Source organism: Trachemys scripta, chromosome 2 (genome assembly GCF_013100865.1).
Source record: "Trachemys scripta elegans isolate TJP31775 chromosome 2, CAS_Tse_1.0, whole genome shotgun sequence".
Classification (NCBI taxonomy): Eukaryota; Metazoa; Chordata; order Testudines; family Emydidae; genus Trachemys; species Trachemys scripta.
In genome coordinates this window covers 73,127,696-73,262,052 of record NC_048299.1, presented here as the reverse complement: position 1 = coordinate 73,262,052, position 134,357 = coordinate 73,127,696, and the positions used below count along the sequence as shown (strand labels likewise).

General features: G+C 42.9%; 2 protein-coding genes across 5 annotated transcripts in view; both read left to right on the top strand.

The window, feature by feature from the left end:
• The window catches only part of TOPAZ1 (testis and ovary specific PAZ domain containing 1), a 92,846-nt gene extending 65,520 nt beyond the window's left edge, over positions 1–27,326 (top strand). Inside the window, exons 15-20 of the mRNA XM_034759484.1 lie at positions 9,725–9,825; positions 11,239–11,404; positions 12,385–12,549; positions 18,838–19,041; positions 22,245–22,428; positions 27,070–27,326. Coding sequence (XP_034615375.1) covers positions 9,725–9,825; positions 11,239–11,404; positions 12,385–12,549; positions 18,838–19,041; positions 22,245–22,428; positions 27,070–27,289 — 1,040 coding nt within the window. The 3' untranslated portion in view covers positions 27,290–27,326. The remainder of the gene's footprint in view (positions 1–9,724; positions 9,826–11,238; positions 11,405–12,384; positions 12,550–18,837; positions 19,042–22,244; positions 22,429–27,069) is intronic.
• A 10,124-nt stretch (positions 27,327–37,450) lies between these two features.
• Positions 37,451–89,916, top strand: TCAIM (T cell activation inhibitor, mitochondrial). 4 transcript variants are annotated; one of them, XM_034760856.1, is made up of 11 exons: positions 37,451–37,587; positions 41,499–41,572; positions 51,399–51,534; positions 52,201–52,354; positions 53,709–53,949; positions 69,175–69,297; positions 75,957–76,054; positions 80,756–80,847; positions 83,741–83,973; positions 85,086–85,217; positions 87,357–89,916. In XM_034760856.1, exons 2-11 carry the CDS (start codon positions 41,544–41,546, stop codon positions 87,580–87,582), a joined length of 1,464 nt encoding a protein of 487 aa, XP_034616747.1. In that variant the 5' UTR covers positions 37,451–37,587; positions 41,499–41,543; the 3' UTR covers positions 87,583–89,916. The 4 variants fall into 4 exon arrangements, with proteins under 4 accessions (XP_034616747.1, XP_034616745.1, XP_034616748.1 ...); XM_034760854.1 differs by lacking the exon at positions 37,451–37,587 and adding an exon at positions 38,079–38,322; XM_034760857.1 differs by lacking the exon at positions 37,451–37,587 and adding an exon at positions 38,745–38,838.
• The last annotated feature ends 44,441 nt before the right edge of the window (positions 89,917–134,357 follow it).

The window sequence follows — 134,357 nt, the reverse complement described above, 5'->3', positions numbered from 1 at the left end:
CCCCCCCCCCCCCCCCCGCCTACCCTTTAATGCCATGTCTCATGAAACCATACACAGGCAGCCTGGACAGTAGTCAGGACCTGTTCAACTACAGGCTGAGCAAGTGCAGAATGGTGGTAGAATGTGCATTTGGACATTTAAAAGGTCGTTGGCGCGCTTTACTGACTCGCTCAGACCTCAGCCAAACCAATATTCCCATTGTTATTGCTGCTTGCTGTGTGCTCCACAATCTCTGTGAGAGTAAGGGGGAGACCTTTATGGTGGGGTGGGAGGCTGAGGCAAATCACCTGGCCGCTGATTACGCGCAGCCAAACACCAGGGCGATTAGAAGAGCACACCAGGAAGCACTGCGCATCAGAGAAGCTTTGAAAACCAGTTTCATGACTGGCCAGGCTACTGTGTGAAAGTTCTGTTTGTTTCTCCTTGATGAAAACCCACCCCCTTGATTGACTCGTTCTCTGTAAGCAGCCCACCTTCCCCCTTCGATCCCAGCTTGCTTTCAAAGGAAATAAAGTCACTATCGTTTAAAAATCATGCATTCTTTATTAATTGATTATAAAAAGAGGGAGAGAACTGAGAAGGTAGCCCGGGTGGGGTTTGGGAGGGGGATAGAAAGGAAGGAAAAGGCCACTAAAAAAGTTCAATGTAATGACAGCTTTTTGGTTGGGCTGTCCACTGGGGTGGAGTGGGAGCACGGAGCCTACCCCCCTCCCCCGCGTTCTTGGACGTCTGGGTGAGGAGGCTATGGAACGTGGTGAGGGGGGAGGGAGGTTATACAGCGGCTGCAGCAGCACTCTGTGCTCCTGCTGCTGTTCCTGAAGCTCCACCAGACGCCGGAGCATGTCCGTTTGATCACGCAGCAGCCCCAGTGTTGCAGCCTGCCACATCACCAGCTGCGGGAGGGAGGGAAAAAAGGGAGAGAAGTATTTAAAAAGATACATTTTACAGAACAATGCTTATACTCTTTCACAGTGAACAACACTATTCACATTACATAGCACATGTGATTTCGGTACAAGGTCGCATTTTGAATCTTAATATTGAGTGCTTGTGGCTTTGGTGTTAGAGATCACAGATGCAGGTCCGGGCAACAGAATTCGGCTTGCATGCGGCCATGGTAAGCCATTGTCTTTCGGCTTCTGCAGCTTTCCTACAAGCAGCGCCCTCCTTTCCAACATACCAAGCAAAGCCCGTTGAGCGCTGCGGTTTTCCTGTTAACGTGCAGCAGCAGAAACCAAACTAACCCCCCCCCCCCAATCCAATTCTCTGGGATGATCACTTTATCCCTCCCCCCCACTGCGTGGCTGGTATTAGGGAAGAGCCCCCCTTGCTCCTGCTTGGCTAACTGCAGAGAAGGGGTTCTTTTCAGCCACAGGCAAACAGCCCAGTAGGAACAGCCACCTCTGTCCCCTTAATTAAATTCCTGTATTTCAACCAGATTACCATGAACGATATCACTCTCCTGAGGATAACACAGCGAGATAAAGAACGGATGTTGCTTGAATGCCAGCAAACACTGGGACCATACGCTGCCAGGCTTTGTCATGCAATGATATCAGATTACTTGCTACTAGCATGGTGTGGTCAAGTGTCCTACCATGGAGGACGGAATAAGGCTGCACTGCCAAGAAACCTTGTGGAAAGGTTTTTGGAGTACCTCCAGGAGAGTTTCATGGAGATGTCCCTGGAGGATTTCCGCTCCATCCCCAGACACGTCAACAGACTTTCCCAGTAGCTGCACTGGCCGCGAATGCATCCCAAGTCCTCAGGGCAAATTAATCATTAAAAAACTCTTGCTTTTAAACCATGTTTTATATTTACAAAGGTACACTCACCGGAGATCCCTTCCATGGCCTCATTGTCTGGGGGTTGGGAGGGTGCTTCAGTCAGGCTGAGAAAAAGATCCTACCCGTTGGGGAGAACGGAGTGCTGTGTCCTCTCTGCAAGCTCGTCGTCGTCCTCCTCCTCCTCATCTGCAGAATCCTCAGGCCTGACTGAGATTACCCCTGCCTCGGAATCCACGGTCAGAGGTGGGGTGGTGGTGGCGGACCCCCTAGAATTGCATGCAGCTCAGTGTAGAAGAAGCATGTCTGTGGCTCCGACACGGAGCGACTGTTTGCCTCCTTTATTTTTTGATAGGCTTGTCTGAGCTCCTTAACTTTCACGCGGCACTGTAGTGAGTCCCTATTGTGGCCTCTCTCCATCATGCCCTTGGAGATTTTTTCAAATGTTTTGGCATTTTGTCTTTTGGAACGTAGTTCTGCTAGCACTGAATCCTCTCCCCATATAGCAATCAGATCCAGTACCTCCCATACGGTCCATGCTGGTGCTCTTTTTCGATTCTCGGACTGCATGGTCACCTGTGCTCTGCACGCTGGGCAAACAGGAAATGTAATTCAAAAGTTCGCGGGACTTTTCCTGTCTACCTGGCCAGTGCATCCGAGTTCAGATTGCTGTCCAGAGAGGTCACAATGGTGCACTGTGGGATAGCTCCCGGAGGCCAATACCATCGAATTGCGGCCACACTAATCCTAATCCGAAATGGCAATATCGATTTCAGCGCTACTCCCCTTGTCGGGGAGGAGTACAGATATCGATATTAGAGCCCTTTATATCAAAGTAAAGGGCTTCGTTGTGTGGACGGGTGCAGGGTTAATTCGAGATAAACTCCTAGTGTAGACCAGGCCTAAAAGTTTGACATTGTAGAAAATGTAGAAAACATCCAAAAATATTTAAATAAATGGTATTCTATTATTGTTTAACAGCGTGATTAATTTTTTTAATCGCTTGACAGCCCTAATTACAATAGAAAGGCTGTCTTGCCTTTGGTGCTCTTGCCTTCAGCAGAATATTCCGAATAACGTGTAAAATATTTGATTTGAGGGACTAAAGCTTTTAGGCTAGAAAGTAAATTACATTCTTCAGAAACTCTAATACTTTAGATCTACACTTTATCGGGGTTGAATCATCTTTTTTATTTAATAAAAAAAAAAATCTCTTTTGGTCCAAAATTAGGAAAGCTAATATGAGTAGCCATTGGATTGTCCTCACAGATTCTTCCAAAAGAAAGCTGTTTGTGTTGAGGCAGAGAGTCAGGCACAGTGAGAACCTTCAGAAAGCTGAAGTTGCGTATCTTAAATCGATCCTCCGCTCCCCCCAGTGTAGACTAGGCCTGGGAGTTCAAAACAAAAAGGGTACTGGAAATTATTCAGAGGTTACTCTATTTCTACTTCATGCTGCCCCCCAACTTTTTTCCCTGGAATGTTGAGATGAAGTTTTCCCTTCCATTCGGGGCATTCTAAGTTTCTAAAGCAGTATTGGGAGAATGGGGAGTCTGTTCCCCATATTTTCTATTCCCATGACCATACCCTGCATAATTCTATTATTAAGTATATGCATTTGGTTTGGAGCGCTTGTCATGATGCATGCTTTATATCCATCAGACCAACACATAGAAGTAACTATGATTTTGCATAAATGAGAATCATCATCAATACAAAATCCTCCTTTTGGGCGTTTCTAATTCCAAGAATTATCATCAGGTACTCAGGTGTAGTGACAGCCTACAAGAGACTTCTATATGTACTTATTCAGATGACTGGCTGTTAAGAGTTCATTTGCAGTCTGCAGCACAGGCATGCTCAGAGTTTCAGTAATGTTAATGCCAACAAAGGGAAAAAATCATCTCAGTTCAGTGAGAACCTTCATAAAAATAACCATCAACTCATTGTTAGCACAACATTTGATAGCTAATGAAAATATATATTGCAGCTGGACAATTTCAATTAAACTTGAAGGTGAACCTAAATTTTTTTAAAAGTTCTGAGATCCCAGATTATTAACAACATACATATTAATTGCAAATACATTTCAAACAATTCTTGAACATTGGTTCATTTTACTCACTGACTGAGAAGTTTGTTTTCTCTTCTATACTTAGCCCTGGTCTACACTACAAACTTATTTCGGTATAACTACATCACTCAGGGTGCGGAAAATGCAGTTAAATCAACCAAACTTCCAGTGTAGACAGCACTATGTCAATGGGAGGGCTTCTCTCATTGACGTAACAACTGCCTCTTGGGGATGTGGAGTACCTGCTCTGATGGGAGAAGTTCACTGAAGCGCTATAGCATTGCAGCGTTGTAAGTGTAAACAAATCCTTAGTGACATTATGTACACCTATAGTAAGAAATGCAGCACCTTCTTCGAATATCCTCTGCATATTAGCACTCATGAGATGCTCCAACCGGTGCAGCCTGAATGGTAGAACTCGAGCTAGCAGTAGCAGCTCACATGTCCCTTGCCCCCTTCCCTCTGTGAACGTCGATTGTTCCAGGGCATGGTGCTTCAACTGCCTCAGGTTCTTCAAACTGAGAACAGGTGAACAAATCAGGAAATGCTCTGGACTGATTCCGGATCCGTACCTTGTCAGCTAGTTAATAATTTATATTAGTTAAAATTAATTGTCTGTTAGTGTTGATTAACTTGGTTGTAAATATTTTGGTTTTGAGATGATGAAACTGAAGAATAAAAAGCCCAGGCTTAAAAAGGTGTATTACGTCTGGTTCTATTTCTGGCATCTGACACAAATGCCACATGCCTGGCTCTTGGGTGAAGGACACTCACTTTTAAAAATGCTTGATTTGCTTTATTTTCATTACACACGCAACAAAGGTGAGACAGAACAGATTTCAGGTGACTTTATTACAAGAAGCCTGGTCAGCAAAACGATATGGAACCAAGCAAGCTTCAAACAAGTCTCAGAGACCAGTGTCAGCGCCGAGCAAGTCTGTAAGGAAGAAGGACAAATCCTCCGCCTTGGTACAAATCTTGCACCTTGTTTCCAGAGCCAGCCCACTGCAAAGGGACACAGCTATTATGGAGAGCATGAGCGCTCAGTCCTCATTGGAATCAGCCTCTTTTGAAGAGCCAGTCCATGCGAGAGAGAGAGACATCTGACCAGAGGGTCTTCAAGGAACGTATGCAGTATACATATTCTTGTGGTAGAGTCAGACATTCTTCGTCTGATCTAGATGAGCCAGTTCCAAAAGCATGAGGTAAGGATCCGTTGAGGTAGGAAAAAATATATATGGAAGTGGTAGACCGTATTGACACAGCACTACAACAAATAGTTGTTATGGCACAATTTCATCATCTGGATCTGGCTCAGCTCTATTGGTAATTAACCCACGTATTTCAGTTGAGCAAGAATTGGACATTTTGCTTCAACCGATTCAATTAGATTCTCCCCCAAGGCAGAGAGGAAGAGTTGAAGAACTCAGGATCTCTTCTGCTTCTTCCGTCTAAGACCCCTTCTGGGTCTCCAGAAAAGATTTTTTTCTCTATTCTCCTTTATTCAACCAAGGAGATTGCAGTCTCTGGTTCCATCTGAACTGAGAATGGGCTTGGACTGGAGAAGAAATACAGCTCAGTGATCTGATCTGGAGAAAAAGTATTCTCAACAACCTCATTTATGTGTTCTAGATCCATATGGACAAAGAAATGTCCAATTGATCTGAGTATGGAGTTTTGGCCTGACTGGCAAGTACATCTTTCTGGTATCATTGGCTATCTCCTGCACCTTATCAGCATGTTTCTCTCTATGACAATAGACATTTGCCAGTTTGGTACTGAGAGGATATTGTCAGATCTGAAGGATACATATCCACCAATGCATCTAAGTTCTGATAAGTCTACAATGGTAAGAAAGTTATTAGAAGAGGAGGAAATAGTAGCGATACAAGAGTCAGATCCAGACTCTGGAGGAGTTGCCTTCTCTAGGGGAAAATGTGGGCAACACTTCAGCAGCACCACCATCAGAGGATGTGGTGTCATTTCATGAATTATGGATTGCATGACAAAGACATTAGATATTCCTTTGGTATCGAGGAATTCTCACCTGTTTTTTGATATTTTGAGGGTAACATTCCCCTTATTAGAATGATGGCTTCAACCAGCAAAAACCAGCTGAAATGCTCCTTCAGCTGCCTATGTTGAAAAAGACTGCCCAATTATACCAATTCCTTCAGGAAGGTCTTGCTATGTTTATACCTTTATGCTCTGCTATCTCCTACTTCATTAATGATGGAGGCTGTGCTACATAGATGGAAAGTTGTCCAAGTTCACTGTACTCCTGATAAAGAAGGGGAAAGACTCAATATATTTGTGAGGAAAATATTTCCTTCAGCTATGTTAGGTGTGCATATTTAAAATTATGAAGATCTCTCATGGCTGGTTACCAGCATCATCTGTGGGGGGGAAAGTCGTCATTCCTCAGCTCTCCACTGGAAGAGCATCGAAGGTTAGCAAATGCCCTTTTGATGGCGGAGCTGAATGTTGCTAAACATCAGTTAAGGGCTGCATTTGATTCTTTGGTTGCGTCAGCTAGGATAATAGTTTTGGTTATTGTATTCAGACCCTACTCTCCCATAAAAGGAAGATCCTTGATTCTCCTTTTAATCTCTGGAGAAAGACCCACTGATCACAGCCATGCATGCATTCTGAATACAAACAAGGCAGGGCTCATTCCCTACAATATATAACAAGACATTTACCCAACAGCAATTCATGTATCTGGGGAACAAAATATCCTTACAGGTCATCTAAGTAGGTTGACTGCTCAAATACAAGAATAGTCTTTGGAAGGACAAAGTAGTAATACACCTTTTCAGGTTGTGGGGGAATCCTATAATAGATTTTTTTGCATCGGATTTTGTTTGAGAGCAGGGACTCAGTGTTGGATGCATTCCTAATAAATTGGGGTCAAGGATTAAGTTATGTGTTTCCCCATTTTTCTCCATTTGAAGAGTAATAAACAAAATAAGACAAAGCTAGAGTAATTTTAATAGCACCTGCATGGGCCAGACAACTGTGATACCTGGACTTAATTTGCCTGTCCAGAGGGTTAATTGAACTTCTGTCGTTGTACCAGTTTTGTTAGACCATCCCTTCTTGTTATGTTATCTCCCAGATCTTCAGTGTATCTATCTAATGGCCCGGGGAATAAAACTCTGGGATTGATAGAAAAGTCTTATTCGTTAAAGGTGTAAAATGTATTGATAAATTCAAGAAAAGAGTCCACATGAAAATGTTTTATAGTCATAAATGGAAAAGATTTTTACTGTGGATTTCCATGTATGATATAGAGCTATATACAGCACCCATTAATTATATATTAAAATATGTATTATAGAGTGGGTTTCTCACTATCTTCCATGAAGAGTGACCTTTCAGCCATATCAACATACCATATAGCTATGGAAAATAAATCCTTTTTTACTCATGAAAGAGCTATAAGATTTGGAAGGTCTTACTAATGTATATCCTTTAATAAGACACCCTATACTATCTTGGGATTTGAACACAGTGCTTTCACAACTAATGAAATCTCCCTTTGAACATTTGGGAAAACTGTACATTGTTCCACCTGTCTGTCTATTAAGATAGTGGTTTTTTTTTTTTATAACTATCACTTCAGCAAAACATATAAATGAATTAAATGCCTTACTGGCTAATCCACCATTTATTGTTTTTCATAAAGATAATTTTACATACACACCCAAGGTTTTTACTAAAGATAGTTTTGGATTTTCATATAAATCAATCTATACTTTTACCTGTATTCTTTCCCAAGCCTCATGCTCAGGATGGGGAAGCTAAATTACATATACTAAATATTAAAAGGACTTCAGCCTTTTATTTAGACAGAAATAAACAATTTAGACAATCTTTAAAATTCCTTTTTTCATAAGCAATAAACAATAAGGGTCAAGTTGTTTGAAAAAGACACTCTCAAGATGGTTAATTATGTATTTATGAAGCTTATAGATTGATGGGTTTGTCTCTTCCACAGGGAATTAAAACACATTGTACTAGATTGAAGGCAGCTTCTATGGCTTTTTCTAGATACATTCCTCTAATAGAGTTATATAGAGCAGCAACATGGAGTTCAGTACACATTTTTACTAAATACCACTTGTTAAATTTGGAGTCTAGATCTGATGCAAAATTTGGCAAGGCAGTTCTGCAGTCCTTGTTCAAGTAGAATTCTGTGGTCCCACCATCCTGGATCAGAGTACTGTTTTTAATCTATCCCATGAGTGGGAATATGCAAAGGACATTCAAAGGAGAAATGAAGGTTGCTTACCTGTAACCAGTGTTCTACAAAATGGACTCTGCGTATTCACACTCATGAGATTTTCTCCACTACCTCAGAGTCCTGTCATAGGGGAAGAAACTGAGGTGGCTGGAGTGCCACACCCCTTTATACCTTCACCCTGAAACATTCATTCATTGAGGGGAGGAGGCGATGGAAGTGCATGAGTGATCCAACAGCTACTGCTAGCTAGAGCTTTACTGTTCAGGCTGCACTGGTTGGAGTATCCCAGGAGTATGAAGATGCAGAGTCCAACTTGAACTCCTTTTACAGGTGTATAACCTTTGTTTTTGCTTGTCATCAACAGCAGCAAGTTAAAGCACACATTTCTGACCTCGGATCTTTGCAAGTAAAAACCTTACAAAAATCCTTAAAATATTTATTTGTAAGTTGTTTACACAAACATTCTTGTATTTGGTTTGGAAACTTAAACATGTCTTATTTAAAAAAAAAATTAGTTCATCTCAAAATTCACTAAGCTGAAAAAATTTTTTACTCAACTAAATTATTTTTTCATGTTAACAGTTCCCCATATTGTCTTTGCGGATGATAAATTAAGTCAAAAATTTGATTCCTGACCACAAGGGATTCAGTAATGGTAATTTAAATATTCTGGGTTATTTGAAAAAAACCTTCCTTTTAAAACTGAAAATTCTACTAGATGTATTTGTTTGTGCCTGTACACACAATTGTTTAACAAGATTACATAGCAATTAGTTTAACTTCGTATTTGGATTTCCAGAATTGTTTAATCCTTTAAGGGCTAAAGGCCTTTGTAAGAGTTATGTATTAAATATCTTCCAGTTCAGTACCTTAGTCCTCTTCACCTGTTCTCTTACCTGTTCATAGCACTGTTCCTATCAGAACTTTCATTGTGGAAAACTGGATAGCTCAGGATGTTGACAGTGAAATAGCAGCAAGCCTTTTGTCTTTTTAGGTTATTGGTTCAAATCTAGCCTGGACTGTTACTAACCAAAGTCAATTATATGATTGCGGTCTTAGTCCAAATTCACAGTTTCATATCACAAAATCACTATTACAGTTAGGAGCCTTGGCACAGAGCAAATCTTGGTTATGCTTGGAGCCTGGACTGCCTTTTCTGCCCTACAGGCTTATTTCCATAATGAAGTTGAGGCAGATTGGTAGCATAGTATGGAGAAGTCTGCCATACTAACACCCATTCTATACCAGTTCTGTGGCTGGACTTCGTTCCCCAGTAAGGCCATTTCGGTAAGCTTTTAGAGTCACAAAATTCATTTTAAAAACAAAAACTTGTTCTGTATTGTCATTGCTTATTCAGGCATCTTATTGTCATGGGTGAAGGAATAAAACAATGTACTTTGAATAAAAATGTTAATGGATGAATTACTTTAACTTTTGTATTAAGACATAACAAGAAATACTTGTGCCCAGTGCCATGTGTTCAAAAAATGTATCTTATATACTTGAGAAATAGTTTTTTTCAGAACATATATTTTCTTTAGCTTACATTTAAAAAAAAAAAAAAAAGCCCTATGCCAGGATTTGGAAAATAGCGGTCATCAATCTTTCTTTTTCCCCCCCCAGTTATCAAAAATCCACAATATAATGAAGCAGACAAAGATTTCCTGGGAAGGATTGGGATCAGTGTAATGTATTCTTATCACACAGTACAGCAATGGTCAAAGGTATTTTACTGGGTTATAATAATTTGATGGGGAGACTGTGCCAATTCTTTTTAAATTTTAAACACCAAGATTTCTCTAATTGACAAGGTTAATTTGAAAAAGAAATATGTTGTCAATCCTACTAAATTGACTTAAAGATACACCTTCAAAAAGATCATCTTAGTTGCCATTCGACTTCAAAAAGTGATTCTACTTTTGTCGTAGGGGTTCTGCACTTATTGCATCTGAGTCCCATATTACTTATGCAGAAATAAAAACATGTTTTTTCCTAACTTCAAGCTCTGCAAACTCAGCAGGGATGCAAGAATCAAGCTGGGTTATCTCTTTGCACATCACCACCTTAAATAAAGATTCGGCAGGCCGAAGTATGCCCAGAATGACTACTGTGCAATTCAACTCTTTAGCAGGTTTGCACAGAAGCAATTGATACATCTTAGTAAATAGTCTGTTGATATACAAAAAGGAACAAAATCCAGTTTGTAGTGCTACCTGTAGTAAAAAGCACTAAAAACTTATTTTAGTTGGATTAAGTAAGCAAATATGACTGAATTACAAGAAGTGTAACGGATACAATCAAGAAGAGGTATGTTTTTTGCATAGTCACTTTTCAGAGTAGAATCACAATTCATACTATTGCTAAGATTATCAATTAAACAATTTGAAAAGATGAGAAGTTCTGTTTTAAAATTAATATATATTGCATATAAACTTACTAAAACATACATACACCTCTACCCCGATATAATGAGGGCTGGGGCCACATCGCTCCGCTTCCCACCGCTGGTGAGTGCGGAGGGCATCCTTTCCCCAACCTCCCCACACTCACTGGCGGCGGGAAGCAGAGCAGCCTGGCTCCAGCCCACTCTACTCCGCCAGCTCCCAGCCACGGTGCTCCACTTCCTGCCACAAGTGAGTACAGGGGGCATCCTTTCCCCAACCTCCCTGCACTCACTGGTGGTGGGAAGCGGAGCGCCGCGGCTGGGAGGTGGCAAAGTGGAGCAGGCTGGGGCCACGTTGCTCCACTTTCCGCTGCTGCTGGTGAGTGCCTGTCAGGAAGCGGGGGTGTGTGGATAAGGGTGGGAGCAGGGGGATTGGGTAGGGGGTGGGGTCCTGGGGGTGATTAGGGACAGGGGTCTCTGGAGGGGGTGGTCAAGGAACGGGGAGACAAAGCAAGTTCGATATAACGCGGTCACACCTATAACGCGGTGAGATATTTTTGTCTCCCGAGGACCGCGTTATAGCGGGATAGAGGTGTATTTAATACGTATTAAAATTGATTTTATTTTTAATATAAACCTGGTCCTAGAATCTGAACAGTTGGCTAATATTGCTGCACTTAGCTTAATTATTGAATATTATGTATTTGCTACATCCATTTGCACCTCTGCTTTTTTTTTTCCCCTCTTGCTTTAGGGCAGGAAGGTTTTGGATAAACTACATGAACTGCAGATTCATTTCACAAGCTTGAAAGGACTTATTGGTCCAGAAAGGTTAGCCTCAAGATGCCAAATTGTTAATGCTGCTGCAGAAATCTTCCTTAAAAGTGGAAGTCTGGATGGAGCAACATGGGTATTGAGAGGTAATGTTATTTTTATTAGAATCAAGTTTTGTAGTTAAACTCATATATAATATACCGGTAAAACATAACTTGCTTGTTGTTAAACCGTTCTCTTTGTGAAATATTTTAGTTCAAGGTTATAGTCTGTTCCACACGTTAGATTATAGAAAATACACTAATATTGAAAGCGCTAAAAGGAAATGTGACCTGCCTTAAATGCCAATACTATTCTTGATCAGATAAAAAATATTATGCTTAATCTTAATTAAAATGGGAATTATTTTCAGAAATATCTTTTACAGTAGACTAAACTCAGTTAAAAACTAGCCTACATTTTTTTTAATAAACCAAATCCATGCTATTGTATTGGAAAAAGACAGATAACCTGCCTGTCCAGGGTGTACTTTGACTGTTAGTCTGTCTCCTTTAACCCAGTGGACACCAACTGACGTTTAGCACCAAAAGTTTTCAAGAGCCACATTAGTGACATGTTCTGGTCCAGAAGCACAGTGCTAACTAAAATTGGAATATTGTATTCTATTTCACACTTTACCATAAAACAATCTGTAATCATTGCACTTTTGGCATGCATACTGGCCTGAGCCTGAAAAAAAAGAGAATGCACAGAAGTCAAAGAGAACAAGGAGGTGGTGAGGCAATAAAGAGAGAAAGTGGGGATCCTAAATTTGGTATTTCACATCACTCTTGATAGAAGAGTGTTATGACTCTCTTTAAAAGAAGCAAGCTATTGAAAAAGAGCCCATTTCATTAGCATGAAATTTAATGTGTTTTTACCCTAGATTAAAGGAATAAGGCTTCTAAGAATCAAATTTGTGAGAAACTGTTTTTTGTTTTTAACAAAAACTTGGTAATTTAAATTGTGCATTTTTCTGTGAAGTTTTGAAACTCCTCTTCCATGTCAGTATTCAGTACGAATTTCATAGCCTATTATTTTTTATTCCCAATTTTAGTTCAAAACAATTCTATTGTTTTCACTTCAGAGTCAGAATGGATAATAAATACACCATTGTGGCCCTGCGATAGAATGGATGTCCTCAATCGACACAACCTGCTGTGTGCAATTGCATGTGAATGTTTGACCAAGAATCTATATAGACAAGCATTTGAAGTTCTGCAGAATCTACCAGGTTTCCAAAATTGTTGTGGTAAGTAAGAAAAGTTAGTGTTAAGAGCCAACAAATTAAAAGATGAGAATCTGGTACTACTAAACATGGTTTCTATCCTATCTGATTTTCTGATTCAGTTTTTTAAGATGTGTTGCAGAGCAGTGCAGATTTAGAGCTCTTATTTTTTCAGAGGAAACATGACAATTCAAAAAATAATATAGATGACTATACTTAAATCTATAATCCAAACAAAAATAACTGCAGGTTGGGTTACCGTATCCATCCCCTACTTCCCCCATATTCTTAGCCAGTTCCAGGTCCCTGAGGTCCATGAAAATGGAGCACCATTCCTGTATATCTCGTAAAGATTTTAAGCAGTCTATTAAGTGGGATGGAATAGGGACATTCTAAGATGGATAGAGATCACATTAGTAACCATCCTGTTAAAACTACCTACAGCTCTTCCAGACCCACTGCATCCTGAAAACTCCCTTCCTCACTCCCTCTGTCATCCTGTTCCCTTGGCCTTCCTGTACCCAGCTGATCCCGAAGTAGGGGATGAAGATCTACTGTTCGACTACTCCTTGAATAGCATCTAGGGAAAGGTGTTCATTTCCCCAGTCCCCCTCCCACTTTCACCTCATCACATCAGAGCTTATTCAGCTGACATGCCTGTTTAGATTTACAAGCCTCAAAGAGCTATGGCATCCACCAAGGAACTGAACAGCCTATTAGTGATTGTTGGGGGGAGTGAGGAAGGGAATCTTCATTTCTCAGCACACCCACATGTACTGGGGAGCAGTAGGAGGCAGTGTAAAGGGGTGTAAGGAAGGGATTTTCATTCCCTATCTGTCTTCTCCTATTCTCTATCCCTGATAGACTGGAATTAAGAAATCCTACATCATCTTCCCTGTCATTATCCTACTGCTTTTTGAGCCCCATTCAGTGACCTGGGGAATGAAGTCTCCTACCTTTACCTGATCTTTCAACACCCTCCCCACCTAGGCTGGCCATTGTAACTATGATTGTTGGGAGCAGGGTGGATTTGATTTAAATCACTAGTCAGGAAGACTTGATTTAATCATGGATTTCTACATAAAAGTGCATTCTTGGTGGTGGTTATAACCGTAATACATATTCTTCACAACTCAGAGATAGATGTAGGTTTCATTTTTAGAAGGTACACACTATACGTTCTTAAAGTGATTTATTTTGAAAACTTTTCCGATTAGTTTTACAGCTATATCAGAAAATGAATGATTGGTTATTTCGTTTATCAAAGGTAATTGAAGCAGATATTTATGAAGTCATTGGGAGCTGAACTATCTCCAATTCAACAGGTTAATCATTAATATTTAGAGGATTTTCTTGCCATGCTGTATTAGGAGGAGAACATCACCAGACAGATATTTAACTAAAACAACGACGTCATGTATTCTGGATTTTTTTCTTCAATAGCAAACATAATATTTTAACAAAACAAACATATGAATTTTTGAATTTAGTTAAACATTCAAGTTTTTTAAAATTAGGTTTGTTTTTGTTAAAATTGTGTTTAAAATAGTTAAATGAAATATTTTTTTAAAAACAGCAAAAATTAAATCGACTATGTCAGCTAGGTCAACAAGAGAAACTTAAAATACTGACTTCTGCAACTAACTCAGTCGTCTTCACCTTCATTTTCCTGTTGGTTCATAATCTGGGGAGGGGAAAAAAAAAAAGCTTTCCTGCTTTTTCAGGTCCCAAACATTTTCTCAATTTGGAATGAATTCTTCCAAAGGAAGAAAATACTCTTTCTACACCGGCAGAAGAAGCTATTGCTGTTAAAAGTGAGATTATCTCTTCAACAGTCTCTGAATCCAAGTGCTTAAGTGACTTACACCAGTTCACTGGTGTAACTTTCTTTAAAACATATATTTCCTGAATCATAGAATCATAGAAGATTAGGGTTGGAAGAGACCTCAGGAGGTCATCTAGTCCAATCCCCTGCTCAAAGCAGGACCAACACCAACTAAATCATCCCAGCCACAGCTTTGTCAAGCCGGACCTTGAAAACCTCTAAGAATGAAGATTCCCCACCACCTCCCTAGGTAACCCATTCCAGTGCTTCACCACTCTCCTATTGAAATAGTGTTTCATAATACCCAACCTAGACCGTCCCTGTTCTGTCATCTGCCACCACTGAGAACAGCCGAGCTCCATCCTCTTTGGAACTTCCCTTCAGGTACTTGAAGTCTGCTGTCAAATTCCCCCTCACTTTTCTCTTCTGCAGACTAAACAAGCCCATTTCCCTCAGCCTCTCCTCATGTGACCCAGCCCCCTGCTCATTTCTGTTGCCTTCCGCTGGACTCTCTCCCATTTGTCCACATCCTTTCTGTAATGGGGGGCCTAAAACTGGATGCAATACTCCAGATGTAGCCTCACCAGTGCCGAATAGAGGAGGATCATAACATCCCTCAATCTGCTGGCAGGGCTCCTACTAATGCAGCCCAGTATGCCGTTAGCCTTCTTGGCAACAAGGGCACACTGCTGACTCATATCCAGCTTCTCATCCACTGTAATCCCCTGTTCCTTTTCTGCAGAACTGCTGCTTAACCAGTTGGTCCCCAGCCTGTAGCGGTGCTTGGGATTCTTCCGTCCTAAGTGCAGGACTCTGCACTTGTCCTTGTTAAACCTCATCAGATTTCTTTTGGCCTAATCTTCCAATTTGTCTAGGTCACTCTGGACCCTGTCCCTACCCTCCAGTGTATCTACCTTTCCCAGCTTAGTGTCATCTGTGAACTTGCTGAGGGTGCAGTCTATCCCATCGTCCAAATCATTAATAAAGATGTTGAACAAAACCGGCTCCAGGACCTACCCCTGGGGCACTTCGCTTGATACCGGCTGCCAACTAGACATCGAGCTGTTGATCACTACTTGTTGAGCCCGACAATCTAGCCAGCTTTCTATCCACCTTATAGTCCATTCATCCAATCCATACTTCTTTAACTTGCTGGCAAGAATACTGGAATGGTTCACTCTTAGCTCTGAAGTGTATTATAGTTGACATTATGGAGGGATTATTACTGGATGTGCATGTCAAAGCCAACTCCTCTTCTTCAGCAGTTAAGGTTTGACCCTGGTACCGAGTATCGAGAATATTTGCAAGAAAATGAGCTTGTCCCATTTTGTTTTTTTAGTGCTTGTAATTTAACTCTGTCATTGCATATTTTTCTTTTTAAGATCTCGCTCCGTTCCTTCCAAATTTCAACAGCGTCAGCAATAAAACAGCTATTTCCCTGCATTTTGTGCAAGGCTACAGAAATAGGCTTCAGGGTACTCAGCATGTGTTCAACATTTCTCTTAAGCCTATTGTTGAGAACTTTGGTTGTGACAGTGCCATCTATTTTTTCACGATTTTGTTCACAAACTGTCATCAGATTAGGCCAGTTCTTGATATGGTGCTCAAAACAGTCCACTACTGAGTTCCATCGTACGTCTTGTGGGAGAGTTAGTTTGGTTCCTCCCACTTTTTTCAGACCAGCTGCTGCAAAGTGACTGTTATGGAAGTATTCTGCAATTTCAACAACATTAGCCTTTATTTCTGGAACACTGAAGTCTTTGGCTAGTAGGTGCATCAAATGAGCACTGTAACTTTATGTTGTTAGCTTGGGACTCTCTTCATTCTCTTCTAAATTTCTTCTCATCTTGGATACATTTGCATCATTGTCTGTGACCAAGCTGCATACTAGACATTTGAATTTTTTTTTCACAGTTTGTTATAGCTTTTACTGCTACTTCTTGTAAGTATTCTGCTGTTGTGGACGTTGCTCCACCCATCAAGACTCAGGTTAATGATTTCACCCTCCTGACCGTTTGCACACTGCTCAATTTCTCTTTCATACACTTTATCCAGCAATTTGCCTGTGACATCTGCTCTGTTGAGTGGACTGTATCCTGGTGTTAATGACTGAACCATGTTAATGAAGTGTGGGTTCTCAATCATGGAAAGGAGAGTTTGTTGCATAAACAAACAGGGAAATTTTTTCATCAATTACCTCTTTTTGTAATCTGCTGGTTCTTATCACAAATTTATCTATGGTTGTTTCTGGATGATGGAGGGTTTTTTTTCTTTTTGCTATAGGTGATATACTGTGGCTATGTGACATACATGATGTGACAGAAACACTATCATTGGCAGATAACTCTGAAACTATAGAAAATGATGGTGATCTTGAAGGTGGATAGTCTTCAGAATCCTGTACGTTAAAGATGGATTCTCCTAAACAAAATAAGTCAATGCAGTTATTTTAATTATTACCATACTGCTCATTTAGTATTACTCATTGCATTCACTGACCTTACTACTTTAAAGGTGAAATTGTAAAAGGAAGATCTGCCTATTTCAGTTATTTATTTTTTATCACAACTGTATCTAAAATGATAGTACCATAGAGTAACAACTATATTTTTTGCTCAAACATGAGAATTCAAGAATAGTCCAGAAGGAAGACAGGCAGTCCTTAAGAAAGAAATATGAAATAGAAAAGTTTACCAACCTGAAGATCCTGCATGTTCGGACATGTTCCTTTCATCATCTTCAATGCAGCTGCCTTCTGAGAAGGAACACTTCTCTTGCTTTTGTTTCATTCGGGCAACCAGGCCTTGCATTTCTTTGTTGCATTGTTTGCATTTTGCACACATGCCTGTCTTACCTACAGGTAGAAGAACTTCATTAAAATATTCCCAAACTGGGTCTCTTTTATGGCCTGCTGCCATTATCGGTTTTCCTTTCTAATGAGAGAATGGTATGGTAGAGCTCAAATCAATGAAGGCTATACTCAGAAAGACCTCAAGACTTCTGGAATATGCTGCTCAAACAGTTTCACTTTTGTTTCTACTGCCTGTCCCTCCCTTCTCACATTTATCTCCAGACTCCTCCTTGTCCAGATCTATTCCGCCCCCAACAATCTTCTATTCATTGAACTTTTTGAAAGTTAGCACTTTTAGAAGGAGATAAGGGCTTGACTCTGGGTACACAAATTTGCAGAGGGACAATAGGGTTGAGGTCTGTTATTTCTCACCTCTATATTTTATTTATTTAATTAATTAAAAATATTTTTGCAGTTAACAAGTATGTTATCTCTGGAGATACAAATCCACAGTTTGAGAACTGCAAAACTAAGCATCTCTGATGGTATCTTCTAGACTGAGCACTGAGTCCCATTGGGTAGATAGAAAGATTAACCTAAATAATCTATAAGAAGCCCCTGGAACCCCATAAGATTGGGTCCCTAATCCATGAACTATTGGAACTCATTTACAAAACTTTTCTTAAACATTACACGAATATATTGTCTCATACTATAGAATTAGAATTTGTAGTCCCTATTCCATGATACATTATAGCTCAAAGATATCTTATCTTAATTAAAACTATCTTTAGATAGGTTTTTCCCTCAAAAAGCATTTTATCAAAAAATCCAGTTTTTTTATTTTATTTTTTTTAAATCACTGTTTTTTATCCACCCTGGTTGGGAGGCTGAAGAGCCCAACAAGGCATATTGGGCTGAAATGGGGAGGAGCAGAGTCCTTTGGATGAATAATTCCTTCCCTAGTCTTTCCACCAGGTCCTAATGCTGTCCAAGAAGCACAGCAGGGGTTTCTTCATTTGGAGCCCGGAAGGCATAGGAAGTTCTTCCTTTATTACTGCTGGTGCTCAAAGCCTTTTGCCAGTTGCTTCTTCCTTTCTTGAACCGCATGGTGAGCCCCCAGTACTTCAAGTCTCTGCTGAAGGATAAGACTGATGTAGGGATCCTGTACTGCTCAACAGGATTCAAACACCCTTTCTACAGACCTTAATATTATTTTATAGCTCTGAAAAGACAGTTAGTGTTGTGAATGATAACATTATTGCTCAGTTATTTCCATGCATGTTAACATAACATGGTATTTAGGAATCAGTTTTCAATACACCATCAGAATTCAGTGTCATCTTAAAGGCTTTTTTATTTTATTTTATTTTATTTTATTTTTTGCTTTCAGCATTAGTTTCAGTTTAAAATAATTTAATCACTTGATCTATTAACACTTTTTTAAACCAATGTAAACAGAATGTGTGTCATTGGGATCTGCACAAAGAGACCTTCCAACAGGGAGGCAAGTGCATCATTATCATAAGGCATTTAACTCTCTACATTTCACCATTTTTTTTCCTGAAACCAACTGCTCTGATTTAAGGTTGAAGAGATTGAACTTTTGCTATTTTTATAGGAAGTAGTGGGAAGATATCCAGCAATTAAGATTGCTTTTGACTGATTTCCATAATTAACATTCTTTTCATTTCAGACACTCTAGATGTTTCCCAGTACAGCCTTCTTTTTAACAAACTTCTTGATTCCTGTATTGAGAGCAAGGGCCTTGGTATATCTTCTTCTGTAACAGACTTTATGCTGTCAAAGAACATCCCCATTGATTTTACTTTAATTAGAGGATTAATTACAGCATTGGGAAGGAGCTGTTTGTGGCTTAAAGCCAGGATCTATTACAAAAGTAAGTTCTCCTTGAAATCTTATTCACTGCTTATGATACTTGAATAAGCTATACTCATAAGAACTTAATATTTTGGGAAGTAATGGGTAAGAATACTACTGGAAATCAAATACATTTTTGTGGTAAATCAATTAGAAAAGTAATATTAGACATTTAGCACACTAAACTGACGGCCAGACCCCATAGACAACTTTTCTATGCCTGGTGTTGGGCTGGGTATAGGTCCCCAAATGTGGCTCTGAGGTACAGGACAGGCACAGAGAGAAACTTAAAGTAGCCTCACGGCAGTTCTAAGTGGCACAGGCTACAACAGCCCCTAGGGGGCCATGCTGACACTCAGGGATCACCAGAGCACAGCAGTACTCCAGCCACAAACCTATGCCAAGGCGAGAGGATGTGGCGTGGAGCACACATTCAGTTGGGAATTCCTCTTTACCTGGGGAATTACTAACCAGGCAGATAGAATAGCTTCCTGCCTACTTGGAGGTGGTGGTGTAGAAAGAGGAGCCAGGAGCTAACCCTGAGACTTCAGAAAATTAAATAGAGTACAGGTGTTTAAATTTTTCCCTAGTATAGAATGTTCATATGTAAAATCAGAAGTTTATACAGTTCAATCTATACAGAGTTAAAAGACATCAGTCTGGCAGAGTACATCATGGAACTATCAGCCTCATCTTTGGTGGAGAGAAGAAAATAATCCTGTCTGCTTCATTGTTGAGCATTATTTTATTGTAAAGAAAAACTTCAATAGAAAACAGTTAAGATTGAAAATGTGAATCAATGGAGTCTACCTAACACCCTGAAAATATATTTTCATAAAATAATTCTATTTCATTACAAAATATCACAAATATAAAGCTCTGAAAATTAACATTTAAAGGATGCATCCATTTTACTTGTCTCATATTCCCTCTTCATTTCTATCACCCATGAAAATTATGCCTCAACACCCAAATTTAACTTTAACCCCCCCTATAATTTTCATAAATGTGACACTAAAAACAATATATGACAAGGAGATTGTAACATTCCATTTTCTTATTTTGTGCTCTAACATATAATACACCTTTATTTTAAAATTGCAATTAAATATCAGTTGGTAAATGTTGTGGACAAGGGCCCCCTGTACTCCATGGCACAATGGGACCAAATTCCAACTGGCAACAAATCCCTAAATTGCACCGCACTATTAATTTATATGTCTTTGTGAAATATCCTTTGTTCCCAGCTTCCGACACACAGTTATGGCTCAGATGAAAATACTCATTGGTATAAAATTGGTTGATTTTCTACAGCAATTGTTTAGCAGATGGGGTTTTTTATTATGCCCTCAGGCAGCCCCTCCACTCTTCTTTGCTGCCACATTACTGTCTAGTCACAAAGTACAGTTAACCTGTGGAACTCTTTGCCAGAGGATGTTGTGAAGGCCAAGACCATAACAGGTTTCAAAAAAGAACTAAATAAATTCATGGAGGATAGGTCCATCAATGGCTATTGTCAGGGATGGTGTCCCTAGCCTCTGTTTGCCAGAAGCTGGGAATGAGCAACAGGGGATGGATCACTTGGTGATTACCAGTTCTGTTCATTCCCTCTGGGGCACCAGACATTGGTCACTGTGGGAAGACAGGATACTGGGCTAGATGGACCTATGGTCTGACCCAGTATAGCCTTCTTATGTTCTTAGTCTCAGAACCTCCTCCCCCCATGGTAGCAGGAAACTTGTAGCTGGTTTCAGCAGCTCATCACTCCAGTCCTCAGCTGCTGTGTTGTTCTTCAAGCAGCCCAGCTTACCATGCTGCACTTCTGCCTCTCCCCACTCGCTAGCTGAAATCTAGGCTCTAGCTCTCTGATTACTCCTGGGGAAATTCTGCACCAAAAAATTAAAAATTCTGCACACAACATTTCAAAATTCTGCAAATTTTATTTGTCAAAATAACACTACATAATCATGCCAGTTTAAATTATTTTGGTAATTTACCTGTCAGCAAGTATGTCTGTAACAATATAGATACACACAGAAACACCCGCACCTCTCCCCCACATAGCCCAGCCATTCCCCCCCCAGCCCAGACACCCACACCCCAAAGCCCAGGGATCCAGAGGGAAAAACAGCCTGATGCTCAGTCCCCAGTTTGTGTGGCGTTTCCTGCACACTGCTGTCTCCTTCCCTCAGGGTGTATGGGGAACTGAATCTGCTAGGAACTCTCTACTCTCTCCCCCTCCCCACAGTGTCTTCTATGTTTGAGCTGGGCTCTGCTGGGTCCAGTGGCCCCTAGGGGCAGCACTACAGCCCATCTGCTCAAAACACATTATTTTCTGAAAAATTCTGCGTTGCGCAATGGCACAGAATTCCCCCACAAGAATCTGATCTTCCATTTGCCTGGCTCCACAAAAAAGTGAAGGGAATGTGCACGGTAATCCAATTAAATCCTTTTTGTGGAGAAGCAAGTAAGCAGGAGGCAACTGCAAATTGATCTGCATAGAGCAGGGAAACAAAACAAAATGCTGTGTATGTGGCGAATTCTGTGACAAATGCTGAATCCATGGTATTTTGGGGGAAAGCAGATTAATTCCACAGGCATAATTTATTTATAGGTAAGCATACCAAGTGCAAATGGGGTCAGGATTTTGCATTAAAATCTGTGTTGGGGAAGAAAATGAACTAAACTCCTGTGTGAAATTACTTTCTTCAAAGTTTAGTGCCTTGAAAAAGTAAAGACCTCAGTGACCATCATAGATGCCGACTTCCCCTCTTTCCTGTGGGTGCTCGACCCCCTTCCCCAAATCCCCGCCCTGGCCCCTCCTCTTCCCCACCCCCTCCCCTGAGCGTGGCACGTTCCCACTCCTCCCCCTCCCTCCCAGAGCGTGCTAATGCTGCCAAACAGTGGGAATCGCTGGGAGGTAGGCGAAGGAGCGGGGACGCGGCACATTCAGGGGAGGAGGAGGAGGTGAGGCGGGGGGATCAGGGGAGCTTGGCTGCTAGTGGGTGCAGAGTACCCATTAATTTTTCCCCATGGTTGCTCCAGCCCAGGAGCACCCATGGAGTCAGCACCTATGGTGACCATCATTGTAGACAAAAAGTCTGTTCAGATACTTAGGGGTTTTTTTTGCTTTTCCCCAGATCTCAAGCTACACACACATTCAAAATAGGTAGTAGTTCAATGGTAACAACCTAACTTTTGCATTTATGCTTCCACTATCAGGTGCTTTATCATTGGGTTGCTACCCACCGCTAGAGGGAAATTTATACCGCAAGCTTTTACTGATTCCTTCTTACCTGTCTGAGATTGAGATGTTGCTGGCCATTGAAATATTCCTAGTTTCAAATGCTAGTAATATTCAGAGTCCGGGTGCCACCAATCAGATACTTCAGATAGTACTGAAAAGGTTAGTTGGTCAATTTTTAGTACTTTTCTTATGTCTGTTTCTCAGTGTATGATGATATACTATCTGGAAGAGAAAAAGTTTGCTCATGCATTTAATTCACTGTTGTGCTTGAGAAAGAAAATCCTTTTTAAGAAAAATTAGCATTTTTTTTATTCTGGTTACAGAGGGCAGTAAATATGTACATCAAGAACTTTAGAAAAAGAAAACAAAAATAGTGATTTCAGATTTAAGTATGGAGACCAGATACCCCACACCATGTCCAACATAGTAACAATGCACCATATTATCAAAAAGAATAGGATTGCGTGATATGTTGTATAAAATATTGTCCTCTAGTTAAGCATATAGAAAGGTATGGTTGAATCAGAAAACATACTAACACTCTTCAAAGAAACACCTTTTTTGTTCTATTACAGAATATCCCAACCCTCTGTCCTTGGCCGCCTCTGTGTGGAATGTTTCATTAGTTACAGCTTTGGAGAGCCCTTGTAAACAGGTTATCCTCTCCTCAATTCTTTTGCTTCCTTAGTTAAAACTAAAGTTGTCTCCTCTGTCTTTGACTCCACTGCCACTCTTGCTAACTTAGACCTTCACTATGTTCCCAAGACCAGTAATCTTGAAGTAATCTTTGTTTCTTTTTCAAGTAATTGCATATGTCAATTATACTAGGTATGTGCGCATTTTGTGTGCTGGTGCCAGAGAATTTTCAATAATTGTACCCACAGAGGTGGCTACCTTTGTATCCTGGTGTTACTCATGCACCAAGCTAAGGGTATAAAGGGCGAAGCAACTCCCACCCATCCTTCAGTTCCTTCTTACAGTCCCTGGTTGGTGGTCGTAGCATGCTGTCTGTTCGTTCCTTCAGCAAATGTGCCATTTTTAGATAGTTTATATTGTTAGTGAAACTCATTTTGGGGTCCTTGGACCTCTTTTTGTTTTGTTTTTTCTTTTCCTGATTGTCCATGGTATGTGGATGCCAGGCTCCACACAGTACCAAGGGAACCTGTGCCAAGGTACCCTGGCTTCAAATGCTGCTCCAGGTGTTACAACATGCCCATGAGCAACCCTCACTCTCACTACCTGAAGTGCTTGGGTGAGGGTCACATCAGGGACAGGTGTACAGTTTGCTGGGGCTTCAAGACAAGAACTAAGAAGCAGAGAGAACAGCACTTCTGGTACATTCTCATGGACGCTGCTCTTCATCTGCCATCCGTACCATCTCAGTCAACTAGAGGGAGTTCCTCCCCATCCGGGAGTGCTCCCCATGTCTTACCTGGGGATAGAGACAAAGGGAGATCCCCTTTGCTGGGACAGTCCTCAAAGGGCACAAGCACTTAGAGCACCCTCAGCTTCTGAAGCCAAAGAAGCGGACAACTTCCACATCCTTTAAGTCCTGAGTGTTTGACTTCTCAACTGTAGAGGCAAGCCACTTCGATACCAAAGGTAGAGTGCACCCTTTGGCCTACAGCTTCCCAGTGCTGAATCCTAGTAGCAGCTTGACCAGACCAGAGCTGTTGACTCCACTTGCTGTGCTGGGACCGTCAAGGCCAACTCCTTCCTCGTTGAAGACTCTGGAGCCATCACTTCTGCTCACAATTGGGCAAAAGCCTATTTTGGCGCTGACCACCACAGAGACGTATGCACTGGGAAGGATCTGCTGAGCCTCTTGGAACTCCTCTCATTGATTATTCAGACTGACAGTGCCTTGCCACGCCTATTGCACATGGGAATCCACATTATTGGGATCTGCTACAGCATCAGTGACTTCAGGTCCTCTACCACTTCAAGCAATCTCGATGCTAACTCTGAGAGAAACAGTAACTGATCTGCTCTGATAGCTTGGAAGCCCCTGTTGTTGCTTCTGGTACTGCAGATCCCTCAGAGAGTTGTCCCAATCTCCCATGAAAACACTTGGTATTGCTCCATCCTGGCCTTCGGAGTATTCCTCAGAGTCTAAAGTGGGTTTCTATATCTCCCACTTCAGAGAATCCAGGGCTTCCTTCAGGGAACATCGCCCCGTCATAGTAACAATAGTAACAACATAGGAGTCATCCTGACAAGAACAGATCGAGAGAATGGAATGCTTGGTCTAGATGCGACTGGCCTCCAGTACCATACCAACTCCATCATTGGCCCTACTGGGTACTGTGAGGGATGCCTCTGGCATCTAGATCATTTTCTTCACTGCACTACAGAACTAGGTTCCCAAGAAGAGAAGTCTCCTCACCTGGTACCAAAAGACCATTCAAAGTTAGTGCTGGGCAACCACCACACTATGGAAACACATGTCCCCGGGGGAGAACATTTCTGCATGTGGTACCGATAGACAGCTTGATGTTGGTATCAAGCTTCTGCAAGGCACCAAGGATCAGCACTGCCTGTTGCCTGCTTCAGACAGGACTCTTCTGAACATCTTGTCCATTTCACTGTCGGAGGCCCTAAAACTGGAGTAATCTTTTCTTGTACAAGATAATTTTAAATCCTCCCAGGAGCTCCTAAAAAGGATGGCTACATCTCTAGGGATACAAATAAAGGTTGTAGAGGAAAATACCCACAAACTCAGACATTTTACACCCAGCTACATCATGGAAGGTTGCTCTCCCTATAAATGAGGTAATTATGTAGCCTATGAAAGCCTTATGCCAAACTCTGTCATCCCTCATTTGTCACATTTCCTAAGTGCGTGGTAGTTCATCACTTCGGACAAGTAGATGCTAAGCATGGTGGCATCGGGATATACTCTGCAGTCTTTTCTCTCACGCCTTCCTTGTCTCCCTTCAGGGATCCACCTCATGAGTCTACTAAAGCAAGGAAGTGCAGACTCTACATTCTTTGAGAGCCACAGAAGAAGTGCCTACTCAGTACTCCTGCTACTTCCATATGGCTTCCCTCACAACTATTATCCCTTCACTAGATCATTGGAGGATGCTTATTTCCATGTGCCAATCCACCCTGGACCCAGGAAATTTCTAACGTTCATAGAAGAACACCACCTCTGGTTTGCAGTTCTATCATTTGGCCTGTCAGCCACACTGAATGTTTTCACCAAATACATGGTGGTGGTAGCAGCCTATCTCTGCCATTGAGATGTACAAGTATATCTGTACCTGGCCTAGAAGGGGTGAGGTCACTCTCATCAGCACATAAAAAGAAGTGTCCATCAAACGCTCCATCTGTTTTCATGCTTAGGCCTGTTGTGGACATATGCAGAACAGCAACCTACAGTCTACACCTTTTCTAGATGTTATGCAATGACTACCACATCAAGGGAAGATGTGAATGTGGGGAAAGCAGTTCTGCAATCTCTCTTCCCATAAGACTCCTAGCCCCACCTCTATTGGACAGTGCTTGGGTAATTGTTGGTCTTCGAGATGTTACACATGTCCATTGCATGATCCATCTTCCTTCCCCAATGTATCAGAGTTTATCATCTAAAAGTCCAGTGTGAAGGAACTGAAGGATGGGCAGGGTGACTCTGATCTTTATAACGTGGCTCAGGGTATTATGAATATCAGGGTGCAGGCATGGTTACATCTACAGGTGTTGCTAGAGAAAACTCTCTTGCACCAGTGTATGGGACATGTCCACACCTAATGCAATGGACATATGCAACAGGTCTCAAAGAACAACTGTTACAAGAAAAGGAATAACTTTTTTCTGAGCTCTTCCTCCTGCCCTCCCCTGGCAATCTTTGTCCATTAATCACCAACCATATCAACCAGATTATTTCCAGGATTCATCCTCCTTCACTGAGGATGTTTTAAGAAATGTATTGCCTCTGGCATTGAGCTAAAGACTTAAACGCTTTTCTATAACTACGATTTTCTGTTAAAATTCTTACATTATTTATATGTATTTGTAGTTTGTTTTTTGCAGTTTGTCTTGGATAAATAATAGAACTCTTGATCAGTCCTTGGTTAGTGAGCTCAGGTTGTTAGCTGAGGACAAAAAAGTGGCAGTCTTTTCTCAGCTCACAGGTGGTGTTACCTGAGGCAGAAGGAAAAGGAGCAATCCAGTTTCCAGCTTGTTGGAGCCCCCTAAGCAGAAACTCCATTTATTGAGAAGTAGAACAAAATCTGCTACTGACATGGGACATACCAAATCATTTTTTTAAAAAACTATAGTTTGTGGTGTAAAACTTTACAACCCAAACTAGATAGCCAGATTCAAGTCAGTACTACTGTAACTTCTCTTGTAGGTTTAAATAATAAATAAGGCCTCTGTCCTGAAAGGTCTTAAGCACATCCTTTAACTTTCTGTACTGTAAATATAGTCAAAGGAATGCCCAAGTTCTTGCCAGGTCAGTGCCTAAGATGCTCTACCGCTTGTTTCTAATTCTTCCACTCCGGAGTCTAGTAACTCCTGATGGAGTATGCTGTTGTGGAAGCTTGCGACTCATTTGTCACTGAGATGTAAAATGCCTGAAAGCACCAGTATTTTTAAATGTGTTACTTTTTACTTTTTCTGATAGGTGCTAACTTAGTTCAGAAACTTCAATCAGCTGTCAGTGTCTAGCAGTTTACAATATTTGCATTAGGAAATATGAACACCAGGATTTTTTTTACTGTTTTAGTAATCTTGATGCCAATAAATGAAAACCCTCAATGAATGATTTTTGTATTTGTGAAAACTCTTTTGCAGATCTGAAGAACAAAAAGTGCGGAGTAAAGATGACTATCAAGCAGCAGTTGAGAGACTGATTCAAGCTGCTCGTATATCTAATCCAAAGCTTTTTCTTAAGCACATGACAATGAATATTAATATGGAACAGGTTTACAGTTTGGAACATAATTCTGCTCTGAAATGGCTGAAAGAGAATATGAAATGGGCTGGAAAGGTCTGGCTTTTCAGTAGTCATTAGTTGGTAAAGACTTTTTTTTTTTTTTTTTTAATAGTTGAAGTAATCATTGTTGAAAATAATAAATCAATAGATAGTTCCCATTGTGTTCAGACTGTTATTGATTCATTGTAAGAGTCAACATTTGTATTTAGATAAGGTTTCAAATTTTAACCTATTTTTGGAATGTTTGTAGATTTTCAGAGATGATAATATAGGAACAGAATAACATTTTTCTTGAGGCAAGTATCATTGCATAGATTACCTCACTAGAATCACTTTATTCTCCAGTGACTGGCATCAGAAATGCTCTGAATATGGTTGAATATCCTCCACAGCTTCCAGTTAACTATTTCCTTTTTCCAACTGAGAAATTAGAAGTGTCGGAGAATAACAGAGTTCTCACTCTTTGGTTGGGTACAGCAAAGTCAGATACTTCATTTTCTCAAGCAATTGCTTAGAGGGAGAGAGTGCACTAGGACACAGGGTCTCCCCCTCCTAGGCAGGTCTCTCTACAGGTAAACAATTATAGCAAGCATTTATACCTTTTGTTACAGACAATAATAAGCAACAGCTGCATTTTGTTTGTACATAGGTCATCCTGATATCTTCTTATTCTCATTTATTTAGACTCTAGTCTACCATATTATCTACACAAGGTCGCAACAACTTCACACACAGTTCTTTCCCACTCGCCTCACACAATCCTCGCTTCTACAAATCTCGCATTATTAGGGTTACAGTTAGCCTGACTCTTGTTAACAAACTGTCCTGCATTGCAATCCCCTTCCTGTCAGTTCTTTCTTTCATAATAGATTTTTGTGTGTTTTAGTTCTTCAGAATATCTAGGTTACTTTTTTGGAGGAGCCATATTTTTTCTATTTTGAGTATTTTTAAACCACCAATCACTATTTATTTGAATTATGCTAGTGACTAGGAACCCTATAAGCATTGTACAAACAATTAATAGAACAGTCCCTGTCACAGGGAGCTCACAGTCTACTTGTCAGACAGGACACAGACTTCCATCTGCAGTAGAAATGAGTTGGGAAACTGAAGTAACAATATAATGAACAAAATTGAGTAGCAGAGAACTTGCAGCTTGCCACTTACCTAATCAGTGCCAGACATCCAGTCGAAATGACACATCCCTTTCTTATCTGTCTTGTCATTTTTTCTAAGGCTTGGTCTACACTACCCCCCTAATTCGAACTAAGGTACGCAACTTCAGCTACGTGAATAACGTAGCTGAAGTTCGAAGTACCTTAGTTCGAATTAGTTCGAACTTACCTTGGTCCACACGCGGCAGGCAGGCTCCCCCGTCGACTCCGCGGTACTCCTCTCGGCGAGCTGGAGTACCGCAGTCGACGGCGAGCACTTCCGGGTTCGACTTATCACGTCCAGACTAGACGCGATAAGTCGAACCCAGAAGTTCGATTTCCAGCCGTCGAACTACCGGGTAAGTGTAGCCAAGGCCTAAGATGCAAACTGCCATTTTTGCTAGCTGCCTATCAAGCTTCTGAATTTGAGATTAGACCAGGGGTGGGCAAACTACAGCCCAGGGGCCCCATCCGGCCCTCCAGACGTTTTAATCCAGCCCTTGAGCTCCCGCCGGGGAGCGGGGTCCAGGGCTTGCCCCACTCTGGCGCTCCAGGCGGGGTCGGGGGCTTGACCCGCTCCGTGCGGTTCCTGGAAGCAGTAGCATGTCCCCTCTCCAGCTCCTATGCATGGGGCAGCCAGGGGGCTCTGCACACTGACCCCGCCCCAAGCGCTGCCCTCGCAGCTCTCATTGGCCGGGAGTTACAGGGGCGGTGCCTGCGCACAGGTCAGCGTGCAGAGCTGCCAGGCTGCGCCTCTGCGTAGGAGGTAAGTTCCACCTAGAGCCTGCACCCCTGATCCCCTCCCATGCCCCAGCCCTGATTCCCCTCCTGCCCTCCAAACGACTCGGTCCCAGCCTGGAACACCCTCCTTCACCCCCAGCTGGAGCCCTCACCCCCTCCCACACCCCAACCCCCAATTTCATAAACACTCATGGCCTGCCATACAATTTCCATACCCAGATGTGGCCCTCGAGCCAAAAAGTTTGCCTACCCCTGAATTAGACAGTTCTGTTTGATCCAGTCTATTGAAACATAGCTGGACTCGCACATCGTTGGAGAAATTTCTGTGAGAAAAGTTCTACTTAAATTACATGGAACACAAATCCCAGAGCCTATAAATCCATAAGTCTTTTATTCAGAACTCCTTTATGGTTTTGGAGAATCTTATGTAACTGTGTGATGAGTCCTCTTCTCTCCCTTGCAGCCTATTTGGTTTCCCTCTTGCCTAGCCTGGCCGTGCCTATATTTTAAATGATATGGGCATGCAGAGATTATTTGCAGTTCTGATGTTTTCAATGTGAGAGGCTTTCATGAGCCTATAGCATATATTTTACCCTCCTTTTAATTTTAATTGCTTTGACATTATATTCACAAGTTTATAAAACTAAAATGTAATCTAGTTCAGCTGCATAAGTAATTTTAGATAATCTGCTCTAATTAAAGGTTTAGTTTATTTCCTACATACAAAATAAAATAGATCGTGTCCTACCTATATCTCTAGGCAAAGATTCAGAAAGCCCTGGGAGATGCTGAGTAAAGGCTGAAGACAGTGGGAGTTAAATAGTGTTGAATGGTCATAAAATTTCAGAAGCACAGGGGCCTCTGCACAATAGTTCAGCTTCCCCCTTCTCCCCATCATATGTTGTTGTTGAGGCTAGTCCCCTATGTTTAAATGCCAAGGGGTATCTGTCAAGCACATTATTGGTAAGACTTTCCAAATGAATGCCTTTTTCACCCTGATTCCTTTTGAACCAATAACTGTCCTAGAGGTGCCTTATTCCAGATACTCTTCTCTTAAAAGGGATCATTCAGCTCTATTAACTCCCAACCAGTCTCCTTCAGTAAGAAGGTTTATGAACTTTGGCCTCTGTATAGTCATAAATGTTTATTAGGTGGGACACAGGACGTACCCCCACTTTCCTTTTCTCTGAATATCTGTTACATCTCTAACTACAAGTTTTTATCTTTAAAAAGGTTAGATTTTTATTAAGTAGGAGGGGCCAGACCTGAAATTTCTCAGCTAGAATAAAGAGACATGTTGTGTGGAAGCTTACCGTAAGTTAGTGATCAGGACATGCAAATATACGAAGAGAGACACAGGGATGGATTTAAGTGGCAGGCTGCAGTTTTATTAATTTAATGCCTCTCTGCAGTATCATCTGCCCTCATTCCCCACCTCTGATGTACCAGGCATTTAAGTGGGTTCAAAGTGGGATTACAGAGCTCCCACTATATAACCTATCTCTCCCAGCCTACTCCAAGGATTCAACTCATTCCTGAATCCTCTCACCCTCACGTGCCCTGCCCCTTCCCCCATCTCTCTTGCTGAACTAATGAATGCAGATGTTGTCAGCCCTGGAGCTTAGCTGTGATCAACTTGCTAAGCTGGCCACCCTCCTTTGAGCCCAGTGCGCTACAGTGAGTTGCAATTACGGAGTCTCAGGCTTGTTCGGGATGTCTTCTGCAATCACAAAGAAGGGACCCCAGCAACACTTCCATAGGGACAAACATAAGCCTTGTAACAGTTTGGTTTCTAGCACCCTATTGCCTGAACTTTCTGGGAATCAGAATCCTCTGATGCTGTGGATGTCACTGCCCTAATACTGAAGGAAAATGTAGCAAGATGAAGAACTAAGGCCAATAATACCTTATCCATTACAGCAGCAAACTGATATCTGGTCAGGTAGCTGTCATACCTATGTACAAATAGTGGGCCAGGCTCACCTTTCCATATGTCTAGAAAGGCTTTGACTGCATTCATATGGCACAGATAGTCATCTGTTGGGGGTTGGACTAGATGACCTCCTGAGGTCTCTTCCAACGCTAATCATCCATGATTGTATGATAGTCATCCAAGTGTTCTTTTAGCAGCACCAAGGCTGCTTTTCCTGTTTGTTTTCAAATACCTCAAATGCAAACAAAATGCTCTTTGTGTAAACCTTACATCAGTTATTTCTAATGCATGCTTGGACCTGTCCCCTGCTGCCAGTGGCACTAGCTCACTAACCCTAAAAGCACCAAAGGCCACAACAAATGCAACTTTAAATAGAACTGCCTCCATCCCACAACCCTCTGTATTTTTATGGGGTGTTTGTTGTCTTCCCTGCATCTGTCACCTCTGGACTATCCCTCGAAAACCTTCTTTCCTAAGAATTCTCTACATGGGTTAGGAACTCCTGCTAGTTCTGCACCAAAAGAACAGACTAGCTAAGTGACCAGATATAGTGGATGAAGCCAGTCCACAGTGCACCAGATCCCTTATATCTCATCACCTGATGCTTGGGGATGGGCCAAAGATGCTGGAGGCCTTCCCTAGTTCTAAATTCCCTGAACTCAACATGTTGTAAACCCTGTTTCCTGAAATGGGTTTTTTCTGCTTAAAATTTCAAACTTTTGGTGAAAAAATCAAAACCTTGTATTTGAAAACTTTCAGAAATGCTGCCAAATGCTGGGAGTTGTAGTTTGGGGGTTCCATACTCCATTTTCCTTTATGGGCTGGTCTCTCTGGCTGAACTATAATTCCCATCATATGCTATGTTCTCTCTTCTTACTGAGCACTTGCAGTACATCATGGAAGTCACTGGCTGTAAAGTATCATGGGAGAGGTCATCTGACTGGGAAACCTAGGCCATAGAAGAGAATGGCGGCATGAAGCAGCCAAACAACCACCCTCACAGGCTCAATGGCAATATCCCTAATCAATTTTTGTTTGGCTGGGGATTTGGGGGTGGTTCAATTTTTCGACAGAAACTCAAAATTATCTGCTGAGAAGAGACATTTTTCATTTAATCAAAAACCTAATTTTATGTCAAAAACCAGTTTCAGTGGAAAATGTTTGATCTCGATTGACTTTAATGTTAGGAGAGTGATAATCATCAGGTGACATCACATGCTACTGACTGCATCACACAAACCTGCATAATTATACAACCAATTTACTTACACGACTTATTGATTGGCATTTATTAGGCTGCAAAAACACCTGAGTGCATGTAGGAATATTTATGCAGAACATGACAGAGACAACGAATGGATACTGACTTAATTTAAAGCTTCACTGAAATACGGATGGGTCCTGTAACTTATCAGCCCTGTTTCTAATTTCCTGTTGTAAGAAAGAAGTGGATTCTGAAAACACCACAGATTCCTAGACTCTGCAAGAAAAACTCTGCTTCCCTCCCACTTTCCCCATATATCACACTACTGCTACACAACTTTTACCACAGTGAACACCATTTTTACTGTGGGGTTGTTACAATTATCTGGATCTGATTCTGATTGCCAGGTACCATCTGAAAATATATTGTTGTATGAATGTATTACTTGTATGATTGTATTTCACGGATATTATAATTGTTTTTTACCCCCTCAAATGACCATGGTAAGGGTGATGCTGGTTTCACTCCTTTTGATATTCCTTTTATACCAAATGAGGGAATTTGGAATATCCCTACCTAGTTTAGATTGATTATGCCTTTCATTTCCCATATTTCTCTTTGATGGGAGTGATTTCTCATTTTAGGAATTTCACTTTCTCATCCTAGATGCATTTAGCATGAGAAATTCTAAATAACTAGAGGCAGTGATTTAAACTCAGATTTTCAGAGTTTAAATCTAGGACAGATTTTCTACTCTCTTGTCTCTGGTGTAATCATACATTTCTATAAAGTAGCTGTAAAATGCTAACATTATGATATACAAGATGGAAGGCGATAATGGAAGGCTTGGAAAGATAAGCTTATTGGTAAATGTCTATAAATATTGATTTCACTATACCCACAAACTGATGAAAAAATATTTCCATCAAGAACTACTACTACTTTGTGTATGCCCAATGTGCCTCAGGTGACAGTGACCAGGATTGATCACTGCATTTGGTCCATTGGTTGGATCATTACCTTCCCTGACTTGGGCCCAGTACTGACAGGGAGAGCAAAGTGAATACTGATCCATTCCCCGTACCCCCTGAACTGAAATTTACAGATCAGCAAAGTAAGAAAAATGCTGCTTGAGAAATTTATTGGAGTGATTTAAACATATTTACTTTGTATAGATTTACATGTGATGTTGATATGTTTTAACAGTTAAAGCTTTAACTTTTTGAATCTTAACATCTCTTTAAATATTTCCTGACCCACAACTTAAAACTTAAATTGATAAAAGTCTAAAAAAAATCAATATCCATAAAAATTATCAAAAAAAAAAAATCAGATTCTGCCAATTCTAGGTAATAGTCATGGACTTCATATATTGCCTGTTACTACTGAATTTAACTATATTTTTGTTTTGCATTGAATCCCAAACACCATTATTATTGTGTATGCAAAGTGCTCAATAATCTATTGAAATGTTGAGAAATTCTATTGGATCACCAACTTGCCCGAAATAAGGATAAGGGCTGTATTAGCATCTGGCCACTAACCTCAGGCAGTAGCGGATTTACCATGGAGCCGGGCCCACACTCCAGGGAGGCCCCTACCAGGCCCACTCTTCTCCGCCCCCCCACTCTCTCCTGCGGGGGGCAGAAGCTTGATGCTCCTGGCAGTGAGGCTCCTGCTGCAGTAGGGCAGCCAAGCTCCCCCTCTCCTGCCTCCTCTCACAGCTTGCTCCCTTCCCGCCCTCCCCCTCCCTGCTGCCGATCAGCTGTTTGCCAGCAGGAGAGTGGGGGAGGAGCACAACCGCAGCATGCTCACCAGGGAGAGGAGGCAGAGAAGAGGTAGGGTGAGGCCTTGGGGAGGGGGGTGTAATGAGCAGACCTACTCTGACTGCAGAGCTGCACAGCCAGGCTGAAAAAAGAAGGTGCTCCTCAGCTCCCGGGACATTGCAGCTGGACACCACCTTCTGGGTCCTAGTGCTGGTTGAGCTCCCTTCTGTGTGCTGGGAGCCATCCTTCATCTTGTACAACAGTGAGTGCCCATGGTGGGGCAGGCAGGGCAGGGGGACAGAGGCAGTGGGGAAGGAAGGGGGTGGGATGGGGAGGAGATGGAGTGGTGGGGAAGGAAGGGGGTGGGATGGGGAACAGAAGGGGATAGGGCAGGGATCGGCAACCTTCAGCCCGCGGCCCACCAGGGTAAGCCCCCTGGTGGGTTGGGCCAGTTTGTTTACCTGCTGCATCTGCAGGTTCGGCTGATCGTGGCTCCAGGCAAATGGGGAGCTGCAGGACGAGGGATGTGCTGGCCGCGGCTTCTCGCAGCCCCCATTGGCCTAGAGCAGCAAACCACAGTCAGTGGGAGCCGCAATCAGCCGAACCTGTGAACACGGCAAGTAAACAAACCGGCCTGGCCCGCCAGGGGGCTTACCCTGGTGGGACACGTACCGAAGGTTACCGATCCCTGGGATAGGGGAAACGGGGGCCCAGCATACGGATCCCCTTGGCAGCAGCTGGGGCTCCCCTGTTAAGCAGGCCCATCAAACCCTCACCCTGACAAGCCCCACCTCCCCTGCATCTGTACCACCCCGATGAGCCCCCCCAGACACCCTCCCCATTGAGCCCCAACCACCAACACCTAGAACCCCACCCAAATGAACCCTGTAGATAAATCTCTGTATTAAACATCTTCACATAACTTTCATATGACTTTGTATTATGCCTCTTCATATAACCCTGTATTAAGCTATTTTCATACAACTTTGTATCAAGTCCTTTGATATAGGAACTTTGTATCAGATCCCTATGTAGAAAAACTTATAGAAAACTTTGTGTTAAGCCTTGGTATAATGTTATAGCCCCTAAGGATAGTTAAAGTAGAAGAAAAATGTCTTTTTGCTAGGAGTAGAATAAGATTCCCCCTCCCCACACTCCCTTAATCAACTGGCATGTTGAATGAATGAGGTGTGAATGAGCAAGGCGTGGAAGACAAGCACCTCCAGACAGCTAGTTGGAGAGGGGATGGAAGCCAGACCTGAGGACTAGGGCCAGCTCCAGGCATCAGCCGAGCAAGCTGGTGCTTGGGGCGGCAGCTTGTAGGAGGCGGCATTCCGCCCAATCCTAGGGTGGCACGGCCGCTTTTTTTTTTCCCCGTTGTTCCGCTCCGGCCACCCTGTAGGGGCCAGCGGCGTGGCGGACTGGAGCGTCCTGCAGCAAGCCCGGCAGGGCAGCCCGCGTTCTTCCCTCCCAGCCGACCGGAGCGGTGTGGAGCCCTCCCGGCAGGGGGCACGGCGGGCCGGGCCATGTGGCAGCGCCACGCTGAAGCCCTGGCCGCCCCCCCTCCCCCTACTAGCCAGGGCACATCTGCAGGGCAGGGAGTCCCCCTGCACCCTGGCTTCGGCCACGCCGCAGGTTTTTTTGTTTTGTTTTGCTGTTCTGGCCACCGCGATTTTTTTTTTTTTTTTTTGCTTGGGGCGGCCAGAAAGCCAGAGCCGGCCCTGCCGAGGACAATCAAACTTGTCAAGTGGGCTCACTAAAGAAGAGCAGACGGCCTCGGGGGTGGAGGAGGGGGTTTAGAATCAAGCACCTTCTTTTGGAAACACCCTGTTTGAACAGTATTGGGACAACATCCAGAAAGAAGCAGCACAAAGAACCAAGGGACACAGATTTTGAATCTGGTATAGATTTGCATGAGAGGGAAGCTGCTATAAATGCGAGGTGTCTTGCAGAGGACGCTGGGACTTGTCAACATAGGAGCATTGATCCAGATCCGCAGAAGCCCGGCTCCACCCCTCCTCTATCTAACTCACCTGGCCAGTGAAGTTAAGGGGAGCAACTAGTTGGTAACAAGAAGACGGAGTGTGTTTGTGTGTGTGTATGTGAGTGCATGAGTGTAATATAGATCATATGCATATAATACAGTGTTGATTGATGCATGTATTTCCAATGAATGTAGTGTTTGCCTTATTCCCCCGAAAAGATCCTGTTCAGTACTTTAAGTACAACAATCCCTTCCCCTGCACCCAGACCCCTCCCTCCACTGAGCTCCAACCACTTTTACTTGGTCCCCCCGCAGACTCCCATTGCCCCTGCACCTGGCACCTCCCTGTGCATCCAGATCCCCCACTGAGCTGCCTGCACCCAGATTTCCCCACACAGAACCCTCTTACCCCCATCTGGATACCCCCACACTAAATCCCTTTGCATTTGGATCCCGCTGCTGGGCTGAGCCTCCCTGCCCACATCGGGTATGCCTGGCACAAAAGTGGCAGGGCCCCAGGGTGTTTCTGTTGCAGGCTTGGCCCTTGTGCTGTGTCAGGGTCAGGTTCAGTCTCACTGCCAAGTCCCTGTTCCTGGGGGGTGGGGGAGGCTGCAGGGTATTCTCCTACCTCCAAGCAGCCAGTGGCCTGTGCTCCCCACTGCCATGGTGGAGCTTCCACATTTATTATAAAAAAAAAAATCAGAATTTTAAAATATTATGCACAGAATTTGATGCAGAATTCCCTCAGGAATATGTGGCACTGTACAGCTGTGATGGTGGGACTGTGAAGGGGGTGCTGGACAGTAGGGGATCTGTGGGTGGGGGAGCTGGGCAGGGGTATGGTGTGCAGGGTGCTGTGTAGTTGTGATGGGATGTCAGCGGGCGGGGTCTCTAGGCAGGGAGTGCTGGGCATAGGGATCTGTGGGGGAAGTCTCTGAGTGAGGGGGCACTGGCATAAGGGCAGGGCACTGGGCAGGGGTGCAGTGTGGAAGGGGCACACTGGCAGCACAGGGCTGGGCATCTAGTAGTTTGCGGTTTGTAAACAGTGCCCTTGTCCTGGGCTGAGTGGGGCCACTCCCACTGTGCCTCATTGCCCCCAACCGGCCCATCACTCTGTGGATGGCCCCCCCATCACATGCCCTATTTCCCCATTGGGGGCCCACAAATATGTTTGGGGCTGGGCCCACAAAAAGTTAATCCGGCCCTGACCTCAGGGCATACTTTGTATGTTTATTTAAAAGGAATACAATGTTCCCTTTGCTTGCACTTCTAGCTCCCAAATAAATATCAATTGCTGGGTAGCTCCCAAGTATCAGGGGGTAGCCGTGTTAATCTGTATCCACAAAAACAACAAGGCGTCTGGTGGCACCTTAAAGACTAACATTTATTTGGGCATAAGCTTTCGTGAAAACCCCACAATCCCACTTCTGTGGGTTTTTTTACCCACGAAAGCTTACGCCCAAATAAATCTGTTACTCATTAAGGTGCCACCCGCCTCCTGTTGCTGGGTAGCTGCGTTCAGAAGTAGTGAAAGTTGATTTCCAGCTCAGAGAAAGAGCAGCGTGGGGCTCCCCAGCCAGGCCAGCTACTCCCGGTGCGTGGGTGAGGAGACATTGCCAGGCCCCCCACTCCCAAAAGCCCGCGGAAGAAGTTGCAGCGGCGGGAGCTCAGGGGCGTGCGGCTCCGGCGTGTGCGGTTACAGGCAAGGTCTTGGGGCTCACAGGGTGAAACCCCCAACGTTACACGCGCCGTGGGAGCCGCTAAACACCGTCCGGTTCCGCTCGGCTGAAATCACCCGCGCTGGGGTGGGAGTGCGGGGCGGCGGCGTAGCGAGCCTGGGGCCTGCCGGTAACGGTGGGCGGGTTTTCCCCTGCGGGGGGGGGAGCTCGGGAGAGTCCGTTCCTCGGCGTGTGCGGGGCTCGGGGGCCTGGCCCCGCCGTCCCTCGGCACCGGGATCGTTCTGTTCTGCCTCCGAGAATTAAACACCCTCCACCGGGGCGCTCGGGCACTGCAGAGCTCTCGCGCATGCGCGGCTACTTTGACGGATGGGGGTGCGCGCGCGCGGTCTCTTGGTCGCGGGCTGGAGGAACGCGCGAGGTGACGCGGCTGCGCGCGAAGAGGGGCCAGCGCGCGACCCGGAGCGCGGGTGGAGGAGAGGAACCTGCTCGGGAGGTGGGAAGGGGACGGCGGCGACCCCGCCCCTCAGGCCGCTCCCCCTTCGCCTCACTCTCGGGAGGGGGTCACTGAGTGTCGGCTCCCTACGCGCGCGCCCCGCGATGGGGACCGAGCTCCGGCAGGCGGGGGGCGGGGCCGGTGTCACGACGCTGAGGTAAGGGGGCTGGGGGCCTGACGCGGCACGCCGGCTGCTGGTCTCCTGCGTATCTCGGGGAAGTGTCAGGGCCTCAGCTGCCCCCGCGGGGTTCTGCGCTCACGGGCCCTTCCTTGGCCCACGACCCCTGGTGGGGCCAGGCCGGGAGCTGCCCGCTGAACGCGCTAGCGGGCCGGGCCGGGCCGAGACAGCGATCGGTTTCCACGTGACTCGTTTAAAACTTCCCGCGGGATCCCGCTGCTCTGCCGGGCCCGCTGTCCTAGGGAGCGAGGCCGGGGGCGGCGCTTTCCCGTCACACGGTGGCTGGAGCCCCTGCCGCTTTTGAAGGCAGCCCTTTTTGTGTCCGGATTGTAACCCCGGTGTTGTGCGGGGCCAGGTGACTGGCGCTGCCCACGCCCGCCTTGGCTCGGACCCACCCTCAGAGAGACGGGATTTTAAACCACTAACCCCACGGAAACGCAGCCCGCCAGGAGGGGCTGGGCTGCTGTGTCTGAGCGCCCTTCGTGGGGTCTTGGGGTAGGGCGGCTCTGGTCAGGGTCTGGATACAGACTGACCTCCCCTGGGCTGTAATACGTGGGGCTAGTTTAGGAGATGTTGGTGGCCTGTCATATACAAGAGGTCAAGCTACCCATTTCCCTCTGGCCTTATAAGCTTTGGATGGTCAAGAGTTGGAAAACACTTGGCTTGTGTTTTGTAAACTTCTTCTGTATTTACGCTGAGATTGCAGAAGCGTTCTGGCACCCTGCGCTGCTCATCTGGAGACCCAAACTCCTCCCTTCCTATCTCTCACCAGAGGCTTTGATTTGGAACTGCAGTTACATGACTGCATCTCAGATCTGTTACATAATGCAGCATAGGCCCAACAGGTGTCTGTCTGAGGCAGCAAAATGTTTAGTCACTTGTTAATGGTGTGGATTTCAATGGTGTCTTTTAAATATTCCTCTTGGCAAATCAGCCCTGCTTCATTCTCTCTTGCATAGAGCTAAAGACTCACATTTTAGATTTTAATTTTAAGGCAGTTTTTGCAGTCTAGAGATATCTCATGAAGCACCCAGCAAATTCTATTTTAAAAACTTACTCAAGTCTTTGAATTTTTGTAATTGCACTGCTTATGACCACTCTGAATCTGCCTGGGGTAGCAAAAAGCCACAGAACCAGCTCTAGTGTTGTACTCTTAACCTATGGAAATGTTGTAGCTAAAATGTTTATATGAATGTTTTAGTTCATTCTGTATACACTGTTGTTGAAGTAACCATGCTGCATCTGGCCAATTAGGGAAATGGGTAGCTGCTTCAACAGGCATAAGACTAGAATCTACAAAAATCTTTCACCAGATCACATGCTATTTTAAAGAGTGTGTTGGGGTTTTTAAAATTGTTTTAGAAAAGTGATCAAATTGTTGACTTAACTGGTTAACCATAGCCGATTTTGTGCTGCATGAGAAAAGTGAATATTTCCTTTGTATTTAAACTCCTTCAGCTTTTGCCTGTTCATGACATCTGTCACTCTTACTAACATTGGTATACCTGGAATGTTCAGTTGTTCAGTTCAGCATACTGCTGGGAATGCTCACAGCAATCAAGTGCTCAGTTAAATGTGAGAAACTGACAGCAGTGACTTCTTATACACACACTATGCTGCTTCCCTTGAGGAGCCAATTATGCTGAACTATTTCGTGCCTTTCTAAGGGGGAAAAAAAGGCCTACATACATATTAGCCAATACCCTTATACGTGACGTAAGGAAGTGTTTGGCCCTAGATCTATGGAGAATTCCAAAAATATTAAAGCAAAAATTATTAGGGCTCTTTTTAAAAATATATGGTGAATGGACTATTAAAACACAATTTGTTTCAAGCTGCCTAGGTATCACTTGATTAACACTCTATAAAAATTAAAAAAATACATTAAACTTTAAAGACAGATTTGTTGTTTTTTTTTTTTAAATGCAGTAACTTTTTGCATGTCACTCTCCCTTCATGTTACAGTTGAGAAGTAAGGCTCAATAGGACTATGAAACCAAATATATTCACTTTGAGTTCTGAAGTGATAAGGCAAAAATGATGCTTTATTCCCAAAGACTTTGGTGTTACAAGTGGAGTGCAGTATAAATCTAGTTTGTTTGAGGAAAGAAAGTTGTGTTTTGCTCAGACACAACTGTCTTTTGATTAGGGTGCAGATGAAATAATTCTGTGTGTGTTCAGTTGATCAGTTTAATAACATAATTAATACTGTAGCCAACACCAGATGTTTCAGAGGAAGATGCAAGAAAACTGCAGCAGGCAGTTATGAGAGAATCTGCCTCCAGAAATACTCCCTCCTAACCTTCAGTAGTTAGAAATTGGCTTAAGCCCTTCCAAAACTGTTTGGTGGCTTTTGGTTGGTTGGTTGGTTTATTTAGTGTTTATTACAGTAATTCTAGATTTTCTTGTTATCCATACAAAAAATTGCTAATGTCATTTTGAAATCTGTTAAGATTTTTGCCTTGATATCTTATGGTGATGGATTCCATATCTAATTATACATTGTATGAAAAAGTATTTTCTTTTATTGGTTTTGTATCTGCCACCTGTTTTTAAAGGGACACAACCAACTTGAAAACTTTATTTGTTTTGAAAAATTTGAAGTTAAATGTAGCACCTAAGATAACTGGAAGAAGTTTGGGTGGAAAACTGTTTTGCTTTATTTTTGTTTGTTTTTTTTTGGTTTTATTTTGTGGATTTGAGGGCACTTTGTGCATAGTCAATTTCACTGTTTCCCCCTTGTAGTCAGTCAATTTCTCCTGTGCTGAAAAGACAGTTATAAAAAAACAACAGGGAGATTGAAAAACATTTTAAATATATCAAAGGACTTTTTTTAAAAGCCATACTCACCAGAAACTGGAGTATCTTTAAATTATTCTGTTTAAGATTTTCAAATAGTGTCAGTTCATATCCACCTATATTAATACAGAGTACACATTTTATCACATAATTTACTAAAAGTTACTTTTTTCCTGTAGCTTAGGAAAAAATCTAAAAGCATCCTTGTGTAAAACCAAATCCTGCATTGTGGATTTTCTTAATTGTTCATTACCACTGTTACTTAAATTGTAAAACAGTTTTTTAGAGAATTGAAAGGGGGAAATATACATGGACACAATCATTAAATATACTTTCCTTTTGTATTCTTCTTTAAGTGATCTAGCGGATGTCTGAAAGTTGACTTGAGCATAAGCAGTGAGATGTTTTGCCATTTGGGGGCTGTGAGGAGGTAAGACTGATTGCCAAATTAATCTACCCTTTAACTTAGTAATTAAAAGCTGGAGGTTTTGTGTTTAATACTTTTCAATTTTTCTCTGAATCGATCATTTGTTATCCATGTGCCATTTGACATTTTTACCACAATAGCTGCAATATACATTCAGTCATCCAATGGAGGATGAATAGTTAGACACAGGCTAAACAGAACATAGGTTTGAGTATGGCTTTATTGGGTGAAATAAGCTAAAATTAAATATCCAAAATATAACTGAATTCTTATGCTATTAAAGTTCAGCATTACAGATAAAGTGAACTGTAAGGGTAAAGTAAATTACTTTTAACAAAGATATTCAATGCGAAAGCTACAGGAAAAAGTTATGTTTAATGGATTTTGACAACAATCTTCAACAGGGAGTATTATTTCATCAATGATTCTGTCTTGCAATCCTGTTGCATAACACCTTGTAGCAGAGATTGTGTTTGATAATATCTTTCACAATAGTGAGACTGCAGTACTCTTGGGGTAATGATTTTGCTTTTGAACATGAATCCCTGTCTCTTCTTATCCTCCTTAATCTGAATACGGTTTTGGGGAAAATTGATCACTCCTTGAGCAAGAAGCCAAGGACACCTTCTTTGCATTTTTTTCTCTAAATAAATTTTAATTTCTTAATTTCGCCCCACAGTTATGGGATGCCTCAAGATCTGTCTTTCATCTTTTCTGTGTATATTCTTCATTCTGTTACATAGGTTAATTGGTCTGTGAGTGTTCCTCCTTTGAGTAAGTTCAAAATAGTTTTTTGCTAGGATCCTCAGCCTACCTTCTACGATGGTAACATTACATATAGCAGTTTTATTTTTTTTGTTTCCCATCTATCGCCATTTTCTCATTAAGATCTTGGATAAATGTGATTTGTATGTCTCAAGTTAAAAAGGTTATGAGGAAAACCTTGTACTTTAGCCAGAGGTAACTTTTAAAGATGGGAACAGGTAAGGTACAGGGAGCCTAGGCCCCTTGCCAACCAACTATGAAGGGGTAGGCTGCTGACATTCTTGTATGGGTATTATCCATGGATCTTTTTTTTCAGACTATCTTTTGTATGAGCTTTTAACTGTGTCTGATTAAATGTAAAGTACTTAGGAGTGTCTGGAAGGGAAAATCTTTCTCTTACTGCCTCAGAGCCTCCTGGTTACTGCAAAGAAGTTGTATATGGGAGGGGTAACTTTTACGATTGTCCTTTCCTGAATAACTGACCAGTCTCAGTGAAGCTGACCAGTCTCGGTAATTTCACTCTGCTTCTTGACAAAACTAGGAGTAACAGAAGAGGTGGTAGAGTTGTCTCTCTGCCAATACAAGACTGTGTTGCTTTGGTTTACATTTGGTTCACATTTCAAAGGTTATTTTTTTTAACTGTAAGGGCTCCCCATCTTCGTCAGAGAAAGCTTTGTGCTTATCATGGTCAGATGGATTCTTCAAGCCCTGCAAGTTTATTTGAATCTTAAATATTCACCTACCCTTTTTTATTAGCCTCATCAGTTGTTTTGTTGTTAACTAAGCGCAGGGCTTAAATTCAGCCAGAGCCATCCAGAACAGAGCTCTGGTAAATATTTTCAAACCTGCGGGAGCCCTGGCACCAAGCCCCGGGAAATACTTGGGGAGAATTTAAGCCCTGACCAAAGTGTTAGAGATACTGACAAACAAGATCAGGGTCCTTATCTCAACTTGAGAACTCAATACTTGTTTTAAAAAAATTGTTAAAAATAAAATTTAGACATGCACATGAGACTCTGATGTCTGACCTTGTTTTAATTGCTGGATGGAAAGGTATTCACATGAATGAATCTGCTGCCCAAGTGGTGTAAAAGAGATTTGGAGATGACCCTAACATGTTATGGATCTATGCAAGTTCTATTTTAATTTGACTCACTATTTAATGATTTTGGAAAAGAAAAGATGGCTCCCAAAGACCAAACCATCTGGATGTTAACTTCATATTGCACTGACTTTCTCTTAAGTTATTTGATTTTCAGAATATCCATATTTGCACAGATCTTGGCTTGTAAAACGTTCTTGGATCATCTTTCTTGGGTTTGTTGATGATAGTTTTACTAGATCTCATAATATTTGAACTAACTGCAATTTGACTATGGTGTTTGTTTGCAAAGGCATTTGGCAAGTGCAATAAAACTTGATTGATTGATCTCCATTTTGGTCATCTTATTTCAGCCTTGCAAAATTATCAAGGTAATTTTAACAGTCCAGGCACATACTCTCCTCCCCAACTCCCCTCCCCCTCCCCAAAAAAACAAAAAAAATCTGTTAGCCAACTTCTTTTATAGGATAGGAGTAGACAAAAAGAAATGTTAATCACAATTTATTCTCCAGTAAAATTACTCACCCCAGAAAATCAGGTGAATGGAGTTTTATAAGGCTGTCTTATTATTTTTATATGGTCATAATTTCTATGTGAAAGATATGCAGTTATGCCTCTTAGGTTTCATTTATTTGCCTGTCTCGAGTTTATCAACCTCTGACCATACTATGATTTTTGTCTGTCTTGCATTTAATTTTGTGAAGTGTGGGGTTTTGGGGGCGGGGAGGGGGAGGGTTGGTCTATAGTTTTAAATGTATACAGTGTCTTTCATTTAAAGTGTTTTACTGCTGAACAGAACTGAAGTGCTCTTCCATCAGCATTCACATTCAGTTTGAAACTAAGATGATGAAGGAAAAATGACTTCTCATGGTAAATTAATTAGTATGCTATGTGAGATCAGTCGGGAAGGAAAAATTCCATTGTTAAACATTTACCATTTACATGCTGCACTTGGTATTTATAAATGTGCTGTCCTGTTCATTTAACACGACAACTCAGACAACTTTGTACTATGGTCAGAAACCTTAGTGATCTTTTACCCAGAATTTGCCTTTTCCTCTCATTTCTCTAATCTGCCGTGCAAGTCTGCTCTTTGTCATTTCCAGAATGTTGCCAGAATTTGCCCTTACTTCAGCTCTGCCTCTAAAACTTAAAGACACACTATCTCCCATTTGCCCACTACTTGCTCTTACAACCTCGAACTCTCTCCTTTAATTGTCCACAATTGAAGCTTACCCTTTAACTTGTGCTTTCTGATCTATCTAAATTTCTTCATCCAAACACTCCCTCTCTTCAAATCTTCCTTTATACAATCTTCTTCATCTATGATGGAAATTAAATCTGTCAATATCCCTCCTCTTCCCTGTTCTTGCCTCTTTCCTCACTTTCAGCACTCTCGTTTTCAAATAAGCTTATTTTCTTTCACTCCAATCTACCTCCTTATATCATTTTGTCTTCTATACAAGAATATGCTTGGGAAATGAAGTAAGTTTGCTCAGGATTAAGAATAGCCATGGGCATGTGGTTCTCAGAAGTGAACAAGGGATGCCTTCTCTGTGTTGAAATATGATTATTTCTTCTTCAAGTGCGTGTTCATGTCAATTCCAATTAGGTGTGCACGTGCCACATGCACAGCAGCCAGAAGGTTTTTCCTCTAGCAGCCTCCGTTGGGTTGGCCTGGGTGCCCTCTGTGGTCGCGCCTTCATTGCGCTCACTGTAGGGCCCTGCCGACCCGCCATCCCCTCAGTTCCTTCTTACCACCTGTGACAGTTAGCCTGAATGCTCGTGGCTCTTGCTCTGCAAGTGCAATTCCCCTAGTTTCTTTAACTTCTTTGTGTAAATAGTTCATATATAGAGTATAGTTAGTGTTAGTTTTAGATAAGGTTTAGTTGGGGGGTGCACCCTTTGGTTCCCCCCGTGATGGGTTGGATCACAGAAACCCCCTTGGGGGCTGCCAACTGATGTGCTAAGACTACTTCTACCCCTGCTTTCCCTGCCAGCTTGGGACTCCAGCACCCTGTCTTGTTGAGCCAGACACATCAGTCTGCTCTAACACAGACCCAGGGTCTGAACCACGTGCCCCAAAGCTGCAGACTTAGCTGAAAGCATCTTACAGAACTATTCCTGTCTTTAACACTCAGATGCCCAACTCCCAATGGAGTCTAAACCCCAAATAAATCCGTTTTACTCATAAATTGTTCGCCCTCTATAACACTGATAGAGAGAGATGCACAGCTATTTGCACCCCCCCCCAGTATTAATACATACTCTGGGTTAATTAATAAGTAAAAAGTGATTTTATTAAATACAAAAAGTAGGATTTAAGTGGTTTCAAGTAATAGCAGACAGAACAAAGAGAATTATGAAGCAAAATAAGATAGAACACGCAAGTCTAATATGTATGTCTAATAAAACTTAATACAGATAAAAACCTCACCTTCAGAGGAATTCCAGTAAACTTCCTTTTACAGACTAGTCTCCATTTAGTCTGGGTCCAGCAATCACTCACACCCCCTATAGTTACTGTCCTTTGTTCCAGTTTCTTTCAGGTATCCTTGGGGGTGGAGAGGCTCTCTCTTTAGCCAGCTGAAGACAAAATGGAGGGGTCTCCCAGGGGTTTAAATAGACTTTCTCTTGTGGGTGGAGACCATCTCCTCTCTCCTATGCAAAGTCCAGCTCCAAGATGGAGTTTTGGAGTCACATGGGCAAGTCACATGTCCATGCATGACTCAGTTTTTACAGGCAGCAGCCATTGTTTACATGCTACCTTGAACGTCCTCAGGTAGACTTCTTATGTGGATTGGAGCCTTCCAAGATTCACTGTCCTTTAAGTAATTCTTGATTTGACATTCCTTTCTCAAGAAGCTGACCAAATGCTTTACAAAAGCTTCTTAGAAATCAAACAAGTACACAGCCAGTATTCATAACTTCGAATACAACAATGACACATGCATACAAATAGGAGGAATGTATTCAGTAAATCATTACCTTTACAGAGATATGTTACATGGCATGTGTAGCATAAAACATATTCCAATTATGTCATATATACATTCATAAGCATATTTCCATAAAGCTTCATGGGGTACACCATCACACTCCCCCTTTTTTCCCTGATACTGGGGCATGCCTCAGTCCCCAGGGTTTAAACCCTGCATAGACTGTGGCAAGCATATGCCAAAAAGTGACCCTCATGTTTCCTGCCTGAAGTGTCTGGAGGAAGGCCACCTCAAGGAGCGCTGCAAAATCTGCAGAGGTTTTCGGTTGCGGACCCAAAAAGAGAGGGAGCAGCACCTCAAAGTATTGCTAAATGAGGTTGCTTTGGATGCCCATTCGGACCCCTGCTCAGCGGAGCCAACGCTGAGCACTTCGGCACCAGGGCACAGTGCCCTGGAACCGTCAGGACACGAGTCGGCACTGAGAAAGGACTCCAATAGAGACTCTCGGCACCAGCAGGCATCTCCTCATAGGAGCTCTGCGCACTCTTATTCTCCAGTCCCGCACAAGAAGAGAAGACCTGAGAGGGGACGCTCCACCACGCCCAGAGTAGCGCTGAAGGAGCACGCCGCTATGAGACCCACATCGGGCCACACAAGCTCGGCATCCACATTGAAGGTTGCGTTGACTCCAGACTCTCCCTAGGACCAGTTGAGTCTGGACCCCCTCCCCTCCCCTGTCTGGGAGAACTGTGACTTGCAAATAACATCCACACTGGAGACATTCGAGGCAACTGAAGACCTGATCACCCTCACAGCACTGCTGCCGCGCCTCCTCCTCCCCCCCCCCCAAACAGGACAGGACGCCTGCAGCGGTCTCAGCACCACCCATGAGACCTGGGCGCCATCCAGGGGCAAACCGGCGATAATGCCATGCTGATTGCCATCCCCTCGGCACCGATCACCGGTGCCATCAACAAGCGTGCAGGTAGGGGAGCTGCACCAGTCCCCTAGCCCTAGATGCCGCTCTCCAGCACAGATGCACTCTGCTCCTCCGTGGTCATCTTATACAGAGTCCTCGGAGTCAGAAACAGAGTCCTACTGCTCCCGGTCCAGGAGGAGCAGGAGTTAGATCCCACGGACAAGGATACCATCTCCAACCGAGACCGTAGCCGGGTCAGTGGCAGCCCCCTGCCCAGTGACCATTTTGGACCCCTGGACCTTCTGCCAGTGCCAGAGTCACTGGTCCTATTCTAGGTCGGCGACGTATGTGCCCTCAGCCTCCCAGATGGTCGCTGTACCTCTGGCGTCAATGTCAGCCGTGCTCGTGGGGCACTGACAGCGGCACCAGCCTTGGCTGCCCTGGTACCAGCTGCACCACAAGATCCCCTCAGTGCCGGGGATAGCGAGCAGGAACCACTCCCGACTAGGGCCTTGTCGTCCTTCTCGCCTGACAAGGCAGTGGTTTGCACATCAATGGCCCCAGCCCTAGAGGAGGGTGCTCCAACAATTGATGCACAGGGTAGCGCAAAATGTGGGCACCCAGACTGAGGAGGTGGTCGAGTCCTCTGACCCGATGGAGGACATCCTTGCTCCTTCTGGTCCCTCCTCTATCGCCCTGCCTCTGATATGGACCATACAAGAGACCACTAAGATTTGGCAGACTCCAGTCTCTTTGCCACCAACGGCAAAGTGGAATGAGTGGAGGTATTTCATTCCCTTTAAAGGGTTCGGGCACCTCTATACCCACCCTCCCCTAGACTCCCTAGTGGTAGCCAAGGCGAATGAGCGGGAGCGGCAAGGCTGCTAGGGCCCCTTCCCAAAAAATTGGGAGGCAAAAAAGATGGGCCTCTGGGAGGAAAATTTGTGTCACTGGGGGGCTACAATTCTAGGTCTCTATCCACCAGGCTGTCCTCGGCAGGTACAATTACAACTCCTGCAGAGTGATGGCCGAATTCACAGAGTTGTTGCCGGAGGACTCCAGGGAAGAATTCTCTCTAGTGGCGTAAGGAAAGCTGGTTTCTCTGAGTCTCACTTCAGGCAGCCCTTGATGTGGCAGACTTACTGGGTATAGCCATGAGATGGAGCACCTAGCTACAGGGGTCTGGGCTTCCTTATGAGGTCCAGCAAACAATTCAAGACCTCCCCTTTGAGGGTTCGGCCTTGTTTTCGGAGAAAAACTTCATAGCCTGAAAGACTCAAGGGCCACCCTCAAGTCTCTGGGCCTCACCACTCCGGCAAACCAGTGGAAACATTTTAAGCCACAGCCCCCCGACCTTGTTTATACCAGCTTCAAAATAGGCAGGACTTCTCCCGCAGGTGGGATGGAAACAACAGAAAGAGGCCCCACTCTTCCGGCCAGGGCTCTGGTCAGGCAAAGCAGTCTGCTGGCCAGAAGCAGACCTTGTGAAGATGCGCCATGGGGCAACGCACTAGTCTGGACACTGGATCCATACCACCTTACCTTCTCGTGCTGACTGTCCCCTTTCTTCCCTGTGTGGGCCTGTATTACATCGGATCGCTGGGTACTCCGCATGGTTGAAAGGGGATAGTCCCACCATTTCTGTGCCCTTCCATCCCCCTTCCCTGTCCCTCTTCAGGGACCCTGATCATGAGCAACTCCTCATACAAGAGGTGCACTTGCTCTTGTTGCTTGGGCAGTGGAAGAGGTTCCTCTGGAGCTGAAGGGTTAGGGCTTCTATTCCCGGTATTTCCCAAAACCAGAAGCCAAAGGCGGCCTCAGGCCCATTCTAGACCTGAAAGATCTCAACAAGTTTATGAAGAAACTGAAGTTCCCCATGGTCTCTTTGGCCGCCATTATCCCTTCCTTGGATCCAGGGGACTGGTATGCCACCCTTGACTTGAAGGATGCTTACTTTCACATTTAGATTATGCTGTCCCACAGAAGGTACCTCAGATTCATGGTGAACTTCAAGCACTACTAGTTCACAGTCCTCCCATTTGGCCTGTCAGCGGCTCCTCAAGTGTTTACCAAGTACATTGCAGTTGTGGCTGTGTTCCTGCGCAAGCGATAGGTACAGGTGTTTCCGTACCTCGACGACTGGCTAATCAAGGGCCGCTTCAGGATGCAAGTGGAGGCACAACTTGGCTTCATCAGAGCAACTTTCGACGAACTGAGCCGTCTTCTCAATGCGCAAAAATCAACTCTGTCTCCCGTTTAGCAGATAGAGTTTATAGGAGTGGTACTAGACTCCACACAGGCCACAGCGTACCTCCTGGAATCACGGTTCCGGTCCCTGGGTGACAACATTCAAAACCTCAGACAGTTCCCTACAACCACAGCAAGGAATTTCCTGAAGCTTCTGGGACACATGGCCGCTTGTACCTATGTAGTACAGCACGCTAGACTCAGACTCGGGCCTCTTCAGGTGTGGCTAGCCTCGGTGTATCGCCCAGTTCAGGGTGGTCTGAACAAGATCGTCACTCTGCCTCATCCAGTCCTCAACTCCCTCCTGTGGTGGCTCGACCTGCAGGTAAGGTAGGCCGGGCCCTCCTTCACCAGACCTCACCCATCCCTTTTGCTGGTGATGGATGTGTCAGCATTGGGGTGGGGGGGCACACCTGGAAGACCTCAGGACACAAGGTCTCTGGTCCTAGGCGGAGCTCTCCCTTCACATCAACATCAGAGATTTGAAAGCAGTCCGCCTAGCATGCCAGACCTTCCGAGTTCATCTGGAGGGGAAATGTGTATCAGTCATGACAGACAACATGACAGTGATGTTTTATATAAATAGACGGAGGTGCACGCTCCTCTCCCCTGTGCCAGGAACCCCTTAGACTGTGGGACTTTTGCATAGCTCACTTGATCCTCCCTGGGGTAAAGAACGAGTTGGCAGACTATCTCAGCAGGTTGTTCCACGGCCATGAGTGGTCCTTGCACCCGGATGTTGTGAACTTTATTTTTCAACTCTATCTATCTCCTGCCCCTCCGCTCACAGCGCACTCCACGAGGGCACAGGCTTCATCAGCTGTATTCCTGGTGCATGTTCCATCCCAGGAAATATGCAGAGCAGCGACATGGTCATCAATACACATTTTTGCCTCGCATTGCGCTGTTACCCAGCAGGCCCGAGATGATGCAGCCTTTGGTAGAGCAGTGCTACAGTCAGTGAACCTTTGAGCTCTGACCCCACCTCCAAAATTTGGGCTTGGTAATCCACTTAATTGGAATTGACATGAACAAGCACTTGAAGAAAAAACGGTTACTTACCTTCTCGTTACTGTTATTCAAGATGTGTTGTTCATGTCTATTCCAATACCCACCCTCCTACCCATTTGTCCGAGCAGCCAGCAAGACGGAACTGAGGGGGTGGATGGTAGACAGGCCCCTATATTGAGCACCATAAAGGTGCGACCCCAGGGGCCACCCGGGCCAACCCAACAAAGGCCACTAGGAGAAAAACCTTCCAGCTGCCATTCATGCAGTGCACACACACCTAATTGGAACAGACATGAACAACACATCTCAAAGAACAACAGTTACAAGAAGGTAAGTAACTGAGGGTTTTTTTTAGCCCAGAACTAATGCTTTGTTTTTATAGCACTTTTCATCCAAGAATAGCAAAGTGCTTTACAAATATTAAACTTCTTAGCTACTTTCGCACCTTCAAGTTATGGGCATTGACTTTGAGAAACAATTCCAAGATGGCAACCCTTAGTACCGCTGACTATTCCAATCACCAGTGTTTAAAAGAAGTATTTGTGTGGAGGATTTCATATATGAACTTATAACATGCATACCTTACCTTCTCCAAATACCACTTTTTGAATGCCACTAATCAGAATTAGCATCAACCATCTTTGTAACACAGTAGGCCTGTTCTGGTTAAATAGGATTTTGTAGATCCCATGGGACAAAATCCAGCCTTCTAGTATGGCTTATTTTTAAGTGATTGTATTTCATATGAGTGTTTGCACCATTTTGGTAACATTTCTTTTATGTAGTTTATATTACTTTTTCATATAGTGGTTACTTTAATACATAAAGATTTTATTACCTTGGTAGGTTGTGTCTGGAGAAAATATTGCTACAGTGGGTTCTTCAGACAAGACCTTTGTCAGGTGCTGAAGCCGTCAATGCTCTCAGACCTTTCTATTTTGCTGTGCATCCAGATTTCTTTGGCCAGCATCCCAGAGAAAGGGTAAAAATATATTTTTGTTTCTAATGGTGTTTTCATTTATATGGTATATGAAGAATGGAAGTATGTTATTAGTTTAGTTTTTACGCTGTCAAAGTTTGATCTACATATTGTAGAATTAAAATGATTGATATTGGTGATTAGGAAAATAGAACTTTAACAAGAAAGTGTCCAGCAAATTCTTATAATTTGGACAAAGTATATCCCCAAACTCACTAATCAGCCTTTCACTATGCATTGCTGTCTCTGACAATCTGGAATCTTGATCCATACAAAACATAGAACTAATGCAACACTCCATTTTATTTTTTTAAAACCTATGACAACCCTTACAAAGAATGACCTTTTACTTTTAATCAAACCTAATTTTTACCTGGTTTTGGAAGCTATCTTGAACATTATATATGCCTTAACTTCCGTTTACCCTTATCTACCATCAAGTCAGCTATTCATGCAATGAAGACAATTTTTTAATAAAATTACTCAGTCACCTTTCTATTTGGAATACATTGATGTGTTTTCGTGGAATTGTGAACTATGTTTAATATTTCGAAATTTAGTTGTATCTTATTAAACTAACACTGTTAGCCTACTTTTAAATAAATATGCTATGTTGAGAAAGCGGACAAAATTAAGTATTTACAGTGGCTCTTATTTTGTTTTCTACAGGAAATCAATGAAAACTCTCTTAAGAGGTTAAATGGCTATTTGGAGAATCTCCAGAAACCAGGATTTAAGTCTTTTAAGCCAACTCAACTCACTTTTTATGTGAGAGATACAGAACAAAACTCTTCTGATGTCCAAGAATCCTTCAGTGCTGCAGGTGCCTTTTTTATCTGACAATTTCTCTTGCAAAATTAAATACTGAAAATCCTTTCCATAGTTTTGTACTCTTCACACCTTTTATAGTGCCTTATCTAATACCCATTGATGTCAATTGGCATTGGATCAGGCCCCTAAAGGCCATCCCAAGTAATTACACATTTTTCTAATGGAAAATCTTTATTAAGAGAGAGTGATTATAATGGGTTTAAATGTAACTAGGAGTCCAGTCAATAATCTTACAATGAAATTGAAATAATACCCTGAAATACTTGCCAGATATCAATGCTTTTAATTCAACTGTCTGTGTATAACTTGAAGATAGTTTAGGGTGTTGCTTTTATTTTCTCATTATTTGGTCCAGCTGTAGCATGTAGACTCTCAGTATGTTATAGAAGTGCTGAATGACCTAGAGTAGCAGGGGTACATTTTAAAGTGCAATTTGTAAATTTCAGTTAATATTCGCTTAAGAGAACATACAGTGTTTCACTGGCAAGTTTGGTATGCTTGTCTCTGAATTTTCTTCAGATTTTTTACAATTTTGTCTAATGAAGTGTTAGTCTGTATTTTAATTCATGTTCTGTTTTCTTATGGTCAGAAAATTCTCACATAAATGAATTTTGAGTGATCCTTCTGCTAGAAGAAGAAAATCAAACTAGCCGGCAGAGAAAAATAGTGGTATATTTGAGCCACTTAGATATAAGAAAAAAGGGGGGTTGTTTAGTAGTTGGAACAGGGGGGACTGGGTCTATGTGGTTCTGTTCCTGCTTTTGCCACTGACTTGCTGTAACACTGTGCGAGTCAGTTAACATCTCTGTGCCTTAGTTTACACCTCTGTAGAATATGTGTAATGCTTGTCTCTGGAATTTCATAGGTGTTGAGGCTTACTGTTTGTGAAGTAGTCTTAGATCCTTGCCTGTCTACAGTATATTTAATCCAAAGTAGTATTTTTTTGTTAATAAATCTTACATAAAGGGCTCTCGGACAAAACTGTTGGAGTTAAAGCAATAGAAGTGTTTGCACCTCCGTCAACTTTATTTTCTATTTGTCACAATTGCAGATAAGCTTCAGATTCACCCATTGAGCCAAATAGTTGAAATATCCTAGTAGTTATAGCTCTGGACTTGTACAGTTGTAAATATTAAACTATATTCTGATGCCTTCTGCCATGATAATAGTTTGAAATCTACAGTACTTGTTAAATAAATGTTATAATTTCACTTTGAAATTAATCATATAATACATGTATGGTTTGTTTTAGCTTTAAGACAAGAATGAAACAATGTGAATGCATCTAAAAGCTCAGCTGTTCAGTTGAATACAGTATTAATTGTTTTGAGGGTTGCGTTTTATAGGTTTTCGAGCCGTCAGTTTTACTTTGCACACCAGGGACTTATTAAGCACAGTATTGGACATTCTCAACTCCTGCAGCTTATCTACTGAGCATGTCCAAAGTGTGAACTCTCAGCCTCACAAAGAAGTAAAAGGGACATTTTACAGGCCTATCAAATGGGACAAGACTTACTACTCATTTACTGGATTCAAGGATCCTGAGGAAGAACTAGAACAAGCCCAGAGGGTGGAAATTACTCTAATGTAGGTAAAGGTTTTTATTTAACTAAACTAGTGTTTTGTAATATACCATATATACTCGTTCATAAGCCGAATATTTTTGGTAAAAAAGTGAAGCATCAAAGAGCGGGGGTTGGCTTATAAATGGGTCGACACCAAAATTTGATGATTTTAAACTCTATGGAATCATTGAATTGAATATCTAATACATTGTCGTTTTGTTTACCTGGAGTGTCTGCAGGCATGGAGCCCCTCAGCTCCCATTGGCTGGGAACGGCGAACCGCGGCCACAGGGAGCTGAGGGGCTCCATGCCTGCAGACACTCCAAGTAAACAAAACAGCCCGACTCGCCAGCGGCTTACCCTGATGGCCGGGAGCCAAAGTTTGCCAACCCCTGAAATATAGGATCGGCTTATGAAAGGGTCATACAGTTTTTGCTATTTTTACCTAACCATCTTGGGGTGTCAGCTTATAAATGAACGGGATAATGAGTGAATATATACGGTACTTTAAGTAGTCTGATTTTAGTAGTGGTAAAATAAGTTAAGAATTTTTGACAAACTGCTAAATTTTTATCACTCCCTCCAAGTATTGTTCTTTACCTGACAGTGATGTAATTGACCAGTGTTCAAATGAGCAACTGCAGTAATCATAGACTCTGGTGAACGATGGGCAAACAGGCAAGGAATGTTTAATCCTAGTTTTTCATTGGTTTGCTGTGGAATACCACTTAGATTCATCAGGGAAATCAACAGATTTCAAGTGTTATAACTCAGTCAGTACTCTGTCTCTTGTAATTTACTTAGAGCTTTCGGAACACAAAATAATGAATTTAAATCTATACAAGTCAAGACATTAATTGGGCACCATGTTATAGAGCCCTATAAAAATGCTCTATATCTGTATAGTGTGGTTTTTGCAGTGCCTATCATTTTTTTGTGTATAAACTTCTAACATCTGTTTCAGCCTTAGGGCATCATCTTAAATATCCAAAGGTTTGGCAATTTAATATATGCAGTTAACTTACACTACATGCAATATGTTGTGATTTAGAAATCAACTGCTGAAAATTGCTTAGTATTCTTAATAATCCTGAATGAGCTTACTACTAATTTCTGAAGAAATAAACGCTGATCATGAGACACTTCAAAAATGACTGAATTAAAACAAAAAAGGCATTATACAATTTAATTTTTAGTCCCTTGAATATAACAACGCAAAATGTGTGGTGTTTATGCCAAGTGCCAAACTAATTAGAATGTAAGCTCTTCAGGGCAGAGAGCATGATACCTAGCACATAAGGTCATTGTACTACTGCAAAACACATAACAGATCTAAGTTGTACATGAGTTTTGTTTTCTGTCTGTGTGTAATTGTACATCCTTTTCTTCTATATCACGGGCCAGTTATGATTACTTCATAATTTGTATAAATTGTCATTTGAAGAGGGACCTTTTTCTTGTATCTGTTTTATTTTCATGCTTGAGTTTAGTACTTTTTCTTAGCGATGGAGTATAATATTGCTCTTGTAAAAACAAGAAACTGCAATCAATCAGTTGTGTATAGAGGGCATTTGGATAACTGAAATAGTTTAAAAGGGTAAATAGAGTAAAGGAGATCATTAAGTATCTCTTAGAAATAATTGATTTTAATCTCTGAATGTCTCAAATATTTTTCCAGTTATAGCAAAAGCTCTGCCAGGTTTCTGACCAGTATTACAGCTATCATTTACTATTTTGTTTTGAGGACAATATACATTGTTGACTTAGGACATCTCTACACTGAGACTTCACACTCTGGCTTGCCATGTAGGAATCTACAGCACATTAGCTGACCGCTCACTGGCTGGCTATGCGGACTGCTACTGTGCACTAATAGTTCCAGAGTGTTGTCTCCATGTGGGCAAGCCCTGAGAAGTCCATCTGCTGCTTGAAGTTACACCAAAATTACAGTTCAGTCAAAATACCTTCCTGTGAGCAACTGAATCCCCATCACTGTTAAGAAGGGTTAAAGGCCAGTTGGGCATATTCACTCCACGTGGGTGGAAATGAAATAGTTATCAACCAGAGAGGGGGGACAAAAAAAATTCGGGGATAACTCAGCAGACACCTGGGCCTTATAAATAGGCTGAGAGAGTTCAGTGTTGGGGAGAAAGCCACAGGAAGCAGGTAGGTCGTTTCTGCAAAGAGCCAAAGTGCCAGATACTGGTAGAGGCTAGAGGCCTCAGGAAGGTTTAGATTCAGTGGGCCAGTGCTTGATACCAGAACTGAGGAAAGGCAGTGAAACCCCACGAAAGGGTTAAGTGCAGGGCCCAGAGAATAGATTGATTTTTTGGTCGTTTGGATTACGCTTGAATGTTTCGTTAAACTGAAAGGGATTTGGACTAGTCGCTTCTCAGCCAGAGGGCTGAATGGCCTGCAAAGACAGGCAGCCTACAGGGGGCTCTGTGTGGTCATAGTGCCCCTCAGGTTTGGCATGGCTGCTCTTCTGTCTCCATCTGTGGAGGGATGGATGGGCCAAACCTGAGTGGTGCTGTGACAGTATGTCAGGTCACAATGCTCGTAGCGGGGAGCAGAGCCAAGCCAAGCTCCACAGGACAGGAGCTGCGACTGCAGGGTGGCCTCAGTGTGGGCTTTATTCAAATTCACAATTACCATGAACGCTAATGCTATGATTTTGACACAGCCATCACAATCAGGGCAAAATACTGGCTAATGGTATGGATTCAGCTCAGAAAACAAGTTCATATAAGGTGTGGCATCTGAAATATCACTAAAATATGGAATGTGATATAGTGGAATAATTTTTATCTCATGTTATTTTAGGATTGTAAAATAATGCTCTAGTATTACTAGTGTATATTTGCATTTTGCTATTCACATTTGTGCAGCACAAAAATAATGGGCTATTTTTAATACTGTAGATGTGGCCTTAATTGTATTTATGTGCACTGCACACAACTGCTAAGACCTGAGATTTTGTACTCAATAGATCCCTCTCTTTTGGTTCATTGGGCCTGGTAAAAGCACCCACAGTTTTAAAATTGTGCTGTTGGGCTCACTTCACATTGTCCTTGCTTAGATATTTAGATTGCCCTGTTTCCCTCTCCTGCCCCCCAGCCATCCTATATGTTCCAGAAGTCAATTCATTCCTGCTGGTTATCAATGATGAAGGAACCCTACAACTGTGACCTCTACTCATCAGTGTTCATCCTAGCTCATGTGAGGTATCAAAGTATTTCATCCCTCATATCTCTCCCCCACTCTATTATATCCTTTGGCTCTGGTGTCAGTTTCCTTAAATTTAAAAACAAAACACACCACAACCTTGTGTTAGTCTTCAGAGGCACTGACTTCTGACGGAGTTGTTTTAGAGCTGCTCGTGTAAACCACACCAGTCTTCAGGCCTCTATCTTTCAGTCCCCTCAGAACAGCTAGAGTAATAGAGCTGCATCTCTAATACTACCAGAGGTTTCAGAGCAGCTTGTGTGGCAGTTGGTGCACAGCTTTTGAGGAGCTCAAGTTCTCACTTACAGATACATCAGAGGCATTCAGCAGCTTCAGTCACTTTTGACTCATTCCCTTTGGAATGTCACTGAGCTTCATAGACTGATCTTAATGCAAGGGCATCTTCAGTGCTCTTAAGACCTTGCTCCTTCCAGTGTGAAAAGAGTGTACATCACTGCTGCGCTTTATCTTTGAAGCACCAGTGGCACACTTCTCAGCACATTTTCTGGATCACGTGTTGTGTGGTGTGTTTTCTGTCTGCTTCCCTTTCTCTTTGAGTGAGAGGGGCCTCTGCAGCTTTAAAAAATGTGTATGTAGTCATACAATATCCATCACAAGTAGGCATGACTACTGTGTCTTGGTTCAGTGAGGATCACGCTTGACTAGGCTGTGAGATGATCACAGATGTCAATTTGAGTCATTAGGTCCCAGAGGGAGCTGCTCCTTACAAATTCCAGTGCTTCTGATAAGTCTGGAGAGAATTTGGCCTTAAATGAGTCAAAACTGATACCCCATGCTTCACATCAGGGCAGGCCTTAGGGGTGAGCGACCTGGGCAACCCGCCCAAGGTGCTGTAGTCAGGAGGGTACCATGGTGAAGAGGCAAGGGTCTCAGTTTCCCCCTTGCTGCCTGCGGAGTGCAGCCTGGCATGACAGAAGCGCCCACCTCCTTGCTCCGGAGCAGATGCCCCCTGCTTGCCACTACACCTGGTTTCCCAGCCCACCCTCTCAGTCCCACCTCTGACTCTGCAAGCCGATGAGCTCTTCCCCTGCATTCTTTGGGACTGTCCCAGCCTGGGCCATTCCTCCTTCCATGAGTGGCCTGAATGAAAGCAGTGCTGCCCAATAGAAGGTGAGTGTGGCATCTCAGCCGGCCAATGGGAACTAGAAGTTGCTGGCCTCTTTTGGTTTGGGAGAGGAAGGAAGCTGAAATTGCAAGAGAAAGAGATGAGTAAGTATGGGGGAGGTGGTTTCCTGACCCCATGTCCCAGCTCTCGGCCTCCCAGGGCTTCCAGCTCCTCCTCCACCCAGGGTCCCAGGAGGATCCCCCCTATACCCCAGCTCCCAGGAAACCCCTCTGCCCCCCAGGTGCCAGCCTCCCAGTTCTCAGGACCCCCATTCTCCCCAGGGTGCCCCCCAGGTCTTTGAGGTCCCATTCCCCTATTCCACACTCTGACCACCCAATTTCCCAGCTCTCAGGGGCTCCCCCTTTCACTTATCCCAAAGGGAGGTGTCAGTGCAGGGGGTTGGGGATATTTCAGGAGCGAACCTTCCACCATCACCACTCACCCTAGCTATCTCCAGTGCACTGGAATGTTTGCATTTTAACCTTCCCTGTCCCCCCAATAGCCTCCCTTCTCTGGGAGTGGGAAGGGGTATTTGAATATTGGGGATGCTCAGTATTGGGTTGTGGGGAGAGATCTGTCCTTTTGGAGCCCCCATGTCACTACCCCACCCCTGCCTTCCCACACAAGCAGACTATCTGTACTCCTCTGGTTCCCTCACCCCTTTCTGGGGCTCTCTCGTCACCAGGCTCCCCTGCCACCACAGCTCTCTGGTTCCCTCCTGTCGCTGTACCTTCCCTTGGGCTGCTGACCCTTTGTGGAGAGTCCAGGGAGGCACTGGGGGCTGGGGCAATGAGGGGGTGGGTGGGGAGCCCAGGGAGGCAGCGGGGGCCAGAGGCACCAAAATACAAGTTCACCCAGGGCGCTATTTTCCCTAAGGCTGGTCCTACTTCACATCAAGACCAAGTTGGCATTTTCTATGGTGGTGTAGGTCTGATGGGATAGATCCCATCATTCTACTTCCATCCTTTCAGAGCAGTCAACTAGATGTACCGTATCAATATTGCTGTAGTGCATTGAGCATGTCCTCATCATGTAGTTCTTAAAGCTGACTTTTGTGGTTAAATGAGGCATGATAATACTCCTATAGTGCTTAAACTCATTCTGTACCATTAGGGCTCATAAGACTTGTAGCTGACTTTGCCAGTGAGATACAGCTGTAATTTTAAAGTAACTCACAATAAATTGATGCATTCTCTGGATGTATTGAGATGATCCCTGATATCAACATACACAGATGGAGCTTCTGTGGCACTAAAGTGTCAGACTACTGTTCTGTCATGCCATAGTTGGTACAGAGACTTGGGAAAGCTTGGACACATTTCATTGCTACAAGAGTGGTCAAATTTAATATTTTTATCAGCTAACTGCTCTCTGCTGTCTGTGCCCTGTCGTGGTGAGACAGTTTGCATACTCTAACGATCCCGAGTCTGGGTTGCCGAGGACTTTTTTTCTCCAGCAGGTTCAACCATGCTGGACTGGTCTGTAGGGGAGGGGCCAGACAAAAGACACTCTGGCTCTCCATGTTGGGGGGCCTAAGCACAGGGCTAACAATCCTGTCCCATAAAAAACAAAATATGTTACAGAAACTGCGGCAGAGAAATCAACCATTAATATGTGTGATGGCCTTCAGGAGTCAATGACCCATATGACTGCCAGTGGTGAAAGCCAAAAGGAAGCCACTGGCATGAAGACTGAAGTACTCAACACCAAGACAAAAACCAAACTTGTTTTTTGGAACGTAGGGACAATGTACGAAACTGGGAAGCCAGCTCAAGTCACAGCAGAGATGAAACGCTACAACTTACGCATCCTGGGTGTCAGCAAGAACAGATGGATGGGATCAGGAAGATTAAAAGCCTTGGGAGAAACTTTGCTGTATTCTGGCTGGGATGATGGACAACTTCCTGAGGTTGTTGCCATCTTTTTGGAGAGGTAGTGGAGCAGTCCCTACTTGAATGGAAGTCAATCAGCAGCAGAAGTATGAGAGCCAGACTGAAAGGGAAACACAATAATATCACCCTGATTCAGTGCTATGCTCCAACAAATGACAGTGATGAAGAAGCAAAGGACAAATTCTACCTTGCACTACAGGCGTAGTTAAGAGTACCACACCACAACCTAACTATCATCATGGGAGACCTGAATGCCAAGGTCAGTAGGGACAACACAAACAACGACAGAGCAATGAGAAGACATGTGTGGCACCATGAATGAAAATGGAGAGGCTGATGTTGATTTCTGCAATATGAACGATCTAGTCATCAGCAGAACCCTATTTCAACATTCTGAAATTCACAAGCTGACATAAGCGACAAAGAGTCCTGTGGCACCTTATAGACCAGGGGTCAGCAACCTTTCAGAAGTGGTGTGACGAGTCTTCATTTATTCACTCTAATTTAAGGTTTTGCATGCCAGTAATACATTTGAATATTTTTAGAAGGTCTCTTTCTATAAGTCTATAATATATATATTGTTGTATGTAAAGTAAATAAGGTTTTTAAAATGTTTAAGAAGCTTCATTTAAAATGTAGAGCGCCCCAGACCGGTGGCCAGGATCCAGGCAGTGTGAGCACCACTGAAAATCAGCGTGCATGCCGAAGGCGGCACACTCGCCATAGGTTTCCTACCCCTGTTATAGACTAACAGAAGTATTGGAGCATAAGCTTTCATGGGTGAATACCGACTTCGACAAAGTGGGTATTCATCCACGAAAGCTTATGCTCCAATACTTCTGTTAGTCTATAAGATGCCACAAGACTCCTTGTTGCTTTTTATAGATCCAGACTAACACGGCTACCCCTCTGATACAAGCTGACATGGGGTTCTCCAAATGGCAGAAATAAGAACCAGATTGACCCATACAATGATCAATGGCAAATGACGACACTCACTGACAGATGTGAAGGTGAGAAGGGGAGCAGATATTGGCAACGACCACCACCTTGTGACAGCCTCCATCAAACTAAAACTGAGAAGCGTGGGTCCGCCAAACAAGGGACATAGACATTATGATGTTGACAAGCTAAAATCTCCTGAAATACAGAAAGCCTTCATTCTGCAGTTAAAGAACAGGTTTCAGGCACTTGCAGACCTTGATGAAGAGGAGGGGAATGCAAATGAGATCAACAAGAAGTGGGATAAAGTAACAATCTATAAACAGAGCAGTGAAGCCTGTCTAGGCTACAGGCAGAAGAGAAGAAAGGAGTGGTTTACACCCAACACATGGAATACCATAGAGCCCTGAAGAAAAAAGTTTTAGACACAAAATCCCAGAAGCTAAAGGACAAATACCACGAATAGTAGAGCAAGGCACACCAGGAGGTCAAACACCTTGTGAGAGCAGACAAATGACGTTATATTGATAATCTAGCAACACAAGCAGAGGAACAAGGAACCGTCTACCAAATGACATGGCTTATCAGTGGCAAATGGGAGACACCAACAAACATTCTCATCAGGGACAAACAAGGCCACTTATGGACAACTGAAAAACAACAAGAAATGTGCTGGACAGAGCATTTCAAAGAATTGCTGAACTGGGAGCCACCTATTGAGGAAGCAAACATTCAGGAGGCAGAAGAAGATCTTGATATCAACACAGACACCCCAACTAAGAAAGAGATCATTCAATCCATCAAATTCTTTAAAAATGGGAAAGCTCCTGGCAAGGATAACTTGAATGCAGAATTGTTCAAAGTAAATCCTGAGTTAGCAGCATCTATCCTGGCCTCTCTATTTACATCTTTCTAGGAAAGGGAGAAAGTGCCAGATGAGTGGACCAATGGGATTATAGTGAAGATATCAAAGAAAAGAACCCAATGATTGTAATAACGGGCGTGGTATCTCACTTTTATCTGTGCCAAACAAAGGTATTGTGTAAGATCATAGTCCAGCATATATCAGAGGCAGTTGATAGCATTCTTAAAAAAGAGCAAACCGGTTTTTGAAAAGGGCCTGGATGCACAGACCAGATTTTCACTCTACGAAACATAATAGAACAATGCTTAGAATGGCTACGGCAATTCTACATAAACTTCATAGACTTTGAGAAGGCTTTTGATAGCATTCACAGGACCAGCCTATGGTGCATTCTGCGGGCATATGGAATCCCTCTCTGTATAATCAACATCATCAAAAGCTTCTTTTCCAACTTTACATGTAGTGTTGATCACAGTGAGCTCAGTTTTTGAAGTCATAATTGGAGTACAGCAGGGGTGTATCATGTCTGCAATCCTCTTCAGTATTGCCATTGACTGGGTAATGCGGCATACAACAAAAGACATGTCAAGAGGTATTAAATGGACACCCTTCTCATCCCTTGGAGGCCTGGAGTTGGCAGATGATCTCGCTCTCCTATCACATACTCAACACCTTATACAAGAAAAAACAACTCGACTCAACACATTCAGCCAGCAAATTGGACTGAAAATCAACCGCAGTAAGACCGATATCATGACCTTTAATATTGGCTCACCGTCAACAGTACAGATAGAGGATCATGCTCTCTCCAACGTAGAAACATTCACATGCTTGGGCAATACTATCAGCCAGAACAGTGGAACAAGCCAGGATATCCGGAACAGAATCAGTAAAGCCAGGAACACCTTTAGGAGCTCAAATACAGTCTCTGGAAATCTTCAAAATACAACACCAAAACCAAACTCCAGATTTATCTGAGCTGTGTACTTTCAATACTACTTTATAGTGCAGGATGCTGGGGAATGAGAAAGTATGACATGTCCAAACTGTATTTATTCCATACAACCTGCCTCAGAAAAATCCTCATGACGACTGGTGCCCCCCCAGTATTGGGGGAGGGCAGCACCAGTTAAAGGGGAGGACATGTGATCTCCCCACGTGTCTTCACCCCAGCCTAGGGCCCCTGTGCTCTCCCCACCTCCTCCCTACCCCACATTACCTGTTGGGGGGATTTCTGTCCTCCTGCTGTGCCAGCTCTTTATGGCTGCCAGAGCTGGGCAGGGAGTGGGACAGAGCCACTCTTGGCTGCTGCCTGGTGCAGTGCGGCTACTGCCGGGGGGGGGGCCTGGCTGTGGCAGCAGCAGGCTGCCTCCTGCCCGGGCTTAACTTCCAGAATAGCAGCTGAGCAAGTCAGAGCCCCCTCCACACCCAGCATGCTCAGTCGGCTCCTGTCCCCAGAAGCTGAGCCAGAGCAGGGAGGGGTGGCAGCAGCAGCCCGCTCCATGCCCAGGCTCAGCTCCTAGGGGTAGGAGCCGAATTTGAGCATGCCAGAAGCTGAGCCTGGGTGGGGGGCAGCCTGCTGCTGCCACAGCCAGGTGCTCTCCCCATCAGCCGAGACACGGCGCTGCACCGGCTAGCATCCCAGGCAATGTGGCTAAAAGAGGCTCTGGCCCCGCCCCTTCACTTCCGGCTCTGGCCCCACCCCTTCCTCGCCCCGCCCGGATCGGCTGCTGGGAGGGCACTTGACCCTTCATGATCCTCCCATGCGTCACCTCCCTACAATCTCAAACCAAGACCTATTCATACAGTGCAGCCAAGAAGATATGAGCACCATCATTACCAGGAGGCGCTGGAGATGGATTGGCCATGTGCTTCAGATGGAAACTGATTCCATCCCCAGAATAGCATTAAGGTGGACACCTGAAGGCAAGCGAAAACGAGGCCACCCAAAAACAACATGGTGAAGATTGGGGCACCGCTGGGGAACCATTGAAAGACTTGCTAGAAACAGTCAGGAGTGGAGGAGCTTCATCGCTGCCCTAAACACCAGAGGTGTAATGAGAACGTGATGATGATGATAAACTAAATCATCTCAAAATGTTTTATCCATTAAATCTCTTAAGATGCTGCTTTTAAAAAGTTCATGAGCTAGACCTGTGAGAACATGATTCAGTGACTGATCTACAGTTATCTGTTTCTTAGGGTATGTCTACACTACGAGAGTAGTTCGATTTTACTTAAATCGAATTTCTGGAATCGATATTGCAAATTCGAATGTGTGTGTCCACACTAAGGACAGTAATTCGACTTTGTGAGTCCACACTAACGGGGAAAGCGTCGACATTGGAAGCGGTGCACTGTGGGCAGCTATCCCACAGTTCCCGCAGTCCCCGCTGCCCATTGGAATTCTGGATGGAGCCGCCAATGCTTTCTGGGTAAAAAAATGTGTCGAGGGTGCTTTTGGGTAACTGTCGTCATCCGTCCATCACTCCCGCCTTCCCTCCCTGAAAGCGCCAGCGGGAAATCAGTTCGCGCACTTTTCTAGTCAGTGACCGCGCGGACGCCACAGCACTGCGAGCATGGAGCCCGCTGCGACCATCGCTGCAGTTGTGGCCGTTCTCAACGTCTCGCAGCTTATCATCCACCTTTCCCAGAGGCAGATGCAGATAAGTCAGGCGAGGAGGCTACGGCACCGCGGTGAGGGCCTGAAGTCTGAGAGTAGCACAGACCTGTCAGAAAGCACGGGACCCAGCGCCGAGGACATCATGGTGGCAATGGGTCATGTGGATGTTGTGGAACGGCGATTCTGGGCCCGGGAAACAAGCACGGACTGGTGGGACCGCATAGTGCTGCAGGTCTGGGATGAATCCCAGTGGCTGCGAAACTTTCGCATGCGGAAGGGAACTTTCCTTGAACTTTGAGTTGCTGTCCCCTGCCCTGAAGCGCAATGACACCCGGATGCGAGCAGCCCTGACTGTCCAGAAGCGAGTGGCCATAGCCCTCTGGAAGCTTGCAACGCCAGACAGCTACCGGTCAGTCGCGAACCACTTTGGCGTGGGCAAATCTACCGTGGGGATTGTTGTGATGCAAGTAGCCAAGGCAATCGTTGATGTACTGCTGTCAAAGGTAGTGACCCTGGGAAACGTGGAGGTGATCATAGATGGCTTCGCAGCGATGGGATTCACAAACTGCGGTGGGGCCATAGATGGAACTCACATCCCTATCCTGGCACCGGACCACCAGGCCAGCCAGTACATTAACAGAAAGGGCTACTTTTCCATGGTGCTGCAAGCACTGGTGGACCACAGGGGACGTTTTACGAACATCTACGTCGGATGGCCGGGCAAGGTTCATGACGCTCGTGTTTTCAGGAACTCTGGTCTGTTTAGACGGCTGCAGGAAGGTACTTACTTCCCGGACCACAAAAGAACTCTTGGGGATGTGGAGATGCCTATAGTCATCCTCGGGGACCCAGCCTACCCGCTAATGTCCTGGCTCATGAAGCCCTATACTGGCGCCCTGGACAGTGAAAAAGAACTCTTCAACTACCGGCTGAGCAAGTGCAGAATGGTGGTGGAGTGTGCTTTTGGCCGTCTCAAGGGGAGATGGAGAAGCTTACTGACTCGCTGTGATCTCAGCGAAACCAATATCCCCATTGTTATAGCAGCTTGCTGTGTGCTCCACAATCTCTGTGAGAGCAAGGGGGAGACCTTTATGGCGGGGTGGGAGGTTGAGGCAAATAGCCTGGCTTCTGATTACGTCCAGCCAGGCAGCCGGGTGATTAGAAGAGCCCAGCAGGACGCGCTGTGCATCCGGGAGGCTTTGAAAGCTAGGTTCCTGAGCGAGCAGGGTAACCTGTGACTTTTAAGTTTGTGTACAGAGAAGCTGACCCTGCCCCCGTTTCTTTACCCAGTTAATGTTGACTATCCTCTCCAGTTACATACCCCCTTCACCCCCTTCCAACACACGTTTAGAAATAAAATCACTTCTACTTCGTTAATGAACACCGTTTTCTTTATTACTGTTTTCGCGGGAATGTTTTAAACCTGGGACGCAGACTGTGGTGGGGAGCGGGTGTAGTGTAGTGACGCAAATGACGCTTCTAAACTCCAGGATTGACAGGCTCTGCAGTGGTGGACTGGTTGTTTCAACGGAGCCTGTCACCCCTCCTGATCGGGACTGTGTGTATGGGGGGGCTATGTGACTTTGTGGCAGGGGGAGGACGGTTACAGATCCCCTGCTGCGTGGCTCTGTGATCGAGGATAAGGACCACGGCATAAGATCTGTAACTGCCCTTCCCTGCCACAAAGTCACAGAGCAACCCACCCTCCACCACAGAACATGAAAACCGAGACTGACCAGGGTAACTAGTGACTGCACTGTGTATGTGCCCTGCTGCTGGACCTGCCCCCGCCTATGTACCCTGCTAAAGGTGACTGTCCTGTCCAATTACCAACCCTCTTCCCCCCCCTCCTCCAAAAGAACATGATGGAAACAGTAATTAACAGAAACGTATTTTTTATTAGCAACTACACATGAAACTGGGAGGTGAAACTTGGACGGGGGCTTGTGTGAGGCGGGAAGGAAAGAACTTGTCAAATTTTGGGGAATGAGAGCCTTCTACTACTAGAGCTGTCTGCAGGGGTGGAGTGAGAGTTTGCACGGACTCTGCCGCCCCTCCTTCTTTGCACTTTGGGTGAGGGGGGTATGGGACTTGGTGGCGGGGGAGGGCGGTTACAGATAGACTGCAGCGGGGCTCTGTCCTCCTGCCTCCGTTCCTGCAGAACATCCACAAGGCGCCGGAGTGTGTCCATTTGCTCCCTCATTAGTCCAAGCAGCGTTTGAGTCGCCTGCTGGTCTTCCTGCCGCCACCTCTCATCCCGTTCCATGTGTGCTTGGTGCATTTGGGACAAGTTCTCCCGCCACTAGGTCTGCTGTGCTGCCTGGGCTCGGGAGCAGCCCATAAGTTCCGAGAACATGTCCTCCCGTGTCCTCTTCTTCCTACGCCTAATCTGCGCTAGCCTCTGGGAGTGTGATGCCAGGCTAGGTTGTGAGACAGTCGCAGATGTGGCTGTGGGAATGGGAAAAAGGGAGTGAATTCCTCAGAAAGATAAATGTAGTTGTGAACAAAGAACATAGTCTTTCTCTGTGAACAAGACCATGCACAGCACCTATCACATGCACACTCAGGACAAGGTCGAATTCTCGGCCTTCGCATTCAGTGCCTGGGGTCTTGCACTGCAGATCTGAGAAGCGGGGCAGGACACCGGAATTTGTGTAGCAGGCAGACATGGTAAGCCGTAGACTTGTGGCAGTTAAAACTTTAATAGTAGCACTGGCCTCCTTTCACATTGAAAGCAATGCCAGTCCCTGCTGCCAGCAATCCAGCAAGCAGGAACTCTGCCCCTGTCCCACCCCCTCGCGGCTGTCCCCGGGAAAGATCCCTGTATGCTGCCTCTCTCCCGCCTCCACCACGTGGCTGCAAACCAACAGTTACAGTTCAGTAAAGGAACAGGCAAGCAGTCCCAACACTAACATTCCCCTACCTAATTCAAAGCAGGTCACCATGAGCGACATCACCCTGATGAGGATCTCAGACAGTGAGAAAGAAAGAATGCTTTGGGAAAGCCTCCAAAGACCAGGGCCGTATGCCGCCCTGCTCTGCAGGGCAATGATCCCTGAGTACTTGATTGTCTCGTGGCGCGGAAACGTTTCATACTACGGAGGACCCAATAAGGCCGCTCTCCCCAGGAACCTGATGCAATGGCTTTCCAGTTACCTCCAGGAGAGCTTCCTCGAGATGTCCCAGGAGGATTTCTGCTCTATCCCCGGACATATAGACCGCATTTTACTGTAGCTGCACTGGCAGGGACTAAACAGTAGAGCGGCTTGGGCAGAACAATCATGCTAAACCGGACATTGTTAGATTTTTTTTCAATAGTTGCACTGCCCAGGACTGAAACGTTAAGCGCCTAGGGCGAACTAATGAGAAACCCATTTTTGTTATTCTTAATATTCCTGTTCTGTTAAAAATAAATGTTTAGATGTTTACAACACTTACTGGCTGATCCTTCCCCAGATTCTGTGTCCGGGTTAACGGCTGAGGACGGTTGGTAGGGGATCTCTGTAAGGGTGATGAAGAGATCTTGGCTGTCGGGGAAATCAGCGTTGTAAGCGCTGTCGACTGCCTCGTCCTCCTCATCTTCCCGGTCCGCTAACATGTCTGAGGAACCGGCCGTGGACAATATCCCATCCTCAGAGTCCACGGTCAGTGGTGGGGTAGTGGTGGCGGCCGCACCTAGGATGGAATGCAGTGCCTCGTAGAAACGGGATGTCTGGGGATGGGATCCGGAGCGTCCGTTTGCCTCTTTGGTCTTCTGGTAGCCTTGTCTCAGCTCCTTGATTTTCATGCAGCACTGCGTTGCATCCCGGCTGTATCCTCTCTCTGACATGTCTTTAGAGATCTTCTCGTAGATCTTTGCATTCCGTCTTTTGGATCGCAGCTCGGAAAGTACGGACTCATCGCCCCACACAGCGATCAGATCCAAGACTTCCCGATCAGTCCATGCTGGGGCCCTCTTTCTATTCTGAGATTGCACGGCCATCACTGCTGGAGAGCTCTGCATCGTTGCCAGTGCTGCTGAGCTCGCCACGATGTCCAAACAGGAAATGAGATTCAAACTGGCTAGACAGGAAAAGAAATTCAAATTTTCCCGGGGCTTTTCCTGTGTGGCTGGTCAGAGCATCCGAGCTCGGACTGCTGTCCAGAGCGTCAACAGAGTGGTGCACTGTGGGATAGCTCCCGGAGCTATTAGCGTCGATTTCCATCCACACCTAGCCTAATTCGACATGGCCATGTCGAATTTAGCGCTACTCCCCTCGTCGGGGAGGAGTACAGAAGTCGAATTTAAGAGACCTCTATGTCAAACTAAATAGCTTCGCGGTGTGAACGGGTGCAGGGTTAATTCGATGTAACGGCGCTAACTTCGACATAAACACCTAGTGTAGACCAGGCCTTATACTATAATAGGTTACACTAAAAATAGATTTACTCTTTTCAAGAAAACATTCTTTTAAAACATTACCTGATCTGGTAACTTGACATATTTCTTAAAGTAGCCATTAATGTTTTTATATAGCAGTGCAATGTGCCTGAGAAAAATGGTCTTGAACAGCCATATATTTTCTTTTTTACAGCTCCTGGTTAGATAATAGTGAAAAAAGTGCAATAAAGAAGCTGAGAAAGAGCTTACCACTTAGGGAAGAACTAAACCGTTTAAAAGATGAACTCACTCATCAGCTACAGCTCTCTGATATCAGGTAATGAAGTACAGAAGATCTACCTTAAAAGGGTCAAAACAAACATAATTTACAATTTTGTAAGGCCACATAGACTAAAAACAAAGTAATGCAGTTAAGCTTTAAAAAATGTATTCCAGCAAAATGTCTATTTTATATGTAGTCATAAAGGCAGTACTCCACTGAATACGATTATATTTTCATCAGACTTGTATGGGACTAAAAATTTGCATTTATAATATCTGAACTAGACCTAGTCTTATTTATAAGTCAGGAGATTGTACTACCTAGTAGTATGGTTGCCAATTCAGGAAAACACTTAAGCATGTGCTTCGGTTCTATTGTAGTCAATAGGACCTAATCATGTGTTTAAGTACTTTACTGGATAAAATTGCTTTCCTGAATTGGAGCTTGAGCTTGCTTATGTAACTAACTTAGCTTCTCTTTTGATGCTGCATATGGTACTTATGGACGACCTGTGAAGACTTAGTAAAGGTATTGTTGTCCAAAATATCAGAAACAAGAGTCTATGGAGGGAATATTGTAATAACTTTAAAAAGCAGATTCTGTACTTGGGTTTCTTTATTCCAAAATATTTCTTAGAAACTACAAGTCATTAATATTTGAGAACAAAAATGTATCTCTTCAGGGTATGTTGTGAAAGCTTTGTGTTAAATAACTTTTAGGTTTGTTTAGTGCAGTAACATGGAGTTTAAAGCCAGAAGTGCCCACCAGATCATCTAATCTGACCTTCTATATATCACAAGCCACACCACCCAAAAGCCACACAGTAAACCCAACAACTGAAATTAAACTCAAGTATTTCAGCCCATAGAAGACAGACTATTATGTGCCAAAGGCAGAAAATACGTGCACCTTGGTCCCTCCTATTACAGTGAAATGAATGAGAAATACCCAGATAATCCTTGCAAATGACTCTCGCTCACACACTGCAGGGGTGGGTGAAAAACCCCCAAGATCCTTCCCAACCCCACATATGATGATCAGTTAGACCCTAAGCATAGGAGCAAGAACCAGCCAGCCAGGCATTTGAGAGAGAGAATGCTTGGTGCCACCTCAGAGTCCTGGTCCTCCCTGTCAAATGTCCCTCTCCAGCCATGGCTGTCCCTGATGCTTCATAGGAGTGATATTAAGGAAATCCAGAATCCACTGGGGGGAAGCGGGGCATTGAGGAAATATTCCTTCCTGACCCCTGCAAGTGGCTGGCTAAAAACCTGAAGCATGAGCTTTTAGGAACATCAGACAAAATGGATTGAGCCCCAGGGCTGCTGCCCCTTACTGTCACAAGCAACCCCATCGTACAATCTCACTCATACGTTTCTACAGCTCCCTCTTGAAACTAACTAAGTTGTTTGCCTCCACAACTCCCAATAGGAGGCTTTTCCAGAACTTCGCCCATCTCATGGTTAGGAACTTTCTTCTAATTTCCAGCTTGAATTTGTTCATGGCCAGTTTATATCAATTGTTGTTGTGCCAACACTGCTCTTTAGCTCTTCACCCTCCCTCGTAATTTACCCGCCTTGATATATTTATAGAGAGCGGCCTTCTTTTTGTTAGCGTTAACAAGTCAAGCTCTTCCAGTCTCCTCTCATAAAATTAGGCCCTCTATTCGCCTGATCACCCTACTAACTCTTCTCTGCACTTTTCTGGTTTGAATTCATCTTTCTTGAATGCGGGTGACCAAAATTGTATGCAATATTCCATATAAGGTCTTATAAGTGCCTTGTACGTGGCATAAATATGTCTCTATCTCTACTGGAAATGCCTTGCCTGATACATTTTTGGATCTCATTTACCTTTTTCACAGCCACATCGTACTGGTGGCTCATAGTTATCCTGTGATCCAACCCACACACCCAGGTCTCTCTTCTTCTCTATTGCTTCCAACTGATGAGCTGCTAGCTTGTAGCAAAAATTCTTATTAGACCCTAAGTTCCTGACTTTCACTTTGTATTACTGAATTTCATCCCATTTCTGTCACTCCAGTCTTCAAGGTCATCCAGATCTTCCTGTATAATGTTCCAGTCTTCCTCTATATTGACGATGCCTCCGAACTTAGTATCATCAGCAGATTTCATTAGTGCGCGCACACTTTTTGTGCCACTCTCATTAATAAAAATATTGAAAAAGATTGTTTCCAAGACCAATCCTTAAGGAACTCCACTAGTAACCTCCCTCCAGTCCAATAGTTCACCTTTCCACACAACCCATGGCCTTCTCCAATTTTAGCCAGTTCCTTATCCATCTTGTACTGATCCCCATCTTCCCTAATTTAACTAATTTCTCATGTGGTACCATATCAAATGCTTTACTGAAGTCAGGTATGTAAGATCTATTCCATTTCTCTTATCTAAAATTTATTTGTAAGATCTATTCCATTTCTCTTATCTAAAATTTATTTCTGAAAGACGATCGGGTTAGTCTGATGTGATCTACTTTTGGTAAATCCATGTTGCATTACATCCCTTTAGCATTTTTTCTCCCATGAACTTGCTCTTTCCTTCACAATTTTTTCTAAAGCGGTACATACTAGTTACAGACCTGATATTCTGACTGCCTGGATCACTTTTTTTACCTTTCTTAAACATAGGTCTGACATTAGCTATTCTCCAGTCATATGGGATTAGCCCCGACTTTATTAAAAATGCTTGCTACTGGACTAGCAATTTCATGTGCCAATGCTTTCATATTTTGGAATAGAAATTATCTGGGCCCCTGATCTGAGCATGTTATGATCTGTTTGTCTTCCACCTCAGATGTGGTAATTTCCATTTCTACACACTCTCTTTCATCAACTATAGTGCCTTCATGCACATGTTCCATATTATCATCCTTATTGAAACCCCGCAATGAATTCATTTAGTTTGAGCCATATCTAGATTATCTTTAATTTCCTTCCCATCCTCACTGCATAGCAGCCAGACTCCACCCTTCCTTATTCTATTTTTATGTAAACTAAAAAGATTATTTGAATTCCCTTTGCAAGAGTTAATTCATCTTGATTTTTAACAATTCTAACCTTACATTTTTCTAACCTCCAGATGTAGCTTTCTTTATTGATCAACCCTTTTTTCCATTCCTTATAAACTCTCAGCTTACTCCTAATAATCTTTTTGAGGTTGCTATTCAGCAATATTCTTTTTGAGGTTGCTATGGAGCCTTTCCCTACAAGCTTTTTTTCTTTGCTTGGGATGCAAATTTCAGATAACTTCTTTGTATAGTTGTGTCATAGGGCGAGTCCAGCCTCAGTGACTGACCGCCACAACTCCAAGTCGTCTTAAACACCACTGTGCTTTATATTCCTTCAAAGGTCACAGCCTGGAGTGTTATTTACATACTGCTTACAGTCAGTAGCCAGCTTCCTCACTTGCTCTGGGGAAACGGTGGAGTATTAACAACAGCCAGTCCTATCTACTCCTGCCTTCCTTCAGGCTCCCGACTCTCCTCCCTAGCACTTCCTTCCTATCTACTTATATAGTCCCAGCTGCAGGGGTTTCTTCCACCCAATTAGCCCCTGAGCTGTATCTTTACTCAGTTAATTGGCATGCTCTGCCAACTACCTGTCTTTCAGTCAGGTCCCAATTAATGTATACTGGTGAGGATTTGAGGGACAGGGTGCTGAGTCAACTCATGACTCATAATGCCCTGTTAGAAGTTGATTTTGAAGAAATTCCAAGCCTCCTCCGCATTTAAGTCCTTGAGCTTTTCAGTTGACTTCTTTAACTAATTCCCTTAATTTCCCAAAGTCTGCACTTTTGAAATAAAAGGTCATAGTTGACAAGCTCATTTTGATTATCCTTCCATTTAATTTAAACTTAATCAGATCATGATTGCTCAATCCAAGGTTATTTCCTAAGACTAGCTCTTCTATGAAGTCCTCACTGCATAGTAAAACCAAATCAAAACAAGTTGATAGAATCTTTCTGAACATTGAATTAAATTTGCTTGTCTATGGTTTTTAATTTTTCTTTCATAGTCTGTTATCAAAATACTGTAATACTATATTGTTACATTTTATGGAAAGTTAACAATATTTTAATGAAAAAATGTACAAGAAAATGCTTCCTGTTCAGAAATTTTTCTAACTGAGAAGTAATTGTATCTTAATGGGAAACTGCTACTTCCACCTCTTACAGGTCAATGCTAATATGGTTCGAGGCTTTAAAAGTAAATAAAGGTCTAGATCCTCAGCCATTCCAAGCTTATGCTTGGGACATTTGAGCAGAGGATGCAGGCTCTAAGCCACCTTTTTTGTGTCCCCAATCCTGGAGCTATTGAGGCTCAAAACAGCCTCAAAGTATAACATGGAGTAGCTTAGGCTGATCTGAGTTATGCCTGCTGTAGTTGTCCCATTAAGGCCCTTGCGTGGTACCATCCCTCTGTGCCCCTGATGCTGAATTGCTACACTGGCTTTATGCTAACTAAGGATTCTCCTATTCTGTGGTAACAGTCAGTTTTATGTTTGAGGCAGTTTTAAGTTCACTGAAAAGGGACCTGGGAAAGCTGAAGATCTGGCCCATAATTGTAAACTGTGTTAATGTAATGTTGAGGGTATAGTGACCAAGAAACCTCAGAGTTAAATCACTATATGAAACATTATCCTTAACTTGCCTGTTCTGTGTCAGTGTTGAGGAGATCTCAAAATGGTGAATGTTGGTTTTTGTTTGTTTGTTTTGTTTTTTTAATATACACATGCTGTAATACCTGAACAGAAGGTGAATTAAAGTTAATGTATTTTTGTGGTTTTAATATAGGCACATTTTGATAGCAGCAAAAATTATCCTAATGTCTCTTAATTAAATATTGTAAATCATAAACATCTGTATGAATGAAGCTCTGAAAAGGGCAACAAAAATGATTAGGGGTATGGAACGGCTGCCGTATGAGGAGAGATTAATAAGACTGGGACTTTTCAGCTTGGAAAAAAGACAACCAAAGGGGGATATGAAATCTATATATGCAGTCTATAAAATCATGACTGGTGTGGAGAAAGTGAATAAGGAAGTGTTATTTACTCCTTCTCATAACATAAGAACTAGAGGCCACCAAATGAAATTAATAGGCAGCAGGTTTTAAACAAACAAAAGGAAGTATGTTTTTCACACAATGCACAGACAGCCTATGGAACTCTTTGCCAGAGAATGTTGTGAAGGCCAAGACTATAATAGGTTTCAAAAAAGAACTAGATAAGTTCATGCAGGATAGGTCCATCAATGGCTATTAGCCAGGATAATCAGGGATGGTATCCTTAGCCTCTGTTTGCCAGAAGTTGGGAATGGGCAACATCAATCACTTGATGATTACCTGTTCTGTTCATTCCCTCTGGGGCATCTGGCATTGCCCACTGTCAGAAGACAGGATATTGGGCTAGATGGACCTTTGGTCTGACCCAGTATGGCAGCTGTTATGTTCTTATGAATGGATAACTTACTCTGGCTGGTCATTCAAAAAAAACTGACACTACTTTCTGCAAGATATGATACAGGAAATTTTTTAGAGATGTTTTTCCTCCTTACTTATAGTACATACACATAAAACTTTCAATTCCAGTACAGTAGTTCCCCTAATAGCAAGCCAAATCAACCCATCCAATATATGATCTAAATACTGGTCTGAACTCGCCAGGATTCAAGGGAGAAAGGAATCTTTCCCCCTGCTTGGCTGTACAGCACCTGTGTAACTGAGTAATTAAGGGCTAGTTACTAGTAAGTGCACCTACTTAACTTTATGCTCTGTGAATAACCTAAATGAAATCAATGGACATACTCACAGGTGCTGGGTTCCACCAGGCCCCAGGGTGCTCAATCCTCCGCTCTGGCCCTGCCTCCACCCCACCCCTTTCTCCAAATCCCCAGCCTGCCTCGTCCCACTCAGTTCCGCCCCCTCCTCTGAGCGCGACTTGTCCCTGCTCCTCCCCTCTCCTCTCCAGCGCCTCCTGCATGCCACGAAACAGCTGATTGCAGGGGGCGAGAGGTGCTGATTGGCAGAGCCGCCAGTGGATGGGAGGCGAGGGGAGGAGGGAAGGCAGGCACTGGCTACCGGAGGGTGCTAAGAACCCACTAACTTTTTTCCAAGGGTGCTCTAGCCCTGGAGCACGCATGGAATTGGCGCCTATATACTCACTGCATAAAGTACATGTGTAAGTCTTTTTAAGAACAGGGCTGAGGCTGCAATAGACTTCACAATCCTAACCTCTTGTCCTCTTTTAAGAAATCAGTAAATTTATGAATAAAACTTTTGTACTGAACTCCCTTCTGCATATAGGAAGAAAATACAAAGAAAGTATCCCGAGAAACAAATAACTGCTTTTTGCATATCCAAGTTATAGTTTTTAGCTTTTTTCAGTTTGTTTTTCCCCATTTCACCTGCACCATCTTCAATATGGCACCCCCTGCAAAAGAAATTCTACATTTTCCATTTAAATTACTTTAAATATTGGTTTATATATAAAATTTGAGTAGTGTATGACTCAGACCACTTTATACACATTCCCAGTTGGATTATTTTCTATTTATTACTCTTCAGTGACTGTGATTTTTGTTGCTATGAATTACTGCTTTATTGTAAAGCTCTTAGCACACTTTGGGCACTGCCTTACATTTAAAAAAAAATCCTTTTACAAGACTGAGTGATATATTCTCAAGTATATTTTTCTTTAGGTGGCAAAGAAGCTGGGGTATTGCCCATCGTTGTAGCCAGCTACACAGTCTAGGTCGTTTAGCTCAGCAGAGCCCAGAAGTATTAAGGAATGTTAAAGGTATATTTCCTATTACTTTTCTCTTTTGTGTGTCATGGTACAGTAATCCTCTAAAGATAAGCATGAATTTTATGGTATTCCTCATGAAAGCATAGTAACTGCCTGAGTTACTTAAGAAATTATCAGTGATACATAGTTTAAAAATCAAGTTATTTTATTTCATAGTTATTTAAAATATTGACTATTGTCCAGTAACTGACTACAACATCAGGATTTAAAAGCACTTGCTTATTTCAGCTTGAAGTCTTCATATAGACTCATTTAAAGACTGTACTTTCAGATATTCAGAAACTCACAATTTACGGTATTCATAATATCAGTCTTACAGTAAATAAACATATCTGTTTATATATGTTTAATAATTGAAAAATAGTCACATACAACATATCAAAGTGATCACATAATATAATTACAAATATGATTCTTTCATTTCTTGTTACTGTCACATTATATTACATTCGTTCATATTAGCCATATTAAACACAAATGCTTAATGAATACCTCAAAAGAGGTTTGAGTATTTGAATACTCCTAATTTAAATAAGCAGCCATAGATGGTGTGTGTGTGTGTGTTGGTGTTTTTTTTTTTTTTTTTTTTTTTTTTTTTTGTCTTTTTTAGACTGTTAACCCTTGCTTCAGGGTCCAGGACTTTTAGTCTTAACACAAGTCAACTCCATGCTTCCAGATACTGAGTTGAACTATATTTGCCAGAGAAACATTTAGGTATGAGGGCGCAGACACTTTAGAACAGGGGTGGGCAAACTTTTTGGCCCAAGGGCCACATTTAGCTATAGAAATTGTATGGCGAGCAATAAATGCTCACAAAATTGGGGTTGGGGTGCGGAAGGGAGTGAGGGCTGTGGATGAGGCCAGAAATGGGGGGTAGGGCCAGAAATGAGTTCAGGGTGTGGGAGGGAGCTCCAGGCTGGGGCAGGTGGGATGGAGTGCGAGGCGCAGGTGAGAGCTCTGGGGTGGGGCTGAGGATGAAGGGTTTGAGATGTAGGAGGGTGCTCCGGGCTGGGACCGAGGGGTTTGGAGTGCAGGACAGGGATCAGGGCTGGGGCAGGGGGGTTAGGACATGGGGTGGGGAGATGAGGGCTATGGCTGGGGGTGCAGGCTCTGGGGTGGGGCTGGGGATGAGGCAATTGGGGTGTAGGAGGGTGCTCCAGGCTAGGACCGAGGGGTTCAGAGGGTGGGAGGGGGATCAGGGCTGGGGCAGGGGGTTGGAGCACAGGATGGTGGCTCAGGGGTGTAGGAATCTGCTTACCTCAAGCAGCTTCCAGAAGCTGCTGCATGTCCCAGCTCTGGCTCCTACACAGAGGCACAGCCAGGCGGCTCTGCTTCGCACCGTCCCATCCACAGGCACCACCCCTGCAGCTCCCATTGGCCGCAGTTCCCGGCCAATGGGAGCTGCGGGGGCAGCGTGCGGAGCAGAGCCCACTGGCTGCCCCTATACGTAGGAGCCGGAGGGGGGACATACCGCGGCTTCCAGGAGCTGCGTGGAGCAGCCACCGACATTGCTCCGCAGCTGGAGTGCCAGAGCAGGGCAAATCCCAGACCCTGCTCCCCAGCGGGAACTCGAGGGCCAGATTAAAACAGCTGATGGGCCGGATCCAGCCTGCGGGCCATAGTTTGCCCACCCCTGCTTTAGAACCTATGAGATTCCTATACACAACCCCCTTATTCTTATGGCCCATGTGAACCTGGGCCTAATGCCCCATCTCTTTGCATTCCTTCAGAGAAGTATACATGTAGGAATCGAGATGCATTGTCATCAAAGTGCCCCAGATCAACTCACAAGGGTAGCGATGGCTGCTCTTCAAGAGGTTCCTTTGGATTAGAAATGGGTGAATCATTGGGAAGTTATTTTCAGTAAAGGATTAGAAGCTCCTTCCTCCATCTCTAGCTCTCCTGACCTAGATGACACTAGAATCAGCTTCTGTCTTACCTCTTGAGGAATACAAGTTGTTTAAGGTTTATTGGATAGACAGGTGAAAGAACTATATTTGCCTGTTTACACTATGGAGGAGAAATCCCACAAATAGTTATACAATCCAGACAAAAGACTCTAAGATAGCTTTTTCTGTCAGAGGGACTTCTGGAACTACGTGAGATCTGTGGCTCTCTGCTTCATCCATGCCACCAGTATCCAAGAAGAATGATAAACTCTAACAGGTGCCCCAGGCAGGACAAAAGTACTTCTACCAGAACCAGATACTGGGTTCACTTGTGGTCTCTGCTGCCCTGGAAAAGAGTAAGTTGGTGCAGTAATTATAATCTTTCCTTGGGGACAAGGAGACAAAAAGATGGATCACTAACTCTCAGAATACCTAATTATCTGGCCAGTAGGCTTGTAAGAACTTTTTTTTTCTTGGGTTAAGTAATCTTCTCTTGTAGATCATATTCCAGAAGACCTACATTCTGAAATCAAATCTCTTGTCCAAGAAAGATTGAGCATCTCTGAACACTTTCAGGTTACCATATGACTCCTCTGATACAGCAGACTGATCTGTGGCAATAACTGTTGGCCAGCACACATGACATCACGCTTAGTCTTTCTCAAGATTCTCAGTTTTGAATAATTATTTATTCACTTGAGAACTCACTTATTTAATCAAAAGACAGGTGAGACTGTCCCACATTGTTCAACCTTATAAAGAACCTTGGAAAGGTAATGTTTATCAATGAGAAGAATCAATATGTTAATATACGATTGTGTATATAATTATTCCTTGGACCCTGCAAATTTGGCCTCTGCCCGAGATGAATACTCAGATGATTAACTGTGTCCGCAGTCTCAGCCTTCTCTCCCACCCCCAGGAATAATTACTGTCTTACAGGTAGGTAGAGGTCATTGTGAGAATATTTTTACTTCCTTTTATCCCTGTTTTTGAGATGACTCTTTGGGAGTGTTCCTTTCAACTATGTCTTTCTCATGGAAAACTAAGGTCAGGTCTGGACTAGCACTTCTGACAGCAAAACTTTTGTCACTCAGGAGTGTGAAAAAACACACACACACCCCCGAGTAACACAAAGTTTTGCCAGTGTAAGCACTCGTGTGCACAGCACTATGTCAGTGAGAGAGAAGGCTGTCTAACAGCACAGAGGGTGTGTAGGATTGTATAAGGATACCTGGGGTCAGATATCTGCATAAAAGTTCACCAAAGGGTAGCATGTGAGGTTTCTACCGAGAGCCAGTTATCCACTGGTTGTCATAATCCATTGTGAAATGTATGTACATATAGTATTTAAGAACTTATGTATCTATACTGAAAATTATGCTCTTAAGGTCTTGAACTTAAGGCAGGTCACCAGGAGATGATGTACCATGGAGATGTGCCTTTCAGGAAGGAGGCAACAGATACCTGTCTCCCTGTCTGGCCTAGGATGACCAGGTGTCCCGATTTTGATAGAGACAATCCCGATTTTGGGGTCTTTTTCTTATATAGGCTCCTATTACCCCCTACCCTCTGTCCCGATTTTTCACACTTGCTGTCTGGTCACCCTAGTCTGGCCATTTGTGTATTGTATCCCTCATGCTGCATGCTTATTTGCATACTGAGCTGGGTGCGAATTGAGAGATTGGGAAAATCTACAAGAGAGGAAAACTGCAGGAAGAAACTAACAGCAGGGGGTTGTCCTCTTTATGAATAAAGACAAAGGATTGGTCTGGTATATTTTGGAGTATAGAGACACCCTGAAAATCCTTCATCTAGGACGCAAACTGACAGCATGTGTGTCTCGTGAAAAAAGGGTCACAGCCAACCTAGCTGTAAAGCACTGCAAGGATTTTGGGTGAGCAATACTCTACTAGACATGAGAGTATCTTTGTTAATTAAGTCTGGCTCTAGATTGCGTGCTATGATTTTATTTAATATGTAACCTCTGGTTTACAATATTTCTACTTGTTACTATTTGAATCGCTATGCTTTATTAAATAAACTTGTATTTGATTTCACTGTAAACAAACCTAAACACTGCAAGTTAAGGGGAGTGGTGATTTGAGGTGCAACTGGTAAGCTGGAATGTACTGTTTCTTTGGAAGCAGCAAATCAGTGAATACTGCAAGTGGTCAGTAGATCGGGGGCTGGACACTCCACTTGGAGGGCTCGAGGGCTGGAGCATGCCTATCACTAACCTACAGAGTGACAGTGGCCTGAGAGTCCTAGAGGGGAGTGCCTATATTGCCAGTGGCTGATAAGGTTGGGGAGTTGATCCATGGTAGGCACAGACAAGGCTTCTTCACTCTAAGGGCAAGTGGTAGAGAGGTGCCTCACAACCCTAGGTGCCCCCTGGGAAATGTTATAGTGGTGATCTGGGCAATATTTACCATATTCAGCTTAAAGTTACTTTATTTAATACAAATAATAGTGATCTAATTATTGTTTCTTGAGTGCATACAGTGTTCTGTGGGTTGTTTAAATATGGTATTGTCCAAATATTGATAGTTGTCCAAAAATAGTCTATAAGATAAGACACTAAGTAGTGAAACTACACAGGGGAGGGAAGGAAAATACTAGGTCAAGTTTCGTATAGAAAAACCCTTGAATTTAAACTTTCAGAACGAGAGTTTCCAATTGATGGGAGTAAAGCTTCTACTTATTTTTGTCTGTGCTGAAATGATTTACTGTTGGTAAAATGCAATAATATTGTTAAGCTTACATAGTTGTGGAAAGTGACTAAAAACTGTTTCATTATTAGGACACACAGTAGTATTCACGGACTGTTCAGGTATGAGTGCAACAGGCCATGTCATGCTAGGCACAATGGATGTTCACCACCACTGGATCAAAGTAAGAGAATTTCAGATAAAGGATAGTTAATATTTTTCTTAATTTAGTTAATGGTGCCTTGTATAAATGACCTTTTTTTTTAAAAGGTTTATAATCAAAATATTAATTGCTACAGGTAACTGATAAGTAATTTAATGCAATGCATATAGTTACTATGTTCAGCGTAACTTGATACTTGCTTTCTAAACCAAATCCTTTGCAGTAGATGTTAATAATAACCATAATCTTTATGGTTGGGTTTTTATTGCAGTTTCTGCTAGTAAATCAACTCCTGGTCTAATACTAACGGTGAACAAAATTGGCTTTTTCGCAACTTAGAATGCAACATGATCACGCACTGGTGAAATATTTCTTCATCCCTAAAATGTCTCAACTAACCAAAAAAAACCCCACTACTACTGGGAACTCAATGGGAGTTTTGCTATTTATTTCAGTGGAAGCTGTGTTGATCACAAACTCTTTTTGAAACATCTACTAAACTACTTTTTCTGTACCCAACACTCCATCTTGTTCACTAAACCACCTTAGACTGAAAGAATCCCTTTCTGTGTCACCTTTATTTACACATTTCTGTAGGTATTTCAGTGTTTGTTGTTGCAAACAGGCTCTGGCAAACTCTATGGCATCTTTTTAATAATAATATATAGTTTCCAAAGAACTATAGAGAGTAATCTTTTAACATAATGCACAGATACCACCAGGATATCACTTAATGAAATGTCTGAAAATATTTGTCACTTCATTCAAAGATGATTTTCATATATTTCATAGTTCCAGTGAATTTAAATTTAGCAATGTACAGTTCACTTAAATGAATTGTAGGCATTGAAGAGGAGATTTACATAGGGCATCTGCAGAATTATCACTCTTTGCACCAATGAGTTTAGTTCAATATTGTCAGTTCTTGGCCCCCATAAGTAAGTAGCATTTGGTCACCTGAGAAGTCACTCCTTTTAAAGGACTTGCATAAAAGGAGTTAAATGTGGATAAAATTCAAAAAGAAAGAAGGGGAGGTGAGTGGGTGAGTTATCTTGTTTGGAAATTTACAATGCTGTAGTGCAGGACCATAAGATGCCTATCTTGCATCCTGCAGTTAACATTGTAATCAACTAATCAACACAAAATTCTGTAGCAGATGATTAGTTCCTTGTCTATGTAAGCTCAGTGGAGTGAGAGGTTTCTGTTAACTCTCTCTTTCCTGTTTTGTTAATATGAATGATTTATATCTTTGGTAAATTGAGAAATTGGAATTAAATGCAAAATTCATTCAAAAGCGCATTGAATAGAAAAAGTTTGAGAGAAAGTGCTTTGGATGTTCACTTTTTTTTAATAGAAGCTGCACGTTAAGATTCCAGACTACCACCTTGTCTAATTAAAAAGAGAAATTATAGCTTCTAATGATTTAGTGTCTTAAATGTATTTTTAAAAATTGAGTAGGAAGCTGATGTTTTGAGACTTGAATAGGATAATGTGTGATTTAAAGTCTTTAAGTTCTTGAAAGGTAAATTCACTTTCTTTTTTGAGATATTGTAGTTAAAACTAATGAGAAATTGGCCAGCATAATTAAAACAACTTAAAATAACTTTGGAAGTCACCTGCTTTGTCATCATATGCAAAAGGTAACAAATGCATTACCTGTATAATCATATTGGACCCCCTGCTGCAAATTATCATTGAAATTGCAGCTTTCACTTTGACTTCTTCATGATGGAAATAATGCAACATTGATGAAATTGCTAAATTAGCTGTCCATTCTGAGGTATAATCACTGTTGTCAAGATCTGCTTTCATTCTTATCTGATCAGCGTTTGCTGTTTGGAAGGTCTTATCTACAGCCAAACTTCACCAGTTGAACTGAATCTCATGATTAAACCAACCCTAAACCAAAATAAAAGTACACATAGTCTTGCACTGATTTAACTAAATTGGTTTAAAAACACACCTTTATTTAAACCAGAGCAAATCTATATGTAGACAAGATTGTACTTCCACTTTAGTACCACTGAGTGTTTGTCACTGTCTTTTCTTTTGAAACTATTCTCTATTCATTCAAGCTGATAGCTCAGACTTTTTGCACAGAAGGAAGAGAGAGATCCTTCAAATCACACTGCAGCAGGGTATGCTGAGGCCTGTATGAAATTCTAGTATATGTTGGCGTCAGTACATCTACAGCTAAAACTTTTTCTTTCTCATTTATGTGCACGTGCACACTTGAAGAATTTCAATGTGTATAATTAATGTTGTATATGTGCTATTTTATCTATAGTACAGATAGGCCGTGTCATACTAGTCATCTCATTTAGTATATCATGGTAATGTGTATAATAATGGGACACAAGCGGCCATAAGTTGTTTTATATATAAAATACACAAAAGTTGTGAAACAGGGTTCACACACACACAGACACACACACAGTTTAGCTCCCTAACAGTCATGCCCTCTAATTCTTCATCCACAAGCACACACCTTACTATTACCACTTCTGCTGTACACTATGTACCATGCACATGGGGCTACAAATGCAGTGAGAGAACACTTTTTAATCTGTCAGCAGTTGTGTATGATCCCTCATGTCAGTGGCAGTGCATGAATGCTACTTCGTAGGATAAAATCCAGCAAAAAAGCATAACTCCTCATAGAGATTCCATGTAATCCTCCTCTCCCCCCTGACTCCCCAAAACAGCATTGTCTGTTCACCCAGCTCTGCCAGTCTTGTTTGTGTTCCCAGTGCATAACTTTCAGTTGTAACATTTAGATTTTCTGTTTGCATCGTTAGATACTTCATTTTCTTTAGGGTTCCTTCCGTTGTGAATTAATAAGCGGCTAATTTCTTGGAGAGATTTTTATCATGTGTTATGTGTAATTATAGGCAATGTATTTTTGTGTGTGCAGATTTTTGAGAGATTGCCTAGCTATTATAAACTTCAAAAGAAGATGCTGCTTTTGGAAGACCGTATAAGTCATCTTCTAGGAGGCATACAAATAACATACATTGAAGAGATGCAACCACTGTTAACTCTTGAAGAGTATTACACCACTCTTGATGCTTTCTATAATAGATTGCTTAACAGTAAACTATCTTTTCACCCTCGTAGTCTGCGTGGCTTGCAAATGATTCTAGAAAGGTAAGTGTCTGCAGGATAGCTGCTCCTATAAAGCTTTTTGGTCATTTTACACTCTATGCTGATTATGTGTTGCTCTTCTTAATATTACAAAGTCTCATTTGCTGCAGTATTGTTCCTTTGGCATTTTCACATTCCCTATTGGTTGTAATATATTTTACATTTTTAATGTAGCTTCAGGAAATGTTAACTGCCTGCATCAAGTTAATTAAGACTGCACAACCTAGAAACAATATGCACACATTACAACTTACTAGGCACTATCAATCCTGTTTGTAGTTATGGAATCAATATGATCTGTTTCTAAATGATGCAACTGTGTCAAACTGTTTCTCTTGAGTTGGAGAGTGATTAGCTAGAAGGAAATCATGCACATCCAGTGAGGATAGCATTTTTGTCTTTCTAAACTCATCTACACGGTATATAGCATTGAATAGATTGAGCAATCTGTCAAGCATATGAACAGCTGTTACACAGAGACACAAGTATGTGCATCTAATAAGCCAGTGTAGTTCAGTGAGGGTAGAAGTGCCTGCCCAGGGCATATGTATTTAGGCTTTGTTTATGTGACTAAGATAATGTGATAGTGCTAAGAGAATACTTGGCTTGAATTCATTTCAGAGCCAGCTTTACATCCACGTATTGTGCTAGTAAGATCATTAGACAGGTTGAACACCAGATTCAAGAAATGAAGTTGCAGTTGTTTTGTAAGGGTTCTGCCAAGACTGCTAAATGTAAAATTTTACCATATCTTAAAATTGGTAATTTAATGGAGAAAGTCCTTTGAACTCTAAATCTTTGTTTAAATCTCTGAGAAATTATCTGAAAAAAGTGAGTTTTGTGAGTCAATAGTTTTGTCTGCAGCAGGAAACTAATATGCATCTATTGAGTTGCTTCTGCTGATCCACACTTGAAATTTTAAAAAATATCAAAACACCTAAAATAACATTCTGTACTCATGCCTCAAACCTTTACCAAAGAATGATTTAGAATTTATTGATCAGGTGGGATTTTTTTATCCTTAATTCCTCATTCTGTTATCCATGACAGATATTTTAGTACACGAAGAAGTGATAAGATGCGTCTATTTTGACTTTCATCATGTTTCATTACAGTGATAGGTATGCTCCAAACTTGCATGAACTTGGGCATTTTAACATCCCAACAATGTGTGATCTAGCAACCCTTCAGTGGTTTATTATTACCAAAGCACAGCAAGCAAGAGAGAATCTGAAAAGAAAGGAAGAGTAAGTATTCTCAGCAAGTTTGTACACTAGCTCTTGTGTTTCTCTTCTACTTCTTGTATTACTGAATTATTTGTTTTACGTCTATAACAATACGAGAACTTTGAGGATATATAAAAGGGAGTTAACTTTTCCCTACAAAAAAGGGTCTCACCTTTCCCGCCACTGTGTTCTATCTGTTTTACCCAACATGAATGCTTGTCTCTCTAACCAATAGTTGGTCCAATAAAAGATATTACCTCACCCAACTGTCATTTGTTATAAACTGCTGCTCAGCTGACTACTTCCTTATCAGTTTACATAGCAGCTATATTTCATTAGAAAATGAAAGATTTTTTTTGTTTGTAAGAGATCATGAAACTTTCTCTTGATGATTTTACAATAATCTTGCTGAAGTATGCAGACACTCAATAATTGCCACAATTGAGCATTCTTTATTGAATATGAAAATATTTTATGGTACATACAAGTTTTTTAAAGGTTTTAAAAATCTCTCTTTATGGTCCTGAATCCTTAATATGGACTCCAATTAGAAATAAATATCTTTTAAAACAGCTGAAAATTTTCCTCTTTTTTACTTATTTGGCAAGACCTGAATTCAGAGTTAGTGTTAGTGAAATCACAAGCACCTAATGCAGCATAAGGATGCAGCTCCCTTCACTGTTTGGGAGCTTGCAGTATAATCAGCACTTCAGAAGAAAATAAGAACCCAGAATTTTTGAATTCCAAATCTAACCAATGAAAATGGATCTTTAAGGACCCAAACCTGCAGCTGAAACAATGCATGAGCATCAGGGGCAGCCTCCTGCAGAGTTCCAGGCAGGTGCAAGGGGCTGCCTGCACTAATCCAGTTGCAGGATCATGGCATAAATGTGTAATTTTTAAGGCCTGCCTTACACTTAAAAATAGATAGACGTAGCTACACTGGTCAAGAGACCATATGTACACCCCTTACCAACGTAGCTCTGCTGACCTACCCCAAAGTGTAGATGCATCTATGTCAATGGAAAAGTACTTTTGTCAATATAGCTATTATCATTTGGGGAGGTGGTCCTGCATCAATGGAAAAACACCCTCTCTTGGGGTAGACTGCACTTGCACTGTATAGGATCATGTTGGCATAGCTACAGTAACATAGCTATATTGGTATAGTTTCCATAATGTAGACACATCCGAAGTCTGCACACGTAGCCTGTTTATTATCTGGATCTTAAGCACAGTACATGTCAAACTTTCTTTAAAAATAAGAAAGCGTTTCTGTTCTCTGATTCTATGGGCTGTTTCTTTGCATTCTCTTTAGGATTATATTAAATGAACTATATATCATCCCATATAGGCTATGTAAAAGTGTTTTAGCAATACAGAATTTAGAATGGCTCAGTTTGTTTCATTTATCTGTACCAACGCTGACAGATTTGTATTACATGACAGCTTTTTAAAACTAGAATTCTCAAATGTGCATACATACTACCTTTTTCTTTAAAGAACCTGTATTTGTCAGTTGGTTTATTCCTTTTTGTCTAAGGTGAACTGAAAAATCATTTCATTTGCTAAGTCCTGAGTTAAGGATTCTGTATTTCTGTTGTAACAGTAAACTATATTTCTAACACCTAAAATAGAGCAGGTGGCTACACTACTCTTTGTTTGATATCATCCAGTGTTTTAGGTCACCTGCAGAATACTGAATATGGGATTTGGTAGGTGGGTACAGGAGGAAATTATTTTTGTACTTTCAAGCCTAGTTTCTTAATGTTGACTCAATATCTCAAAAAGGAACAAACATTTTTATCTCTAAGATGCCTTGAAAATGAAGTCTCATGATCACATAACCACAAAATGCTCTTCAAATAAGTGAGTCAGTAATGTTTTTAAAATTTGGTCTCCTTTTGTAGGTATGCAACTTGGCATAATCACTTGCACACACAAAGTTTGCATATTTGTACACAAAAACATTAGTTTTTACATGTTCAAAACTGTCACACTATATCTACACTGGAAAAAATTGAAACTAAATGCACACTATAAAAAAAGTTAAATAATGTCCTTGAAAGACAAATATTTATAAAGGCCCAAGCACTAATTTCGTCATTGTATTTGGTCCTCATATTTAGCACTAATTTCTAACTTTTTAAAATATACCAGGTTGACAGTGATGGAAAAAGAGCTAATCAGTGCTTCCACTGAAAAATTTTCTCTGAAACAGCTGTATAAGGAACCAAGTATTTCCCATGCACAGATGATAGATTGTTGTAAGCGACTGCTGGAAGAATCGCTCCCATACCTGCAAGGCATGCACCTCTGCATTTCACACTTTTACTCAGTGTTGCAAGATGGAGACCTCTGTATCCCTTGGAACTGGAAAAGCTGAGGCCTGTCTAATAATCAGAGGGACTGTCTATTTTCTCTGAGGCTATCAACATGAATTATTTTCTTTTAGAGTAAATTATTTAAACGTGTATTTTGATATCCATATTCTAACTAATCCAAGAATTTCTTTTTAATTGCTGCTCAGAAAGTAGAACTTCAGTTCTAAACAGCTTGCTGAATAATGTACATTATTGCCTGTCCATGCGTAAACATTCTGTACGGTTTCCATACTCCTTTACAAGTCCCATCAAAGGGAAGGGGTAATGAAAGGGCATTTTTGATAGTTAAACAAAACTTTTGAATTGGATTTGAAGGTTACAAAAACGGTTTTGGTTTGTTTTTCATATACATGAATATTCCAGGATGGATTTTGTTAAGTTCATAGAAATTGTTCCTCTAAAGCCAAGCACTATGTACTATCTAAAGTAGGTAATTAACTGGATTCAAAAATTAAGAAATATCTTGTCAAAGTAGTTTTAGGGGTGGCAAAGGCAGTAGAAGTAATTCTAGAGTCCTTCATATATCATTAATTATCTGGTTCCAATACTGTAGTTACATATTGCTGTATATCTTACTGTATAAGAAATACAGAAGGAAAAATCCATCAGTGTTTTTATTATGCAGATAGGAACAGTACTTTGAACATTTGTTTAATAGGAGTTTATTTTAAATATCAATCCAATATCTGCCCATTGGAATAGGTGTTTACACTTTCAAAATGACATCCTCTTGGTAAATATATCTCCAATCTACATTATTGTTACCATAATTTGTTACTGGAGTATAAGATGCATCAATTGTTTTTAAGTACACTGTAGCTACGGGCATGATTGTGAAACTTTTACTCACATTGGTGAGCACTGATCTGCATGACTAGTCCCGATGAAGTCTAGGGATGGTCATGCAAATCATTGCTCACCAGTGTGAGTAAGAGTTTCAGTCAGCCCTGAGGATCAGACATACTGAATTTTATTTAAACTTGATAACTCTAATATCGTAAGATAAGGATTGAGGGCTTATTTTCCGAGTAAATGTTAGACACATTAAAAAGCTGCTGTTTCACTGTATTTCACACTAGAATACACACCGTGTTTGAGTTCTAAATCTTGCAAAATCATCTGAAAGGAACTAGCCAGTTAACATTTTTTGGACTTGGATTCATCTTTCAGAACTGGCAAAAATACTGTAAAATAAATATGTATAAATTATGTATATTATTTGTGTTATTAAGATTGCCCACCATCTCCCATTATAAGATCGTGTTTTCACTTGCTTATAACTTTGCTGTACTTTAACAATTTAGGCCGAAATTTTCGATGTTAGGTATCTGCCTTAGGCTGAATTTTTTGGAAAACTTCAACTGAAATAGTTCATCATTTCAGAGAATGAGTCAAAGGGAAAAATATTGTTTAGCCCATGTTAAATATTTCTTGCTCTTCTTTGAACTGCTTCAGCACCCCTGTGCTTTGGAGCAAGAGGGTTGATTTGTGTGTCAGGGATGTGACTTTTGTCGTCCCTATGAAAATCCACTTGAATTTGGCCAAGTTTTAAGTCTTTGAAGAATTGCATTTCGCACATGCACAGTAGAGCCTTGCTAGAGCTTAACTGCTAAAACTTCTAAAGATTCCATCCTCACTGAGTATGCTCCAGCCCCTTATGGCTCCTGTGTGTGACAGGACTGTGCCTGCACCAGCCCCACAGAACAGCTGAATACGCTACAGCCCAGGATTACGAGGGCTCAGAATTTCCTTGTAATAGCTGTTTCAGAGTGGTACCGGAACTGATCAGGGAGCCTGTCTCTCCTTTGCTCTCAATATTACCCCTGTCTGAAGTCCACACCAAGGCAGTATGGACGATGTAGCCAATTGATTTGAAGGTAGAGGGAACAAAAGCTGGATCCGAGCGGAGAGAAAGGAGTAGGCTGGGACAAGGAGTCTTCTGAGAGTGAGATGGGAAGTAACTGACTAGAAGCTGATTGGTAGGGAGAGACCGGGCAAGAAGGAGACTGGGACTGGGAGTCAGTTTGCTGGGAGAGGAAGATGAGGAACGAAGATGGGGCAGGGACTAGGAACCAGTGTGGTAGGGCACCTCGGAGGAGAGACATCTGTCAAGGAGTTGGCTGGGTGAAGAGAAGAGACAAGGACTCTAGGTGGGAGAAGGGGACTGAGATTGGATGAGGAGCCCAGGAAGGGAGATTGAAACTAGGAGCTAGTGTGGAGAGGGGAGAGACCAATCAAAAGCTAGGTGTGGAGAGACTGGGCCTGGCTGGGCAAGGAGTTTGGGGTAGGGAGTGGGGAACGGGGACTAGCTGAGCGAGGAGACTGGGACTGGGTGTGGGGAGGGAAAGAGATGGGGAGCCAGGGAACAGAGGGGATGGGGACAGCATGCCCAGGGGGAAAGACAGACTGGCTGGGCAAGGAGACTGAGATGTGAAGACTAAGGAATGGACGCTGGGAGTGGCCAGGTGAGGAGAATGGGATTGACACAAGGAGCCAGGGCTGGGGAAGAGACAGGACCAGGACAAGTTGGAGGGAAAGGGATGGGACAGAAGGGGTCAGGCTTGGGGGAAATGGGAAGGAGTGTCTGTGCCCACTGGAGCTTGGGTTCTATTCTAGACTCCCCATTCAGAGTCTAGAATAGAACTCAAGATTGCAGAGTCTCACCATTCCTTTGCTGTCAGCAAACATCTGTGAAACCCTTGTCATAGTGTGTGTCCCAGCCCCCACTAGCACTGGTCCACGTAGAGGATGACCGCCTACTCCTGCTATCCGTTACTCTATTGGCTCAAATGGGAGAGGTCTGTGTGGTGAATCTAAAGGTTTCAACCCTGTTGGTGACCCATGTGGGTGTCAATATGATGTCACATTATGGAATTTGTTTTTTCAGTTTCTTTAAAAAAAGCAACTAGGAAATAACACACAAACTATGTTGAAAATTCAATATTAAGGTTGCAGAATTAAGCACTCAAGAGTTAGGAAATAGCAGAATGTAGATTGCCTAACTCAACCCTCAACATTCTTCACATCTATTTTTTTGTGTGGCATGAGAAAAAAGGGTAGTGATCAATAACTACTACTAATCATAATAAAAATCCAAAGCCAGTTATATTTTCGAGTATTCGTTGATTTCATGTTTAATAATCAGATTGGCTGAGACTTGAGACTTTTTCTTCTCTTTTGTTTTGACTACTTAAAATCAAATATTTGAAGGAAAGGTGGGTAACAATTCTTGAATCTCAACCAGTGATCAAAGATTTGAGAGGTGGGCCATCCATTATCAAACCAGGACATTCCAGATCATGTCATTCAGACTTCAAGAAGTAGTTTAGTCTTTACCATTGCTTCAGAAAGGACATTGAAAAGACAATCTCTTCTGTTTCAGCATCATGTTAATCTTTACAAACTGATAAACATTTAATTTTTAAAGAATAATTCCAACAATAATTCCAATCCTATGTATAACTGTGGCCGTATGATATTCATGCTTTGGCAAACAGGAGCATTAATTTTGGTAATTATATGTCTAGCATTTTAAAGCACTTGAAACTATTATTCTGGTGGTGTGATATGTGAAGACATTCCCCAATATCCAAAACATTCTCCCCACATATTTACTCACTATACCTCTTTCACTTCTAGCGCTGTATATGAAAACTGTGAAACCATTGCCCATCTTGTCATTGTACTTTTGACTTTTACATACTATGATCTACTCTCAGGAACTAACAGTTTTTTGTACCCACTTACGATTTAGAAGGTGTTGAAGTGTCAATTTTGAATCTCAGGGCTTGTCCACATGGCTACTTAGTGTACAGTAAGCTGGGGTGGGAATGTACAGCACGCTAGCCTGTGTGCTAATTGGCCTTGTGGACCTTGCTACTGCACACTAAAAGTTCCATACTTTTAATGCACAGTAACAGAGTCCACACAGCCAGTTAATGCGCAGCAGGCTAGTGCACTCTGCATTCGGCACCCTGGCGTGCTGCTAAGTAGCTGTGTAGACAAGCCTATATTAGATGTGTGTGGATGGGATAGAAAAGGAAAATTCTCCCATAGAGGACAAGTGGCTGATTAACAATGTAAGTGGATTAATAATTCATCATAACTTTTTCTTGTAGAAAGTAAATTAGGTATATAGCCTAAATTGTGTTCACTGTAGCTGAAATAACCTGTTCCTCTTATGAGGAAAAAGTGAAACTAAAGCCTGTTAATTAAAACTTTTGTCATTCTCCTAATATGCAAGCGTTTGTCCACAAAGAGGATATTTGTATGATTTCATGGATATATGTATATTTATACATGGTGTGAATTGTAAATGTATATAGTAGTGAATTTGTCTCGATTTTTTTCTTGATAAATGTGCACTTTTGGTGATGCTACAGGCCGTCATATCTGACCCAATTGGCAAGGAAAAAGTTTAATTATGGCAAAAAATTTAATATAAATTTAGAAAGATACAAATTCAGTCTTTCCCTGCATAAGCTGAATAGTTGAATATTACAGAGAGGACTTGGTTTAGTTCTTCCAAGATTGAGATTAAAAACTGGGACTCAGTCTTCTCATAGATTCCAAGAGCAGAAGGGGCCATTGTGATCATCTAATCTGATCTCCTGTAGGCCATAGAACTTCTCCAAAATAATTTCTAGAGCCGATCTTTTAGAAAAACATCCATTCTTGATTTTAAAATTGCTAGTGACGGAAAAATCCACCACACCCCGAGGAAATTGTTCCAATGGTTAATTACCCTCACTGTTAAAAATTTGTCTTATTTCCAGCAGGGGTGATGGACTCTTTCTAAAAGGTGGGGAAGGGGTTTCTGCCCCAGCAGAGCCGGGCCGGAGAGCCCGTGGCCCTCCACCTACCTGGGATGGGGGAGTGCGAGAGCAGTCTCCAGCTCTTGTCCCAGCTCTCCACCCAGGGCAGGTGGAAGGTTTGCAGCTCCCTACAGTTGTCCGCATGGCTCTTACCCTGACCCAGCTTGGTGTGGGGGCGGGGCCTCAGGGGCCAAAGAGCTGCAGGTGGGCTATGGTAAGAGCTGTCTTGGCCCTGGGTGGGGGACCCGGAGGGCAGGGACATGGGCCGGGGGCTGCTCTCAGGCCCCCCCAGCCTGGGCTGGTCGAGTATCTGCGGTTCCCCATAGCTGCCCAGGCTCCCCGAGCTGATCTCCAGCTTTCAACCTGGCCAGGGGATGGGCCTCAGGGGGAAGAGGAGGGGCAGGGGGCCAGGCCCATGGCCAGAAGTGGACAGGACAGGCCCATCCGCCCACCCTGTTCCAGCACCCCTGATTTCCCGTCTGTTTTTGTCTATCTCCAGCTCCCAGCCATTGGATCATGTTATACCTCTTGTCTTACTAGATTGAAGAGCCCATTATCAAATATCTGTTCCCCATTTGGGTGCTTACAGACTGTAATCAAGTCATCCTTTAACCTTCTCTTGGGTAAGCTAAATAGCTTGAGCTCCTCTAGTCTATCATTCTATAAGGCATGCTTTCTAATCCTTTAATCATTCTCAGGGCTCTTCTCTGAACTCCCTCCAATGTATTAATGGACACCAGAACTGGTCACAGTATTCCAGCAGTGGTTGCACAAATGCCAAATACAAAGGTAAAATAACCTCTCTACTCCTGCTCAAGAGTCCCATGTTTATGCATCCAAGTATTGCATTAGCTCTTTTTGCCATAGCATCACACTGAGAGCTCATATTCGGCTGAATCCACCACAACCCCAAAATCTTTTTCAGAGTCCTTGTTTCCCAGGACGGAGTCCCCATCCTAGAAGTATGGCCTATATTCTTTGTTCCTAAATGTATACATTTGCATTTAACCATATTATATGGATACTGTTTGCTTGTGCCTACCTTACCACGCTCTGTCTCAGTGACCTGTCCTCTTCATTATTTATCATGCCCCCAATTTTTGTGTCCTCTGCAAGTTGTCAGTGATTTTTTTTTTTTTGTTCTTAATAAAAATGTTAAATTGCATAGGGACAAGAATTTATCCCTGTGGTATCCAAAAGATGTCTGCAGAAAGCTTTTTTTTGTTTTGTTTTGTTAAAAAGACACAGTTGTAAAGAGCATATCCTTTCCTGAACTAACAGAGAAATGCTCTTGTCATGCAGTTGTGTTTACAGATGTGTATTCCTGATGTGATTGTTTAAATAACAAATAATTTTGTGCTCAATTTTAGCTAAGACTCTAATGGGGTACTAAATTGCTGAATAGTCAGGTTGATTGCATTATCAGCTGCTTACTTCAATAACATAATCTTTTAAAATTCTTTTATTTAGTGGAACTTAAATGTTTTGACTGATTTCTGGCTTTTTTTCATATTTCTCTTTCACATTCCACAAATTTTCTTGTAGTGTTCTTTCATTTCCCTGAGTTTATTTGACTATTCTCTGGACTCTTTCTACCTTTTTATGAAATTAGAACTATATAATCTACATTATATACAGATCTCAAGCATGAGCATTTTTAAGGTAGAGTTAGATTAAAGAGTTCATCCATGTATTTTGATTTGTAAGATTAGAAATAAGTGCCTATCTGATGCTCTGAACTCATACGTAGTTTTAAAAATACAAAATATCAGACATTAAAAAATCCATATAATAGTTCTTTGAGTTAATCAAGAGTTTGAGTTCTTATTGATGATGTGTCTTACAAAGGATGACAAATCATTAATGATAGGTTTATTTTTTTCTATATTTATAAAACTTCAACAGAGGTTTAGGATAGAGGAAGGTCTAGATTTCATGAAACTAAACTCCAGTGACCTATTAAAACAAGAATCTTGAACTAACTTTTTAAGTTAGCTGAAACAGCTGTGTTGTAAGGGAGATTCATTCCTAAAGCATGATTGTATCACCCTAGCCCTTCTCAGAATGTTTTGCCATGAGAGTGCAGTTTTAAATTACATACATCTCCTGGCCCTGCCTCCTCCCGGGATAGCTCAGCCCATGCTGTGACCTGTACTGACCACCTGGCTGATTCCAGGCCTCTAACACGCTGTAGGTTACAGGTGGCTTGGGTTGCCACAACCCTGTTTCTATTAGACTACTACCAAGGATATGGAGCTTGGGTTTAAACAGGTGCAGTGAATGGGACTGATCAACAGTAGTGGTAGGTATTTCCTTTTATAGCTTGAGCAAAAGAAAGTAGTTTCAGACACAACCTCAAATTTAAGTTGACACAAGGTTTGATAGGAAAACAACCCTTCTTTTTTTAGTTTTAGAACCACCTAGTCTTCACCCTTTCCTGTATTTACAGCTGATTTGGAGAACAAAAGGCAGTTAGATTTAACTTGGCCACACATGATTTCTTTTTAATTATTTCTGGGTAATGTTTTGTTTTTAAACATCTACTCTGTCAGAGTTTGTTTTTCTTGCAGTATGCAACAGCAGGCTAGTGAATGTTAGAGGCATGTGTATCTTCAGCACATAATGAAACATTCTGGGATTCATTACTAGAAACAATAATAGGTACCTAGTATCCTTCATCAAGTCTGGTTTTGTAGACCCACGTTCTGTGATCTGGCACCCATTTACTAGCTAAACATAAATATAGTTCATTATCAAGATGCTTCCTTGATACCACATCTAACTACTACACATTATTCTCCCCCATCAAATTGCCATGCTCCAGGGATAAATTTTTCTAATTCAGTATGTTTTTTATGAACAGTTGTATAGTGAATATTTGAGCCCAGTTAATGATATGTACCAAGAAGATGGGTTACTTTTTTTCCCCTCTGAATATATTGACACTCAAGAGCTCAACTGTAAGAGTCACGTTTCTAGCCACAGTCACAGATTCTTTGAGCAGTAGTTGGCCATTAAGGGGTGTACATGTGCATACTCCTAAATCCCGGCCTTCTGTAGACTGAAGGTATAAACACCACATCTCTTCTAAAACAATTACTTTTAAGTCTGTTTCTGTATTGGACTGTAAATCCTTCAGAACACACGGTGTATTCAGGGCCCATTTCGGTCAATATATATCTTTGAAAGAAACGTATGTCCAGTGAGCCAGACTTACTGCGAGTAAGTTAATGTTCTTTCTTCATGATAACTGATTCTAGAGCCCCACTGTAAGAGATGAGATACCAGTGACCTCCCTGAAGAGGTGGGCTGATGAACCTTGCTAATTACAGTAACTGAAGAATTCCCTTCCTGAAACCAGAAGCATCGAGAACATGATGATTCATGAAGTTATGCACCAACTCCACAGTGCAGCCCTACAGATTTCAAATAAGGGTGCATTGTGGATACATGCCATTAAATTGCCAGGCACAGGGATATCAGTTCATAATATGACTGAATGCATACTACTACTCATTCTTTGAGCTCTAGACCTTTCTCCAAAGTCTTAGACCAAGCACAACTAAGCAGTTTAAAAAGCTCTTTGGGGCAGGGATTGCATATCATAATGGAATCCTGGTCCATGGCTACTGCTCCTAGGCACTATGGTAATTCAAATAAATAGTTAGCCTAACATAAGAAAGGCCGTACCGGGTCAGACCAAAGGTCCATCTAGCCCAGTATCCTGTCTACCGACAGTGGCCAATGCCAGGTGCCCCAGAGGGAGTGATCTCTCTCCTGCCATCCATCTCCATCCTCTGACAAACAGAGGCTAGGGACACCATTCCTTACCCATCCTGGCTAATAGCCATTAATGAACTTAACCACCATGAATTTATCCAGTTCTCTTTTAAACTCTGTTATAGTCCTACCCTTCACAACCTCCTCAGGTAAGGAGTTCCACAAGTTGACTGTGCGCTGCGTGAAGAAGAACTTCCTTTTATTTGTTTTAAACCTGCTGCCTATTAATTTCATTTGATGACCCCTAGTTCTTGTATTATGGGAATAAGTAAATAACTTTTCTTTCTCCACTTTCTCCACATCACTCATGATTTTATATACTTCTATCATATCCCCCCTTAGTCTCCTCTTTTCCAAGCTGAAGAGTCTTAGCCTCTTTAATCTCTCCTCATATGGGAGCCATTCCAAACCCTTAATCATTTTAGTTGCCCTTTTCTGAACCTTTTCTAGTGCCAGTATATCTTTTATGAGATGAGGAGGCCACATCTGTACGCAGTATTCGAGATGGGGGCATACCATCGATTTATATAAGGGCAATAATATATTCTCAGTCTTATTCTCTATCCCCTTTTTAATGATTCCTAACATCCTGTTTGCTTTTTTGACCGCCTCTGCACACTGCGTGGACATTTTCAGAGAACTATCCACGATAACTCCAAGATCTTTTTCCTGACTTGTTGTAGCTAAATTAGCCCCCATCATATTGTATGTATAGTTGGGGTTATTTTTTCCAATGTGCATTACTTTACATTTATCCACATTAAATTTCATTTGCCATTTTGTTGCCCAATCACTTAGTTTTGTGAGATCTTTTTGAAGTTCTTCACAGTCTGCTTTGGACTTAACTATCTTTAGCAGTTTAGTATCATCTGCAAACTTTGCCACCTCACTGTTTACCCCTTTCTCCAGATCATTTATGAATAAGTTGAATAGGATCGGTCCGAGGACTGACCCTTGGGGAACACCACTAGTTACCCCTCTCCAGTCTGAGAATTTACCATTTATTCCTACCCTTTGTTCCCTGTCTTTTAACCAGTTCTCAATCCATGAAAGGACCTTCCCTTTTATCCCATGGCAGCTTAATTTACATAAGAGCCTTTGGTGAGGGACCTTGTCAAAGGCTTTCTGGAAATCTAAGTACACTATGTCCACTGGATCCCCCTTGTCCACATGTTTGTTGACCCCTTCAAAGAATTCTAATAGATTAGTAAGACACGATTTCCCTTTACAGAAACCATGTTGACTATTGATCAACATTTTATGTTTTTCTATGCATCGGACAATTTTATTCTTAACTATTGTTTCGACTAATTTGCCCGGTACAGATGTTAGACTTACCAGTCTGTAATTGCCGGGATCACTTCTAGAGCCCTTTTTAAATATTGGCGTTATATTAGCTAACTTCCAGTCATTGGGTACAGAAGCCGATTTAAAGGACAGGTTACAAACCTTAGTTAACAGTTCCGCAACTTCACATTTGAGTTCTTTCAGAACTCTTGGGTGAATGCCATCTGGTCCCGGTGACAAGTTAATGTTAAGTTTATCAATTAATTCCAAAACCTCCTCTCGTGACACTTCAATCTGTGACAGTTCCTCAGATTTGTCACCTACAAAAGCCAGCTCAGGTTTGGGAATTTCCCTAACATTCTCAGCCGTGAAGACTGAAGCAAAGAATCCATTTAGTTTCTCCGCAATGACTTTATCGTCTTTAAGCGCTCCTTTTGTATCTCGATCATCAAGGGGCCCCACTGGTTGTTTAGCAGGCTTCTTGCTTCTGATGTACTTAAACATTTTGTTATTACCTTTGGAGTTTTTGGCTAGCCGTTCTTCAAACTCCTCTTTGGCTTTTCTTATTACATTCTTGCACTTAATTTGGCAGCGTTTATGCTCCTTTCTATTTGCCTCACTAGGATTTGACTTCCACTTTTTAAAGGAAGTCTTTTCATCTCTCACTGCTTCTTTTACATGGTTGTTAAGCCACAGTGGCTCTTTTTTAGTTCTTTTACTGTGTTTCTTAATTTGGGGTATACATTGAAGTTGGCCCTCTATTATGGTGTCTTTAAAAAGCACCCATGCAGCTTGCAGGGATTTCACTTTAGTCACTGTACCTTTTAACTTCTGTTTAACTAACCCCCTCATTTTTGCATAGTTCCCCCTTTTGAAATTAAATGCCACAGTGTTGGGCTGTTGAGATGTTCTTCCCACCACAGGGATGTTGAACGCTATTGTATTATGGTCACTATTTCCAAGCGGTCCTGCTATAGTTACCTCTTGGACCAGCTCCTGCGCTCCACTCAGGACTAAATCTAGAGTTGCCTCTCCCCTTGTGGGTTCCCGTACCAGCTGCTCTATGAAGCAGTCATTTAAAGTATCGAGAAATTTTATCTCTGCATTTCGTCCTGAAGTGAAATGTTCCCAGTCAATATGGGGATAATTGAAATCCCCCGCTATTATTGAGTTCTTAATTTTGATAGCCTCTCTAATTTCCCTTAGCATTTCATCATCACTATCACCGTACTGGTCAGGTGGTTGATAATAGATCCCTAATGTTATATTCTTATTAGAGCATGAAATTTCTATCCATAGAGATTCTATGGAACATGCGGATTTGCTTAAGATTTTTACTTCATTTGATTGTACGTTTTCTTTCACATATAGTGCCACTCCCCCCCCTGCACGACCTGTTCTGTCCTTCCGATATATTTTGTACCCCGGAATGATTGTGTCCCATTGATTGCTCTCAGTCCACCAGGTTTCTGTGATGCCTATTATATCAATATCCTCCTTTATCACAAGGCACTCTAGTTCACCCATCTTATTATTTAGACTTCTAGCATTTGTGTACAAGCACTTTAAAAACTTGTCATTGTTTATTTGTCTGCCCTTTTCTGATGTATCATTCTTTTTTATGTGAAGTAGTAGGTAGTGGCTCTTTGCCATTCAGGGTGTGTAACCTTGCCTCCCCAGTATGACTATGGGACAGAAGCTCTGAGAATTTGGTCTAGTGGGTCAGTCCTGTTGACTCTTCCTCAGAAGTTGGAGGGGGGGCGGGGAGGAAATGGAAGCTAACTCTAAATCTGTTAATTTGAACATAGTTGTTTCTTTGTATGTGACAGAAAAAGGGATGAGAATAGCTTCATGGACCCTCCTGCTGGTGGACAGAGAAACTGAGGCTCAGTTGGGGGTACATGGTATTTACACCATTGGTGTATGGAATGATGGGCTCAAGAGACATATACCCTGACATGCAAACTATAGTTCAAAAAGTTTGTGACAGTATTAATAGGCACGTAACTCCTATATGTGTGGCTCTGTGCTGGCAATGTCATGAAGAACTGTAATTTAACTATTCTCTCTATTGCTAATTAATTTAACTAGTCAAACTTGGAGCAACCCAAACAAAATGGGTTTAAATTGCATTCAGTGTAGTCACTCCATGTCCTTAAAAGACCTGAAGATGAGTCAATAGTGTCTGTAATACAACCTAAAAGATGCCTTGTGATCCCACTTTGTCCTCAAGCAGACGTTTAGCATGGTTGTAGTTCTTTTTCCCTGACCATCACTTTGTGTGCTGGTTAGTACACTATTCCCCTTGACATATTCACTAATAAAAACTTCAGCGCCTCTCAGTTATCATGGCTATAGCACCTATTAATCTTCAGGAATAAAAGTTGAAGTTATTGATACGCTCTTCAGTTCTCTCTTATGGTGCTTCTCTATCAACCCTTTTCCTTCTCTGGGATTCTTCTACAACAAAAATTCTATAGCTTCAAGGGATTGGGGGGGGGGGTTATTTCAGAAATCCAGGGTAATAGCAGCAGTAATCTAAGATCAGAATAAAGCAGGGGAGGGCAAACTAAGGCCCATGGGCTGGATCTGGCCCATCAGGGCTTTCAATCCAGCCCACGGATTGCCAGTCCCTGGCTCAGTTGGCTAAGGCAGGCTCCCTGCCTGCCCTGGCCCCACGCTGCTCCCAGAAGTGGCCAGCACTGCGTCCCCTGGGGGGGAGTGGGGGGCAGAGGGATCTGTGCACTGCCCTCGCCTGCAGGCACCGCCCCCCACAGCTCCCGTTGGCTGGGAATGGGGAACCGTGGCCAATGGGAGCTTCGGAGGTGGTACGCACAGGCAAGGACAGCATGCAGCAGAGACATCTGCCTGGCCTCACCCCACCCCTAGGAGCTGCTGCCAGACATGCTGGCCACTTCCAGGAGCGGTGCGGGGCCAGGGCAGGCAGGGAGCCTGCCTTAGCCCTGCGGCACACCGCTGCCACCCCAGAGGTAAGCGCCGCTGGGCCAGAGCCCACATCCTCCACTCCAACCCCCTGCCCTGAGTCCCCTAACCTCCTGCCTTGAGACCCCTGCTGCACCCCTGCTGCACCCCAATCCCTTGCCCTGAGCCCCTTCTTGCACACCGCACTCCCTCCCGCACCCCAGCCCTACATTCATGGCTCTGCATACAATTTCCCCACTCAAATGTGGCCCTTGGGCCAAAAAGTTTGCCTACTCCTGGGATAAAGGTTACTTATGTACAGAGTAAGATGGGTTCTCTTTGAGGCCTGAGATCTGAATCACTTATTTCTATATTTTTTTCCTGAATTATATCAGGTCAATATCCTGCAAACTATACCAACTTGGCCTGCATTTTCTTCATAAACTAAGCAAGTTTAGGCATAATAAATATATGAAAGGAATATTCAGGGAAAACCTAGGTGCTGTAAGATTTAATACTAAGCAGTACTCTGCCCCCTGAGTTAAAGATGCAACCACAAAAAAATTGAGGGACCTGCGGTGAAAATAAATGAGATCTGGAGCAGTAATGCGGAACATCAACAGGGTCATAAATTGGTGAAGATGAATGTGCCCCGTGGTGCACCTTTGTGTAGTCATAATCCAGTCAATGTGTTATCCAGGTGCTTTCATTTATATTTAGCATAACATAAATCTATTGCATGTCTAGGAGCAAATATTGCCACTTAAGTTGTCAGCTAAGGGGTTCTCTGCCTTTTTATTATCAAAAAGAGCTAATAAATCATAGAGTTCTGTGTTTACAATTAAAATGGTGCAGTCCTCTTTCACATTAATGTTTGCATTCTTCCACGTTGTTTTGTTTTCCGATCTAATTTTATATTTGTCAGTATCGTAATAGTTTTCCTGTTCTGTCCACTAGTGATGTTTGCTTCTAATATTATATCAATTTTGCATAAATAAAAAGAAAAAATGTAAACAATATTAAGTTTTTCCTGGTCTTCATTTATTTAGCCTTCCTGGTCTTTATTTATTTAGCCTGGGTCTCAGCAGTACCATGTTATAGCCGCTGTCTCGCCACTTTTCTGGATAGCATGTTTAAAAACTGTTTTATTTTATAGTTCATGCCACATCTACAGTGGCCACGGAAACCATGTTAGCATTCTTCTGGCAAGAACCATCTTTAAACTATGGGCTTTGCTCTAGTCTAAACAAATACACAGCATCCCCAAATTCTGTTTTTATTTTTTTACCCAACTGTATTCTATGCCAGTTTGGCATGGCCAGTATAGATGGGGATGAATCTTATGAGCAAGTTCCAAAATGGTACTTTAGCCTACACTCCTAGAGTACAGCATGGTTTGGAACTTGCTACTGACATAACTTAGGGCATGGCTACACTTGCAGATGTAGAGCGCTTTGAATTAAACCAGCCTTCGTAGAGCGCAATAGGGAAAGCGCTGTAGTCTGTCCATACTGACAGCTTCAAGCACAGGGGCTTGGCCACATTTGTGGCACTTGCAGCGGCATTGGGAGTGGTGCATTATGAGCAGCTATCCCGGCATGCAAGTGACTGCAACATGCTTTTAAAATGGAAGGGTTGGGGTGGAGTGTGACAGGGAGTGTGTTCTGTATATGTGGTGGGGGGGGAGACTGGGTTATTGGGGGGCTGAGAGCATGTCAACATGCTGTCTTGTAAGTTCAGACAGCAGCAGACCTTCCCCTCCCCCACACCTCTCTCTCTTACACACAGCATTCCACAGTAATGGCTTGCATGCCAGCTGTCAGAAACGGAGCTTTGAAAGGGCATTTCCGCATTCCTACAGTGATTCAAAACAATGACAAGAGTGGCCACTTGATTTAAGGGGATTATGGGACGTTTCCAGAGGCCGATCAGAGTGCAGTAACCCAACACCTTGTTCACACTGACGCCCAGGTGTTGTAGCCAAGGCGCAGCAAACATTATTCCTCTCGCCGAGGTGGAGCGCTGTAGCCGCGGAGTCAGAGCTCTCTACATGCCTTGCCAGTGAGGATGGGTAGTGAGCTAGTGTGCCCGGGGCTCCTTTATTGCGCTATAACTCGCAAGTGTAGCCAAGCCATTAGTCTAAATGTCTATCTGAGTAGTGGCAAAGGAAGAGAAAGGAGGAGTCCCTTGAGAAGAAAAGGGAAAGGTCATACGCTAAGCAAGTCTCTACATGTATCATCCTCCTTTTCTCTCATCCCTTTGCTGTCTCAGGTGCTAGATCTCTTTTTTCCTTTCAACTTAAACAATGGCTCTGTGATGGGGTGTACTCCTCACGCTAGCCCTGCAAAAGCTGAATTGGGCCAAATAGGCTGCAATCTGTGAGAATGAAACCTCTGAGGAAAGCCCTAAATAAGAGAGGCTCACCTGTGGGAACAGGTGGGGCTTATATAAAGAAAGGAAATTGGAAGCAAAGGAGGCTGCAGGGAGGCAGTCTCGCTCTAGAAGGAGGGATGGGGATGGGGCTATAAAGACAAGTAGCCCATGGTTATTCCCCAGGAGGAGGGAGCTAAGAGGCTGGTAAATCCAGAGGAGTAGGGAGGGCCAGAAGGTAAGGAAGAGGCTCAAGAAAAGGCAGCAAGGTGCAGGAGGGAACAGACCGTGGCTACTGCTTAGAGCAGTGGTTCTCAAACTTTTATAGTGGTGACCCTTAGGGGGGAGGGTTAGCTCAGTGGTTTGAGCATTGGCCTGCTAAACCCAGCCTTGTGAGTTCAATCCTTGAGGGTGCTATTTAGGGATCTGGGGCAAAAAATCTGTCTGGGGATTGGTCCTATTTTGAGCAGGGGGGTGGACGAGATGACCTCCTGAGGCTCCTGATATTCTGAGACCAAACCCCTATCACATAACAAGCCTCTAAGTGCAAACCCCCTTATAAATTAAAAACACCCATTATAAATGCTGGAGGCAAAGTGGGGTTTGGGAGTGGAGACTAACAGCTCATGACCCCCCATGTAAGAACCTTGTGACCCCCTGAGGACTCCTGATCCCCAGTTTGAGAACCCCTGGTTTAGAGGGTCCCTGAGCTGAAACCTGGAGTAGGAGATGGGCCTGGGTTCCCCTGTTAGCCCCTGAGGCAGTGAATGGGAGGACTGCCTGAGGCTGCTGGTGAGCAGAGACTTTGATACAAATCCCCAGAAGGGGAAACCACACGGTAACCTGGCCAGAGGGCTGAATCATGAGGAGAAGACTGTAGTTCCTGGGATGAGAGAAGGGCCACAGAGGCAGAAAGAGACAGTGCAACTGCAGGAAGGAGTGTTGGCCACGCAGAGCTAATCCCCAGAATGGCAAGGAGGGGGGTGTCACCTGGGGTTTGTCACAAGCTCCTTGATCTGAAATGGCCAAGGAAAAATCCCCACTCTCCCAAACCGATAAATACGACAGTAACAGCTAGTGTGCACGCAGCAAATCTGAGAGTGGAGTTTCAGAAGTGTTGAGAAACCGGTTTACTCTGCTCCCACTGAAGTCAAAATTTCTCTGGGAGCTGAGTTAGGCCAATATCGAGCACTTTTTTAAATCCCATCCTCAGAGTATAATAAAACTCCATCTGTTTCATTACAAAATCTTTACACCACACTTGTCCTTGGACCTAAGGCACAGTAGATGTGCATTTAAATGTGTCCTAGCAGTTTTTCAATATAGCTGTGCTTTATGAAAAATCTGATACTTTCATAATCAAGCTGAGTGATCTAAGGTTAGAGGAGGCATCTTTATTAAATAGATCTACCTCTCTGCTCTTTCCTGATGCAAAGATGAACCTTTCTAGTTTTTGTGAGCCTCAAATGTCCTTTAATTTAAAATTTAAAGTTATAAAAGAGAGGTTATCACTGGAATGTATGTTCCTTTTTGAATACTTGCTCATGTCCATTCCTGCCTCTGCTCAGCCTCCTCCCCCAAGTCCCTGCCCATGCTCCACCCCCCATTTGGCCCCCTCCCCTGAGAACTTCTACTGCTTGCGCTTCTCTGCCCCATCCCCCCCTCCCCCGAGAGGCCCCCCCACCCGAGGAAAAAAATTCTCTCGCAACTGTGCATGCAGCGCGGTCATATCATGGAATGGACATCAGTAACACATCTCAAAGAGCAACAGGTATGGAAAGGTTAGTAACCATATTTTTCAGTATTAACAAGCCTTATTAAGGAACCACTGAAGATCATCTTTCAAAAATCCAAGCAATAAGATATGTTAACGAGAGATTTCACTACTAGGAACTGATCTTATGTTTTCATTATAGTTGCCTAAATCTGAAAGGACCATTACGAAATGTTAATCTAAGCCCCTTCACTCCATACAAACATATAAACCTCCTGCAAGAGAAGGATCCTCGTGTAATCGGTTAGAAACCTGGCATCACAGTATACCTACTCCTAGTTCAGAGTATTGTTAAATCACTCCTTACATCCTCAGCTATAGAGGAACAAGGGAATGAAAAGACTTTTTAATTAATAACTGCACCTTTTTATGAGACTTCCTTTACTGCCTTTTACCATTTTATGGAGAAGTGAAACTCCATTCTACACAGTGAATTGCTCAGTAGCAAATTTTCTGGAGTAATCTCTGACTTTTTTTCATGATTTTTAAAAAAATCTAGATGTAGCAAACTCTATAAAGCAAAAGATCATCTGTACATGCATGCTAAAGAGGCAGTATGTTGTAATAAAACAAATCAATATTGTACACTATTACATGGCCTTCTGTAATATATTCCCAGGTCTAGTAAAGATTAGTTTGTAATGGTCTGCTGTATATATATTTCCACAGCTACTGGAACTACTCAGCAAGAAAGGGTTTCTGAATAAAACTATTTAACACTTTTGATTTTCAAAGAGTTTTACAAACACTAATTTTTGCCTCACTTCAGTGAGGTAAGTAGTAGTAGTATTCCTGACTTACGAAGGAGGAGCCTGAGCAAAGAAGGCAAGTGACTTGTCTAAGGTCACAGTGAAAGTGGGTAACTGAGGTGGTACTAGAACTCAGGAGTTCTTAGCTCCCAATCCTGTATCCAAGCCTACAGTATGCCCCTCTTGCAAAGACACATCATGGAGGAGCTCTATGTCCCTGAGTAGCTCCAAAGGATTCCCACAAAGTTTCAAGCTGCAGCTAACACCTTTTCTGCAAAAGGAGGACAGTTAGGACTCCTTACAAATCCTGGCCGCACTGTCCTTTTAAGCTCCGCATGCATGCTTCTATTCATGAGGGAGCTAGGAACCCCTGAGTTCTAACCTTAGCTCTGATAACTGATGCTCTTTATGGCCATGGGCCACTTAACCTCTCTGCCTCAATACCTGGTAGAACAAGTCCAAGCGTGTTCTGAGTTATAGGATGAAGGTCAAGCCCCTTTACTGCAAAGAAGATTAAAGAGTTTAATTGGGGAGCAGATGGAGGTATACTGGAAAGATTGCAGAGAGTAAGCTCTTGATGATAGAGTATTATGCTAACACTGCCTAGGTCAAATATTTGCATTCAGCACAACTAATGGAATGTTAGGTTAGCTTATCAATAATCATAAATGGGCTAGGACTCCCATTTTGTTTTGTTTTATGACCATTTATTTTACAGACAAAAAATGAGATTTCAAACCTCAGTTTTCAAAACATTTTTTCACAATCTCCATTGGGCATTTATATAGGTTGTACCCTCATGGACAGAGTCACAAGTAACTAACACCGAAGAAAAGTTGAATACACACCGTTCCGTCAAAAGAAATTGCCACTTTCCTATGGCAGATTCAAAAATACAAATGATAGTACAAACTAAAAAACACCTGGGCATTTTCTGAGAACTTTGAGTATTAACTTCAATAGCACTGTATAGGGATCTGGTATGTGGCTTTAAATCTGGAAGCCTGAACACTTGAAATGTGAGAGGCAAACTGGAATAAATACAAGATCGACTTGTTTCCTTTTTGTTGTATTTGTTATTGTAAACCTAGCGCCCAGGTCATAACCCTAGGATTGTCTCTTTAGTTATGATCTTATTTAGAGTCAAATTTTGTGTCCTATAGCTTTAACCATAGCCTGCATTATTAAAAATGAATTTAATGGTCCTCTAGGAACGAACTCTGCAGGTAGCAAACAAGAATCTTGGTACATATTGTCTTCAATTATTCATTCTGGACTATGGGGATTTGTGAAATGTATTTCTAGCTAAGCTCAAAGCCATTATACTAATGCTAGCAACAGGGCTATGCTATTTAGTTTAACAGAAAAGGACATGATTGCCCTCCTCAAGTTTCCTGTTTGTAATATTTTATTGCATTTAATAAAGTTTCCTACAATTGTATGCATATATTGTGGACATGGCCAGTCATTAGAGAGTATTGGGATGCAATCCATAACCAAATAGCACAAATTGTTGGATATTTATTACAGAATGATTCTTTGGTAATCCTCCTGGGGCTTCCTAGACAAAATGATCACACACAAGGAAATGAAGGATTCGTCTCTCATCTGTTAGTAGCTGCTCAGCTAATGATAACCCCTGGTTGGAAAAAGAAAAATAGTCCAACCGTAGAGGAAAGGTTAAAAAAAAAGGGAGGTTGTATTCTGGAAAAATTGATACAACAGTTACATACTCCGCAAGGACAAAAGATATTTAGCTATTTGGGCATCTTTTATTCAATCCTCACACAAAGTGCATTCACCGGGGGGGAAGAGGGGAGGAACCACACCTGTGCAATTTTTTTAAGATTAACATTCAATAGACATGCCTGGGCTGTTCAATGTGTAATCAGAGATTTCACACAATTTAATGAAATTACGTGTCATGGGTGTTGTAATGATGCTTACTGTGTAAAATGGTAGGTAGTACCCTGTTATATAGAAAGAGATGATTAATCTATTCCTGTACAACGTCCTCTTAAACAAAAGGTCACTGTTGTAATGATTGTTTTGTTTCTGATATTTACATGGCAAGGATTTTGTTAATACTTCCTAACTAAACACATAGTAATAAATATATAAAAGTTTCCTACAAATGTTACTTGGGAGGGAAGCGAGGTGGGGGGAGAGAGGAGATATCCATTAATTGTAAATGGCCTTCTTGCCAGCAGGAATTCACATGCATCGTCTTGTGCACTGTGTATGTTTGATGTAATCAAAATGGTTTTACACACAAATTGCTTGCAAGTAAATGCTGTGAATAATTTTGCTCCTGTCAGACCTACTTCTCTGGCTCGCTGCAATCTCAAACAAGCTACTGGTATCCTCTGATGTGTTTTGTTTAAAAATCAGAGCCACTTTCTCAAAGAATCTGTTTAAGCTTAACTACGGGCTCGCTACTGCGCCTTCATGGATTTTTGTTTTAGAAAAACGTCTCATTCTGCTCTCACTTGTACCATATTTACACTAGTATAACTCAGGGCTTGTCAGCATGAAAACATGTCACCAGTTATACCAGGATAACTGCCCATCTGGACATTCTTATTCTGGAATAAGAGTGACTTTATTTACTTAGCTTAAATCTCTTCCCAAAATCTGAAAAAAGTTGCATTTACAGAATAAGGGTACATCTACACTACAGCGGGGAGTCGATTTAAGATACGCAAATTCAGCTACGTGAATAGCGTAGCTGAATTCGACGTATTACAGCCGACTTACCCCGTTGTGAGGACGGCGGCAAAATCGACTTCTGCCGCTTTTTGTCGGCGGCGCTTACTACCACCTCCGCTGGTGGAGTTAGAGCGCCGATTCGGGGATCGATTGTCGCGTCCCGACGGGACGCGATAAATCGATCCCCGAGAGGTCGATTTCTACCCGCCGATTCAGGCGGGTAGTATAGACCAGGCCTAAGAGTTTCCACTCGGGGAGTTATACTGGTACAATTATACTGGTTTAAATTCACACCTTATCTTATACCAGCATAACTTTCCCACATACACAAGCACTCAGTTGACTTCGGTAGCGTTGCTCCTGTTTTACACCAGTTTAACTAAGCAGCTTTGGGACCTGTCACTAGTCAATGCAGTGTTTGGGGGAAAGGAAATGTTTGTGCATGTATCTGTTGGAATCCAAGTAGGATATTTTCTACAGTTCTGCATCCAGCAATCTTTGCTCTGCCAATTTGCTGCATCAGATTGCACTAGTTTTGATCAGAAAACTTTAGCTCTTTGTCACAGGTCACTGGCCCCTTTAAGAGGAAATGGGACCGCCCCCCCCAGTCCGATAATTGTCTGCCACTCAGCCAGAGTAGGTGAGGCCAGTGGGGTCCAGTGTTAGCCTGATGAACACCTGGGCCTCATAAAAAGGGCTGAGAGAACTCCATAAGGAAGGAACTCCAGGAAGCAGATTAGGGTCCTGTGAGAAGCCCTGAGGTAGGGCCTGTAGGAAGGGGGCAGGGGGTCTTAGGAAAAGGTGCCAGAGTGCTCTGGGAGAGGAAGCAGTGGGGCTTGCTAGGAAAAAAAAGGCCACCCAGAGAGAAAGCCCTGGGACATAGTGCTCAAAGAACAATTCTGCGGGGCCCAGGAGTAGGGGTGACAAGTAGGGCACTTCAGTGAATGGTAGACTGTGAGATGGACTCCAGGGATAGCAACCTGGCAGTCAGTGAACAGGAGCCGAGAACTGAGTCTAGAAGGCAGGCTGAAAAGTAATCCAAGAAGGGCAGAAGAATTTTCTGTTTGGGCACTTGTTTGGGCTTCTAATTGGTCTAATGCTGTGCCCTGGCTCAGAGGGGTGCTCCACCAGTGAGCCACCTCTATGACATTCATGATAAAGTGGGCCAATAATAAATTGGAGCGAGGGGAGGGGAATTCCCAAACTTTTGAGTGTATCTGGCCTGCAACATGGTAATGGCAGATATTCAAAAGCAAAAACAGGGGAATGAATGACTGTAAGTTTTGGCTTCACATGGCTGAATGAGCATTTATTGTTATACTTGTTCAGCTAGCTTGACTGTTGAAAAATTATTATGCAATATTTGCCCTGTTTCATTAACATGGTTGCAGTTGTTATAGCATGTGAGTTATGAGAGAAGAACAGGACATCTGTTTCATCCTAGAATGATATTTGAGTGTATAAGAGGGCACCTTCTGCTTCTACTGTCATTTTGCCTAATACGGTGGAAACAGGAAGTGCTGTGAGACAGTAGAGAGACTCTACAGACGGCTGCCAGGCTGAGCAGATCCATCTGTGTGCTGCTTTCATATAAAATGGAATAAAGCTTGATGGACCTTCGGATTCTCCAAGCCCTGAGAGCCAACCCCTCTCACACTGGAGTTGGATTTGTCTGCACGTGTGTTAAGCAAGCTGTATCCAAGAGTGGACTGGGCTATTCTGGGCTAGGCCACACAGCCCCCCCCCCATCTGACCTGCCCTATGAACTGCCCTTTGCTTCCCTTTCCCCTCCCCCTCCCCAAGTAGTGTGCAAGAAGTGTTCCAGTACAGGAAGTGTTCTAGAGTGAAAGCACATCCAAGCAAGGAGGAGACATGTTGGAGACCCTGTCAGTTCTCCACTACCCCAAACAGACTTATGGCAATGTAAGACATAGGTTGGGGAGACCCAAAGCTACCCTTACTCTGTGCTTTGGCTGCCAACCGTAGCCAACTAGGGAGGGTGGAAGACTCAGGGGTGATTGGCTTCAAGTTTGTTTGTTCGGGTAACATCAAGGAGCTCTTGTGTGGCGTGCTCTTAGCTGGAAGGGTGTCACAGTAGTCTACACCTTAGGTCAGGATCCTCTAGAGTTTCAGGAACCACAAGCTCAGATCTCAGCAGAGAATCTTCTGTGTTGAGCTCAGGAACACTTTGACAACATTTTTCATTTTGTGGGCAAAGGCGGGGGGGGAGTTTTGGGGGGGAGAATTCACAATGTGGCCTTATTTTTGACCAGTTCTGCTGAAGTAAATTGCAGCTGAATGGATTGTGGACATGTCAAATGAACCCCCCAAAACCAACATCCTGCCTGCTCTGCAAGGGCCCTAAAGATTTTAGGACATCTTTCATAAGAGTAGGAGTGTTTTCTAAAGGCCTTGAACACTATATATTCATGGCTGCCCTTCTCCCTAGAAATGGCCCCATTTTGGTGATGCTCTGTGATCCTTTGGGCTGAAGTGTAAGAGGATATTATAGGCAGTCAGGGCAACAGAATTATTTATTTTAGTGGAGGTTCAAGAATTTTCTTGAGCTTTTATCAGAGATTTAAAAAAACCCCCAAATCTAGGATCTACCATTTGGATGTAAATCGCTTCTCGAGAGCAGAAATCTGCTTCTCATATCCTCGGCTCTCGCTCTGCTTCTCGCAGCCAGATGGATCTGGGCTATGATTTTAATTGCACCCTTTCAAATTACTAGTGATTTTCTTACTGCACTGAATGTGAACATTGTTTTTAATGCAACAAGTTTTGATAGAGAGTCTCCTACCAAAAGCTTCACGTTAATGGTGCGCATTCCCACTAAAAGTGCTCTCATTGTCTCTGGAAATGTTTGCTGTCACTTAATCCTGCCCTTTTGTCACTAGAAATTCCACAAAAATATGGTTTCCCCTGCAGTATTACCATTAGAAATAAAACAAAAAAGCACTTTCCATTCATATTACCGGTAAGATTATGCACTTGTGAAAGAAACTCAGCATTGTCTATTTAGTGCATTAGAAATGTAGCAATCTGACTTTTATGTCCATCCTGGACATTTGTTTGCTGATTAGTGGATAGATAATATATACAAAACAAGATTAACTAAAGCCCTACTGATGCTTGTCAATGCCTGCTTCATTCCCAATAGCATATGCACGACTTGAAAGGTGATTGACTAGTGACATTTTATCCCAGGCCTGAGGGGTGTAGATCAACTGCTGTCTTCATTAGACAGAAAACAGAGCCAAAGAATCAATAGGAATGTACACAATTTCTTCTAGAGCCTCAAGCATCTGGGACCTATCAAGCCACTAGAGGGTAGTATGGAGGGGACATGTTTAACATTTTTTTTATCTATGTAGAAATTTTGAGCAGTGTCCATTGCCTAAGCACCTGGGATGAATAAACATTAACAAGGCAACAAAATATGAGCCTTTCAACCTAAGGGGGAAAAATCAGAACCTCTTGCTCAGTAACGCACAAAAAAAAATCCCTCTTCTTATTAAACTAATCTTAAAGATCCATCATCAGCAGCATCAAACAAGTAAATTGTGTCTTTGGCCCAAAGCTCACCAAGCCCAGGCTCTGGAAGAGTGCTGGAGGTAGCAGCTCCTTAAGGCATCTGCTCTCTATTGAGAATGCCCGGCAGCTGTCCTGAGAACTTTTAAATCCTGAGAGCTGATAAGAACAACCTACCAAATTGTAACTCTCCTGAAGGATCAATGATGATTTCTCAGATAACTGGGTTCCTGACCTTCAGAGCTTGGCATATTGACCCTCATCTCAAAGTGAGTTAGGTTCCTAGCAAACTGAAACAAAGCTATGATGTTATGTGTCTATGGCATATCATGGAACATGCAAAACTGCATGGAAGGGGCATTAAAACACAGGGAAAACTCTGAGGATCATGTACACAGTAAATAATAATTACATTTGCCAGAGCACCTTTGATCCAAGAAGCTCAACATGATTTGCAAAACTTAATATTCCCATTGCATAGATGAGGAAGCTGAGGCACCGAAAAGCCAAGTGGCTTGTTTAAAGTGACACAGCCAGTCAGCAATGGAAACAAGAATAGAACCCAGATCTCCTGATTCCTAATCCCCAGATGGTGTTTCCTCCTGTGACTTCCATTATGGCAGTTGTTCTGCACAGCAACCATGAGCACATGTGTTTGAGTGGAGGAACAGTTGTCACATACATGCATCAATTTGATGGGAACTTTCTCTAGTCTGTTGCTCACATGTTATATACCATTTGCACATTGCATGCCTCCTCTGAATAGAATCATAGAATCATAGACTTTAAGGTTAGAAGGGACCATTATGATCATCTAGTCCAGTGGTTCCCAAACTTTAACAACCTGTGAACCTCTTTCACTAAAATGTCAAGTCTCGCGAACCCCCTCCTAAAAATGAATATTTCCAGGGATTTTTCTCCTTTACCTGAGTATAAATTATAAAAGCAGTGAACTTGGAAATATAAAATTTGTTTTTGTGACATGCTTATTACACACTATTTATTATTAATTACTATTTATCATTACAGTATTTTTATTACATTATGAAAACGGCAACACTCTTCCAAGATCTCACTTTCGTAGCTTGTATCACTTTGAATAAGCCTGTTATAAGACAAGGCTCCTATGTTTCATCAAGGAGTATCAGATGTGAAACAGCATGAAGGTATTTAAGAAGCTAACTCAAACAGTTCCTCCTACACAAGCATTCAAGTCTTGAGCAGTCCAGGAAACAATGCACATTACAACAAAGCTTAAATTTGTTCTTCATAATAATTTTAAAAACAATATTAGCTGCCTATTTAATTTTAAAAACCAAAAAAATATCCACCTCCCTTTCCATTTCTTATAAGGAGTCTTGAAGTTTAAATCCTCAGTGTGATAGATATGCTTGCTTTGATCTGCTTAGCTCTTGGAAGTCCCCAAGGCTCTGGGCTGCTGGCCCCGTGCTGCCCGGGGTCCCTATGGACAGCTCTGTCCGCCATTAGGGAATTTTTTCCCGAGAACCCCCTGTAACATTTTGTGAACCCCCAGGAGTTCATGAACCCCAGTTTGGGAACAAGTGATCTAGTCTGACCTTCTGCACAATGCAGGCCACAGAATCTCACCCACCCACTCCTGTATCAGACCTGTGTCTGACCATTGAAGTCCTCAAATCATGGTTTAAATACTTCAAGGTGCAGAGAATCTTCCAGCAAGTGACCCCGTGCCCCACACTGCAGAGGAAGGCGAAACCCCCCCCAGGGCTTCTGCCAATCTGCCCTGGAGGAAAATTCCTTCCCGATCCCAAATATGACGATCAGCTAAACCCTGAGCATGTGGGCAAGACTCACCAGCCAGACACCCAGGAAAGAATTCTCTGTAGTAACTCAGATCCCACCCCATCTAACATCCCATCACAAGCCATTGGGCATATTTACCACTAGTAGTCAAAGACGAATTAATTGCCAAAATTAGGCTATCCCGTCATACCATCCCCTCCATAAACTTATCAACCTTAGTCTTGAATAATTTGTTTCCTTATGTGGCTTAGGTTTCCTCTGTTCCATTACAGGGGACTGGGCCTTGTGTTGCTTGTGTTCGGTTCCTTCCAGTCCTTTCCTTGCTCAGGTAATTTGGAAGTCTGTTTCTGCCATCTCTGCAGGAAGTCCTCACACTTATCTCTCAGGGTCTAAATCATGGATCTCTGCTTTCTCTGTATCAAAGCGGCCACTAACCCACATAGGATGATCAAGAAAAGGAAGGGCTTTGCCAGCTGTTTCTGAGCCAGGATTTTGGCAGTGAGTACAGTGAGCTCCACAGCTGGCTGGTCCCTCAATGCTCAGTAGCAACCATACGTTATGGGGGATCAGCAACTTCTGGAGATACCAGAAGGAAAGGAGAATAAAGTTCCAGCTGTCACAGCAGCAATGTGTTTATGGATCCATTTTGAACAGCCCAAAGTTTGGGGATGAAGAGATCTGGGGTTTTGATTCAGGGACCAAATGCAATATTCAGATGCCAATGAACAGTTTAATTCTGCAATATCCCCTAAGAAAGCTGGGAAGTGTTAAGATTCATGGTTTTCATTCAGACCCATCTCCATCAGCAGCGCCTTTTCCTGAAGGTTTGAGCTGCATGTCTATTTTATTTTATTCATTTGAACCCCTTTATAGACTTGAATATATTCTTAATAAGGATTCTGGCCCAAATTCAGCTCTGACAGGAGTAGCTGCAGCCCCCACTGAAGTCCCTGGAGCTGTTCTGTACAACAGGGCTGAATATGGCCCACTATCATCATGCCAAAGGGGGAGCAGCAGATTCCAACTTACTAAAAAACTTTTCAGTTGAAGCCTGCTCTGACAGAAGGGAAATTCTCTCTGTTGGGAGCTCCTTTAACCTTGGGCTCTGATTCCATCTTTCAGCATCATTTGGCTAAGATTGCCCAAGGAAATGAGTTCATAACAAAGCGGTTTGATGTTTCAGAAGGGTTTCTGCTTATGGCCAAAGTGCCAAACAATCCTGTACTTTAGATTCTAGTATTAGGCAGGATGTATGCAACCATAAAGCATGTGTTGCACTTTATTGCTCCTGAGGATCATCAAGGCATTGAACAATCTGCACAGGAAGTGCGAGAACCCAGACTCTGGTGAATCTGTAATGAACCTGGTGGCTTCCAGGTGACTTTCCTCCACTCAGGTGAACGTCTAGCCCGGGGAGGGCCCTGTGTTTCCCAGTTTAACACCCAGCCAGCCACTAGAGGGCTCCATAATCCGCCTCATACAGGAAAAGGCAGTAATATTCTGAGGCTCACACTAAAAGCTGCATGAGACCAGAGGCAGCCCCCAGCGTGCAGGGAAGGCCAGGCAGTAGGCAGCCTGCGAGCTGGGCAGACATGCAGCGTGCTGCTGGCAGGAGGATGTTGTGAAAAGGTACAGTGAGTCAGAGTTACCTTTATAACCCTGCTCTGGATGACTCCTAGAGGCTGGGTTGGGAATTGCAGAGTTGATTTTTTTAAGGTAAGTGTTCAAAGCAATTTGTGGTGAAGTCTTTGCACCTTTCTTTTCTGGCAAGTGGAGCGTAATCCTTGGTTACTTATTCACAATGTGTGAGTGTTAAGGGGAGCCTACTGAGGGGTACAGCCTACGGCGCTTGCCTCTGAGCTCATGGTACGTAGCGCACTCTGCCAGATGCTGGGGTGCAGGGAGGCGGGAGGGCTACCACAGCACTTGCAGTGACAACCTGAGATAGGGGACTTGGTTACAGAGTGTTTCCATGGGTGCCACAGAGGGAGGAGAAATATATATTTCTATATGTCTGTTCTTTGCACCGCTGCAGAGTCACAGTATCGCAGTGAGACACAGGCCAGCAAACAAACTAAGCAAGGCTAGCAGCTCCCCCTCTCTCCTAGTCAGGTTAGACAGCATTCCCTCCAACAGCTTCCCATCCTGTGTCAATCTACTGCAGCCAGGGACAATAAGTGGTCATTAGAATAAGAGAAGACCTATTTGCAGGGCTTTGTTTGTAGAGTGCTGGGAGCAAGCTAGGAATGCATCAGACTGAGGCCAATAGGAAAACTGAATGCTTGCTGGGGAAGCTGTGTGTCGAATGAATAGAGCACCTGACCAGGAGTCAGGAGAACTGCATTCTATGCTCACCTCTGCGACTGACTGACGGTGACTTCACGTACATCATATATAAATTACCAAGGACTTCTGCCTGGTATCTAGTGACAGTGAGAAGAGCAAATAAGATACTAGCATCTAGTGGGCACTAGTAGAGCTAGACTGTAATTATTTTTATTACAATGGTACCTAGAGACCCCTAGTAACATTGGGGCCCCATTGTGCTAGGTGCTGTACAAAAACATAAGCGACCTTGAAGAGACCTGCCTTGAAGAACTCACAATCTAAACAGACAGGACCAAGTATGGGTGGGAAACAAACACAGGAAGATGAAGTGACACAGCAGGTCAGTGGTAGGCTCAAGAACAGACCCCCTGGGCTCCTGAATCCTTTTGCAGTACCCTATTTGCTGGACTATACCTACTCTCTTAAACCAGATGCCTCATTGGCTTTTCCCTTTGTGGCAAATTCTGTTTCAGCTCTAACAAAATCTGACACTTGGTAGTAAAGATGACCCGAACGAAACAGGGAAGTGAAGTTCTCATTTTCTGATCCTGGAAGATGTTTGTCCTACCACTTTAAGGCCTGATCCTGCCAGGTGCTGAGTGCCCTCAAGTGAGTGCCCCCCTCTTTACATTTTTTAAAATACAAAATGCCAATAATGTTTTTTGTTTCAAATAGCTCCTATCTTCGCTGTGGGGTCCAGTTCTGAATTAATCACAAAATCCTTTTAACAAATAAAAACACATTTTAGAGCAGGAGTTTTGTCCTAGTGGGCAGGCAGACCCAGCAAGTGTGATGAAAGATATTCCACTAGGGGATTTCTGACACTCACTGGCCATAGATTTCTGGTATTTATTATCGAGGCAGGGGAAGACATAAGCTCCAGGGAAAACAAAAATCTAGGTCTGCCTCGGGTTATTATAAACTGAGAATTGATAGGCATTCTCAATTGCCCGTTGCTAAGCAGCCAGCGAAATTGGTTGTCCATAGTCTAGTCTCATTTTAAATAACAAAATACTGTGGTGTGTGTTAGGAGGGTTTGCGATAATGTGTAAACATTATATTATCATGCTGAGTGCCTCACGGGGGTGTCTGAAGATAAATTTGTTAATGATCTGAGGTGCTCGTTATTAGTAATGGGAGTCATGGCAAGTACCTAGGCTGACAGAATAACTGAAGTCAATGGGATTATTGTAATAGGAGTTGGCAGGTCCAGGTGCTTACATTCTGAGTGTTACTGCAATATAGTTTTGATTTGTAGTAACCTGGTAAATAGCCAAAATGACTAAGGAATTGATGTAGTTAACACTGCCCCATATTACCCCCACATCCTCACTCCCCAGTTGGATAGTTACAGTATAAAAACAACTGGTGGATTTGATATTTGTTTGTTTTCTAAATAATGACTTTGCATTCAGCCAAAATCTCTGGGCAGGGAGAGGTTATTGTGAGGTTAAACTAAACTAAAATTGTAAAATGGAATGGACTGTGTGTATTTCAAAGGTCCTTATCAGGTCACATTTTGGATGTAGATTGTTTATCTTGGAAATATCTAATGGAGAATGTTGTCTGGGTGCTAAACCTCTTTTTGTTGTTTTAGTTCATATGTTTGCCATTTTACACAGAAATAAGGGACTTTGATTGTTTCAAAACATTGATGTCCAACTGTTAAATTGGTCAGTCTCTGTATTCCACCATGGACATCTTGGTCTAGAATCCACCCGCCTCCTTTTGGCAACGTATTTGTATCATCATTTATTCTATTTATACCGAATAATCTAAGTACAGAGTAATTTTCCATAAGCTAGAGTAGTTTCCAAACACACCCATTATTCCTCCCTTAGGCCAAATTGCTCTGTAAGCTTCTTCAATTTAGAAGCTAGTCCTGTATGAATGTAACTGATAAGCAATCCCAAGCAAGAACCAGCTACAATATATACTCCTCATTCAGAAAAAAGAGGGAAGGATTGTAATATGGGTGGAATTTGGGAAGATCAAACTATCTCACTACAAATCCCTACTCACACAGAAGCATACAGTCAGCACAGACATGATCTGTCATTCTGTCTAGTCTGAATCAGCATACATGAACACATTTCTTGATTAGTACAATTCTGGTACCCAAAATATTTTTTACATTTGTGTGTGGTGGATGCTGCAGATGTTATGGATATTACTCATCAAGTTCAGATATTTCTATAAAAGTCCTGGGCTTGAACAAACACCCCATTTTGACCCCAAAATGATCTTATACATGGACCTCATCAGAAATTTGACCAATACTCTACTCACCAACACAAGTCATATCATCACAGAGAACAAGTGGCCAGAAGATTATATCAGTCCATCAGTGTTCTGACATTTATTTTTGCACACAGTCCCAAAATTGTCACTCCCCACTTCACCCAATAATACATCTACGCCTAAAAAATAATTGCAAAATGGCTGTTGCTTCAATGCCGAATTTTATTTTTGGTAAAGCAAATTGGTATCGCTAAAGAGATCCATGGAATATTGCTCAGATTTGTGCACAAACATGGGGGACAGTGGTACAGAAAACCAGAGAGCAGCACTAGTGTGCCAGGTTCAGCTACCCTCTCTTACCGCTCCTCCCCCAGCCATGTGCCTAAAAATAGAGATAATCAGGTTTCAAAGAGAAAAAGAAATGAAAAGGTCAAGTGTCATGACCTTAGACATATTCTGAAGCTGCTTTTCTCTCCAGCTTGGCTTTCCTTAGCTGGGCCTCAAGCAGCGGTTTCCGTTTTAGAAGTGGATCTACAGAGTGCTCTTGGGTACTGATCATGGTCACTGATTGTTCCTTACTGGGTTTTTGGTTTTTTTTTTCAATCTGACCTGGCTTCCTGCCTGCTGCTCCTGGCTGCTTCCTTACTTAAAAATAAAATAAAATAAAAAAAAAAACAGAAAAACTGAATTCTACAATGTTCTTTATTAATGGCCCAAACAGCTCCATGAGTCAGGGCTACTGTAACTTTTGCAGCCCAAGCAAGTAAAGTCAAATGTGCACTAGAGCTTTTGTGACAAAAATGCTGTTGCTAAGACTAAGTGGCACTTCCATGCTAAACCTCTATTTACAGCCAGCTGTAACTTTCACATAATTTCGGGGGTGGCACTTCTGCTACTTGATGTCAACCCAGAGGCATTTTTATAAAATTTGTAAAGCTAGATAAAATTCCATTTTCTGCTAGGTGACAATTAGGTGATAGTGTTTTTCTTTAAAGGCACCACAAATATTAGAGTCTCATTTCTGGATCTTGAGCCTCCAGCATCTGGCCGGTACAGTTATGCTTCTCCATCCTAGTCTGTTCAAATCACAATATACAAACTGAATAATTTCATGCTGGAAGTATAAGACTCAGAAGTAGGGCTCCCTTGGGATACGCGGTGTCTTTTGAGAATCAGAATTTGAGAATTACAGGTAAACAATTTCCTTTTTCCAAGCTGTTAAGACGTATTTTCACTGTTTTTTCCCACTCGTGACTTTAAAAAAAATTAGCTGAAAAGTTCATAATTTTACATGTACTTTGCGTAGTCCTGAAATAGGAGCCAGTGGCTTGACTAGTTTTTCTTTTTCAATAAACTTATTTAAATACAGAATATATCAACATTGATCAGCATGTGTTCTGGCATGATTGCAGATACACATTCAGTATTTTCCATGTATAGACCCTTGTGCTTAACTTTTTAAATCACTTTGCTCAACATAAGAAGAAAACAGTCATTGGAAGGACAGGGTGGGGGTGCAAAAGTGAGGTAAAAAATTCAGTATGTGATCAGCATGTTGTACAAACAAACTTTAAATTAAGTTCACCAGAGAAGGGGAGTGCCAGTCAGATAAAAACAACATAATGGTGAGAAGGAAAAGCAGTGCTACTGTGACCAACACACAATATATTATTTGAAAGCAATGGGTCAGATCGCTGGCTGGTGTAAATTGGGGTAGCTCCACTGATTTCAATGAAGCTGTGCCGATCTGCACCATCTGAGGATCTGGGCCTATGTGTTCCTCTTTGGGCCAGGCACTGTCTTTGTTCTGTGATTGTACAGTACCTAGCACAATGGGGTTCTGGTCCATGACTGGTCTCCTAGGTGCTACCATAATTCAGATAATAAACAATGAATATGGTCACCCCCCTCCCCCACTCCTACCTCCGTGATGGGGCATCTTCCCCATGTTGGGTTGAGTAAAGGTGGCCAGGAAGGTCAATTAACTCCATGGGGTGCACCTGGAGGAGGAGCCAGGTAACATGCCACTAATTATAAGTAGGCTTAGCTGGGCAGGAACAGGTGGGGCCAGTATAAAGCCCAGGAGGAGTAAGCAGCAAGATGGCTGCAGTCACTCCCTGAGTGGAAGGATTTAGGAAGCTGGCAAGCCCAGAGAGGGGAAGCCAGATGAGTGGGAAGAAGCCCATGGAAATAGTAGCAAGGGGTCAGACCATGCAGAGACCTTGGCTGCTTGTTATAGGGCCCATGGGCTGGAACCCAGTGTAGAGAGTGGGCCTGGGTTCTCCTACTGGCCACTGGGGAATGGCAAGGGTGCTGGAGATGCCAGCAAGATAGCGGGTCTGGAAGGACTGTGAGTTCTCCAGAAGGGGAAGACCATACTGATCTGGCCAGAGAGCCAAGCCACAAAGAGGAGACTGCAGATCCAGGAGTGAGAGGGGCTGCAAAGCGAGATAGGACAGGGGAAGACATCACCGGAGGGAGAGCGCAAGCCTGGTAGAGCTAATTCCCAGGACAGCCAGCAGGAGGGGCTGCTAACAGTGAGTGATCCCTGTGGCAATTGGTGGAGAACAGGGATGTGCAGTCATCCCAATAGAAGGGGAGTTTAAGAGACTGTAAAAGACTGCATATGGTGGTCACCCCAATACAAGGGGAGCATAAAAGGCCACAGCAGGAAAGAAAAAAAGGAAAAGAGATAGTGGAGTTGTGGTACGTGGAAGCTTGTGGAGGGCCTTTATACTTTTCCAGGCTGGGCTCCAGAGTCAGAACCCATGCAGAAGGGGAGGTGACAAACAGCAGGGATGGATCCAAGTCCTGCTGAGGCAGGTACTGGAGAACCAGCAGAGAGGGGAAGAAAGGTGCCTAGGCCAGAGGCCCAACAAAAGGAGTGCTATGCCTGCGAGCAATAGGGACACCTAAAATGAGAGTGCCCCCTACCTGTACAGGGACAAGAAGCCTCACCCAGAAGGCAGGAAAGGAAGGAAGGCCAAAAGAGCCCATCCTGTAGGGAGAACAGGACAGGCAGGGGTATATCTTGCCTGCTGTCAGCAGGAGCACCTAAGAAGGCAATGCCCATCTACAAGCTGCAGGGTCAAGGCTAAATCAGGACTAGAGTAGAGGAGGCCAAAGCGTGGCCTGCTGAAATGACTAGGGTTTGTTTCAGGGGCCATCAGGTTGCCCATATAAAAAGGCACTGCCCTTTTAAGAAAGAGCAGGTAGCAAAGGGAAAGGCACCAGCACCAGAGAGTTTGGGGTGGGGAAGAGGGGATGTCCAGAGACTGGAATATGCCAGAGACCACCAGGGTAGACCTGGTGGTGATGACCATGGACCTGGCAGGGGGTCAATACACACACACACAGTAGTGGCTAGGAAGGAACTAGCAAATAAAATGACTGGGATAGAGAATGTCCAGTCAGACAGAAGTATGAACACCAAAGCAAATCAGACAGTGGTGGAAACTCAGACTGTGCAGAGACCTTGGCTGCTTGTTATAGGATCCCTGAGCTGGAACCCAGTGTAAAGAGTGGGCCTGGGTTCCCTTACCAGCCACTGGGGAGTGGCAAGGGCATTGGAGATGCCAGCTAGATAGTGGGTCTGGAAGGACTGTGTTCCCTGCAAGGGGAGGACCTGAGTGACCTGCCCAGAGGGCCAAACCACATAGAAGAGACTGCAGCTCCAGGAGCGAGAAGGGTCGCAGAGTGAGACAGGACGGGGAAAACACCACCAGAGGGAGAGCGCATGCCTGGTGGAGATAATTCCCAGGACAGCCAGCAGGAGGGGCTGCTAGTGGTGAGTACCCATGACACCGCCTCATCAGTGAATCAAGGTTTCAAAACTTTTCAGACTAACTAAGGAGGGGCCTTGTGGCAAGAGGTTTAAGATGAGTGGCCAGCAAAGGTTTGGACACATCCACTGGTATAAGTGTCCAATAACCTAACTCTAGAAGCATAGGGATCCATGGAACCACCAAGAGAAAGGGGAAATAGTCCATTTTGGCAAAATACCTTCCCATGTGGCTTACAAGAGATGCTGTCTAATGGATTTGCCTATATGGCTCTGACAGTGAAGCTCACCAAAAGATAGACTATGGGGATAGTAGGAGCAATATAGTCTGTAGTTATGTTTAAAAATAAATTGCATATCCATCTTTTCTCCCACTGCTCACTCTCCATCTTGCTGTTTTCTATTTTCTGCCTGGCTTCTCATCTTCCATCCTACCATTTGTCCAATGTTTGGTCTTTTTCTTAAGAGCGCCAGCTCCTGGAGTCAAGTGAGAATCTCATCGCTATTTTTGGCTTAAGTAAGTTGTCTTCAAGGTTGTGGGGCTCAAACTAGAAAAAAAAGCGGGGGGGGGGGGAAATAAACCCCAATTTTGTTTTAAAAATCATGAACTAAATAAATCTCATGATTTTTTTTTTAGGCTTGACTCCTGATTTTTGGAATGCTTGGTGTTGACAGTATTTTAACTCTCCATCTTCAGTATGTGGCTCATCTTTTTGGTGAAATCCACACCCCCACCTTCTTACTGTAGGTAACTTTGCTTTCCTTTCGATGACCCTTGTGGCTCTTGCTTTTCTCTCTCTCTAACTCTTCCTTGACATACACGGCTTCTCATAAATTGCAGTCGAGTATTCAGTAGAGAGACTTCTTTATATCGGGATCGCCCATTCCAGCTTTAAAAAAAACCCGTGGTATGTGGGGAAGCATTGTGTAATGCAGCAAGACCTTCTTCCATAAGCACAGAATAGGGCCTGGTGACTTGGGGATTGGTCCTGCAAACACATTAGTACGTGTTAGCTGGCCTGATTTGCCTGAGTGTGCTGGATGAATGCAAATCATTCTCTTCCTTTTATTCTGTACTTTCCTTGGACCGGGTAGCTTTCTTGTCTTTCCACAGAGCACCCATTTCCTTGTGAAGCTTCTGTTGTTGTTTCCCGCTTGCCCCCCCCCCCACACACACACACACGCACACAAAGAATAAAAAAAATCAAAACATGGTTTGATTTCAGATTAGGGGAAATTACAAAGAAAGAACAAAAGTAAAGTCTCCATGACAGGAAGGTAGCCATAAGAATGGTCACATGAGCACAGTGAACCACTGCAGTGCTTTACATCTGAAATGAAACACATAGTCACAGCACCCCTTCAACAAGGAGGGAGGTGCCTTTACATTTAAAGGTGCAGTGCAATGAAAGCTGAATGACTATCTATTGTCAGCTACCTGGTTTACTATGGCTCAGCATCTGGGTTTTACAATACTGTTAGAATGACGATTATTTATACTGTTATCCTTCAAAGGCCCCAGTCAAGACTGGAGCCCCATAGTGGTAGACTTGTAGTTCTCTGCTTTTCAATAGCAGCATCCCCCTTTCCATCTAGCCAGGAACTGCCTCCCATTTAGTGGTAGGGAAGGGGAGGGTGGCCATGACCTCTTAATAGCTGTTCATGATCCCCCTTGGGGTCATGACCCTCAGGTTTAGAACCCACCTGGTAGGCAATGTACAAACACATAGTGAAGCTCTTCGTCTCAAAGCCCCTCTGGTTTTACCCAAAAAAATCCTTTCCAAGGTTCACTGAGGGCAGGAGAGAAAGATGTGAAAACAAAACAATAAAAAGGATGAATTTAGGATGATGTAAATAAATATAGGCGTTCAGCCAAAGGGATGTTTTTATTTCACATATCTTGTTTGGAGCTCTCTCATGATTTGTGGAGCATACCCCTGTTACTTGCTCTTGGCTTTTAGTAATCTCTAGGATTATTAAAGATATGCAGGATGGACAGTTTTTTACCGGTTTATAGGAAATATGGCCCAAATTCAGCTATTACATGGACAGGTGCAATTCTTGTTGACATAACTCACTTATGCTGGGGTTGAATTCATCGCTATGTTTATAATAAAAATGGTTTTGATCTTAGAGTTGAAGAAAAAGTGAGTCTAGAAACAGAAAAGGAACTTGTGGGGTGTTTGTCAGGACTGGAAAGGAGGGACTGAGAAGGCAGATGCAGGCTAAAATCATGTTAGTATGGAGAGAGTAAAATTAGTTTTCTGTGCATTGGCACCCATGTTTTAAAAATTAATGTATTCTTCAAAAATTCAAAATCTTAATATTCATACAAAGATGTTGAATGTGGTTAAGCACCAACACTATGCAATGCACAGGCTTATTAAGAGGTACTTTAAAGTATTTTCTCTAGTCTGGGGGGTTGGGCATTATATATGAAACTGGAGTGTTCAGTGCCTAACAAGTTGATTATTTTAAACCCCTGCCAGTTTATCTGGTTCTGCCTTTTTCTGTTTCTGCACATTTTAACTTTAATCTGGGCAAGTGCCTTGCTCTGTAAACTTTTTGTAGAAACTTTTTTGCACATCAGTTTGCTGCATATTTGCTGGATCTACAGAACTTGGATCCCCTGTGTGAGGAAGCAGTGCCCTTGGTTGTTTTAAAAACTGCTTTCGTTCTGCAATTAAGTCAGGTATTTTTAAAATTAAAAACAAGCTTTTATAATGGATGCAGAGATTCCTTCCTTTTAGATGGGATTTGACATGCAAAGCTGGAAATAGTTTCCCTGTGGGACCACCATACACACGACATATTATCTAGAGAATACAAACTCTGTCTTGAGTTATTGGAACAAACTGATTTGTCTGAATAGAATGTTTGGCCTTCTGGATCCTAAAATATGTAACAAGATTTTACATAATGGAAAATTGCTGTTTTGGTTCAGACAGAACGTAAGCTCCATGGGGCAGAGACCTGTTCTTATTTTGTTTGATATGATTCCAAGTGCACCAATATGCTATTTAAAGAACAAATGAATACACAGGTGTCTATCTGAACGGATGTTGTGCCAACACTAGTGCATCCACCATAGCTAATGAGTGCACTCAGTCTTTCATGTTTATTTTTATTTTTTGGCTTTTTTTTATAGTGCTCATCAAAATAGTATGAAAGCTGAGCTGACACTTTTGTGAAACCATCGAATAAAACTCATTAAGGTCCTGATTCAGCAAAGCACTTAAGCATGTGCTTAAGTCCCTGGCAGACTCAGTAAAACACACACTTCCTACCCTACCCCATCCTCACCCATCCCCAGTAAACAATTGGCCTGATATTTGGTATGGGGTCTGCCAGAAGCAAATGGGTCTGAAATGAAAAGGAAACACTCAGGTAGCTCAGAGGTGTGGTGGGGAAGCTTCTCATTACTTTGCAGAATCAATTAGACTTGGGTATCTTCTGTGTGTTCATGGAAGCAAGGTAGTGTTGGCAGAGGTAAATACCAGATCACAGCTGCTTGACTTTCAGCTGTTGTCATTTACAGAGGTTCTGGATGGGTTGGGAGAACTTTGGGCTACAATCTGTGCTTAGATCTCTGTCTTTCCTGGCTGATTAAAATGAGTGGAGAAGGGTTTGTTCCTTTATTGGCTCATATTGTCAAAGAGGGCAGGCTCCTAATTTCTCTGAAGGAAGCACGTATTTGGCCTCTATTCAAAGGCTCTGATTCAGCAAAGCACTTAAGTACATGCTTAAGTCCCACTGACTTTGGTAAGCATGTGCAAAAGTGCTTTGTTGAATCAGGGCCACAAAGCCAATCTGGCCAGCTATTCACCAGTGTATCTGATCTTTCATTCTTAGTTCTCACAACCTTCAGATATATAAAATGGAAATAATAATAGAAATTTCATACCAGCTTAGTCCAGTCTCCTCTTTCTTTGGGAGCTAGAACTCCACTATGTTAAGAGTATCTTAGTGAATAATTAGGGCCCTACCAAAATCATGGCCATGAAAAACGCATCACGGACCATGAAATCTGGTTCTTTCTGTACTTTTATCCTATACTACACAGATTTCACAGGGGAGACCAGCGTTTCTTTAACTGGGGTCCCAACCCAAAAGGGGGTCGCGGGGCGGGGGAGGAGTTGCAAGGTTATTGTAGGAGGGATGTGTTACTGCCACCCTTACTTCTGTACTGCCTTCAGAGTTGGCCGGAAAGCGGGGACTGCTGGCCAGGCGCTCAGCTGTGAAGCCAGCAGCGCAGAAGTCAGGGTGGCAATGGGCAGCCGGAGAGTGGCGGCTGCTGTCTGAGGGCCCAGCGCTGAAGGCAGCAGCACAGAAGTAAGGGTGGCAATCCCATACCATGCTATCCTTACTTCTGTGCTGCTGGCAGTGGTGCTGCCTTTGGAGCTGGGCTCCCAGCCAGCAGCTGCCACTGTCCAGCTGCCAAGCTCTGAAGGTAGTGCCACCACCAGCAGCAGTGCAGAAGTAAGGGTGGCAATACCGTGACCCCCCACTACAATAACCTTGTGATCTCCCTCCCCCCCACACACTGCCCCCTTTTGGGTCAGGACCCCTACAGTTACAACACTGTGAAATTTCAGATTTAAATATCTGAAATCATGAAATTTATAACTTTTAAAATCCTCTGACCGTGAAATTGACCAAAATGGACCATGAATTTGGTAGAGCCCTATGAATAATTAACAGAAGAAGTATTTGTTTCTGATTGATAGGACAGTTGTTTTTTTACTTTTTCTGTAGTTAATTGTTATAGCAACAGTGTGTGTTTTCATAATTACTTTTGAAAGCATTCTTCATGTTTTACAGGCTTACAAACGTTAAAAATATATAATTCAGCAATCTAATGCAATCATGGGCTGAATATCTTTGTTCTTCCCTTGTCAAATGCCTTGCTGTCTTTAATCTCTGAAGCAATAACTGGAAAATGGCTGAGGGAAGCCAAATTTGTCTGGACTCCCTCCTCCAAAACATGCTACTTCACATAACAGAGGAAACTCAAGATGATGCTTAACTGCGTGGCTTATATAAAAAGGAGAAAGGTTAATGTGGTGGCACCCACTCTAATTTTCATTAAGTCTACAATCCACTGATTCCTTTGTCATTGTGAGCTAACAGCTCTGTGCTGGAGGCCATGTCAATTAGCAATTAATCTTAAAATTATAAATCTCAATAAATACTTGTCCTGGCTCAGTTTTTGATGGATTAAAAATACCTCTTCGCTGACAGACTACATTTGGACTTCTGTTAGGTGTGTCAAAAGGATCTCTTGGAAATCCAGTAATTGCACTCTGCCACAGCACTTCCAGACATTTTATTTGGAAGAATGTGTTGTGTGTTGGTTATGTATTTTATTTTTTTTATTTTTATTTTTCTTTCTTTCTTCCCCCAGGGTCAGATGAAGGCATAGACACTACAGGCCTGTACCTAGGGCCACAATTTCTGAAGTCTTGGGATTACATCACAATCTCCTCTTTCCTTAAATACTAATTCCTCCTGACTGAAGAAAATTTTAACATGAACCAAGTGTTGGTTGATGTAATGATCTGTGCTTGAGTCTGCAGAAAGCCTGAAACAACTATCCTGAAGTGTAATTTGCCTCAGATGACTTGGAGAAAGACCCACAGCTCTGGGAGTCCCTGTCAACATAGGACTCTGTGTGACGGGTGCATTAGAGTGCAGCATGCTCAACACACCCTAGCAGCCAGGATGTATAAGTGCCGGGGGTCCTCTGCTGTTCTTGTGGGCAGGAGGCCCTGCTGCTGTTCCTGGAGGGGTGGAGGGGCCCAGTGATTCTGCCTTGTCTTTCTAGGAATAGAAGAACAGGGCCATAGTGTGAGGGCAGGGCTAGGGGGTGGAGCCGAGGAGACTTCCATGTTGTGGTGTCCCAGGGCCCCGGATTACCTTAATCTGGTCCTGCCCCTTCTCTGTGACCTCCAGTGGGATTTGTTCAATTGGGCACTTCAATCCTCCTTCCCAAGGAGCTATCCTGGGGGACAAAGTCTGCCAAATACCACCCTATTCTGAGTTGTAGCAAAACTATCATTTTTGGCAGTTGCTAAATAACATTAAACTAGATGCCAGAACTGCACTTCTGGTTCCCTCAGCAACACTCCATTGTCATTCCGAAATGTTCTAAGATTACAGGGTTACATTCCTTTCTTGGAAACAATAGGGAATCCAATATTGTAAAGGTCAGAGGACCAGGTACCACCCTATTTCTGCAGGTCTGTCTCCTGACTCTAATGTAGTTTATCTATAGATCTGTATCCTCTCTTGCTTAGAAATATAAAACAAGGCACTGACAAATGATGATGATCATTAGGATTGTGAAAACCGAATGCTAGGCGTCTCTAGGGTTACCATATTTTAATTTTAAAAAAGGAGGACACTCCACGGGGCCCCGGCCCTGCCCCAACTCCGCCCCTTCCCTGCCCCAGCCCCGCCCCAGCCCCAACTCTGCCCCTTCTCCAAAGTCCCCACCCCAACTCTGCCCCCTCCCCTGAACGCTCCGCTCCCCCTGCTCCTCCCCCTCCCCTGCTTCCCGCGAATCAAATGTTCGTGGGAAGCCTGAAACAGGGAAGCAGCAGCTAAGCTGGGGCTGGGGCTGGGTGCGGCGTGGCCCAGTCCGGCCGAGCGGCTCCCTCTGACGGCCGGCCGGCCCAGGCCAAGAGGCTCTGGCCCCAGCGTCTCCCGCCCAGCTCAGCTCGGGCCCTGGGGCGCCGGCCCTGGTTCCGGCCAAGCAGCTCCAGCCCACCCTGGCCCCGCTGGCCCCAGCGGCTCCAGCCGAGCACCGCCGGCCCCTCCCTCCCTATTTTCCCGGACATGTCCGGCTTTTTGGGATTTCCTCCCAGACGGGGATTTGAGGCCCAAAAAGTCGGACATGTCCGGGAAAATCCGGACGTATGGTAACCCTAGGTTTCTCATTAGCCCAACTACTAGCCCTACTGAGGGGAATCTACTATTTCTAAATACTACATAGAAAACATTCGGTGTTGTCCACATGGCCCTGGAACAAGCAGACTTCAGCTGTGATTTTCTGTAGTCACTGGCATCAGTAGCTAATTTTGACCAGCCTGAAAGACTTGCTTTTCTTTTGTCAGGCATGATGGGCTTTCAGATACGAAGTGTTTTGGAGCAGAAATTCCTGAGTGATGTCAGAAGGAATTAGGAAATCAGTGTCAGCTGTGAGAAACCATCAGAAATATGAGCTGAAATGCGCTATTGCTCCTTTCCATTTATCACTTCATTTTCCTGTGCATGGAATGGTGTTTGAGTGTAAAGTCACTGACTTGAATCATAGAAAGATAGGTTGAAAAGGCCTATTGGTCTCCCTGAATGGCTAGAACTATTTATAATAAAAATCTGACTCTTGTAAATACTTAATCTTTCAATGTAATTGACATTCCCAGTATATTGGTTCTATGTTTAGCAAGGCCTATAGCAGTGGAAGATGGAGCGCTATAGGTCGGTGAATAGGGAGTGCTGTGTTGTGTTCAGTACCTGCTTTTCTCAAAGGATATGGTAAATGTTCCCATCTTTGAGTTTTTTAAATCAATATTGGACGTCTGTGTACAAAATAGGGTCTAGTTCAACCATAAATGATTTGGCTCAGCGCAGGAATTACTGGGTGAGGTTCAATGGCCTCTGCTATGAAGGAGGTCAGGCTAGCTGATCACATAACAGTGCCTTCTGACCTTAAAATCTATTAATCTGTACAAGCTAAAATTCACATTGACTCTTCCCAATTGTGTGCTCCTTACGCAATCAAAGCTTCCACTGATGTCTTATGGTGTAATAATATTTTGTACTCGCCTATCAGCTGAGCATCGTAAAGAGCGCTATGATCGTAACTGAATCACGGAAATGAGCCCTGGCTGAAAAGTTTGGATCTGGGTCTGAATCTCATGTTGCTCAATAGTGACCCCTCTGGCCAACTAAGAAGCAGCATTAGAGGAGTGGAGTGAGACAAAGTTCTGTCTTCTCAACCACAAAAAATAACCATTTATAACAGCCATATTTATAAGATTTTTTTTTTCTCCTCCTGCATGTGGACATTAAAAATAGTTACAGCCAGGGTTTAAAATGAAAACATGTGTTGTGTGAAATGTGGTTCTAATATTGTTTGGACACAAACATATTTAAACATAACTATACCAGGGGGGGAAATAGCCAGACTCTTAATATGGGCTCAGGATCTAGCCAAATAATGTAGCCCCTCCAAACAGAGATCTGTTTTTATTCTGCCGTTGGTCAGTGCTGGAAGGCTCCTTTGGCAAAGGCTTACTAGGCCTCTCTTCTGAAATACTCCCACTGTTGCTAACGCTGGCACTGGGCCACCAAAATGGGAGTGCCTATATTCAGAGGCTCCCATGACCAGGGTGATATAACGCAGCATTTGATTAAGCCAGTCTAAGTCAGGAATGTTAAAAAATGCTTGTAATCACAGGTGCTTATTTAGTCTTCTTCATTGTAGTATCTGACCACCTCAAAGTCAGAAATTAATTTTGTTTTCGCAGCACTCCAGTGAGGTGGGGAAATAGTATCCCCGTTTTACACATGGAGAATTGAAGCCCAGGGTAAATCTAGTGACTGACTTAAGGGCACACAGGAAGTCTGTGGCTGAGTCAGGACTTGAATACAGGTCTCCTGAGTCCAGGGTGGATTGATTTTTAAATCAGTGATATAAATAATTGATTTTAATCATGATTTAAATCAGCAAGCAGGAAACCTTGATTTAAATCCATTGATTTTAATCATATTTTTATTTATACTTTAGGAAAATAAAAGAGAGGTTGATTCTTATTGTTTGCTAACCATTAAAACGTTGATTTACAACTAAATACTGCCTTTATGCTAAATTTGGTGCTGCTTCTTACTAATCAGCAGGATACACTAGATCTATACAGTTAAGCAATTAAATAGCTTAAATTTTTTACTTGTGGTATGTATCAAGCTCTAATTGGATGGATATTTAAATCAATTAATGCACAAAAATTGCACTTTAGTTTTTTATTAAATAAAACTACCTTAAATATGCTGGATACAGAAGAAAAGACAAGTTTATCAAAATTAATTGCATAGTTATAGTGGATCACAAATTGAATGAGCCAACAATGTGATCTAGTTGTAATGTAATTCTGGTGTGTTTTCACAGGAGTCTTATGTTTAAAACCCAGGAGGTAATTGTTCCATTTTATTTGGCACTGCACTGGTAAGGGATGAGCTGGAGTATTACGTCCAGTTTGGGCACCACGCTTTAAGACCAATGTGGACAAATTCGAGAGACAGAAGCAAGCAACAAAAATGATCAAATTACCTATGAGGAAAAGCTTAAACTGGGTATATTTAGTCTTGAGGGGAAAAGACTGAGGGGTGTCTGGTAATATTTTTTTCAGATATATTGAGGGCCATAATAAAGAGGACAGTGATCAAATGTTCTCCATGTCCTCTGAAGGTAGGACAAGAAGTAATAGGTTTAATCTGTAGCTGGTTTAGTGCTTCAACAAATTCTGTCTCCAGATAGTCTTATTTTGGTATTTAATTTAAATAGACTATAATTTTAGGCCTTAACATTTGTCAATTTCATATTTAATTTTAAATAGGTTTTTTTTAATAAACTATTTAATAGGGCTGTCAATTAATTGCAGTTAATTCACGCGATTAACTAAAATTAATCAATTACAAAATTAATCGCAGTTTTAATCGCACTGTTAATCAATAGAAAACCAATTGAAATGTATTAAATATTTTGAATGTTTTTCTACATTTTCATATTGTGTTCTGTGTAGTTGAAATCAAAGTGTATACTTTATATTACAAATGTTTGCACTATAAAAATGGTAAACAAAAGAAATGGTATTTTTCAATTCACCTCATACAAGATCTGTAGTGCAATCTCTTCATTGTGAAAGTACAACTTAAAAATGCAGATTTTTTTTTTTATTACATCACTGCACTCAAAATCAAAACAACGTAAAATTTCATAGTGTACAAGTCCACTCAGTCCTACTTCTGGTTCAGCCAGTTGCTAAGACCATAGATGTGGAAACTTGGGGTGCTGCAGCACCCCCAATTTTTGTGCAAGGTTCCACTCACCACCCCATGCCCAGGGTCCTGGAGCTGCCGGCCTGAGGCTCCGCTCCTGGTCCCACACCTGGGATCCCGACTCCAGGCTGCTGGCTCTCCACCCGGGCCTCTGTTCCCAGCCCCCCACATGCCAGGTCCCAGCCTTGGCCCCCTTACCCCTGTCCATGTGTTCCCCCAACCCCAGAGCCACAGCCCCGCTCTTGGCCCCAGCTCCGGGGTAGAGGGGCATGGACAGGAGCAAGTGGGGGAGGGGGAGGTAAAAAGTTTGGGGTGGGGACCACTGGCTTTCAGCATCCCCACTGTTTTAAAAAAAATGTTCCAGTGCCATTGGGTAAGACAAATAAGTTTGTTTACATTTACAGGAGATAATGCTGCCCTCTTCTCATTTAGAATATCACCAGAAAGTGAGAACAGGTATTTGCATGGCACTTTTGTAGCCGGCATTGCAAGGTATTCACGTGCCAGATATGCTAAACATTCGTATGTCCCTTCATGCATCTGCCACCATTCCAGAGGACATGCTTCCATCCTGATGACACTAGTTAAAAATATAATGCATTAATTAAATTTGTGACCCAATTCTCCCCCAAGGAGTTCGATGTGCCCTGCTCTGTTTTATCTGCATTCTGCCATACATTTCATGCTATAGCAGTCTCAGATGATGACCCAGCACATGTTGTTAATTTTAAGAACACTTTCAGTGCAGATTTGACAAAACACAAAGAAGGTACCAATGTAAGATTTCTAAAGATAGCTACAACACTTGACCCAAAGTTTCAGAATCTGAAGTGCCTTCCAAAATCTGAGAGGAACGAGGTATGGAGCATGTTTTCAGAAGTCTTAAAAGAGCAACGCTCCGATGCAGAAACTACAGAACCCGAACCACCAAAAAAGAAAATCAACCTTCTGCTAGTGGCATCTGACTCAGATAATGAAAACGAACATGCGTTGGTCTGCACTGCTTTGGATTGTTATAGAGCAAAATCCATCAGCATGGACGCATGTCCCCTGGAATGGTGGTTGAAGCATGAAGGGACATATGACTCTTTAGCGCGTCTGGCACATAAATATCTTGCAATGCTGGCTACAAAAGTGTCATGAGAACGCCTGTTCTCACTTTCAGGTGACATTGTGAAAAAGAAGCAGGCAGCATTATCTCCTGCAGATGTAAACAAACTTGTTTGTCTGAGTGATTGGCTGAACAAGAAGTAGGACTGAGTGGACTTGCAGGATCTAAAATTGTATATCTTTATTTAGAATGCAGGTTTTTTGTACATAATTCTACATTTATAAGTTCAACTTCCATGATAAAGAGATTGCACTACAGTACTTGTATGAGATGAATTGAAAAATATAACTTTTTTTGTTTTTTTACAGTGCAAATATTTGTAATAAAAAATAAATATAAAGTGAGCACTGTACACTTTGTATTCTGTGTTGTAATTGAAAACAATATATTTGAAAATGTAGAAAACATCCAAAATATTTAAATAAATGGTATTCTGTTATTGTTTAACAGTGCGATTCATTTTTTCAATTGCACAACAGCCCTAGTATTTAATCTAAATAAAAATCTGATTTTTTTTAAATCATCAATCTTTATCCACTCTACTTGAGTCCCAGTCCAGTGCCTTAGCCACAAGACCATTTTATGACATCTTCACTGCCTCCTGTAGAGATGCACTCATGGTTGTGATAGGGGGCATTTTCCACACTGGCAGTGACAGGGTTAAGGGGAAGTGGAAAGCCCAATTAGCCCATTCTGTGACACCTTGAGGGGAGACAGATGATTAAGAATTAGAACCAGACTGGGTGGTTCCTATGAAGGAAAGACTGCAGGGCAGCAGGAAGAGGACTTTGTTGCCCTAGAATCAAGGGCTTTGTTGCCCTAGAATCACTAATAGTGATTTGGCTGGAGGGTTGAGTTATGAGAGGAGGCAGACTGCCCCTGGGCTGAGGTGGCTATTGGCAGGGCTGGCTTTAGGCCAATTTCACCAATTCCCCCGAATCGGGCCCCGCGCCTAAGAGGGCCCCGCACCCAGTGGCAGGGCCGCCCAGAGTGGGGGGCAAGTGGCAGAGAATCCCTTCCCTGGCTAGAGGCGCCTTTTTAATTTTTACTCACCCAGCGGTGCTCCAGGACTTTGGTGGCACTTTGGTGACATGTCCTTCAGTGCCGCCAAAGACCCGGAGCGAGTGAAGGAACCGCCACCAAAGTCTAGGAGCGCCGCCCGGTGAGTACAAGCCCCACGTGGGTTTTTTTTTTTTTTAGTCATCCCTGTGGGGGCCCTGTCAAAACTGTTCGAATCGGGCCCCACAATTCCTAAAGCCGGCCCTGGGTGTGGGGCAAGGAGCTGGGACACTGCGCGGTGGGTCATTGTCTGGCCCAGGCCCTTCCTAGCCAGAGGCCGAGGCCGAGGCATTTCCTTCAGGTCACCTTCCGCTGCAGCTTGGCCACGGGCCCCCATAGCCACTAGCCCAGCCAGGGATCCCAAGTGGGGATTGTCACGGCTGGCTCCTCCCTGCCGCCAGCAGCTCTTCACTGCCAGGGAATTCCTGAAATCCTGTGTGCCCCTCCCCCACCCACCTCCTGGGGCTGTGAGTGCCC

Coding starts and splice junctions, on each gene's coding strand:
- TCAIM (XM_034760856.1), top strand. CDS start 41,544: ATGTTTTGCCATTTGGGGGCTGTGAGGAG. Junction 76,055..80,755: donor AGTATTAAGGAATGTTAAAG/GTATATTTCCTA, acceptor TTTCATTATTAG/GACACACAGTAGTATTCACG. Junction 80,848..83,740: donor TTCACCACCACTGGATCAAA/GTAAGAGAATTT, acceptor TTGTGTGTGCAG/ATTTTTGAGAGATTGCCTAG.